Source organism: Colius striatus, chromosome 15 (assembly GCF_028858725.1).
Source record: "Colius striatus isolate bColStr4 chromosome 15, bColStr4.1.hap1, whole genome shotgun sequence".
In the NCBI taxonomy this organism is placed as follows: Eukaryota; Metazoa; Chordata; class Aves; order Coliiformes; family Coliidae; genus Colius; species Colius striatus.
Window position 1 is genome coordinate 21,797,750 of NC_084773.1, and position 119,001 is coordinate 21,916,750.

Consider the following 119,001-nt stretch of genomic DNA (forward strand, 5'->3'; position numbering starts at 1 on the left):
GCCTGGGGGTCCCTGAGGGTTGTACCCTCAGCAGTGACACTGTTGAGCCTCACAAACACAGTGACAATTTCCCCCCTTTTTTGAGTGTTTGTCCCCAAGTAAGCTAGTTTGAGTTGCCTGGTAGGCACCAGGGCCAGAAGAGAACAAGGGTGGGTGGCTTGGGCATGTCCCCAGGATGGGCAACGCTCGTCTGGGCCTCAAAGTATGTTGCTAGCCCATCAGGATGGGGAGCCTCATCCCGTGCCTCTGTGCACAGAGGGGTGAGGTTGCTCCCAGCTCCTTATGGTTGGCCTATTTGTTGCATCTGTTGGACAGCACCTACATATTAGCCCTTTAGAGGGGGTGTTTCCAGCGGACCACCCCCTCTTCTTGCAGGGTCCTCTGCTTGGAGAAATGTGTGGGTACATGTGTTAAAAATACCATAGTAGAGACTGAAAGGGAGATGGTGGAGAAGAGGTGGTTCTTGTTTTCTCTGCTGCAGAAGAATGTGTGTGGAATTCCCTGCAGTTAAATAGCTTAACCAAATCCTGTGCCTCTCAAGTGGCAGGAGCACGAGTGTGAAATGAGTGCACCCAGCAGCTCAAAACACACGTGAATCTTCAGTGTCGGTATTAAAGCTGATGTTCAGTGTGAGCACGAGGCCCCAGGTGAAGGCATTGTGCTGTGGTTTGCTCTGGTTTCTTATCTGGAACAACAGAGGCTGCTGCTGCTGCCTTCTGTAGGCTGTGAGCTCTGGTTTCCAAGCATGTTGGATTCAGAGGGGTTACACTGGCCTGGCTCACAGGGAGCCGTCAGTGACCAAGTGCCACGATGGGATGGGCACTCAGCACCCTGCCCAGGACCAGCCAGCCTGGGGGGACAGTGCCACAGGGACCATCACAGTTCCTGTGCTGCCAATACATGAATTTCAGTGCTGCTGCTGGGAAACCTCCCTGGATGTGGGTGCTGCTCGTGCCAAACGCTGCCTGGAGAGTGCTCCTGCAGTCCGTGGGAGCTGAATGGGTGAGCTGAGCTCCTCTCCCAGGGGTTAATGTTAATCTGGCTTTTCCAGGGATAAATTGTCTAACACTCAATTTAGCACCACATCTGTCAGTAACAGATTAGCAGTGTCTTCACTTGTGAATCTGCAAAGGACAAACCTCTCAGTTTCCTCCTGTTGATGGCCAAAGATGGCAAGTGTGAGGACTTTGTGCCTCCTGCGTGAACATGCAGCTCCAGTTTAAACTCCAATGTTCCATGTACCTGTTCTCCTAAATATGACTGACAGAACACCAAAACATTCCTAGAATTCTGAGTGAACTCTTTGTGCATACAAGCCTCCAGCTCTTGCACCAGTTCCCCATCCCTTCTCAGGGCAGGCACGCAGCCCAGGGGAAGAGCAGGAGCAGGGAGCTGCAGTGGGGCAAGGGGAGCTGCAGTGGGGTGAGGGCACCTGTGAGGAGGAGGGAAGGATGAAGGTCAGGGATGCTGCTGGTATTCACAGGCCAGAGCACACCACTGTCCCCACGGCCCAGACTCTGCCTTGTGTTGGTGAAACAGGCTGTGGCAGAGCCCAAGCAAGAGCTGGAGGCAGCAGAGTGGGGGCTGAGGGGCCATTAATAACACCACACTCAGCCAGAGCTACTGTTTAACTGGCTGAGGGAGTGCAGTTACCCCCAGCACCTCCTCGAGAGGGTCTAAGAGAGGGAGCACTCTTAAAGTAAACTGATGGAGAAGTGACTGTTGGAGGGTAGTGGCTGTGGCAGGCAGGGTGCGGGGCTGGAGCCCTGGTCTGGCACACACCAGCAGCTGAGGGGTGAGCCCCAGCCCGTTCCAGGGGCTGCGCAGGGCACGGTGGGTCCATTGCCTGCAGCCCCTGCCAGGGGCAGGGAGAGGGAGGGCAGAGAGAAAATCGCCCTTGGCTGGGCAGAAACCACAGCTCAGCCTGAGCTTTGCAAGCTGAGGCTTTTCAGAGCTCAACTGATGGGAATCTGCAAATATTTGCAGGGCTGTGGCAGCTGTGGTCCCTCTTTGAAAAGAGAAGTATTTGAGGAAGAAAAAGGGACTGTCTGTTTGTGATTTGGGAGAGGTTTGCCCGTGAAAGGCAGAGGCTGTTTAAGGACAGCAGCTCTGGTCAGGTCACCTTTCTCCTCCCAGGTGTCCCATGGCCATCGCCTCTCCCTGCCACACATCCCCTGGGAGCAGAGCAGGAGCTGGCCCTGGCTGCACTGAGGTTCCTGTGCCCTGCCCTGCACATGAGCATGGGGAGGCTTCGCTGCTGAGCTGGGGAGAAAACCAGGCAAGAAGTGAGCAGTGGCTGGAGCAGGGCAGCGTTCTCCCTTACAGCATATTGCAAGAAAAAACCCGTGTGCTCAGGTACTTCTGCAATGAATTGACTCAGCCCTGGCCTGTTGCAGTGGAAGGGATTCATGTTATTTACCTCAGTGGTAACAAACAGCTGTAGAAAAGTTGTTCATCTGGAGTATAACTCAGTAAGAATCTGACACCTGGGTGGAAGACAATTGCCTTAAACAGAAACTTTTAAGGAGTTTTATTAGTGCAGTCAGTCTTCAAGAGAATGTGGTTTCAGACACCTATAACTAGTAAAGCTCAGGATCCAGCAGCTTCAGGTGAGGAAAATGTAAACCAAAGGCAGACTGAGGTGGCTATATAAACACTACAATAAAAGTTGCTTAAAAGCTCCAGAGAGAGAAATTTAGAGGAGAAAAAAACAAGTATTCATGAAGTGCTGGTTTGTTTCAGTGGAAACACCCTTCCAGGGACTTGCAACAGCTGCTGCTTTAGGACTGAGCTAAATACAGTTCATATGTGTTATGCTGTAAAAAAGGAGGTTAACTGTGCATGTATAAATCTAATTTGAGCTTTTACTTATTTTTTAAGTCAACTTCTTCAGCCACAAAAGTGAGGGTCTGCACAATGAGGTTTCTGTGCAGCATTGCCCCCTCCCAGGAGCAGGCACCGTGCAGGGATCCCTCACTGCCACCCCCTGAGCCACAGAATCACAGAAGTCCAGGATCCAGGACTCTCAGTCCACTCAGTCCAAGTCCCAGCTCTGCCTCAGACTGCTGGGAACACAAAACTGCAGGCAGCCAGGTGCTTGTTTGTCAGCAAAGAGCCTTCTGAACACATCATGATGGATTCTGATCACATCACCACCTGTACTTGTTTAAGCAACTTCCAGGTGTCAATTCAAGCCACTCTGCAGACAGGTGTCTGCTTTTAATGCTTTGGGGTTTAAATTGTGCCAATTGCCAATGTCTTTCACTGCTCCACTCCCTTGGCAAGGAGAGTTCTCCAGTTGCTTTGCCCATGGGATCACCTGGGTGCCTCGTGCCCACCCTTCCAGGGGAGGCTCAAGGCAAGGAGCCTGTGTCGGTGAGAGGTGTGGGAAGGTGAATTGGGTGAAGCTGGGGAAGGGGCTGGAGCACAAGGGTGCTGGGGAGCAGCTGAGGGCCCTGGGGGTGTTCAGCCTAGAGAAGAGGCGGCTGAGGGGAGACAGGAGCACTCTGCAACTCCCTGACAGGAGGCTGCAGGGAGGTGGGGGTGAGTCTCCCAAGTAATGAGGGATGGGACAAGAGTGAATGGCTTTAAGTTGCCCCAGGAGAGGTTTAAATTGGTGATGAGGAAGAATTTTTTTCCCTGGAAGGGTTGCCAGCCCCTGTGCCAGGCTGCCCAGGGAGCTGGGGAGTGCCCAGCCCTGGAGGGATCCCAAAGCCGTGGAGCTGAGGTGCTGAGGGCCGGGGGTTAGGGGTGGGCTGGGCAGGGTGAGGCTTGGACTCCATCAGTTTAAAGGGCTTTAACAACCAAATGATTCTGTGATTCTGTAAAACCTCCACAGTGGGAGCCTGGACCTGCAGGTCCCAAACGCTACAGGCACGCTCGGTCCTCAGGAGCTCCAGCTGCCCACGCTCCACCTCCATCACCTCCCAGAGGGGCAAAAACACTTCCATGAAGCAGTTTCTGTCCCAGTGCAACTTCAGCAGGCAAGCTGCAGCACAGCAGGGGTAAGAAAGCACGCACAGCGGGCCTGGTTGTTTTTTGCTGGGTGACTCATGTGCCTTTGCAGCAGCCCGTTGCCCTGCCCCTGAGCCCTGTGGCAGCCAGCCCAGGCCCAGCAGCGCTGCCCGTGGCTCTGAGGCGGTGGCACTGCGCACGTCTCATTATGGCCTTAGCAAATCCCTCCAGAGCCCCACAGCGGTGCTGGAGCATGGAAACTGTCACAGGCACACATTCTCCCTGCACGTGAAACGCTGAACCAGACACAGACCAGTGGATAAAGGTCTCTTTTATAAAAAGAAGCCTACGAATGCTTTGCCAGGGCCTTCCCTGGAGACTGCCTGCATAAATTTCCTTAGATTGACATGGCTTGAAAGGCAACAGTTTCAGTGAAATGAGACTCCAAAGCTGTTCAACTGGAAGGCACCAGCCTTCTGCTTCTGCAGCTCTGAATTTGCTCAGGAAGGAAAGCTCATTTTTCAAACCCAGGGAAAACTTGTTGCAGCAATATTTCTTCTCTGGTGCTGTTGCAGGGACTGAGCAATAGCATGCTCCAGGAATCCAGAATCATGGCAACAGGTCACCTTTATTTAGCTGCCCTTGATGAACCAACCGCCTAATGTTGATGGGTTTTCATAAACCCTCTGGGTTTGGGATGGACCTTCCTGTGGCTGGAAGAGAGTGGAGTCAACAACAAGCAGCTTCAGTCATGCCGGTGTGCCGGGGCAGAGGAGGGATGCTGGCGCACAGACAATGAAAGGGAGCGGTGATCTCTCTGCAAACACCCCCCAGCAGCTCATAAACACGAGTAAGTACAGTGGTTTCTGTGTTTGTGCTAGAGCTGTGCTTTAATGAAGTCGCCTCATAGTCCCAAGTTGCTGCGTTGCAGAACTGCTGCGTGTGTTGGTCTCCTTCCCCTGCAGCCTCGGCACCGTGGCACCTGTGCTAACGAAACACCTCTCAAACCACGTGATGAGCAGCCAAAGGGAAGACAAGCAGTGGCAGGGCAGGGTGGAAAACCCATCCTAAGCAAGGAGCGTTGCAGTCGGAGCAGCCGGGCTGGCAGACCCCGTGCTGGCGAGCGGGTGATGGGGCAGTGCCCGGCGCGGGCACGGCGGCTGCTGCAGGGGATCAGCTGCAGGATGGACACCTGCCCGCAGGGTCCTGGCTGCTCCCCAGTGTCTTAGTGCCTGAGGGGCAGTGTCTCCCCCCAGCAGTGTGGGGAAGCCCTCCAGCCCCTCTCCCCCAGCCCAGCAGTCGGTAGCACAGGAGGGGCCGCAATTTTGGATTGCGTTTGCCTTGTGGAGTTGGACCATGGTCAGGAACTTGCCCAGAGCTGGTTTGTCTTGGACATGACATAAGGTGTCTGCATGGCCTTACATGGCCATGTCTCTGGAGGCACAGCTTCCTATTTGGGGGGCAAAAGCCCAGCAGAGCCCTCACCGTGCTTCCTGCTGCCTTGTGCACATGCCACAACCCAAAATGAGACGGTTTGTTCCCCAGCCTTTAATTCAGCAGTGCTTCCTCCTGAGGCAGAGGCCAGCAAGCAGATGGCTGCTGTACAAGCCATCAGGAGGAACACAGCCTTGCTGTTCTCGGGTTGCTTTTTCCATGGGTGTTTCCACCTCTGTGATGCCAAACCACACGTCCCAGGCAGCCAGCGGGCCCAGGCAGGCTGAGGCAGCTCGGGGAAGGGGACAGCGTGCCCTGCTGCAGCCGTGCAGCTCATCCTTTGCCCAGTGATGGGAGAGGCAGGAGAGCCTGGAAGTGCTGGAAGGCAAGAGTCTGCCAGGAAGAATAGCACTTCCCAAGCAGCATTAGGGAGAGAACCTTCCCAAGTGGTCTACCTGAACCAAAGTGGCTCTGAGTCTGTTTGTGTTCCTGTGACACAGCGTAAAGGCAAAAGCGTGCACATGCCTCGAGTGCCTGCAGGGTCAGCCAGCAGCTCTTCACATTTGGTGTTTAAGTAACTGACTTTAATCTTACCTCAATGATAGAGTCAAAACAAACATGACACCAGCAGGACCTGATGCCCTTGAGGCTGGTCAGTGGGTGGATCTGGTGTGTTCACCTCTCTCATCACAGTGTTCATCCCATGGTAACACTGTCTGTGCATGTCTGACAGTCTCTAAGCCCAGGTCTATGCTTCCCCTTGGTGCCCTTGGGCTGTGAGAAAATCCTCCTGTTCTCCCCCCAGACTCAGGCCAGGCTTCCTCTCTCTGGGCGAACGAGGGAGTTCAGCCCATTTCACACAGGCCAATACACCATGCTGTCACTTTCAGCTCTGTCCATGGTGTGCTGATGTGGGAAATGAAAGGTTCAGTTGCAAAGGTTAAGAGTTGGTGGTTAAAAGCTGTGCACTTGGTGCCAGGGAGCACTGCCTGAGGACCCACTGCACCCCTTGAATATTCAGAGCACAGCTCCCAGCAACCCCGGGCTCCTCCTTCATCGTGGACAGAAACAAAAAGTGAAAGTTGCAGAGTTATGTTCCTAATATTTTGGCTGATCAGCTTAATTGTTTCTCTCCACAGCCCAGCAGGAGGGTTTGGTTTAAACAGCGAGTGCCAGTGTCAAGCCCTGAGCCCTGTGCTGCTGGAGGAGCGGGAGGGATCCCGGGCAGCAGCTCACAGGTTGGCAAGGGCTGGGCTGCAGCCAGGGCATTAATCTAAACTGAGAAACACTGGTGATATTTTAACCCAGTCCAAATATCAGCAGTGCCCACAGGATGTGGAGGTGTTACGGTGACCTATCCCCATCTCCCAGCGCCAGATGTTAGATCTCTGAGACACCTCTTTAAAAGCAGAGCTTGGCCACAGACCATCTAAAAGACTGGAAGCAAGCAGGAGGAAAAGCCCTTGTGACACTGGGTGCCCTTCCAAGACCTCACCTGTTTCTGAGGCTGTATGAAACCCCTTCCATCTGCTGTCCTCTGGCTCTGGGAGGGGACGAGCTCAGCCCTGGCCGTGGGGCAGGGCTCAGGACCTGTCCTTGCTTCAGCCTCCCACCACGATGCTTCTTCAGAGCCACACTAGAAGTATTTCCCATTGTTCCAGATTTGCAGGTGAAGTTGGCATTTTTTTCTAACAGAGACCCTTGCTGTTGGCAGCTCATACAGCTGTGGATTTGTGGCACAGAGACATTTACCCACTTTCACGGGACTTTTCAGGGGATGAAGGACTCCAGCAGAGTTTGTGGCTCTGCCAACACCTGATTGCAGGGAGGCTGGTGCCAGGGCTGCAGCGTGGCCCTGGGAAGTCCCTGGCTCTGAGGGCTCTCTGGCAGCCCCTGGAGCCCAGCAGCACTGTGCAGCCCTCTGTCCTGAGGCAGGCAGCCTGGGGTTAAAGCCCCTGCTGCCAGAGGCTGGGTCTGGGCCACTACCCACAGAGCTGAGCCACAGCTGGGCTGACTGGCTCCCAGCACAAGTCTGCATTATCAAATACAGCTGGGGGAATAGCTGGTAGGGGGAATCCAAAGTTTGAGTTCAGTTTTTGGAAGCACCACCATTCCCTACCTGCTCCTTGGCCAGGTCTCCAGCCCCTGCTGCTCCTCACCCCTCCTGAGCCACACACAGGTTGGCCCTGTGTGCCCTGCCAGGGATGCACTCACTGGGGCACAACAGCCAAACAAAGAGCCCTTGGACTTTTCCATACAAACAAACTGAAAAAGCTACAAATACACTTCAGGACTTTTTTTTCCCCCCAAAAAAGGGCAAAAGTTTAGACAAATCAGATCCTAGTGTTTATGGTTGAAAGCAACCAGCAAGGAAGCTGCTGCTTCTGCTTGTTGTTTGGAATAGACAAGAATTTACTTGACTGTTGGGCACAAAATTGAAACCATAAAAGTTCAACAAATATCCATGCTTTCCACAGCCATGGCAAATGCCACCAACACCCAGCTGCCAGCCAGGAGCATCCTCAGCACCCGCCTGTCCTGTCCCGGCGTGAGCAGCACCAGTGGCCCAGGTTTGGTCTGCTTTGCTTTGCTTTGGTCTGCTTTGCTTTGGTCTGCTTTGCTTTGCTTTGGTTTACTTTCTCCAGAAATCCTGTGCTTTCTCTCTCAAGCCCTATGGGCAGTTGGAATGTCACTGGCCCCTCTGAGGCTGCAGCTTACTCTTCAGTCTTCCAGAGGAAACCTTTCTTTCCTGTTATATGAATTTGTTTCACCTCAGCACAGCATTTAGCTTTTGCATCAGATTGCTGGTTGTGCCATCCCAGTCCATAGTCCCTCAGGTGACTTATGTCTACCCTTTGAAAGAGCATGGAAGTACTTTTCTTTGCCAATCTCATTGGGTTTCCCCTGTGGAAACTCACTGCAGGCAGCTGAGGAGCAGCAGGGGACACCTGGCCCACTCTGCCTGGAGCAGAGAATTTTGGCAGCAGTTTTTAGAGGCCAATTAAGAAAGAGTCAGGGCTGTTGCAAGCACAGGCCCTGGAGAGGTGAAGACTCTGGTCCATGTTTTTCATGGCAAAGCACAGATGATTCAGAATAGCTATTTACAACACCAGCAAGTCTGCCCCAAGAGCTTTCAGCAAAAGAAAGCCAGGTTACTCAAGGGTTTTCCTACAAATGCTGTTGCCTGAGGGGGAAAAGTCTTTTTTAAAAATCAGGACAAATTCTGAGATGTGTGTGGCTCCTGCAAAGCTCTAAAGTGAAGCTTCAACCAGCTTTGATGGAAGCGTTGTGTCAGGATAAATAAGCCTTCCCTGAAGAAGCTGTTCTTCATGGTCTCTAGTCACTAAAGATGGGACTGAGCAAGGCTGCCATGAAAGTGAGACAAGCTTCACAAGAAGCTTGCCATCAGAATTAAGTTCTCACATCACCTTTGGTTCTTGATTTCATTTGGTTTGAGAAAAAACTCCAGGCAGAGGTGAATCAGGGTCTGGAAAATGATACAGTTCTGGCTTGGAAAGGGGTGGGTTTATGGATTTCAAAGGTGGGGTCTGTCTGCCCTGGGATGTCCAGATCAGGCTCTCCATGCTGCACCAGGCTCCAGCCATGGGCCAGGCACTGCTGCAGGCTGGGGGCTGCCTGCTGAGGGCTGCTGGCCATGCTCAGTGCACCTGGATGCTGTTGTCTGCCTGTGAATTGAAAACAAATGGAGGCAAAGAGACAGGAGCTGCGGTTGCTGGATGCCCTTGTGCCCTCTCTGGCCAGGCAGACACAGCACCCTGGGTGCTGCCTGCTGGGAAGGAGCCAGCACAGACCTGGCAAGGGAGAGAACCAGCAGAAGACCCCTGTGAGAATAAACCACTGACAGCCGTCTCCGTGTCCCTGTGCTGCACTGAACTGCAGGTGGGTGCCAAATCCCAGGTAGCTTTGAAGTATGGGGTGTAAAGCGACATGTGGGAGCCCAAACAACAGCTCTCTGTGAGAGATCCTGGTTCTGGGAAAACAGATACCAAACAGTTAAACATTGCAGCTGAAACACTTCCATTAACTGCAGCCATCGTGTTTTGTCTTGGAGCCTCCCTGGATCCCAAAATGAACTTCAGTTTATTTCCTATGTTCTTAGAGCCTGAGCCAATTAATGTATTTTCTTGTCCTTAAAAATGTTCTCTTTTATGATGGTGAGCCCTGTAACCAATCCCTGTAACCAGCTCACACTAATTCTGGTCCCAAGAACGATGCAAAAACAGAGAGTGAGAGCCATTTGCTCGTCTGGGAGAGCAAGGAGCTCCACACACACTCTCACAACCTCTTTTGAGCTGCTGCCCAATTACTAATTGCTTTTCTATTGCAAGGGCAGCCCCGAAGGAGCAAAAATAGCAGAGAGCAAAAGATACAATCACTTCTCTGCTAGTCTGTGCTTTGACAATGATAAGGCTGTACAGGCTCCCAGCCACAGCTCAGGCAAATAAACATGTCATCTGTCTGGGGAAAGGGAATAACGCGGCCCAGGGTGAAAAATAAGGGGGAGAAAAAAGGCCTGATAATGCTGCAGTTCAGCCAGTTACAGAATGTGCCTGAATAGTGTGTTCCTTGGTCTCTCTGCTGCTTCCCTCTGCCTCAGCAAGCGTGGGGAGAAGGCTCCATGATCTTCAAGGTTTCCTGTGCCGACCCTTGCATTCACTCATAAGGGCTTTTTCCTTCCCTTCCTGCGTGGGAGAGGTATTTCCTTGCTTTTCAGAAGGCATAGATAGCTGATGTCTTCACCAGCTGAGCTCTTCCACGTCAAAAATAGCTGCAGGAGTCAAGGGGACTCCAACACCCACAGCTACCAAAGGGATTACAGCCACTCTTGCTGCTGCTTCATGAGTGCAGCCTCGAACTGGGGATTGCTCATGCTTTTTCCACTCTCCAGGTTCTCATCATGAATAGTCAGGGCAACTTACACTGCCAAACGTGTGGGGTCCTGTTCGTGCTCTGGTGCAGGACATGGAGGGGGCCCTGGAGGAACACCCCCTGCACCAGCCCTGCATCAGCTCCCTCATCCCCTCCTGAAAGCTGACCCCAAGGCTACCTGGGTCCCTTTCCCCCAGGACACCTCCCTGAGCCAATTCATCACCCAGAGCAGCTACGTGGCACAGGGAAAAAACCAAGGGTTTCCTGAGGTGGGAATGAAGGAGCATCCATGAGGGATGGGCACTGTCCCCCCATGGCCCCAGCTGCCCAGCCCAAACAGCCCTCAGCCCTTTTATTGCCAGAAATACCAGCAGCACAGCCTGACAAAACTATTTCTTGTAAAAAAAAAAGGCTCAGATTAATCCTTAAATGTGGCAAAATGACTTGGTTTGTCTGTTAGGAGCCATTAATATGCAAGTATTGTTTTGTTTGGGTTCCTGCAATCAGGAAATATCCCTAACCCAGAAATATCCCACTTCATCTGATTTTTCAGAATTACTCTTCTTTTAGTTTCTAATTAGCTCTTGGCACAGGACTTTTGGGGCTTTTTACAGTGAGGTTTCAGGCAAAAGGAGATTTATAGAGTTAGGCTGTGAATTTCTGACATGGCAAGAGGAAAGTTCCAGAGCAGGGAAATGGAGCCTGTTCTCCCACCCCATCCCACCCCACCCCACCCCACCCCATCCCATCTACTCCATCCCATCTCATCCCATCCCATCCACCCCACCCCATCTCATCCCACCCCATCTACCCCCTCCCATCTCATTCCACCTCATCCCACCCCACCCAGACTGTGCCCAACACTGTCCCAGCCCCACTGCCTACAAACACACCACAGTAGCACCTCGGTGGCAGTTCTTTATCCTGTCCCAGTGGAAGAACGTCTCCTTCCCCACACTTAAGACCCTGGTCTCGCTGTCAGGCATGTGGCAGGGCTGGTGTCCCTCTCGCAGCTGCTGAGTGGCCACTGCGATGCTGGGTGGGACAGCGAAAGAAAACTCCGGAGGGTGATCTGATGAGGCTGGGAATGGTCTGATGTTGTAAGTGTGGATGGTTCAGGAAACAGTGGAGTTTGGGAGGAGCAGGATTTGGAATGGAAACGTTCCTGTAAGCTGTGAGGTTGGTTTATTGTTATTCCAAGGGAAAAGGGCGTCTGGCTTGTACCGGAGGAAATAGCACCTCTCATTTACTGCAGAGCTGCCACCAATTGCCTTGGCCTCGACACCAGTTAATATCACTGCTGGTTCAGCCAGAGCCACGGGGCAGGCAGGAGATGGAAACTACCCTGTGGAAAAAGCCTGTGTGGCTGCAGCAGCAGGGCTGGACCCGGGCCCTGAGGGGCTCCTGGCCCCGTGGCCCCCGGCTGCCAGCCCCGAGCTGAGTCCACTGCTTGCTGGGTGATGGCACCGGAACCACAGAGAGGAAAAGGCCAAATAAGGCAGCATTTTAGGGAAAATATGTCCTAAAATGGGATTAGCAAGCACAGAACACAGATGTGATGTTACCATGTCAAGAGCACGGAGCCTCAGGCACTGGAAACGTCCCTTCAGGATCCGTAGAGATGAGAGGAAAAGCAGCCTAGCCCAGAGCAGCTCTCCCCACTACAGCAGGCTGTGGCAGGAGATCGGTGTGTGAAGGGTTCTGGTGCTAAGATGGATGGACAGATCAATGCACGGAGACTTTTTTTCCTGGGAATGGATTGGTTTTTGAAGGGTTTCTTCAGTATTCTTTTGGCTTTTCAACTGAAAGCAGTGAACCTGCTCTAGCAGGCAGAGAAATGTTACTTCAAAGGAGCTAGAAGAAAGAAAAAACACAGAGGAAGCTAAAGTGGGTTGGAGAAGAAAGAGGAGGAGAGCACACAGCTCTTTCTGCTTCCAGACCCTGCAGAGCTGGAGGAGGCACTGGGAGATCTGAGGGCTGCAGGGGACCAGGAGGGTACAGGGGAGCAGATGGGAAGCTGGGAAGCCTGGGTGCAAGCTTTCAACCCTCCTGGTATGAAGGAGGTGTTTGAGTTATCCCTCTGTGCCCAGGGCCCTGAGAAAGGATGGAGCTGGGGAGGAAGGAGGTGTCTTGGGGGAGCCCAGACAGACCCCGCAGGAATCCATCTGCCTCCCACCTTCTGTGATGCTGTGCTGCCCTGACACAAGGGAGAGGATGAGCTGAAAGCACATCTGCTGTGACCCATTTATCACATTCATTGGATGAGATTGCATTTAAGGACTGTTGCATACAAAAATCCAACTTGTTTTATAAACTCTCAGAGACTTAGGGGACAGTGGGAAACTTTGGGCTCACCCAGCAGGCTTTGCTCCTTTGGTCACAGAGGGGTCCCAGCCAAGAGGGTACTCTCACACGTGCTGCAGTGACTGGAGAAACAGTCAATTTAAGCAAAGCTACAGCTGTGCTGAAGCTGCAGCCTGCCTTTGTGGCATGTGTTAGCCCAGGGGGTTGCATGCAGGAGCAGGCTGGACAAGTCCATAAAGACAAAATAAGGAACCACCCAAGGCCCCTGAGCATCCCTAGTTAAGGTGCTGGGGAATATGAGGGGGAAGAGATGACAGAAAATGGCCACACTCAGGGGCTGTCCCTAAAGGGCATCTCTGGCAGCTCAGCCAGGCCAGGTGCCTCTGCCCCCACTCAGCAGGGTCCTACAAAGCTTCACTTGCTGTAAACCACAGGGCAAGGATCTCAGCATCACCAGGTCCCTCTCTTCCTTCCCATGCAGCACTAAAACACAGCAGTGCAGTCAGAGGCAGCAGGAATGGCCAGGCCCTGGGCTGTGTGAGCAGCAGCACAGAGCCCTGCTGCCCCTTACCCCTGCCAAGGCAAGCCTGTGCCCCAGCAGTGCCAGAGTGTCCTGCTCATTCCCCAGGCTCTCCAGCCAGAAACGTGTTTGTGCCTGACCCCAGTGCAGTTGCAGTTCTGTGATAACCCCCAGGCATGGCAGGGCTCCCACCCCACGGCGCCACGGGGCAGGAGCTCGGCGCTGGCCCCTGCCCCCAGCTGTGCCCAGCTGCCCCCCTCCTGCCCAGCACTGCCCTGGGCTCGGGGTGCTGCTTCTTGAGAGACCCCCGCTTGGCCTTTTGCACCCTGGCAGCAGCAGCAGAGAGGACGAAGTTTCTCTCGTGCTTCAAGAATGACTCGATGAGAGCAAAGTGGGGTTTGTGTTTGTTTCTGAACAACCACTAGCAACTGCTCAGTCCAGAAGGAATCTGGGCCGATTATTTAGGCTATTTGCATTGCTTCTAAATCTTATCCAAACCGTCTGGTCCCTCTCTGTTGGTGGCTCAGAAGAAAAACACCCTCCTTTCTTTCCCCTTTGCTCTGATGGTGCTGTGTGGTCTTTGCAGACCTCAAGGTACCCTCCAGCACAGCCTCAGGTCCAGCCCTCAGGGAGGACAGCCTGGCTGCTGGCTGCTCCCTCCCCAGCCCAGCCCCACACGTCCCAGGGACTGAACACCCCTGCACCCCTTTATCTCCCTCCCCCCTGCCAGTCCTACCTTCCTGACTTGTGGGAGCCGTCTCCAGGTCTTTGTGTGCTCTCCTTTGTGGTTGTCCTCAACGACGTGCCCCCTGTGTGTCAACCCCATGCCTGGCTGCGGGCTCAGGCGATGGCACAGCCACAGCAGCTCCTCACAGGCTGGTCCAGCACATACACCTCCTTCTGCAGCCCGTAGATGCAGCAGAGATGAGGCTTCCCGAGCACTGGTGGTGAACCTCTGTGATGGGGATCAGCTCAATCCTTGGACGCTGGGGAAGGAAAAAGACGAATTAAACAAGCAGTTTGGAGCAGACTTTCTCTCACCTTGGTAGAGATGATGGGTAGAACATGGGTAGAGAGAAAAGGCCCAACTTTTAGCCACAAGCCTCACGGGTCTGAGAGAGCTGCTGCTTTGTGAATAGGGAATGAAAGCCTGATGGAGACCCATCAGCCCTACAGCCACCACAAATTCCCCTAGCTGCAGCTAGCATGGAGCTCACGGGGCTTGGCCCTTGCACACTTGATTACTTTTATTGCATTTATAGCTATTTAAGCTAATTCCTTAAGCCCTGTTTCCAGCACCTGCCCCTCTCATGCGTGGCTGAGGTCTGTGTGGGACCCTTGCCCCATCAGCACAGGGGCCCACAGGCATCTGGACACGTTGGTGGTGGCCAGTACTGGTGTGGATACCCATCACCTCTGTCCCTGGCAGCAGGAAGGGATAACTGCCTGCACTGTGTCATGTTACTGCAGCAGAAACTGCTGCAGGTTTAGTCCCTGATGCTCTGCTCCCTGCCCTGTCTGAGAAGGAAGCTGCTTTCATCTTCACTTCTCTGGTGGTGTTCCTGATGGCTGAATTTCAGGAGACAGGCTGCCATCAGGGCTGCAGTGGCACCTCATCTCCTCATGCAGTGCCCTGCTTTGCTCCTTCCTTTCCTTTGCAAAAGGAATTTAGCAGCTCCTGCCTTTCCCTAGCACCTGCCAAACCCAAGTTTTGGTGAATTTTTCATCTCTGGTCAGGCAGGACTCCTGCCAGCTCGAGCCCAGTGCCATGCACCAGCCCCTGAAGCTGCCTGAGGGGTGGAGGGGAGCCCAGCAGTGCCCAACCACCCACCAGCTCTCCCCAGCAGCCTGGGAGCTGTATGGGGCCGAGGGACAGGAGCCCACCCTGGCTTCCAGCTCCTGCTGCAGTTACATGGGCAAATCTGCCATTTAGATAAAGCCCAAGGAGCCCCTCTAACCTCAGGGGTATCTCTGGCCAACACCATAAGCAGCCAGGACAGCATCACCCAAGCAAAGACATTTTTCCCCCCCAGCTTTCTCCTAAAGGTGCTGGTTGTGAAGTGGAAGAACCTGAGCCAAGCACCAGGGAGAGGACGAGAAACTCAGTGATGGGAGAGCGCTGGAGAAGGCAGCACAGATCAGCACCAGCACCCTCCAGTGCCAGGGTTTGGCAGGGCAGGAGGGGCTCAGCACCTGCTTCCCCAGCCAGCCTGAGGGTGCTTTGGCTGCTGTGCAGCAACCCAGTGAGCAAACTGCTTTTGATGCCGAGAAGTGGAAATTACAGGCTGGAATTAAGTTGGAAGACAGAAATTTGCCAAAGAGCTGGTTTTGAGAGGCCACATGGAAAAATCAAACCATCTCCCTTTAAGTTTATTTTGGTCTTTCAGTCTAGTTGCATTTTTAATGTGAAACCTCCTCTTTCCTGTGGGTGAAAAGACAGCATGTTCTAGCTGGAGTCTCGCGTTTGCAATCACATCTATAACAGCAGCAACGGGGATTACGACACTCCAGCGAGGATCAGATGGAGCAGAGTCCTTATGTTTATTCAAAATTAGCTTCTAAGATAAAAATAGTGGTAACAAATGATGCTTGCCAGGGCTTTGGAAAGGTAAAAGCAACAATAACAACCACAGTCGCCCACATCTCCCAATACACGCCTGAGAAATGATTTCCCTGGTATTTCACTGACAGTTATGGTTTCTCCCATCATTAGAATTTGCTAAAGATCACCTCTAAATTAAAAATGAAACCAGTTTCTCCTCTCAACAGCTCCTTGTGTGTAGCCCATTGCCCTCAGCTGCCCCGGGCCCTGACCTGGCGCGGGACGAGGCGGCGAAGGCTGCGCTGTGCACAGCTCCCTGCCAGCCCAGGGAGACCTCAGGGGCAGGGAACTCCATGACAGGGTACACTTGCAAGAAATAAACCCAACCATGCAAAAGAGACACCCTGTTTGTCTGGCACAAACGCTCCTTTCACCTGGTAGTGGCAGAGGGAAGGAAAGACCTGAGCATGTCATGGAAATACACAGAGGAAAAGCCAAGCTCAGAGTCCCAGGGTCATGTCCATCCCTCCCCAACAAAGCATAGAAGTACCCAAAACAGATACTGTGCCTGGGGGCTGGTGCTGCCGTGGAGCAGGACAGCACAGGGAGAGGCTGCTGCACCCGAGCTTGGTTTGGTTCAGTCCTGGCACTGGGGGCTCTCTGCCCAAACAGGATCCCCTGTCAGCTTCTTCCAGCATTGAAGCACTGCTGCATTTGAAAGGGTTTCTGAAGCCTCTCTGTTTTCCCCTGGCACATGGGCAATTCACAGAAGAAATCCTGGGCCGGTGGGCAAAGCAGAGTTAGTTGTGTAGGCAGCCGCTCCTTGCATAGCCAGGGGTGACAGCCATTTATGTGAGACACCCACTGATTCTCATGCTCACAGGACTTCACAAGATCTAAAGCATTCGTGGAAGAGTGACTCAGCTGCTAAAAGCATCCTTCAACTCCCAAAGGGATTCTGCAACCCCATATGCAATGTCTTGACTGCAGATGTGTGACCCTGAGTAACGGCTCTCTGGGGGAGAGCTGGTCCGTGCCTGGATGGTCCCTATCTCCCCATCTTGGTACATCATTGAAGTTTCTACAAGTTACTGCAAAACAGCTAATAAATAATCAAAGGCACAGTCAAATCCTCACTCATTTGCATTCACATTGCAAAAAGGAGCAGAGCTGAGGAGGGAGCAGCACAGAAGTGGCATTGGCTCTAAGGCAGCACTGTGCTCCAGCCATTCTCTCACTGCCTTGCCCCAGACTTCTGCACGTACAGGGAGGAGATTCCCTCTGGGACCCTGTACCACAGGAGCTGGAGAAGAGATGTCCAGCACTGATGAACATCTGAGAGGTCACTGCTGATCCCTGTGTCAGAGCAGCTGATGGCCACCACAGCAGATGCAGCCAGAAGCCGTTCATCCCCCCTCCTTCACAGCCCCCAGGGAGGGATTCCCTCCAGCCCCCAGAGTTACACTCACCACCACGTTTTCAGCTTTAAACACATTCCCTCTGCTGACTTTGCTGAGTAGCTGTGCTGGGAGGTTCAGATGGTGCTCAGAAACAAACTCAAAGACGTTGTTCTTCCTGCAAGCCAGAGGGGAAACAACAGAAGGACCCAGGGCTGGTTGGAGGGTGCTGAGCTGTCACCAGGCTCTTTCCAAGTGCCCCAGTAATGCTTGAGAGCTCCCTGGTTTCTGAGGACAATAACTGTGCCTGCCTGACCTTTTAACCTATTAACTCCTTGCTGCAGGAGAGGCCTTATATTCCCTTTCTGAAGCCACAGCTCCTGCTGCAGTGGTGCCTTTTGCTCTGTCCCTGTGAGACACAGGCAGGGTTGGTGGCTGATGTGTGTGCCTGGGGAGGCAGCCCCGTGCCCTGCACCCCCCAGGCATCGCTGGGACCAGCTCCAGTCACTTGGGATGGACAGAGATGACATTCTGAAACATGCAGGTCTTCACACAGAGTGACTGAAGGCATTTTGTGCAAAAATGGGAGAGTGCTCAGGAAGCACCCGGCAGGGCAGGCAGTGGCTTCTTGCTACACCTCACGAGCCAAGATGTGTTGCCTCTGGCACTGGAGCTCCCAGAGGGGCAATGCCAGAGTGACACCAAGCCCCAGGGAAAAGAGTTCAGTCACTGTCCTGTGTCTCCCCTGGCTTCCCTTTCTGACTTCTTTTGTGACCTTGAACCAGCCTTTACCTCTGTGAATCCATTTCAGCTCCTACCACACCCCACGGACAAGACTGCTGACATCAGGGACAAAGCCCCTGCTTCTGTCTGACCAAAGGTAATAAATACTCTTCCAGCTTCCCCTCAGGAAGCCCAGCTGGGCTCCCAAGCCTTGCCCCAAGACAAGGATTAAAAGTGCCAGCTCTGCACTTCTACCCATGCTCCTCCTTACCAGGGCATCACCAGCTGCTGGAAGTGCTGCAGCTTCCTCCCTCCCAGACAGCTCACACAGTTCCTGCTGCCCCAGCCAGAACAGGTATCACACCTTTGCCTGCAACAAAAAGGATTTGAAAGAGGATTTAGAACACTGCCCACTGTCAGAGGGTGCTTTGTTCCAGGCTGCTGGCATAGCTCAGCTGGGTCAGCAGCTACAGGAGTGGATGCACACGCTCCCACACCCGTCTGCCCCTGGTCTGTGGCTCAAGGGATAGAACACATTGGCTGGGAAAAACAAGTGACTAATGCCAGCCTCAAATCTATTTGCAAATGTGGAATTAGCTAAAGAATGTGTTTGTACATCTAATTAAGGGTAATCACAATTCCCCCACACAACGGTGGGAAGGCGAGTGTGGCTTTGAAGACGCTGCTGCCTGTGCTTCCAGCAGATGCAGGAGGCATATGCTTATGCATGGAGCATTTTGATTGCATCAGTGCAACACAGATTAGCAGCAGTTAACAACTGATTCATTAAGGCTCTTCAAGCCATCATTAGCCCCAGTGGATTCATGCTTTAAAATGACTGCCATGATTATACAGATACCATCTCTGTTATTTTAAACTTAATGGAGCCACATAAACAAAACACTTTTAGAACAGTGTGGGGTTTTTTTTTTCCTTTGTCACTTAAAGATAATTTTTAAGCCTGTTAAGTTTTATGTTTGGAACAAACCAGAGGGTGGTAATAATTCTCCAGCTGCGCTGGCCGTGAAACCTGCCAAACCTCAGCCGGGCGCTGCGGGAGCCAAGAGCATCACTGAGGTTTGGTGCTGCCATCCCAGGGGGGCCCCTTCCTCCAGCCCCCAGCTCTGAGCCATGCAGAGCCCACCCAGCCCTGGCTGGGAGCCCGAGCAGGAGCCTGGGGGGAATCAAAGCCCCCTGAAGGTCTGAGAAACCCTGCTGTCATCAGCAAACGCAAAGCTGTAGAACCAGTCTGCTCACAGAAAGGTGGGAAAGATGGAAGAAAGGAAACCCAAAACAACTGTTGTCCAAACACTCAAGAGCTTCCCTTATGAGTTTGGCTGCTTTCTGAATGCTGAGGAGGGGACACACACAGAATGAATACTAGATGTTAAAATGAAAGTTCGTTTCAAAACCAGAGAGGGAAAGGGCTCTTGGTAACCATTCTTCCTGCAGAACAAAGCTCCTGCTGCACTGCTTTATCTCTTAGGTGAGCACACGGGCACGTGGAGCACAGCACAGCTCTGCAGCCTCTGCCAGCAGTGTGCAAGTGGGGTCGTTTGGGCTGAAATGTGATGGATCAAGGGCTCCTTCCCCTACCAGCTTCCCCGGTTCTTCCTCCTGCCAGCAGCCCCTCAGCCGATAGCCTCCACCGAGCCGGGGGGTGGTTTCTACTGGGATGGCTGGGATTTATAGGACGACTGGTTTCTACTAACCAGCCCATCCTGTGAGCCCATGGCCTAAGGGTGCAGCTGCTCCATCACAGTGACTGATGCACAGAGGAGCCCACCGTACCTTTTGCCACCTGAGCAAAGGTGCTGCCTCTTCTGCTGCTCGAGGCCTCGCTGGGAGCCCTTGCACCCTCCACACCTCACCTGCAAACACAACAGGATCACAACAGGGGGGGCTGAGAGAATTAAAACGTCACCTTTACAAAACAACAGCTTTTATGCAGGTTAGAAAACAGAGAGTGTACAAAAGAGCTCTAAACTGTGGGCCTGGCTTCCTTACGTGTCCTGGCCACACGCACCAGGGATCTGGGTTGAAGAGCTGTTTTCCTTACACACTGTGTTCCCGCTGATATTTACCCTTGTAGCCAGCAGTATACTTTTATTCAGGTATTTGTATTTGATCACACTAAACCAAGCAGCAAATTCACACAATCACAACACATCTTTTGGCTGCCCGGGAATACCTGTGCAGAGAACAAAGCCAGAAGGCTGGGTCTGCACTGCACGCTCATCCCTGGCTCAAGGCTCCTCTCCCGTTCACAAACCCCAGAACTGAGCGTATCTGAAAGAGACAACTCAAGGTCTGACCTCATTTCAACGGGGCAGAGGTCAGTTCTCCTTTCCCTCTCACTATCCTAACACACAGGCTACCCACTGAGGACAGGGTGAGACACCTTTGCACCTGGGCAGGGCTTTGACAACCCAGCTCAGCATCTGTGCAGGACCCAGGAACAGGGCAGGACACGAGCAGGTTTGGGATACAGGGTGGCAACAGGGGAATAAAACAGAAACAGCAACACCATAAAACTGCTGCATGACCGCTGGAGGAATCATAAATAATAATTACTTAACAAAGGCAAATGTCTATATAGTGCTGTCAAAAGAAAGGCTTTGGGCTTCTTCTTTATTCATCATTTCACTTGCAAAGTAAAATAAATTGACCAGCTATAGAGCTTGTCAAAAGCTAAATGGGAACTGTCATGCAAACAAATGTTCTGCTAATGGCAAAAAAAAAAGAGTTAACAAAAGAGGAAAGATTATCCAGGGCTGCTTCTGAAAGGGCTGCTGCAAGGTTTGTCCCCACACTGCTAGAGGAAGAAAAGCCCAGGAAGAAGGGATCTCTGACTGCTTTCCCTGGTGTTTAATGAGGAAAAACCCAAGAAAATGAGTGTCTGGTGTGAGCAGATGGCAGTGAGCACAGCCTCACCCTGAGCAGTGAGAGGCTTGCACTCTAAAATAAAGCCTCTTCATGCAGCATCTGTAAGGTCAATATTAAAGTGTGGTCACACACGTGTGTGTGTGTGCAAAGCCTCTCCTTCAGCAAGCTGGGCAAAGCAGAGCTGGTTCGAAACATTGCTGAGTCTTGCAAGCTGCAAATTGACAGCTTCCCTGTCAGCTCTTGGGATGAGAAATGGCACTCTCTGTTTTTCCAGGCCCAAGGAACCCTGTTAATCTGAGCTGGTGAATGGAAACATGAGCAGAAAGACCAATGTATGTGTGAAGCAGAGCCCATGTCCCCCTGGCAGCTCAGCCCAGCGGCAGGTCCCGGCAGGTGCCAGGGCAGTGCAGAGCACTCCAGCCTCCCCTGATGTCTGGGATAGAGGAAAATCACGAAAAAAGGGGAAAAAACAAGCCTAAAGGCTGCTTCTCAGAAGTGGTTCCTCTAAAATCCTCATTAGTTGCCTTTGTAAGAGAGAAAAACGTTCAGCAATTGCCCAAGACAGGTCCATCTATCCTCACTGTGATGTCTGACTGTCTCTTACATCTATTTTCACCTTTGGAAAGCATATTTAAACACCACAAAGCAAATGGCAACAGAGCAGATAATGTCAGTAATTGCTCTGTGGGAATATTCAGCCGTGAATCCCTTCCTCAGAGCCCAGGACAGCTCCAGCCTCAGTGGCTGACTGTGCTGGTGAGCGTTTTATGACCCCACACAATATGCATTAAGAACCCTCCCTGTCGATATGGTGACAGCTGAGATTAAGAAAGTCTCCTTCAATAAAGAGCAGCTCTCAGCTCCTGCAGCTATTTGGGCTGTGTGGGGGAGCTGGGTCGGGCAGCACCCAGAGCTTCCCACTCCCTCACCCCACAGCACCCGACACGGCCGCTGCCGGCCAGGGCCTCAGCTCTGAACCCCCAGCTCACTGCTCTCCAAAGGAAGTTTCACACACATCTGCTCCTAACATCCACCCCTGAGCCTTCACATTCCCTTCTTATTTTTTTAGGCCAGTTGTTTGTTTCTCTAAGGAGTGCTCACCAGGCATTGATCCCATTCAAAGCTCCCACATCTATTTAATCACTTTCCTGTCCATTCAGGACTGTTTAGGAGAAGTTTAGGCAGATCACTCTCATAAAGGCTGAGAAATGTAATGCCACCAGATAACCACCCTGAACCTTTGTGTAGAGGAAGAAACCAAGCAGGAGCAGCTGCCCACCATCCTACACTATTAAGTGCCAAATGTTGCTTTTTGAGCTGCCCTCCTTCTTTCCAAAGGCAAAACATGCCTGTGTGGGGGGAGTTGGGTTTGGTTTGGTTTTCAAATTCAAGATGAAAATCAGGAGAGAAAAATATGCAATAAAAGCACAAAAGGCAGAATAACTGGAAGGAGGATGAGCAGCAGAGCTGTGTGAGGCTTTGGTTCCCAAGGAAGTGCCCCAGGGGTGACCCTCGGTGGGACCCCGGCCAGCTCAGGGCTGTGCTGAGCTCTCAGGGGCACAGCAAGCTCCCTGTCACCAGAGCCACGTACCTGTGCTGCAGGAAGGTAGCTCTGCTCCACTGCTGCTTGGGCTCACCCCCTGCATCCAGGGGCAGTGATGGGGGCTTTGGTCCTGTGGGAAACGGCAGCTGAGGAACTCCACTGAAACCCAGGGCAGATTTTGCTCTCAGCTGCAGAGACACTCAGCTGTGGCAGCTACAGCTGCTGCTGGACAAGCAGTTTGCTTCACACCAAACACCCCACACGCCTCACCCCAATGGCATTCCAGAAAAGCACTGGGGGGGCTCCCAGGCGAGCTGGTGCCCACAGCACTGACCCCGCTGCTCTGCTCAGGGCAGTGCAGCAGCCCCAGCTCCCCACACAGCAGAGGTCTTGATGCCTTTCCAAGCGGGGAGCAGCTCAGCCAGATGTCAAAGCCAATTACTTTCCAAGACATGTCTGTCTGCAAAAGCAGCAGGCCAGGAACAGCAGCCCAGGAGGCAAAAGGAGTCTGTGCCCTGCACAGCAGGTGCCCGCTGCAGTACCTGTGGCATACAAGGGGGGGTTCATGGGGCTGTCCCCCGTGCCTGGCACCTCCGTGGGTTTGGCAGCTGCTGTGGTTTTGCTGCTGTCAGAAGAGCACAGTTACAGGAGAAAGAGACAGAGAGGAGGCCGGTGCCACATTCATACCTCTGCCCTGGACGACCCACTCTCAGCCATCCGCCCGGCCCGGGGGTGCAGACGGTGTCGGGGCACGGCCCGGCTTCGGGTCCCCTACAACCCGGGGAAACATCCGTGGGTGAGGAGGACTCGAGCGGGACGGTGCCCGTAGAGACCCAACAGCAGCCACCGGGCGCGGCGCAACGCGAGGAGCCGCCGTCCTGCCCTCCCGAGCGCAGCCCCTGCGCCGCGGTGGAACAACACTGACACCCTGCGAGGCTCACACAGCCCTGCAGCTCCCGCAGCCCCCGCGGCCGGGGCAGCCCAGCACCGCGCCGTGCGAGCGCCGCGCAGCCCCCGCGGCCCGGGCTGGCACCCACGGAGCAGCTCCCGCGGCTCACGGCCGGGCACACGGCCGCTGTCCAGCACCCAGACACGGCAGCTGCTGACAAGCTGCAGCTGAAGAATGCCACACGTTTCCATCTGTAAGAGGACGGGAGGCAGAGGTGAGGGTCAGCCCTTTGTCCAGCACTCACCCTGCTCTCGAAGCCACTGCCTGCTTCTGGAAGTCTCCAACTTAATAAGTCTGCTCTTGGGACATGGGTTGGTTGTTCTCTTAGGTGCCACTCTAAGAATAGTATCATAGAATCACAGAATGGTGGGGTTGGGAGGGATCTTTAGAGATCATCTAGTCCAGCCCCCCTGCAGAAGCAGGGTCACCTAGATCAGGTCACATAGGAACGTGTCCAGGTGGGTCTTGAAGCCCTCCAAGGAAGGAGCCTCCACACCCCCTCTGGGCAGCCTGTGTCAGGGCTCCCTCACCCTCACAGTGAAATAGTTTTTTCTTATATTTAAGTAGAACTGTTTGTGTTCCAGCTTCATCCCATCACCCCTTGTCCTGTTGCTAGCTACAACAGAAAAAAAGGGATGTCCCAACCTCCTGACACCGACCCTTTATATACTTGTAAATGTTAATAAGATCCCCCCTCAATCTCCTCTTCTCCAGACTAAACAGCCCCAGAATAATGACTTGTAGCAAATGGTCCTCCTGCTTCCAAACACAGAAACAATCCCTTGTATTAAGGCTTTTATCCAGCGACCTTTCACATGGCAGCAGCTGATGCCAAAAACCCCGCCTGTGCAGAAGAGCATGCAGTGGAGCCGGGAAATGCCAGCCTGGCAACACCACACAGCCTGGCCAGCACAGGGAGAGGCTGAGGGCAGTCATCCATCAACCTGATTTACTAGACTTTTCCTCTGAGACCACGCTCCTTTCTTTCAGGGAGCTCAATTAATCTCTCTTATTTCTTCCTATGGAAATAAGCAGCTACATGCTTCGTTTGAAACGCCACATCCCTCCTGCAGGAGAAGCCAAGGCTGTCCTTGAGCTGAAGGAGCACAGGTTTCACAGTAGTGGTGAGCAATAAGCACCATAGAGAACTTCCTTGTGAAAAATGAACCAGCCAGATGCCTCAGTGGGAGTGTCCTGGTCCTGGACAGACCAAAGAGAAGTGTCTGGGAGGATTTTGGATTCACTGGCCAATGCGTTTACAATTCTGTACTCCTAAAGAGAAGGACACACAATTATGACTAAAACTGTTGTGACCTTCCTCAGTCAGAAAGTGTAGCATTTACAAACCTTTAGCATCTGCAAGGGCTTTGCACACCTTTAGCCAGGGCTCCCTCTGCCTCAGTCACCACCACCCTGCTTGGGTGGCGAGGGGGAAGAAGGGCAGAGGGAGGATGAGTGCCTTCCCTTAGTGTGCTACAGGGAAGTGTTCCAGGAGCATGACCTCCTAGGTTCTTATTTTCACTATATCACAACAAACCCTTTCTTTTCATTCCAAAATATAATGGGTTTCTGTGCATGTTACCTGAATGCCTGCATTTAATGTGCAAGTGTTAAACCTGTTTAAAACTAAAGATGGAGATAAGAGTATAAGTACCAAATCCCAGTGCAGTGGAAATGGTTTAAATGACCAAGTTAAAAATATCCCAAATCTGGAGTAAATTAATCAACTGCATGGCTGTTGCTACAGTGATGTTTTGGACATCACAGTGGTCTATAAACATGAGCACATAGGTCCATTTTAAACCAACAGTAAGTCTGAGATGGACCTTCACAAAAGCCAGGACATTCAGAGCTTAGGCTGTGACTCATCTGACAGTTTAGGTTTTGTTCTATATCGTGGGGATCCAGCTGTAGACACCCCAAAACTCCCCCAGCATGCAGCAGCACAGATCCACACAGCCCATCTGCACTTCACATTTACATTCCTCCTGTGCCTAAGGCTCAGGTTTGTGCACGTGCCTGGAACAGGCAGCCGTGACTCTCGTGTGCACCCTGACCCTCTTCACCTCCTCTCCTGCTCCTCTCTGGCTGCTCGGCTGGCTGCCAGCTGGATGCCAGCCCTCCACACCACAAACTTCTTCATTTTCCTATCTGATTAAACAGAAGCCTTCCTGTAACATCATTATTCCTTCCAGCTAATCAAAGCTTTTCTCATTCATAAATTAAGGAGCCTCAGAACTCAATTACTGTTCAGCAACATCAGTGACAGCAATATTTCACTGGGGCCCCATTTAATTAGAGTTGCTTCAGGTGCCATATTAACATCTAATGAAAAAGACATAGTCAAGGGCATAAGACCAAAGCTCCATCATGACAGGTATCTTGATTAAGCAGCATTTTGTTAGAAGATAACAAACCCCAGTTTAATCTGTAACTCATGTCAGGCAGCTTAAAGTGGACTCCAAGAATCCCACCTTGGAAGGGATTGGGAAGCATCCCAGGAGCAGAGACTCAGGGACTAAGTTCACATCTCTAAGGCTTAAATCCCTGCTCCCCTGGAATCAGTGGGCTTTGCATTGTGCCTAAAGCAACACCTTTAGGTCAGATATATTCCAACCCTCTCCATCTCTTCCCCAAACACCGACCAGATGCATATGCTGACACTTGGAAGAGAGTTAAGTTCTGGAAACAGTTATTTTTAACATCTTACTAGAAAACTTTATGAATACCCCAATCAAGAAGTACAATTGCATAAAGACAGTGAAGAACCTCCGCAGCAATGGCCAGCAACGTATTTCTTGAAGCTTTACTTACTGTCTGCTTTCATTTGTTGCTCCATTTTCAGAGGCTGGGAGCAGAGATGAGCCTTTCCCAGCAATCTCCTCCGAAAAACATTGTTTTCTGCAAATTCTGTGCTCACACCAGCCAAACCCACCCCCCATGAGCCACTCCCCTGTGCCAAACAGTGCTGATGGTGGGAAGCAGTGACTTGATGTCCAGGCAGGAGGAATCAGCAGCTTGCCAGGAGCGTGCTGGGCAGGCTGTGCACACTGTGCTGGTTTCCTAAACACAGTTATGTTCAGCAGTGTGAATGGAACCAGACAGCAGAGACCTATCACTCACTAACAGGGGGTTCAGGGGAGTGAAGAGGCAAGTGTTCTCCTTCCCCAGGTCATACCTCTCCCATCACCCAGAGGCAGAGCTCCCTGTACAGCTCCCTGGGGCTGAACAGCAGGAGAGAAAGGAAAATTCATTCCCTTGAGTGAGGAAGTGTGCAGAGCTAACTCTGGTACAGAAGTTACTGTCACCTTCTCAGAGCCATCCAGCATCACTGAGCTCCATCACCCTCCAAGAGCTCAACAGTCCAGCCTGAGCTCACAGCCTGCGTTCTGTGCACCCCACAGCTGCAGGCAGCACGATGCAGTCCCAGCCCAGGGCCCCAAGAACACCTGACACGCGTCTCTGAGGCAGCTGCACTCCCTGTGTAGCCACAGACCTTTGCTGAGGGATGTGCTGGGTGCTTGCTGCTGCCCCTGGGGCTCTGCTGTGCTGGAGACACACTCCTGGAAAGCTGCTCTGTTCCATTTCTACATATTGTGTCTGAGACTCTGAAGTGTGCCAACAGTAGAATGATGCTGTGTGGTTTTTAGAAGAGACCAAAAGCACAGCTGCTTAGGAGCTTTCACACCCTTAAATGCATGTGAATGGCATGATACAAAGGGCTGTACCAAAGGGCCTGCTGCATCATGATAACATTGTTATTGAATTGTCCCTTATCACTGGGAAAAAAAAAGAGAAAGCTGCAAAAAAAACAAACCACAGCAAAGGAAAGTCTTGATTCTGTGGAACAGGGTAATGGGTTCTGCTTAACAGCATTGAACAAGGAGATCTGAGGATTCTCAATCTGCAATTAGAGCTGTGGCATGGCTGTAGCTAGCTATCAGCATGCTGTCTTCTCTCCCAGCACTCTCAACTGAGGAGCAGAGCAGAGGTTACGTGCCAGTGCAGGCAAGCATCACTTTCAGAGGGTTACAGCACATTTTAAATGAGTTATTAAAGCTCAGAGGGAGCCAGTGGCCTAGAAAGCATCAGCAGCTCCAGAGTAAGGCTACTAGCAAACCAACAGACATGTGTCAGCACTGCTGCCAGCATGCAGGACTTCCATCCATACAAGGTCCTACAAAGAGAAAAAACAGACAAGGCTATGGTTTCAGGAATCCTCTCTTTCACCTCAAAGTAGGGGCAGATTGGGGTACTTTACTGCATCAGCCCCAGAAGGATGAAGACTGCTCTTGCTGTGCCAGACACACATCATCGTGTGCTGTCCTCAGGATGCCCAGCACCTGCAAGTGCTTTTGGAAGTTACAGGGCACAGTCCTCTGCTTCCTCACGACCAGTGAAACCATAGATGAGCCAACAGCTCCCCTCATTCAGCAGGTTCATCTCTGGGCTTTCAGAGACACCCCATGAGACAAATACAACATTCTGATGCAAACCCTTAAGGGAGGAGTAGGAGGTTTTACACTTCTACCCATCTTCCAGTGTCAAAATCCAGGCAGTAGCAAAGGCACTAAACCACTTCTTCCTTCTCCACTGAATTAATACAAGTAGAGAAGAACGGTCTAAAGAAATACTCCTCAGCCTGCTCTTGCACTGACAGAATCAGAGCCTTTAGGCTGTACTAGCAGGGGACAGTCACTGTGTACTACAGGAAATCTGGGGAAAAAATACAGGATTCATCTGAAGAGAATGAATCTAAAGAGAATGAGCCATTCTTGATCTGCTCACACTGCTTAGCCATGACGCTGACCTGTGTAGAAATGGAGTTCCCATCACTCCTTCACTGCTTCTTTTAAACTAAGACAGAGAAACTGGTTTGTTTCACCAAAAGCACATTTTTCCAACCAAAGACTTGCTCATGGTCACACACCTCCCCCAGCTTTGCTCTCTCTCAAAGCAAACGCTGCATTTTCTACCTAGTTTTATCCCTTTATAAAGCCCCTGACTCCTGCTCTCACCTTTCAGTTCAAACTCACTCTTCAGGGGTGACCCATGTTCCCTTCCTCCAGCCCCTTCCCTCCCCCACCACTCTGGGGGTTTATTGTACAGCAGAAAGGTTTACCCAGCTCAGCTCTGGCAGGATCCCTGCTCACAGGATGGCACAGCAGCACTTCCCTGGGTAATCCTCTGCATACACTTGCTTCTCATTACCAAAGACATAGAAGGAATATCCCTTCCCTTTCCAGTCGTATTCAGCCTTAGTGAGGGGAATTAACTCAACAGCATGTTTCTGCAAGAAAATAAAAAGAATGAGAAGGGTATTTTTTTAAGTGCTTCTGATTGGAATCCAAGGACCACTGGTGTATGGGATGGACTTTGATGTCTGTCATTTAACGGTGGTGCTGGATGAGTGGAGGCCACACAGGCATCAGGGAAGGACAGGAAGAACAGCTGCAACAGGATGGGCAAGACCAAAATCTGCTGGTTTTCCAAAGAATCACATCTTGAGCTGTGAGAGTTTTAAGCCCAAAGTCTCCTGGATTAGAGGGACCTTACCCACGGCCAGTGCTCCTCTGCTGAGCTGTGACCATCAGACACATTTGTTTTACACGTGGATGTGGGGACAAGAGGTTCCCTCCCAGTGCTGATCTCCCCTGCAGCCCCTCCACACAAAGCTCAGTCCCCAGACACAGCCCTACCTGTCTCAGGATCCGTGTCTCTCCCGAGACCTGCATCTGATGCAGGGCAAGGCAGGACTCTGCACCCCGCAGAACGGGCAGGGGGAAGGCCAGGGGCCGCAGCTGGGGGTGAGAGGCAGAGGATGCACTTCAGCACACAAAACAACAACTTTCTAAGCTAATGAAGGGGGAAATCCTCACAGAGATGCAATGCCTTAATTTCTATTTATCACAAAAAATACCAAACACTGACAGTCTGTGTCCTCTGGGCATACACTTTACAGACAAGCTTTGCTCTAGACAAGCATTTCATTCGTTTGAGTTGCAGTGGCTCACCTGCAGGAGTGTGCACAGCAGTATCTCAGAGCACCAGCACCCCTCAGTCCCAGGAGGCAGAGCAGGGGAGCAGCACCCCGGGACGGTCCTGGCCAGGGGCTTGACCATCACCTGCTCCCATCATCGCTGATGGCTCATCAGCACCATCTCCCCCAGCCCAAGCTGCAGAGCCACATCTCAGTATGAATGACACCATTTCTATCTACTAGATTGCTGCATCATACGGTTGGATGAAAGTTCCCAGCTACCTCCCTGTGTTCTGTCGCTCCCAGGCAATAAGGGAGCTGCTCTGTTGAGGTGCAGATTACCAAGTAGTCTTCATCACTGAAGAGCTGCTTGCCCGTGACCTCCTGGAAGCGGGACAGAGGGAACCCCTGGTTCTTGTCCACAACATATTCTGCGAGTCTGTTCCTCCTGGGGGGAGACAGCAGCTGAGCTCTGAGCTGTGGGACAGGCTGCGTGCTGTGAGCACACCAAGCACCGCTGCTCTCCCTGCACCCTCTGCTATCCAGAACTCAGCTGCACATTGAAGTTTCTCTTTGGTGTTAAGCTCTCCTCCTCCACAGAGCCTGCTGCCAGGCACAAGGCCACCCTCCCCTGCCACAGGGCAGCCCTCCCTCCATGGGCTCACACACACGCCGTGACCGCACCACTTGCACGCAGGAGGCAGAAGCAGCTTGAGCTATGGAGCATGGCCAGGCAGCACTTAGATGCCCATCAAGACACACAGACATGCATTCCCAGGAGAGCATCGACCTAGTTTAGCATCCTGGGTTATATTTATTAAACACAACTGCTGAGGGCCTGAGCATTATTTTCTGTCTAATTCTACCAGCTTCTCCCCTTTCCCACGTGAGTGCTCTGAAGGCATGCACTGTGAGACCCTGCTGTTTCACTCTGCATAACTAAATGCAGGTATTACCAGCCCTGGCTTACAATACACTTTGTTTTCCTCTAAGCTACAGCAGCTTCACCTTTTCTTTGAGCACTGACATGAGCAGCCTGCCTGGTCCCCAGCACACGGCATCACCCGGCACACAGCAGCCCCGCGCTCAGGAGCCAGCACAGGCTGAGGCTGTGACACTGAGCCTGTCCTCATCGTGCCACCACACTGAGAGGCTCCAGTCCCCATCTAACAGCACAGTCCACCACCCAGCTCAGCTTTCTTGGGCCCCTCACTTACCAGGTTATGGTCAGCTCAGAGTGGCAGAGCAAGAGGCCCTTCATGTCACAGCGGGCACAGGGCACCCAGCCCTTCCCATGGCAGAAAACGCACCTATCCAAGGAAAAACTGGTGTCTCAGGGGACTGAGGTCAGCACAGCCTTAGAGCACAGCAGCAGTGCAGGGGGAGTCTGCCCAGTGTGTGGCCCTGATCTAGAGGGGAGGCAGGCAGGTCGGAGCACTGGCAGCTCTGCACTCAGGTAATATCTCTGTATCTTGCCTACTGAATATCTCTGCAGAGAAAAGAGCAGATGTACAGATGTCTTTTGACTGGGGAAGCTGGGCACATCGATGGCATCATTCATTAGAACCCGTCTGCATGGAGTGGATGCAGACCCAGCTCTCACAGGACCCCTGTGTTGCCAGGTCAGTGTCCAGGGCACTCTCTCTGTACAGCACATTTGGGCTCGGCAGGCATCCTTAATTTGCTGTTAGAAACAAGCCCTTTGACCCCACCACACACTGGTGGGGTTTCTCCATTTAGCTGGGTTTGCAGAGAGCATCATTTGTTCCCTGCCAGTGTGAGAGCAGAAGTGTGATCCTGTGCTGCTGAGTTCCTTACCTCATCCGTCCTGAACCGCCGCAGCCTGGGCAACTGCTGTAAGTGTCATAACTGTGAGAGTCCCTGCCACTGCCTCCACAGAAAACACAGGTACTCTGAACACAGGAGGGAAACAGAATAAAAAACGTTACTGGCACTGTAATTCTGTTATACCTGAGGTGGGTTTGGGGAATAGCACCTGGCCAGGGAGGCGCAGAGGGTGGGAGCTGCACACGTGGTCATAGAGCTCAGCAGGGATGTTACCCATCCCCATCAGGGAGCACACACACATCTCTTTTAGGGCTCCTATTTACTGCTCAGGAGCTTCACCCTCCAGCCCTCTGCCCCTCTGTGAGTTTCATGCCTCAGTTTCACCTTCACCTCCCTGGCCTGAGACAAGCCAGACATCACCTCCTCACTGGCACTGACACCCTCCAAACAGCTGAAAAACAGCTTCTCATCCAAACCCAGCACTAAAAGACTCTGAGATGACCTTTCTGCATGCTTTTTTACACTGAAAATCTAAAACCTGAGTGACTACAGATGGACAGATATCTGTAAATATTATTTTAGTTAAAAGACAAGCACTGTCAGTGGGAAACTGCCTCACCTCAGTCCTTATCTACAGCTCGGCATCACGCTCACACAACAGACCTTCAGGCACGTCCTGACACTGCACCAGCCATCAGCACTAAAACCTCCCTATTGACTTTGCTGCTTTATCTTTCCACCTCAGTGCAACCCGTATGAAGGGACAGCATGGCAATTGGTCTGTCCAGAACAATCCCAGCATGGTGGGGGCTGGAAGGGTCCTGCAGAGCTCACCCAGCCCAACCCCCTGCTAAAGCAGGTTCCCCTCCATCACAGGAACATGTCCAGGTGGGTTTGGAAACCTTCCAAGAAGGAGAGTCCCTAAGAGGGAGAGTCCACAACACCCCTGAGAAAGCTCAACTGCACTTCCAACTTCACTGACATGCCTTTATTGGACGTTTCCAAATGCTCTGTGTTCCCTGAGTAGCTATGTGAAATGGTTTTACTACATGACCAGATTCCCAATTTTAGAGTGTTGGTAGTTTTGACCCAATTCAGTGTAAATTGGGTCTTGTTTTTCTCAGAGAAGATGGCACCTGATTTAACCGCAGCTGACAACATTTTCCAGAGATTTATAGGTTTTGAATCAGCCCCATAATCTTCAGTTTAGAGGCTGCTGTACAGTGATTTATGTCTCTTCATTCTGAGAAACCTGTCAGCAGCTTTCTCCTCTCAGAAAGCAGAGGAAACTTGTTTCATCATCCCATATTAAACTCCCAATTTCATACATCCCCTCTGCCTGGGAGAGTGATGGCCGAGAGTGTGCAAGGGACCTTCAGGAGACATCCAGTCTTGCCCGCACACAGAGCTCTCTATTCATCTCAGCCCAAAACAAAAACAAGGGAGGGGAGGACATGCACATTTTCAATATCTTTTAGAAATACATGTTTTGTTCTGTCTCACAGTGGAGACGATCTCTGCAGCCATCCCATGAGGATTGAGGCCAACGTACCTTGGCGGAGCCTCCGCAGTGGCTGCACGGGGCACGGCCAGTTCCAGCACAGCAGGGACAGCCCTGGGAGCCAAACACAGGGAGCAGGGCAACCTCTGAGAGACAAGCAGGGGGAGCAGGGCAGCCCCTGGGAGCCAAGCAGGGGGAGCAGGGCAGCCCCTGGGAGCCAAGCAGGGGCAGCAGGGCAGCCCCTGGCCAGCTGCAGAGCCCAGAGACGAGCTGGGCATCCCTTGTCATCACTCACTGGCAAATGCTTTGAAACCCGCTGACTGCAATGGATCATCTTGGATCCAGAAGAGCAGGAGGTTCAAACCAGTCTGTAGAGAGGGCTCCTGGCTGCTGTGTGCCCCACGTGCCCCATGCTCACCCAGCCCCAGCACAGGCACTGGAAGGTGCAGGGCTGAGCCCAGCTGGAAGAGTCTCTTCCACACAGGCATCTGCTGGAGCCTCAGGGCAAACCAGCACAGAGGGGGAACGGGAGGAGCTGGCCAGGCCTTCTCTCCAGACTACCTCTGCTCACCCAAACCCCTCTTGGCTTTTTCTGCCTGATTTTGTTTTTAGCCCAAGAGTAAAAATAGTTGGGCTTTGTTCTTTTGGGTGGTACAAATAATTTTTAATGGCAACTTGCCCATTCAAAATGCACACTGCAGACTATTTCAGGCAGTAAAAGCAGTTCTTTGCCAAAGCCAAGTGCTAATCCTTTATCTGAAGCTATTAAAATACTATCATTAGTTCAAGCAGAAAAACACCACTTCCTGCCAGAATCAGAGTTATCTTTTCTTATCATTAAGTCATGAAGGAAGAAGCAATAAATATAACTGCACACACAAAATAGTGTTTGTCCTAATGAATAAAAATAACCCTGTCAAAACAGGTACACGTAGCAGATACTTATCCAAAAACACAGACCCAAATAGGATAGCCCAGTGGGTTTAAAATGAACGTGTGCCCCGGCATTTGCACTGCAATAGCAGGATGCTGCTGGACTCTGGTCCTGCAGCAGGCACAGGGCCACAGCACTCAGGGCTGGGGCTCCTTGCTGCTGGGCTGAGCACAGCACAAGCCCCAGAGCAGCCCTGGCAGGGCAGCTTCCCAGGCAGATGAGGGAGGGCAGCCAGTGCCATCACCTCCACAGCCCCACACGCTGCTGGCACAAGTCCCTCAGCTCACCTGGACCCTGTAGGTGTGAGGCACTGGCACATGCATCTCGCAGTCAGTGAACAGAGGAGGGGGGGTCACGGCCACATCCCAGGGTCCTGGGGGCACAGCCACCTCTGGAGAGTCCACAAACCCACCTGGAGTGAGAGAGAGCAAGGCCAGAAGAGACACAGGGTAGTAGGGACATGGGGAACCTGCCTGGATGCATCTGCAAGCAACGGGGACAGCCGCTGCCACCTCCATCGCCCACAAAGGAGAGCACAAACCGTGCCAGCTGCCTCGTGCTCCCCTTGCCTGTGTTTTGGCCACAGTTCTTTCCAATGAAGCTGAGCCTGGTCCCCCAAGTGCCACCAGCTGCAGAGACTGGACACCAGCAAATTCAGCAGTGGCAGCAGGAGGAAGCACCCATCACCTCTCACAGCTGGGGCACAGGCTGGGTGCAGGGACAGGGAGCTCGCTGGCTCCTGCCATCTCTGTGCATGACATCTTTGACTTTTTCTCTGGAGAAAGCCTTGCTGATTGCCCAAAGCAGGGGATAGGGGCAATTTTGCCCTGTCCTGCATGGCCCCAGCAAAGTCATCACTAACAGCCAGAGGACAGCCATGTGCTTACCCCTGTAGGGCTCACTGGCTGGCAGAGTGCTCCTGCTCTCCGTGAACGTCTGCAGCTGGTACTGGCAAAACCAAGGGAGAATTAAAGGTGAGATAGAGCCAGAGACACAGGCTGAGCCCCACTGCCCGCTGACACCAGCGTGCACCCAGCACCACAGCACTGGGACCAGCTCCTGTGCTGCAACCACCAGTCTCCTGCTGCAAGAGCATCAGCTGGGAGAGAACACAAACACACACCAGCTCTTGCTTTGCTGAGATCATCCCTGCACCCACCAGCACATGGCTGTTCCCGTCCTGCTGAGGGGTGGCACCCAGTGCCCTGTGTGCCCAGCCCCACGTGCTGGGATGTGTGACAGAGCATGGTGCCACTGGCTGCAGCCTGGGCCACCCCCACAAAGCCCCTGTACTTGCTGAAGGCAGCCACGGGCACTCCTCATTTGTTCCACACTGGAAACACAACACAACCTGAAAGTTTGAGAACTTTCCATTTTCTGTTTTCCATTTTCCTTATCTCAAGGGCCTTTGTGCAGTGGGCTGAGGTTTAACCCCCCACCCAGCCCTGCACAGCCCGTCACCTCCTTACCCGGTACGTGTTCAGTGCAGTCAGGCTCTGCACCTCCAGCTGCTCTGCTGGGACGCTCCTGGAGCAGCATTTGCTGCTCATAAACTGGACAAAGGCATCTTTGGCTTCGTCCACAGAAATATATAAGATGCTGAGATGGGGGTGGGGGGAAAAAGAGAACAAAACCAGGTAGTTTGAATGTGCATAGTTGATGTGAGCTCCTGAAAGCTTTTTAGTCACAAGGGATAAAACAGTGGGGAATCAGTCGAGAGCCATCAGCAGTTTCCATGCTTTCTGTAAGGTTATGCACATGGAGATTTCTTTTCTAGGGAAAAAAATCACAATAATTTAGCCTAAAAGCTGAGTCTGCCACCAAGGAACTGAAATTGCTTGCACAAGAGTGTGCATTTGCTTGTCACCACCCCTTACACCCCTTTGCATGAGCGGGGCTGGCTCATAAACTGGCCATAAGCCACCCTTTGGTTTAACAAGCAGCAGGAGCTGCCCAGCTCCCCCTGCACAGGGCTCAGCCACCACCACAGCTCTAAGGCTATCCCTTCTCTTTCCAGGGGAGGCAGAAAGGCTTTGTTGTGTCTTTGCACAGGTTCCACCAACCAATGAAACAGATGATTTACCTCTCTTCTGCTTGAAACACCATGGGTTTTGGAGGGAACAGAGCAGGAGAGTATTCACACCCTGGAAGGCAACAGGAAGGGAAGATTGCTGCTGGCATTTACTGACCTGCAATGCTGCTGTTTAACATCCTGACAATGAGCCAACCTCTCTCTTCCAGAGCAGTCAGCCCCTCTGCTCTTCCCTCTCTTTCCCCAGCATGTTCCCTCCCATCCTCCCCCTGCCCTCTGCCCTCACAAGCTGTGTCACCCCATGCAATGCTGCACTGGGACAGGTACCTGCACTGAGCCCTGAGGCCAGCAGCTCCTGGGGGGGTGCAGAGGGCTCTGTGCCAGGATGGGGACCTGCAGCCAAACCTGCGGGAAGGAGATCAACAGAAGTGACACCCAGAAATACTCCCAAAGCACAGCTGCGAACTGCAAGGAAGAGGTGCCCAGGAACCCTGCACATAGCGTGTCTGGTCTCTGACACAGCATGTGACACTCCAGAGGAGGAGATCTTCCCCAGTGCTGAGGTGTGCAGACAGTGTGACCCTGGCAGCAGCCCTGGCAGGCACAGCCACCCCACAGCAGAGATGATGGAGGGGCTGCAGCCTTTGGGGCTGGTGGGCAGGAGCAACAGGGAAGGCAGGAGGCTGGAAAGCAGCACACAGCTGCAGAGAGATCAAAGACAAGTCCTAGGCTGCCTGCCTTCTCACATCTTTCTCCTCATCCACTGCTTCGAAACAGTGGAAAGAGGAGAAAAAGAAAGGGTGTGATCTCCCAAGGGAATTTGTTCAGGCAGATCTGCCCAGCTCAGTGCTCTTACCAAAATCCTTTGCCTAAGTTATTTTGGTGCTGAACAGTCTCCTCATAGATTTGAGGCTCACTCAGAAAACAGTCTCCTGTGCACCAGCACTCTCCTAATCATCTGGAATAGTCACTGCTGTGTCCCATGTCTCCCAGCACACTGTGCTGCTGCGTCCTTTGCTCTGGAGGACGGGGCAGAGCCCAGCACCACCGGCTGCTGCCCTTCCTGGCAAGCCCTGACCCCCGGCCCTTGGGCAACCTGACCACAAAAGAGAGGATGTTCTGACGCTGCTGTTGCAAAACCAGCTTTTCAGAGCATTGCCTTCCAGCACATCATGGCAAACAGCAGCACCAAACTGTCCCCTGGAGCCCTCAGCAGCCAACTCCCATCCCAGGCTTGTCCAGAGAGCGAGGCTGCAGCAGCGCCCCGTGCCCCAGGAGCAGCCGGTGCTGCCCGTACCTGGCGTGTCGGGGAGAGGAGCAGCAGCGTGGTCTGGGCTCCCACAGCTCAGCAGATCCTCCTTCCTGCTCAGAGAAACACATGCAGAAACCATCACAAACCCGCCCTGTTGTGGAGCCAGGCAGGCTGTGCAGGGAAGCCTTAGATCAGCCTGTGTCAGAACAGCAGCACCAGCAAGGGGAGTGTGATTCTCAGCAGAGGAAATGAGAAGAAAGTGGTCTGGTCTACCACAGAGGGGAATCAGAGGAAAGCAAATGCATGGCAGTGAGCAGTGGAGCCCATGAGGATGGGTTCCCTTCAGATTTGTCTCTTGCTGATGAAGCCTTATCAAATAAACAACCCTCAAGCCTTGTTTCCTCTGCAGAGATGTGCAACATCTGCCTCCTGCTCACTCCCTCACCACAGCATTTCCAGAAGAAAAAATCCCCACATTTTAGAGGCTCACCTCATCAACTCACGTTTCTCCATCGCTGCTCAAGGATGCAGTTGCCATTGGCTTGAGAAATGGGTGCTTGGGGCTGGAAATACCAGGTCAGTTGAGGAAGTTGCATCAGCGAGGGCTGCTCACACCCAGCTTGGGGGGGCCAGGGAACAGAGAGGCACATCTGCAAACATCACCAGAGTGCTGGGGCCTCTCAAAGCACCATCCTCACCTAACTCAGATGTAAGCTCTCCACTGCTTCAAATAGAGCTGCTTGGACAGCTATGTGCCAGCATGCAACACCCACAGAGGTAACACCTAAACACTGGCGTTACTGCAGTTCAGAGAATTGCTTCCCTCCCTTTCCCTGCCTGCACACCTGCACATCCAGCCTTATTTCTTAAGGGACAGAGGCACATGCAGCACATTCCCTGGTGCCTCTGTCAGCCTTTCTTCCTCTCTCCATCCCCATCTAGTGAGCCTGAAACCTCTGGCCAGCTACTTCCCTCTGCCCAAGGAGGTAAAAGCCGGGATGCTCCACAGTCGGCAAAGTTTGGCCAATTCCTTTAGGAGGCAAATCCAGCAGATTCAGCTCTCCCCAAGGAAAACCTGAGCCTGGGCCAGGCAGATGATGCTCCTGGAGCCTAGGTCGAGGGAGAAGGAGGATGCTCCCGGGTTCACTAGATGGTGCTGTCGGTCCAGGAACACTCGCTCCTGGAGGCAGGATCACTCTCCCTCACCCATCTGTTATGATAACCTAAACAAACTATTCTTTTTCTTCTTCTTGTGGCTCTCCGGATCAAGTTTTTCCCTACAGTGCAACCCCAATGGCATGAAATTATCATGGAAAAAGCAATTAAGAGCATAAATCTGTCCCATGCTCCAAAGAAAGCTATTGATGGCCCTGGGTCATGTCCTGCAGAGGCTCAGCACCTAGTGCAGGGTGCAGGAGAGGGGATGCAAAGCCCTCCTGACCTCTGGGGTCAGTGGGGACCTTCGGGCCTCATGTCTGTCTTAAACACGTGATGAAAGATCTGAAAGTTTGGCTTCTTTCAGAACCAGAAGAAGCTGCCTGTTTCCAGGGGGAGCAAAGTGTCAGTCAAATAGGCTTTGCACTTTGTGTCATCAACAAAACTCTGCACTGTGAACTGGAAAAGTCAAAGTTTGAACTGTTCTGATGGCACTGAAATCCCCCTTGTGCAGCTCCCACAGCCTCCCAATCCAATAGTGAGCCAAACCAAAGTTCCAGGGAAGTAATTCCAGTCTGAACATGTTTTAGGCTGTCATATGTATTACCAACATCTATTTCTTATTCAAAGCTCCTAGGAGCACACCTATTCCTTACTCACCTTTAGGAAAGGTTGCTTTCACCTACTTTAACAAGCCTGCAGAAAAGACTTTACAAAATAAGGACTATTTCTCAAGAGTTCTAAGCAGGAGAAGTTCAAGCCCTCAATCCTTAGTACACACACTCAAAGAGATTTTCTACAGCCCCTGCACCAACCAGCTGCCTTTAAACCATCCAAGGCAAAATCAGGAGTGCCTACATCTGGGGTTTTCCCCCTCTCTGTTTTCTAAACCAAGGAGAAAGCACCCAGTCATTAGTGGCCAGCATCAGTTCATTTGCAATGTCGATAGTTCATTAGTGATGTTCCTAAGAAGGAGCAGGCACAGCCAGGTCAGGGCATCAGTGGAGGTGAAGCACACACCGAGCACTGGGGACTGACAGTGCTGAGGACACCCCAGATCTTCCCTGGAAGGTGCCAGCGATGCCACACAGCACTGAAAGGTGCAAACCACCACCTCCTCTCCTGCCTCTGGTCACGATCCGCTGGCTCAGCAGCTCTGGAAACCATGCCAACAACATAGATTGACCAAAAAAAAGGCAGCATTTAGTGCTGGGTCCCTCCAATATTTATTTTTACTATAAAAGGAGAAAGGGTCTGTAGATGACACATGGGTTAGCTGATTTGGTTACACAAGGAACTGGGAAAGCAGAGTGTTATGTTTTCAAGTGCCCCTTTCTGCTTTTGACAGCTCAGATTCTTTTCCAGCTTCACCTCAGGCTACACGAGCTGTTCTGCCTCCAGACCTGGAGCTGTGCTATTTTGAGTGCTGTTAAGCACAGTCTCACTACCAGGTGCGGCTCATCTCAGAGCATCTCCATCCAATGACACCTCCAAAAGCTTGCCAGTAAACCCAGCTCCCTGGTGTCTGCATATTCAAAGATGCTGTTCCCAAAGGAGGAAAGCTGCACTTGTGGCCACTTGGGTGTGGAAAGGAAACCCAGTGGGGTCCAGCTGAGGGTTTCCTTCATCTCTCTTGAGCCATGAGCACACCACTGAACCCAGCAGCTCCTTTCTGTTTCTCCTCCCCTGGATTTTCCAGGCCAGACACTTTGCCATCATTAAGTTTCCTTTTCCTAATGACAACCTGGCAGTGCTGGAGAGCAACCCAGGGCCTGGTGCAGCAGATTCCAGCTCTGCTTCCAGCAGACATCGGGCACAAAGCCTCAGAGGGTTACTGTTATTATTTTACAAAGACTACTGAACAATAAAAAAAAGACAGCCTCAAAAGCAATAACAGTAAAAGGGAGAGGACCAAGGGTTTAATCCAAAGCAGCACTGAGCAATCTGGGAGCTTTGCCTCAGCTCCATCTACTTTATGAACTGGAGATTGGAGCCAAGCTGCAAAACATGTAACATGGGTTCCCAGCCAGAAACCTGAAGCTGCCCAGAGCTGTCCCAGACCACCTGCAACGGCAGGGTGAGCAACAAATACCCTCCTTGTAACACAAGAGATGGGAGGATGGCATGAAAGCACAGGGAGTGAAAACTCAGGGAGCAAAGGAGCTTCACTCTCAGCAGCCACACAGCCCTGGCCCCAGCACAGATCTCCCCATGCTACAGCAAACCTCGGACACGTGGCCATGGCACATCTGAGCAGCCCACCTCTGCCAGAGCCTCACCCCGTCACTTAGGGGACACCGCCAGCTCCTGCTCCTGTCACCAGGAACTTTTACAGCTTATTTACTCTGAAAAGGAAGGATTTGTGCCCATGCCAGACCCATCTGAGATTTACCCTTGTTTTGAGCCTCTGTAGCTGCAGGGCAGAGCAGCTCAGCCCTTGGCCTTTGCTGGGGGCTTCACTTCTGGATATGTTCCTCCCAACACACAACCTGGCCCTAGCCCCTTTAAGCCTGGTTTTGTTCTGCCCTGCTCATCAGAGATGTGCAAAGTGATCCCTTTCTCCACGCATCAGTTCTCAAAGCATCTGCATACACACTACCATGGGAAAAGCAACAAGCTGAATGTCAGAATGGGGCTTTTGATTGTTCTGCTTGGGATGGGGAAGGGCATTTGCAAACAAGACCGTGGCAAAACAGATATGAACACACAATGTACAGATTTACATTTCTTTATCTGTGGAGAAACTGCTGGAAAATGTTGCCCTTCTGCTTACAATCACTGTGCCCAAATCAACAGACCCAGCAGGGCTTCAGGCTGCTTCTTATCACCAAGGGACAAGGGTGGTTGCTCTTGCCCTTGACTCGCCCTGACACTTGAGGAAGGACAAGGCAACTGTGGCTATGACTGCACACCCCAGCCTCCTCAGCTCTCCCCTGCCCTGCCAGGATGAGCTGTTGAATCCCACCTCACTGAGTTGGCCTTCACCAGAAGCAGAGCCCACCTGCCCCTCTCCTCAAGCATCACTCCCTGCAGCACAGGAGCTGTGGCTCCGAGGGCTCAGCTGCCTTTGCCAGCTCTGCACCACAGCCCTTTGGAGGCTCTGACATGCTCTGCTTGTTTTCTTCAGAGGTGGGCAACTTTCCCCCCCTTCATATCTCAGTAGTAGGGCTTAAATGATGAAAGATGTCAGTCTTTCAAGTGATAAAGCTTTCTCACCAAATTCTTCTTCTCATTACAAAAAACAAGGGAAAGAAAAATATTTATTCAACCCCATGGCTATTAAAGTATCTATTTTTCTGGACTCTGGCACTGCTTTCCCTAAAGGCTGAGCGTTTTCTTCATGAAATACCAGCATGTCTTGGGCATGACTTTAGAGAGCACTAGAAATAGTATGTGGAGGGAGAAGTACTGCTTTCTTCCACATATGGATACCAGTTCCAATGAGGGATTTGCACAGATATGATTCCTCTTGATCCTGCCATAGCTTGTTAGACCCTCTCTTACTTTTGCCTTCCATCTGTTACATAGATGGCAATTCATTTTCTTCTACTCCCTATTTTTGGCCATCTTTTGCCTCAACTCGCTTGTAGCTCAGTCTCAGCTTCTCCTTCAGTCCCCCCAAGGCTCTGGTCCCCTCTTCCTCACTCAGTGCAAGCAAGTCTAGAAGTTTCTTGCCCATTGACACACCCCCATAGCCAAGCTGCCACCACAGCTTGAGGGATGAAGGGTTGCCTTAACACAAGGTGTGCACTGAGGGCTGCACCACGCTGTGAGCAGCACAGGCTTCTCTGGCACTGCTGAAGGCAACGCCAGAGCTCTCTCAAGAAAGCTCAGATTTGTGCACAAAGATCATCCAGCTACATCTGAGCAAGTGCCATGGTGTGGTTTGAACAAGGGCACAGTGTCACAGCCATTCATGATCTATGGTGTATAGTCAGGGGAAGTCTATGAATATTAATTCATTGAGTTCTGCTGTCATAAATAGCCCCAGTCAGCCAACACCCATAAAAATACAAATAGTCCAGTGTTAACTCTTGGAAAACTCCAGCAGGAAACTGGAACACGTTCACAAATCACCAGCATGGGCCCAACCCCAGCTGCAGTGACTGACTGCAGGCAGCTTTACCAAGGCAGACACACCAGCACCTCATGGGATTTGGCTCTTACATACTTCAAGGCAAAGAAAAACCTATTCGTTTTCCCTGCCTTCAACATCTCATCTTGCAGCTAGAAGGTCTCTTTTAGCAGAGCACAGCTTGCCATACAGAGCAGCTATCCATCTGAGACCCAGAAAAGCTTTGAAGCACAATTTAGACACAAAAATAAGCCACAGAAGCAGCAGCTGTGTCAGGGCTGGGCACACCAGACACTGCACCCCAAGAGCACAGAGGCAGGGGGCTGTGCAGGAGAAGGCTCCCTGGAGAGCAGCCAAGCTCCTGACACAGCCCAGAAGATGAGGGAGAAGTGCCCTGGCAGTGTCAGCATAACAGGGGATGGCAGAGGGATGATGCTCCAGCTGCAGCTTCCCCTCTGACACACACCTCTGGGCAGGTTTTGTTCCATGGCTGTGGATTGTCCAAGCTGAAATCCCCCAAAAGCTGTCTGTTCTGTTCCATTGCCTTTATTTTACAGAGAGCATTTCCCCTCTTTCTCCCTTTTATCCCAAGCACAGTAATCAATAATTCTGTGCACTGATGTTTATCCTAAATGGAATTTCCCTTCTCCATTTAAACACCCGACCTGTACTTTCCACATTTCAGCTCCTCTCAGACACTGGTGAAATCACCTTGTTCCTATAACACGTTGCTAAATGGTCCTGGGTGCCTCATGTACACCAAACCACCACAAATTAGGTACTGGGTACTGGATATGCTCCAGCAGACATGAGAGCATCCGCATTCCTATGGAGTTATGATGCACCCTCCAATGGCTGGATTTATATCCACATCCAAGCTAAATAAGTCATGTACCACAGTCCCTAAAACAGCTCACTTATCAGGCTTAGTGTGAATAATGACATGTCATAATATTTGTCCAAGACACGTGGTTTATTTCTCTTTCAATAAATGAGGTCTACCAGAGAGGGAAAAAAGGAGGTAATGCTGCTTCTCAGTGTTACTGGGTGGAAATGGGCTTTGTATTGATGAGGGCTGCAGGAAAGCACTTGGACTTTGCTGTAAGGCAGCATCAGCAGACCTGGGCTCGCTGCAGCTCCCCAGATAATGCTGCAAAACTGCAGCAAAGCCTATGGAAGGGGCAGCCTCTGCCAAAGCCACCTCTGCCCTCCTGCTGCTGAGGGGAGCTCCCCCATGTACTGCCTCTGCTCTGCTCAGCTGCACCAACTGTGTTCAGCACAGGGAGGATTTGGGCAAAGCAGCCAGTGCTTCAGTCACAGGACCGTGGGCAGGCTGCAAGGACACACACTGAGTTCAGACTGATGGATGAAATAGAAAATTCAGAGGAAAGTACCTGTAATGGTGTCATTTGTCAAGTAAAAAAACAGAACAAAACTGACACAAAGTTTCAGCAATAACCACCAAGCTCTCACCTATGCTCCGAGACCCATCCTCAAGCTGTAAATCAGCCTGAGCAGCACAAAGCCCACTGGAGCCCTGAAAACACTGTCTCTTGACAGGATGTCTCTTCTCTTCCATGCCTGGGTGTCCTGCCACAGAGTCCTTCCCATCCCAGCACAGCAGGAGATGCTCAGGTTCAGAATGCCAGTGGCCACAGCAGCTGCAGCCGCAGAGGAAGGGCCGTGCTGTGCCCAGCCCCGAGCCCTGCGTGGCTGGCAGCAGGCAGCGAGCAGCCGGGGTCAGCGCTGCTCACACCACCCTGACTTGAGCCAGGGGTGTCAGGGGCCCAGGAGAGCAACACACCAGCTCAAGGTGTCCTGAAGAAAGCCCAACACACAGATCACCCTGCTAAAGGCTGGGAGGGAATAACAAAACAGCTCGGACCACAGCAAGCCGCTCCTGACAGCCTGGACTCTCGTGGAATCAAGCCTTCTCCATGTTTAACAGACTGTAAGGGTTGGGAGGTCACTCTGGCTTTACAGAACGGGGCCACGGGGTTTACACATGATTTATCAGAGCAGACAGCATCTTTGCAGCTGCACATTGCCGTGAGCAATGCTGCAGATGAAACATTCGCCCAGAGGACAGGGAGATGTGAAGCTCTCTTTTCATGTTACTATATTTGCCAGTCTCCTCAGCGCTGTTTTTCAGCAGCTGTCAGCACACTAAGCTGGGATATTAGGTGCTCACAAGCTTGTCATCTTTTCTTCTGACTTAAAGAAACACTGTTTTCACTTTAGGGCTGATGCTACCTGTGGGGCCCCTGGGAGCCCTTCAGCCAGCAGCGCCACAGGAACGCTGCTTGGCCATCAGCCCGACTTCCAGAATTGACATTCTGGGGGCAAAAAGGTGAGCAGTTCCACTGGAACGTGAACCCAGCCCAGTACTCAGCTTTTAGACAGCCACTGCCAGACAGAGTACCACCACAATAGGTCAGAGCAAGAACAGGACAGGGAAGAGCAGCTGAAACCTTCCACATGCAAAGCTCTCAGTGCTAGAAATAGGCATCTATATTCTGCCCTGGGTTACTAAGAGACTAAACCCCCCTTCCAGGGCTTGAAAGGATCTTACATGCAGACATTAGGAGCCTCCTGGATGTGCCATAGCCAAGCAATATCGATCAACACTGCAAAAGAATCCGCTGCCCATCTTTGCCATGACATCACGCAAAGAGCAGCATCCTTTCTTATTTATGAGCGGTGAGAGGCATTGCTTTCCGTGCTTCAGCTGCCTCACACAAACACTTCACACAGTGTTTTAGTCACACAAAGCCCAGCTTAGCCGAGTTCCCTTCAGAGAAGGACTGGGCTCCTGAGCCAGCCTTTCAACCATGCCACCTCTCTGCTGTGAAGCCTCCGGGTGGGGAAGGGGAAAACACATCAGCCATTCCTCGTGGGGAAGCAAAGGGCTTTGTGGCTGCCAGAGAAACAGCCCAGGTGACCAGTCAGACGTCTGGCAGCCCCATCCCATGCGCTCTGCTCGTACCTCACAGCACTGCTCTGAGCTGTGGCTGCAACCTGCTGTACACTGGCAGTGGCTCTGGGTCCCCAGCTCGGAGCATTTCACTGGGCTGGGAGGGAAAGCATTAATCTGCTGCTGCATGTTTTGTGGTTAAAGGAAAGCTAATAACACAGGCAAGTTTGGGCCCCAGTTCTAATCAGCAGCACACCAGCTAGTTACATCTGATTATCAGATGACCCGGTTGGTTATGTCAGAAGCAATAAATCACAAAGAGACTCTCACTTGATAAGGAAAAGCCAAGCAAGGCTATTTTAAAATGAAAATCCAAAGGAATTTAGAGTGCTGGTGTGAGAGAGAAGGGCTGAGACTGAACGGAGATACAAACAAGCTAAACGGGGCCACTCCAAAACTGCCCTCCCGTGCCTTCAGCAGAGCAGGAGCAACATCCCAGGAGGCACTCAAAGCTGCTTTTCCTCAGATCAGGTCTGGCACTGCTCAGGGGGTGGTGAGGCTCAGTGCTGCACCCATGCACCACGTCCCTGGGGTGGGCAGGATGAGGTCTGTTGAAGCATCCCAGCTACTCCAGTACCTCACAAGCTTTTTTTCCCCCCTCTAATCTGAGGCAGGACACAGCATTTGCTCAACATTTTCAATGTAGCTTTGCCCACAGCTGTAAGAATGTCATTAAGAGGGTACTTCAAACCACATCACATGAAACACAGCTGTAGATGTCTCCTGTGATACCTGTGCACTGGTATCATTAAACACAGTGTTAGAAACAGAAGCTCTTCAGTCCTTGAGGTGTCTTAACGTGACATCATCTCCTCATGTCCCCCATTGACCTGTGACACCCTGCCAGGGGCAACCTCATCTCCTCAGACATTGGGGACAACAGTATCCCACCACCCACAGCCAGACCCCCAGCTCTGAGCACAGCTCCTGCAACCCCAGCACCTGGGATGAACACTGATAGAGCATGAAGCAGCTCATCACCCAAATTAAAGGCAAAAGGGAGAGTTGCTGGGTGTAGACTCGGGATGGAAGGCAGTCCTACATGTTTTGCAACAGCTGAGCCCTCCTTTCCTGTCCTAACCTGGCCAAGCAAGAATCTCCACAAGGCAGGCTCTGGCCAGCCAATTCTTTCAATGCATCTCATCCATATCTGACCCCAGGACTGCATTCACATCAGCAATTAAGCAGTGTCCGTTTTAGCTAAGTGCAGATGACAGGACTTTGTCTGCCATCAGTTACTAACAAAGCAACACCACTGCAGCCTCTGCACACCAGCAGCTTTTACATGGTGTCCCATTCACAGTCTTAAAGGACTCGGAAATAGATTTATTTATAGCATCTATGGGCAACAGAATATCCCTCCCCTCTCTCATTGCTACTTGAGACACTCACTAACTGCACGTTAACCACTTTGGGGTCACATTCTCCTCCTCCCACGCCGGGACACCAGAGCCCTGTGCTGGGGCACAGGCAGCACGCAGAGCCCAGCCCAGGCTAAAGACAGCCAGTGACTCAGGCTGCTGGAAATGCCAGGGGAGAGGTGGGGCAGAGCCCACAGCTACCATGCTGTCCCCCCACAACGGCCCCATGGCTCAGGGCTGCCAACCGAGCCCCCAGGCACGGGGAGGGACAGGCACCGGGCTCCCAGAGTAAAGCCACACATGGGATGGGGCGAGGAACCTCCAGCAGAGCAAATACCTTGTGTTGCACTCCTTGTCTGTCAGGGACAGTGCTGCTGGGAGCAGCTGTGCCTCCTAAATCGGGCTCTGGGTGCCAGCCAGGCAGGCACTGCTCTCCCTTCAGACAGCAGGCACTCACTTGTGCCGCCTCCGCTCGCAGCAGCAACACGTTCCCTCAGCCCAGAGCCAGGGGAAAATAGCTTATTCTGCAAAAAACACACTTCACAATCCATCTTGGAGTGCTCAGCCACCATAGCACTGGTGCTACAAAACTTCCTCAGCTGAGACAGAGCCTTAAAGCCAGTACCCAAAGCCATGGAGCATGGAGGATTCTTCCCTTGCACGGGCAGCCCATGCTGGGTTTGGGCTGTTCCTGCTGCTGAGGAGCCAGTGCAGGCACAGGGCATGGCCATGGGAGGAGTGGGGGTCCAGAGCCCCACTGCAGGGCAGAGGCCAGCAGGCAGCTCACCCCAAACCAGTCTCTCTGTACTCCCACACCCCACCAGCTCTGGGCACATTTTACCACCAGCAGCAGCTCCCAGGTGCATTTTAACCCTGCAGCAGTGCCTGCAGCTTCACTGACCCTGTGGGAAGGCAAAGGAGCAGGGCAGCCCCAGCCAAGGCACACAGGAACGAGGAGCTGCTGCTGCCCAAGGGCTTTCCAGCTCCTTTCAGCTGGATGAACGCAGCCAGGACAGGGCCAGTGGTGGGTGCTTCCCTCCAGAAGGAACCTGCCCAGACTTGAATCCACAAGCTCACAATCATAAACCTTTGCAGACTTTGTCACCTCTCCATAGGTGCCTCCTTTGCTTTTGCAGTAGCCCATGGGTTTGCACAGTTACTTCCCCACCCCCAGCTCTGCCCTTTGTCTCCCCACAGCAGCCACGGATGGTTTTGGACAAGCTTCAGCCATGGATGTGTCACCCTGGGGCATCACCACATCTGCTTTCGCTGGAGCACAAATCCCAAGAACAACCCTTTCCAGACTGAGGTACCATCCTGACACTGCAAGAGCACCACAGGCAGCCTTCAACCCAGCAAACTCTCAGCCAGGCCCTTGTCAGCACAAGGTCTGAAGAAGAGTGAATGTGCCCAAGAGACCTGTGAGGCCCCAGCTGAAGGAAAGAGCACAATCCCCTTTCTGCACTGCTTTATATCAAAGGGCTGGAACTAACCCATTGCAGTGCTGAAAGCTCCAGGCACCAAGCCACGTGGGTTTGATAAAGGCAGCCCTGCACAGGCACTGATGTTTTTGGAAGGCAGCAGCCTCCAGCAGCCAAAGCAGCTCCTCTCCCCGTGGCCCGGCAGCCCTGAAGCAGCCGCCTCCACCCGCAGCGGTGTGCAGACACCTCCAGGCACTCATCTCTGCTCCTCACAAGCTGTACGTTCCTCCCTCTCTACCCCTTCTTGCTTTTGCCATGTTGTACCTGCCCAAGAGGCGTGTTGGCACTGGCTGCTCGCTGCCAGCGTGTCAGAAGGGAAGAGCAGCAGCAGCAGAGCGGGTGCTGCCCATGTGCCACTGACAGGCTGTATCTGTGCCCAGGGTTCAAGCAGGAGGTGCCCCCACCATTATAGATCTGCTGGGTGATCTCTTGGATTTCCTCGAGTGCCTCTGTATGAAAAAGGAATCCAAGCTGATACCATGAGGCTTCTGGAGGGACCCCAAGGCTCTCTACCTGCTGCAGGATGATGTGGCTTCTCTGATAACGAGACACAATTCCTGTCTCCCCTGAGCCACTTTGTTCACAGAATCTCCCTCATAAACAAGTATTTGTCTCAGGTCAGCAAGGGCTTTAACCCCAATTTGTGCATTGTTTCTCCCCACTGCCTGCCCATGCAAGGAGAAAACCCCACCCGTGCAGCTGGGCTGGGGGCTCCTCGTCCACCCCTGTGCCCCCAGCCACACATCCCCCCGCAGCATGACACGCTGGGGCTGTCCCCAGCAAAGCCCCTTTAAGGGACAGCCCCAGGGCGGCTGCAGGAGGCAGGACATTAATTTTAGCCTGGAGCCAGGCCAGGGGCAGCTGCTGTGGGCAGCGGGGGGGCCGGTGCTGCACCCCCTGCCCTCCCCAGCACAGCCCTGTACCAGCACGGGGCCAAGCTGCCGGCACAGCAGCCATGGCAGAGGAGCGGGCTGAGCTGGAGGAGAGGATCATCATCAAGGACCAGCACACCAAGGAGATCGACCTGGTGAACAGAGACCCAAAGCACATCAACGAGGACGTTGTGAAGGTAGGATTTGCTTGGCACTGCCTCCTTAACTCACCCATCCTACCAGGGCTGCCATCCTGCACGTGGCTCAGCCCCAGCCAAGGCTGCCAGCCCCGGGTGCGGGTGCCTGGGGAGGTGGCACTGCCTGTGGCTGCAGGGACATAACCCACCACGAGCCATGGCCCTGCTGCCAGGACATCCAGACACCAGATCACCTCAATGCACTCTCTCTCATTCCTTGAATGCACTTTGCAACTCCAGGGGCTGCAGCTTGAAAAATGCCTGGAGATGCTCTGCTTTGTGCCAGTCAGCAGGGAGCCAAAAATAAAACAGCCCATAGTGCTGATTTAAAGAGGACCTTGCAAAAAAGCTGCTGGTCTGCAAGACCTGACAGCCTGAGCACCAGAGCTTTTAGATACGTGCTATCCTGTTTGGAAGGAGATTGTTTCTCCCCCATGGCAGCAGGAGGGTGCAGCAATCCTTCTCTGCCTGGCTTTGGTCAGGAGTTCTCAGTCTGGCTGCTCAGGGAAGCACTTCCCTGAGGGCTGGCCGCTGAAACAGGGGTGTTCTAAGCTCTGTTAGCATTATACCAGAAACTGTTTCATCCCAAGGAGAACGGGAGGAGATGGAAGGGGTTTGTTAAAGCTGTGTTTGAGACATCCAAGTGGGTGCTGTGCTGGAAGGGACAGCACATACCAAGCTGCTCACAAAGGCTTTGGACAGGCCGTGCTGCTGAAGTGCGAGTCTGCATTGTGCATTAGACCATTGCTACAGCTAAAACCATGGCAGGGGTGGGCTGAGACCCCCAAGAGGAGCTGTGACTGTGACAGGCACAGACAGGCACCCTTGGGCACAGCGAGACATGCCTGTGACAGCTGCCAGCCCCTCGCTATCTGCAGCGTGTCCCCAGCCTGTCCCACAGCCATAGCACATCACGCCAGCACATCTCAGCAGCCCCAGCCCAGGCTGCAGGCAGCACCACGCTGCCATACAACAAGGATCAGGACAGGGGCACACCAACCTGCTCCCCAGCTTGGGCATGGCACCAGCAACTACTGGGGCTAATGCCAGCGCCTCCCAGGCCACCCCTAGCCCCTCGCACCAGTCCCATTTGCACTGGTGCTTCAGCAGCTGGGGAAGATTTCAGAGTGCTTGCTGAAGCTACCTACCCTTCCTCACACCTTAAATACAGCACAGCTGGTACAGTTGGGGAGGGAGGGCAGAGCCAGCCCTGAGACAGGGAGCACAGCTCACCCCACTGCTGCTCAAGCTTCCCAAACACACAGCCAAAGCCTCCCTGCTCTTCATCCAGTGGTGACAGACTCCAGCCCACCCTGGGCATTAAAGCACATAATGCTCTCAGAGAGCAGTGGGTACAGAGACAATGGCAGGGAAGCAGAGAAGCAAAGTGCTCTGCTGAAACCCCACATGTAAACCCATCCCAAGCATTACAGAGCAACAGCCACCATCTGAAACCACATTAAAGTTACAACAGTTGCAACAGCCACTAAAGCTTTGCAGAGCTTTGGAAGCCTCCTCCCAGGCAAAGCAAGAGCACCAGAGCAGTACCTGTATCCCCTGGTCCTGAACACGCCAGGCACTGCTCAGCTCAGGCTCTGCTGCTGCTCCTCCAGCCCCACTTCTGGTACAGGGCTGGCAGTAGCAGCAGCCTATAAGAGTCCCTGCCCAGCTGCTGCTGCTTCATTAACTGATGCCCTAATGAGCTTGTCAGGCAGCTGAGGGTGATGTGCTCCCCGGTGCCCTCCCCTGAGCAGCGGGGCAGTCCTGGGAGCTGCTGACCTGCCTCCCTGCTCCTCATCCACCTCAATATTTCTCTGGCTACCTCCTGCCCACTCCAGGAAATTAAAGATGGTGCAAAATGATTCTATGACCAGAGTGCTTCCAAAACCAGAATGGATATTGCCATTTAGCATAAGTGTACAAACAGGCACGTTAGCTTCCCAAGGAAAGGCCATGCTATTTTTCAAGACAATTAGCTTGGCTCACACAGCCCCTGGAAATGAGTTATGCCACCATCAGATCTCTGTGCGTGGTTCAGAGGCTTTTGAGAGCATTTGTCATTCAGAGGCAGTGGCAGAGCCTCTCCCAGCAGCACTGTCCCTGTAAGGGCATGGCCGAGCCCATCTCTCTCCAGACACAATGCAGACAGAACCGAGCACCTCGCCTTCACCTATAGAAATAAATAACTCATAAATCAAGAGAGCTGCTGGGCTTTTCTTAGCACAAACCACCTTCTCACCGAGCAGGCAGCCCGTGTCCCTGAATGCTAAAAAAGGGCAGGGACGGGCTCTGGCCTCCTCCAGATAAACACTCCCACGCACAGCTCCCGGCCCTGGCACCCGCAAGTGCTGTGCAGAGCCGGAGCTCTGGGGCTGAGGGACAGCCCCGGGGCAGTTCATGAGTCCAGGGCTCACTGGGGGTTAAGGCTTCGTGCCCAGGGGCCGGCTCGGGCGGTGCCAGTGCCCGCTCCCAGGGCTCTGCTGCTGCACCGCGCCGGTCCCTGCTCGGGGTGCAGGGCTCCATCCTCCCGGCCCCTTCCCTTCGGGCTCTGCTCTCACTGCAGTGGATCCTCGTCCTTGCATCCCCACCAAAGCCCCCTCAGCTGCGTGTCCCCTCCTCGCAGGTGGATTTTGAGGATGTGATAGCTGAGCCAGTGGGAACATACAGCTTCGACGGCGTCTGGAAAGCCAGTTACACCACCTTCACCGTCAGCAAGTACTGGTGTTACCGGCTGCTCTCTGCCATCCTGGGCATCCCCTTGGCAGTCGTCTGGGGCTTCCTCTTTGCCCTCATCTCCTTCTGCCACATCTGGGCGGTGGTGCCCTGCATCAAGAGCTACCTGATAGAGATCCAGTGCGTCAGCCGAATCTACTCCCTCTGCATCCACACCTTCTGCGACCCGCTCTTCGAGGCGCTCTCCAAGATCTGCAGCAACGTCAGGGTTGCTCTGCGGAAGGAGATCTAACAGCAGCCCCCACCAGCCCTGTGCCAGCCCAGCCCCCGCAGCGTGCCCTGCCCCGGGGCACACAGACCCCTGCCCAGGGACCCGCTGGCGCTTGGGGATGCTCCTTGCAGGCGGAGGCGTGCCGGGCTGCCCCTCGCTCCATCCCAAAGCCAGAAGCTTTAGGAGAAGAGCCCACGGAGCTCAGTGAGCAGCCTGGGGAGAGACCCCCTGCCCTCCAGAGCCCTCAGCACCGTGCCCTGCTCCTGGGGGTCTGCAGCACCTCCCGGACCACAGCCCTGGGCCACGGCCTGCAGCTGCAGAGTGGGAAGAGAGGCTGCAGAGGTGCTGCTGGACAACAGACCAAACCCTGCCTGCCTCTCTGTCCCTCCAGCCTGACACTGAGAAACACATTTGCTACTGTTTGCCACAAGTAGCTGTCGTAGGAGCTTCTGTATTAAAGCACACTGCTAAGAAGTGTTATGGATAGAATAGCAAAAACAAGCTGCTTTGTTTTCATGTGTGTTTGCATTTCAGCAACGCTTTGGAACCCAGATCAAACCGTGCATGGAAGTGATGTCTGCCTGCTGGGGTGTGTGCTGAGCCCTGGCCACCGGCCACGGGTGCAGCCTGGCAGGCACAGTGCTGCTGGGGCAGTGTCTGGGCAGCAGGGCCACAAAGGGCAGCTGAGCACTTCTCCTGGGACGTGGCAAGCTCGGCTGTAGGCTTTGGCTTGTTTCTCAGGGAGAATGATGACCAGGTGCCTGCTCTGTCCCATCACAGTGTGCTCCTGCCCCGGCTCAGCGCCTGAGTGCAGCAGAACCAGGCAGCCTCTCAGGCTCTGCCCCAGGGAGGACACTCAACACCCCCTGCAGTCCCCTCCCACAGCCCCATGGGCTCACCCAGAGGGGGCAGAGGAAGGAGCCTCCTCCGGGACCCTTCTCACTCCCTGTCGCTCTGTCTCCAGTGAAAACACAGGGACGAGGGGAAAAAGTCCCGACTTGGAGCTACTTCCTCCCCTGCATTGTCAATTAATTTGTTTAATCCATCTTTACTTTGCCATACTTTAACTTTGAGGCACTGAAATGCCTCTTTGGCTCTAGCCTTAAGTGCTTTGCTGAATCAGGGCCCAGGAGGCCTCGTTGTTCAGAGGTTATTCTCAATTGTGTTCATGTGCTTTTCCTCCCTTGGCTTCCATCAAAGACTTGGAGTCAAAGTTTCTCCCTCGTGCCATGCCAAGGACAAGAAAGAGCCAGGTTTTCTCTTGGTGCTCTTCCCATGGCTTGGGACTGTGAGCTTCCACTTTTCCCTAGCAATGTAGCATCAGTGCTGCGGCAGCACCAGCCCTGGGGATGGATGGAGCCACAAGGAAAAAGGGAAGAGATTGCGATATTTGTATGGGGAGGGGGAAAAAAGCCTCCAAAACCATTTTGTCATGAGCATTTTTTTAAAGCTTTTTGTGGGAATAAAAGTAATTTAAACCAGCCCTGGGATTACACTGGTTTTAGTTTTGTGTTGGTTCTAGTGGTTCACAGCCTGAACCCAAAACCCTTCAAACCCTCCAAACCCTCGGAACCGCAGCCGTCTGTGGGCTCCCCACACCCGGAGCACACGCTGCTCACCTCTCTGCTCCTCTGCTTTGCTTTTGACCCTTACGAAGAGCTTTTCAACAGTGTGTTTGACGCCCTTCCACTGCCACAAGCCCGGAGCGCCTGTTCCCATCCCCGTTTAGCCGCAGTGTGGCCGTGATGAAGAGCACAGCATCCCCTGCCCGCCCGACCCGGCAACTGCAGCCTGGGCTCACACGGCAATGCCCTGCCTCTCCCCAGGCTTCCTCCTTGCTCCGTGCATCAGTCCTGGAACAATCTGTAAGGACATTGAATTCCCTCCTGTCAGAGGGAGCCTGCCCAGGCCCCCAGGCTGAGCATCAAATGGGACCCTCCGCTTGTTTTGTGCTGGAGCTCAGTTACTCTAAAGAAGGAAGGTGAACGTGGGAGGAAGGTGCTATTTGCTCTCCTAAAGATTTAAACCAGTCTTGTGAAAGCTCTGAAGCTGAATGTGCCAGATCCTATTCAGCAAATGTCCTGGAGCCCACCTGAAGCTACTACAGCAAACCAGAGGAGTGCCAGGATCCCAAAGGTGAAAATGTACCTGCTGATGGCAGTGGAAGAATAAAGTACACACTTCAATGCATTTTTCATCTTCCTTCTCACCATGTAAGGCCAAACCACATCCCCTTTGCCTGCATGCAGCCCTTGCTGCTGCTCATCCTCCTGCAGAGCGTGCAGAGCTCAAGTGCTCGGCTGCAGCTCTCCACCAACAAGAGCATCCCCATGCTGAGCATACTTGGGGCTTGTGTCCAGCGCTGTTTCCCAGTGGTTTCCTTCATTTCCTGAGTGTGGTGCTGCTTCTGCACATCCCCTCCTGCCTTCCATCAAGACACAGTCAGAAAACTTTATTTACAAGTGTTTCTTAACAATAAAAAATATCCATGCCACGAGCATGAGCTTGTGTGTTACAGAGCAAGGAAGCTGCATCGGTGGGAAGGGCTACATGTGATCTGCAGGGAACCCAAAGCAAAAGCTCAGCCTCAGGGGCTCAGTGGGAGCCTGTTAAACCCCACAGAGCCTGGCTGTAACCCCCTACTCCTGCTGAGGAGCTGAGAAGCACACTCAGCAAACGTGGTATTGCGCAGATGCCCCGGCCCTGCCCTCGTGTCTGCTCCCCCGGCTTCCCTGATGCCTCACACAGCCCATGGGCAGAGCTGCAGGTGGGGATGTGTCCCAGGAGCCCTGTCCCTGCTGTCCCCATCCCACAGCAGCAGGACTGCCCTGCTCCATGCCGGCACTGACCCCAGCAGGCCGGGTGGTTTTGAGGCTCAGAAGCAGGTTCCTGGTGTCCAGCCCCAGGCAGCACTGAAACTTGGGCCCCTGAGGTCCTCCCTCACCTTGCACACGGGGTAAGGAGCGAGCGCTGCACATGCTGCCGTGCACACAGACATATATACACCGATCTACACTGAGCCCCCAGCTGGATCCACGAGGTCCCAGCCAGCAACGGCCTCACGCCATGGCCGGCTGCATGAAGCTCTTCTGGCTCGTGCTCTTGCAGCTGAGGACGAAGGAGGAGGAGTTGCTCTTCCTGCTGACGCTCAGGTCACACGCCGGCCGCGACTTCAGGTAGCGCGTGGAGCAGCAGAGGAAGCGCCGCATCAGGTCGTGGAAGAGGTGTCCTGTGTAGAGCATGTAGATCCAGGGGTTGCAGCAGCTGTTGAGGCTGGCCAGCAGCATGGCGATGATGAACGGGGAGGCTGCGGGGCAGAACATGGCAGCGTCAGGGCACGGCCTCGGGGGGCTGTGCCGGGAGCCCCCAGCCCTGCCAGCACCTCCTGCCGGGGTTTGCTGCCCTGCCTGCAGCACCACGGCCCGTTCCTCACGGCGGGGAAGCGAGCCTGGCTGTAAGGCACTGGGGTTAGGCTTTCCCCCAGGACAGCTGTGCTTTCCCTGCTGCCCGCTCAGCCTCCCCCCAGACACGTGGCTCTCGCTGCCCCCAGCATCGCCTGCGCAGTCTGCCTCTGTCCTCCTGCAGCAGCAAGGAGTGAGCACGGCCTCTTGGAGCTGCCACAGCAAAGAACAGGACCAGGGGCTGTGCCTACCACCCACCCTGGCCGAGGGGACGGTGCATCCGTGCCTCTTTGCCCGCACTCTCCCAGCCCTGGTGACTGGTGGCTTTTCCCTTTCCCCCTCAACTAGTTTTTCACACCACCACTCTGCCCAGGGCAGCAACAGCCCTTCCCGTGTCAGGAACGAAGGCTGGGGCCCGGCAATGCCCCAGCTCCCAGTGTGATGTGGGGAGCAGGAGGCAACGGCGGCAGCTCCGGCTGCTGCTCTCCGCTGCCAGGGCACAAAGCACCCAGCTGCCCCACCTGAGAGGGCAGGTTGGGGCTCCTGGTGCAAAGGGGACGGTGTGTCTGGCACCAAGCAGAGGCAGCCCGTCTGTGAAGCGGCTGCAGGGGGCACAGAGCCTCTGTGTGCTCAGCCCATCTCTGCCCTCCTCGTGCTCACAGGGGACACGCCAGCAGGATGTGTGCGTGTGTTTGGCTCTTTCTGCTCCCTTTCTGCCTCTGCAAAAACCCACTCACGGTTTTGAAGCTAGAAAGGAAGTGTGAATAATGAACTCTAGTTTCCAAATTCACCTTTAACCAGCTCATGCATAATTCCTGCTCTGGCCATGTCTGGTCCATTCGCTTTTAATTCCAAGCATAGGCTAGAGGAACCCCATGGGGGCTGGCTCACAGGGCTGAGGCACAAGACCTGAAACGCTTCACAGCACTTCTATCCACTTAGAAAGATGCAGCCAGAGCTGACTCAGCTCTTTGCTCCCTGTGGGAGATAAATTGAATTTCATGGTACTTAAGGCAGGGCAGGTCTGGAGCGTGGCTCTCTCCCAGGACTGACAGAGAGCCCCGAGGGGGCTGCAAAGAGCAAGTTCTGCCCCTCGGGGCTGTTCTCTCTGCCCGGGCTCTGAGCATCCCCCACAGGGGGCTGGGGAGGGAGGGGGGGACAGTCAGGGGCAGGGGCTGTGCCTGGGGAAGAGCTGCAGGAGCTCTGCTGCAACACTGCTACAGAAGGGAAATGAGATGAGGACGGCTCACTAACTCCCATGTAGAAAGATGCCATCACTCACAGCCCACGTCTCAGGGCACCAGCTCCCAAGATAACCAATATAACAGTTACCCTGCTTCACAGCCTCACTATTGCCATCACACATGCTTTAAGCCAACTTTGGCTCAAAGCTTAAAATGCCACATGTACATTACCTGTAACATGTGTAGAGCAGAAACCTCATTGAAACCAAGGTTCTGTGAGGGATCCCCAGTGCTTAAGCCAACACCTGTAGCTCCAACCAGCACTTACACAGGCTGTAGGTTTGCATGGCAAAGGTGGGGATGGCCCCTGCCTGGCCTGGGTATGTGGTACCAGGCTGATACTCCCAGGGAGCCTGGCACTACAGAGCTCTACACACACATCCAGGCCTTTGCCCCCACCCCACAGCAGCCATGGGCACAAGATACCAAAGGGGCTGCCTGGCCCCAGAGCTCAGCGGAGCCCAGGCAGGGCGAGGGGGAGCGGGGTGGGTGGGTGGCAGGAGGGGACCCCTGCCCCATCCTGTGCCCTGCCTGGCACTGTGCAGCTTCTGCACTTCCAGCTTCCATAGGATAAGGAAGAAGTGTGTGTTACAACATGAGGAACTGTGTAGAAAGCCACTGCATCAGCACCAGTAGGGTGAGATCTCTGGTTATCATGTCACCAACAGGGAAAGGAGCGCTTCATCCGTTGGGTTTTCTACAGCCTTATCTTTTAGCCCTGACACAGATCAAGCCGCAGCAGACTTTGCATGCTGTGCAGGTGAAGGCACAGCCATGCCAGGCGTGGGATGGGAGCAGCACGGGGCTGCTGACACCAGACCAAGCACTGAGCACCCCTCTGCTGACGCCCACGGTCTGCGGCTCACCACGTGCCGGGAGGAAACGCTCAGGCAGAATGCTGCAGGGTTCCTGCTCAGCATTAGTTCAATTAGGCATAAACAGACTTCCCTTCACCAGGGACACCCTTTCTGACACCCTCTGTGGGGAAACCTAAACATTTTGAGGCAGGCATCCATCCCTCCCGCAGTCCCTGCAATCGGCAGCCGCCTCCTGCCCCGCCGGCTGCAGCTCCCTCCTCTGACCCTGAGCCCATGCACACTGCAACACCCAGATTCCCTTTCTGCTGTGGAGTACAGCTTTCTGCTGCCAGGTGCCCCAGGTGCTGCCCTGCCAAGGCAGCCCAAGCCTCGGTGCAAAGGGAAAAAGATCTGGCACTGCCAGGAACACAGCAGGCAAAACTCATTTCTTCCGCAGAGGAAGAGGAGGGTGGGCGTGGGAGGAAGGGCTGGGGTCTCCCAGTATTCACTGTCCACAGTAACCTGCCTGAGGGGTTCCTTCCCTGTGCCATGCATGCCTCCGACAAATCCTCTGTCAAAACTCGCACCCTCTCCTGCAGACAGGGGAAAGGTGAAGGAAAGGGGAGTTTGGTACAGCTCAGCGTGGCTGGAGCTGCCCGAGCTGCCCAAAAGCACAGCAAAGCAGAAAAGGAAAGGGAAGGGAAGTCCTGGCAGGGCTGACAGCACCGGGTGAGCAAGGGAAAGTGTCCCGGGGCAGCGGGCAGGCTGCGAGGGGGGAGCATCCCCCCTCCTCACCGCAGGAACCAGCGGAGCGGCAGAGGTTTGTTTGCTGATGAGTCAGGTGGAAGCCCTCGGGACTGCGGGTTTGAAGTACAGCAAAACGGAGCCACACTGCTTCATCCCAGGGTGTATCTGAAAGCTAGAAGTTCTGAGCAGCCTAAATGGTCAGAACTAAATGGAAACCCTCTTGGGCCCCTCCCCGGAGCACCTAGGGAGGTTCATAAAGCTCTCCACCTGAAATAAAAGGAGCAGAGAGAAGCAACAAAGGCAGGTCAGGAGAGCTGGAGCCAGGCTACAAGCTTCAGTCTATGGGAGAGCAGATGTGTACAGGCTGCACGAGGCATCAGGGTTCCCACAGAGCAACACACAGTTGGAGAAGGGTTAAAGAAGAGCACAGCGTGGAAGCGAGCTTTGCCCTCGCTGTGCAGCCACTGGGGGAGCTGGGCAGGGAGGTGGCAGCAGCTCCTCGGTCTCTGACATCCCCAGACTCAGCCTTTCTGTGGAGCTGGGCCAGTCTGGCCAAGGAAGAGGCAGCCCTGGAAGCAATTTTTTTTCCCTTCTTCCCACCTCACACACTGGTGCAGAGATTTTCTGTCAAGCCTTCTGAGGCAGGGAAAGCTTTTCTTTCAAGCTTTGTCCCTGTGGGTGCAGAGGGACCACCAGCCACCTCCACCCAGAGTCAGCAAAGGCTGGCACAGCCACAAGCACGTGAGACCGAGGAGGGGAACATAGTTCACTGTGTCTGCAACCTTAGTGATGGCTGGAGCAGCCAGTACCAAGTACAAAACAATGGCACATTGGTGACGCCACATCCCGGAAAAGCCTTTGCTTATACATCAGTGGCTTTCTGCAGGAACCATGCTCCAGTCAGGGGTAAAATGACACCAGCACAGTCCCAGGATGGAGAGGGAAAAGGGGGCAAAAGAGTAGGAAGCAAAGAAGTCTGTGAGGACAAAATGATACAGCAAAAGAAATGAAGTCGGGCACTACCGCTGCAGTTTCCTCCTGTGGCTGCCCCAGCCCCGGCAGGGACTGAGATCCCACACGCCCGGGGGGGCAATGGAAGCAGTGGGGACCCCAGAGCAGCCCCGGGAGGGCAGAGCTCACACACCCAAGGCAGCAAAACCCTCCCCCAGCACTCACCCCCGCAGCCCAGCCCCGAGCTGCAGCTGCCCTGGATGTGCCGGGGGCTGAGCCAGCCCTCACCCGCGCAGGGAAGCTGCTGCCTCTCGGGTGGGTTCTCCATGTTCCAGACCTTTTCCTGCCTCCCTCCCAACCCCCTGAGACCCAGCTGGGAGCAGAGGTTCTGGCTGTGGCTCGCAGCCCCTGAGCCTGCTGCGGGCGTCCCTGCAGCCGCTGCGGGAAGGGCCCAGGAGGGCGGCGGGAGGGGAGAGGACGTACCTTCCTGCGGGGCGTTCGTGTCCCACACAGACCACATCTGCACAAAGAAAAAGGGAGTCCAGCACACTATGAAAGCTAATACTATGATGAAGGTCATTTTGACTGTCCGGATCTTGGCTTTGGAGATGAGCCTGGTGCTGCTCACCCTGGCAAATGCCGTCCCGCTGCAGGAGCTGGAGCTCAGACCCACGTTGGGCCCGTGAGCCGTCTTGAGCTTCACGTTCTGCCAGATTTTGAAGCTGATTAAGCCATAGCAGATGCTCAGCATCAGCACGGGGATGATGTAGACCATGAGAGTTATCCAGGTGACATAGGCTTTAGGTCCCCAGGGCTGGATGAAATCTGCCCAGCAGTCGTAAACCCCGTTCCCCACATCCCTCAGAGAAAATATGTGGATCTGAGGGATGCTGACCAGCAGGCAGAGCAGCCAGGTGAGCAGGACAGAGACCCGGTCCGCTCTCCTGTGCAGAGACCTCAGGGGCTGACAGATGGCCAAGCACCGGTCCAGGGACATCAGCAGGAGCATGTAGGTGGAAGCAAACATCCCCACTACCTGCAAGTACTTGATCAAGCGGCACAGGAAATCTGGCCCGTAAAACCTGAAGGTGATGTCCCAGATGAGCTGGGGCAGCACCTGGAAGATGGCCACGACCAGGTCGGCGATGCTCAAGTGCTTCATGAAGAAGTACATGCGGGAGTGCTTCTGGCGGGTGGTGTGGATGGCCAGCAGCACGCACAGGTTGCCGCTCAGCGCGAGGAAGAGGATGAGGCAAAGGACCGTCACCTCCACCTTAGCCATGTCCTCGTTCCTCTTCAGCGGGTCCGCGGTGCTGTTCCTCCCGGAGCTCTGGTTCTCCAGGCGCAGGCTGCCGTTCCCCAGAGAGCCGTTGAGGGTCCACACGCTGCTCCCCGCAAAGTACAACTTCTCCATGGCCGGCTCCGTCCCACATAGAGCCCGGTGGCAGAGAGGGCGGGCGGCAGCTCCTCCGGACCGCTCCCCGTCCCAGGCGGCCGTGTGCCCGCTGCGGCTCTCCTGTCCCCTCCCGGCGCTCGCCGCCGCCGGGGGCTGCGCTGCGGGCTCTGCCTTCCGAGGAGGAGCAGCGCGGCCGTCCCTGTCCCCGGCCCCGCTCCCGAGGCTGACGGACCCTCCGCCGGCTCCACCCCGTCCCCTCCCAGGGCACCGACGTCTCCGCAGGCTCCTGCCCCCTGACAAAACCCAGGCGCGGGAGGAGGATCGGCGCGAAGGGCCGGCGGAGCGTCGCGGTGTCCCGCTCGCAGCGCTCCCGGCTCCCCCCTGCCCGCCCCGAGCTGCCGGGCTCCGCACCCGAACCCCGCTCGGGCAGCGCCGCCCCCGCGCCCGGACCCGCTCCCAGCTCCCGCGGCTGCCGAGGCGGGGCGGGGGGCGCGGGGGGCGCGGGTCCGGTGCGGGTCTGGGGGGCGCAGGGGGCGCGGGTCCGGGTGCGGGTCCGGGTGCGGGTCCGGGGAGTGCGGGTCCGGTGCGGGTGCGGGTCCGGGCGCGGGTCCGGTGCGGGTGCGGGTCCGGGCGCGGGTCCGGTGCGGGTGCGGGTCCGGCCGTGCCGCCGGCGCTGCGAGCGCGGGGAGCGGCGGCCGCGAGAGGGAGCGGCGCAGCGGGATGGGCGGGCGCTGGGGACAGCGGCGAGAGGGGGCAAAGCCCCGACGGCGGCCCCGGGAGCCCAAACGCCCCCTCGCCACGGCCCGCCCGTCGCCGTCCCGCGTGGGCGATTGAGAGGCGGAGCGGTGGGAGCCCGCCCCGGCCCCGGCCCCGCACCCGGCCCCGCACCCGGCGCGCCCGCGAAGCGCTGCGGGCGGCTCCCGGCGTGCCGGGACCCCGGGAACGGGCCCGTCCGTGGGCAGCGGCGCCGGCCGGGGTTGCGGGTGCTGGGAGGGTCGGACGGGGGTGCTGGTTACCTGCCAGCACAGCCTGGCTCACTGCGGTTACCTGGCAGTTAAAGAACCACTCTTAAACCACAACTTTAAACTTCAAGCCACAAACCCCCAACATTTTTTCTCTTTTTTTGCCTTCAGAAGCATTATTTTAGAGTCTTATTAAGCCATGTCTGTGAAAGAAGACAAAGCAGCCGTGCTGGGCATCGTTTGCCACCAGCGCCACTACTCAGCATTCATATTTTGCTGGCTTTCCTGGGGCTTGGGACCCCTACAAGGGATGCAGGGCCCTGAGTGCAGGCAGGAACGTTTGGATAAGCATCCAGCTCCCCATCCCCACATCACTCCTGTGCCCTCTAACCCAAAAGGCTGCAGCAGGAGCCCTTCTGGCCTTGCCATGCAGTCCCAGGCTCCGAGCAGGAGCCAGCACACTGGTGCTGCCTTCCCCTGGAAGCCACATCTCCAGCTCTACTGAGCCTAGCCTTAAGCCTTGAGTAAACATCTCTGAGGGTTATTTATAAAGATTTTTTGGGAACCTTTAGCTCCATACAAGATGTAGAAATGTTACATACTTTGGCAAGTTCTTCCCTCCAGGGTTCACGTTCTTCCTCCTTCAAGCAATAAAACGGCTGTGGGAATCACTGAGGATAACAACTCACCACGTGCAATGCGCTGTTTTTCCTTACTTTGCCTTTTTCGGGAGAGTTTGGTGGGAGAAACAGACCGTGAGTGAAATCCTGGCTTCAGTGGAATCAAGGAGAAATGTGCCCTTGCCTTCTGCACAGCTCCTTCAGCATCTTGCAAGGCACTGACAGAAGGTAAATCTGCTTCGGGCTCCAGCTGGGCTGGCAATCCTGGCTCACTTGCCTCAGGTGGGACAGAGCAGCCACTTGCTGCTTCTCCTTGCCCTCAGGTGGGGCTCAGTCATAGCTATGCAGACACTCATTTCTTCACAGACTAGAGCCAAAGCCTCACTAAGACAGGAGAGCCTCACACGAGCCGTGCTGCACACGGAGCGGCGTGTAACTGCAAAGCACGCTTCACTTCAGCAGTGAATCATAAACGCTACGCTGTGAAAGAGCTCTCCTAGGATTCATCCTGTTTGTCCCCTTGCCAATGCCAAACTGTTCCCAGCACTGGGTTCTCCAGCGCTGATTGAGGCGAGCAGTGAGCTGCGGCCGAGGTGAAGGATCACACGCCTTGAGGACTGAACTTTGGATTTAAAAGGCTAAGTCACGGAAGGGTTTCATTAGTTTTACTTTAAGTGACTTGGCTACAGCCAAGGCTGGTTGCTCACGTTGGCCTCGCAGAGGAGCAACTGGACGGGAGCACTGCAGCTGCTTGGGAGCCAGGGTGGGTCACACGGGGCACAGCCAAGTCCTGTACTGAGAGCAGTGAGAGGGAGCGTCTCTGCTTTCTCCTGAGCAGGGGCTGCAGTGTTGCCCCTCCCAACCCAAAGAGGGGACTGAACTGGAAGAGGTGCAGGTGCTGCCATGTGCCTCATGCACATGTACCCAGTGGCCATGGCAGGGAGGCCCCTGGCCCCACCATCCTTGGACTACAGGCAGCTCTCCACGGCCATAGTTTCCTCCCGTGTCTCCTACTCAGCCTGTGACCTCCTCAGTAGCCACTTCCCTCATATTTGTGACTGACCAAGCTTCATTCAGAGCCTCACGTGCAGCTTCAGCTGGTTTGACACTCACCAAGACAGCCAAAGTGCCCCTGCTGCTTGGCCATGAAGACGTGCCTAGGGAACCCAGGACTGACAGCATCCTCGTCTACACAAAGTTTCCCTTCCCTCCTGAGCAGCTTGCAGACAGGAATTGTTCACTGGGCTTTGGCATCGACCTCAACAGTTACGCAACATCCGACTCTTCCACGTATTTTCTCATCTAGGACCCTGTTTTTTGGCTGTCACACTTTGGCAACTAACATGTTTGTTTTAGCAAGCCCAAAAGATTCATCGAAGGGGAGCAGGAAAAAGAAACCTCTTTGGTTGAAAGCAAACTCAGTACCATGTTGCTGCCCATGTCTGGGCTGATCCCAACGCGGTGCTGAGCCACTGGGGATCGGCAGCACGGCTGGCCAGGCTGTGAGGATCATCCCCCTGCTGCCATGTCCCAGCCCAGCTCCCAGCAGGACTGACTTCATCTCCAAACTGCTAACGGCTTGGAGCAGCGCTGGGACACGTGCACATTGTCTCCAGGCTCACAGGAGACCTCGTGGCTGACACGGCACTGATGCTTCAATGAAAAGCAAAAGCCTCAGAGCAGCCCCAGGCTCCTGCTCCCGCCATGGGCTGCTCATGCCAGCACCACCTGCTTGGCCATTAGCCTTTGACCGTGTCCCAGTGCTAACTAGTGAGTGCCAGGGCAAGGCTCTCAGAGGAAATTACTGCTTTCCTAGACCAACAAACAAGCCCAGCCCTCATGCTGCTCCAGCCCCAGCAGAGCTCTCGGGGCTGCTGCTGTGCTCACTGTCACACGGTATGGAACCTGCCCACTGTTGAGCCCTCCTCTGGAGCCCAAGCCTGCAGGGGAGGCACAGGAGCCTGTCCAGGCCCCCTTGCGGTGCCTCCAGGAGCTGCCAAAGAAACTGTCCCCTTTCCTGACCTTCCTGGAGCTCCCCAGTGCCCTGAGCTCCATGCAGCTCCCAGCCCTGTGTGGTGCATGGACCATGGGCACTGCTGCAGAGAGTGACCTTCAAACCATGCTTGGGGCACAGGGAGCAAAAATGCAGTAAGCAGAAAACTCAGAGGTTTTTTCTTTTTAATCCTTCCTGGCTTATTTTCTTTTAGTTTCCATTAAAGGAAAATTTCCCACCAATTCTCAGAAAGCACAAATTCCAGTCAAAATGACGCCCCCTGTGACTGCTGCCTGCCCTCAGAGTTCACTTCATTGCCCTCTAAACGTTCATTTGAGCAAACAACAGCAGCGTTAAACAGAAGTGCTGGGACGGCCCCGGACACAGCAGGGTGGGGAAGCAGCCCCGTGCCCCTCGGCTGGAGCTGAGCCCCACAGACCACTCCACGGGCCTTGAAGGGTCACGGCTGGGGTCTGGTCACCGTCAGGTTGAAGGATCCAACCATAAGGCTTCAGTTGCCACTCCCCTTGTCTGTAGTGGGAAGGGAATTGCTGCACCAAAATGTCCCAACTAGGGCAAACAGGACTCTGGGGGCCTGGGATGACATCCCTGTCCCAGTGCCCGTCCCCAGCCCGCAGGAGATGCCCCTCGCAGCCCCTCCGGCCTCACCCAGGCAATGCTGCAGCTGCCCCACGCTTCAAACACGAAAGCAGAGTCCTGTGAGAACGAAGGGGTTTTCTCCTTCCAGCTTCAAACGTTCAACGATGCCATGGAGCTGGAAACATTCGTATTTTAAAAATACACGCTTTGGAATAATCAAAAGCACAAACGCTGCACAAAGCTAAATTTAATGGCATTTCAGTTTACTGCTGCCTCTGAAATAGCTGTTTTTCCAATAGCTATCTTGAATCCCAACTTTACGGTCCCCATGATACAAGAGGTCTGGCACAACTTCAAGTCCAGGCCCCTGTTTTACAGATGGAGCTGTGGTTGCTCGTGAACTCTCGTGTATGGCTGTGGCCCAGAGCAGGCAGTGCAAGCTACAAAGCCAGGGTGTTTTATCTGGCTGCATCTGCATGGGAAATTCTCTTTATCCCACAATCTGTTCCTAGTCTTTACCCCCTGCCCATCTGCAAGAGCCTGGACTCTGGTAAATTCACTAGAAATGCCGAGATGTGCAGTCCCCTGCGCACACCTCCCTAGAAAAAGCTTTAGATAAGGCTTGGGAATAAACTAAGGGTAAAGGAAATGCTGAGTGTTTCCCTGCATTTCTTAAATGGGCTCGAGTAAACCCCAAGGATGGTATCAAGTTCCTCCGCAGCGATGCAGCCGGTGCAGTGATTTCCAGAGGAACACGCTGAGAGCAAACAGCGTAGGACACACCATGCCTGAGGCAACCGAGTCTGTGCAGACAGAACATGGAAATACAAGCGGTGCACAAGGTTATGGGGTCCCAAACACGTGCCACGATCGTGGTGTTACTGAGTTTGCTCATTGGTGGTGGCACAACACAGTGCTCCCGGACGGTTTAGGATGCAGGTAATGTCATCCCTCCACTTCCACCACTGGGCCGCCCGACCCGTGCTCGTGGCCGTTGTATTTCTTGTTGTTAGTTAGAACAGCCCCAAACCAAACCCAAAACTCGCCCTCAGCTGACTGTTGTCAGCAGCCTCCCGGCAGCACTGCGGCCGAGGCCGCTGCCCGCTGAAGCAGCCCTGCTGCAGCACACCGACCGCTCGTGCTCCGCGCTCTGCCCCCAGAACGGGGTGCTTCTGGTGCATGGGGCTTTGTGTGGGAAAGCCTATGGTCAAAGCAGTGCTGGGAGGGGAAAACGCAGCCAGAAAGGCTGGTTAGCACACAGACAGAGAGAGGGAACAACTGGGATATCGCAGTCTCAAGCTGTAGAGAGCGTTTACAGCACAAAAAGAGAATCGAGAGTGTTTCCCCTTTTCCTTTCGTGGATGTGGGAACCTGCACTCGCCTCAAGAACTCACTGCCAAGATCCCCTTACACCATGTGGCTGTAAGGCTCACAGGATCCAAACCTCCTCCTTCAACACCATGCTCTCACTGTAACCCCTGGGCCTCTGCTGCCATGGCCCTCTGCAGGCAGCCGTGGTGAAGCCCCAGCCACGCTCATTCCGCTTTGGGAGACGTCTTGAAAGAGAGCCTGAATCTCCTGGCGTCAGAGCAGCCCCCATTTCTGTAAGCCCCACCACTCACACTGCAGCACCACAGGAAGAAGCCCCACCAGAGCCCCTGGAGATGCACTAGTTTTGTGTTTGGTGCCAAGAAATGCCACGGGTGCCGTCACCTCCAGCTCCAGGAGAGCTCACACCTCCTCCAGCTCCTCGCAGGGGCTGAGCCTGCCTGGCTGTGGCTCAGGACGTGGCTCCAGAATGACACTGTTCCTGCTAAAATGTTTCTCGCTTCATCCTATTCCGGCCTCAAAGCCCATAAAAACCAATGAAGCCTGCACAGACCCTGGCAGTAACAAGCTGGCCTAACACAAGTGGTGGAAATACAGAAACAATACGGTTTTTAACAAAGACACTTCAGTGTCAAGCTGTTGGGAGACTCTCATCATTTTACTAGTTGTAGTTTGGTTGGTTTTTATACCATACCTCTGTGCAACTTCGTGCTTTTGCCAGAGAAAATATTGCCTTTTTGTCTGTGAATCCTGCAAGCACAGAACTGCTTCGGTCACAAAAGACCTTTAAAAGCATCGAGTTCAACTGTCCAAAAGGTACAAAATTCAACCAGACATTAGGGCTGGAAAGTCAAGAAAAAGGGGGAAAAGAAAAGTCAGCATTAGTTAAAGAAGCAAATACCTCCTGGCAAAGCCTTCATTACGTGGGGAATGCACCTTCCCCTGTGATGCAAGCTGAGATGGAAAATCTCCAAATCACCAACTCCTACACCAATTCTCAGAAAATTAAACCCTTTTCCACCTTGTTCACACTGTAAAGCATTACAAGCCACAGCTGCTGTTCTGTTATCTCTGTCCCGGAGCTCACAGTGAGGAGTGTGACCTGAGGCAGAGCAGCTCTCCCGTACCTGCAGCACACCCCACCGCTGGGCTCACTGAGGGGCAGGTGGATTCCTGGTCATTTCCTCCCAAGCACCAGCCTTCCTGGGGGCCAAGAGCAGTATTAGGATAACCTCATGGCTCTGTTGAGCACGCAGAGCAGATATCTCACGAGTCAGCTGGTGCTGGAGTGTTTCACCCTTCTCCTCGGGGTGTCCAGCCCCAGTCAGGTCACTCGCAGGGCAGGTGATGGGTCGCGGTAAGGGCTGTGGGTGCCACTCTGTGCCAGTCCCTGATGCTTCCAAAGTCACTCCTGCCTGACAAAAAACAACCTGACAGAAACATCCTGTGACCCACAAAGCAAAGCAAGACCAGACAGCCCCCCTCCTCCACACCCCTGTGCCGCAGCCTTTGGGAGCAGGAGCCCGGTCCCGGCACCGGCCACCCCGGCACCGCTGCGGCTTCCCATGGCCCCGGCCGGCTGCAGGGGTGTAGGTACATTTGTACTGCGCCTGGGATTATTTTGCTTCAAGTTTTGCCCTCCTGCCCTGGCCTGAGGGACTGCTCCGTGACTAAACTAATTTCCTCCTGAAGGGATTTTCTGGCGACAGCAGCCGCTGTTCCCAAACCTTCTGGCCGTGATCTCTTCACAGCCCCACAGGCTCCCAGCAGCTTCTGCCCCACAGCAGCTGCCCAGCCCCGCGGCACCAGGATCCACTGACCTGGGGGTGGCTGAGGGCGGTCTGGATGTGCAGAGGGATGGGGCAGAGGGTCCCCTGCAGCCCCCTGCGCCGTCAGGCCCAGCACAAGCCCTTGGCTGTGAGGGATTATCAGATGGGACAAATACCAAAGTCAGCCCCGTAGAAAGGTGACGAGAGAATGCAGTAACCCACTTTGTGAGGACTGACTTCAAACCCACAGCTGTGTTTCCTCCTGCCTTTACTGCCCTGGCCGGGGCAGGGGCCGGCTCCGCTCCGCTGCTCTGCTCAGGCAGGAGGAAGCCCATCAACAACAGCTTTTATGTGCTGCCTTTGCTCCTCTTGGCTGTGACTTTCGTCCCCAGCCCCGTCGCTGAGAAGGCGCTGAGAAGTCCCCGTGTGCTCCGCGGTCGCCCCTTGACTCGGTGACGGAGGAGCGGAGCTGCCCCAGGGAGCGAGGGACAGGACAGCGTGGGGAGGACACTGCGTCTCCAGAGCTGCTGTTGTTTTTTCCCTTACGTTGTTCAGTGCCTGTGGATTTAGGGCTGCTGAGAGATGTGCAGCAAACGGCCCCGGAGGGGTCACTGATGGCACCCAGGGGACCAGCCTTTGCCGTGGGTATTTGCTGTTCCTGCAGCACTCGCCCGTGGCTGGAGCTGGCCCCGCGGGACAGGCAGGGCTACCACAGCCTGGCCAGTGGCCACGGGCCCTGCCTGGGCACCTCACTCTGTTGGGACAGGAACGGGGCACCAGGCATCAGACCCAGGGACGATGCCTACAGCAGGTGCACTGACTACAAAATACCTTCAGCAGAGATAAACCATTTCAGATCTTAGATGGTGACTTCAACAGTAAGAGACAGAAAAACAATAGATCTCACCAGGTTGTCAGCAAACCAGCTTGATTTATGGCTGTATTTAACATGTCATAGCTGCTCTGCCTCTCTTCTACTACAGCAAGTAATTGCTTCATTATCTTAAGGCTCCAATTACTGTGGTAGCATGGCTCTTTAGCTTATTTTCAGTGGAAACAGAATGACCTGCAGCCACTCCAGATCACCGATGAAGGATGTTACAGAATGCTGACCTGCTTCATCCCCCATACAAATGCCTTTCCAAGTCACCACCCAGCCTCAACCTGGCTCCTTCCTCGCTGCTGGGAGGAAGCTGTGTGGTACCACCCAGGGTCTGACTGTACCCAGCAGTGCCCGGCAAGGAGTCAGGCACAGCTGCATTTGTGTGACAGGGTCACTGACACCACGTTGAAGGAGAAAAGGGGACGAGGCTGATTCTTCCAGCTCTCTGTCTCTGCCGGGTCAGGAGCGCGGTGCCTGGGGAGCGCTGCAGGGACAGGATGTATGTGCACAAGCACCCATCAGTTTTGCAGCAATTATCACCCAGTTCATTTTTCCAGTAATTACTCCTAATGGTCAGATTAGTTTCATTTTCCCCTCACTTTACCACTGAACACAATAAGCCAGATGCCTGCTGGTAGAAGTCAGAGTAACTCAGTTTGCCCTTGATGGAATTAACTTGAGCTAGCTCCACGTGAAAAAATACCCCAATCACCTTTCCCCCCCCAGGTCCCTGCCCAGGGGGTGCTGGGGAGAACAGGGCATGGGAGGAAAAAGGGCCCAAAGCCCCCTTCACACCCCAGGGAGCAGGGAAAGGGCTCACTGGCTAACGAAGCCTGAATAAGCCATTTAGCAAGCGGATGCTGCCGAGCGTCCAGACCCGAGGTGACCCTCATCTAATGCAGCAAATGACCACTGGAAAATGGGAGTCACAGCCTGAACCTGCAGCTTCAGAAAGGCCATAAACCAACAGCACCGTGGTGTGAGAGCGCGAGGGAGATGATTTCCCTCACTGAATGGCTCGTGGTGCCATGAAAGCTGCCATTTCCACGCTGTGTTCATGCTGCTCACCGCCCAAGCGGGAATCTCAGGGGGAATCTGACTCACACGGCTGAAAAATTCCTCCCCGTGCTCCTGACTTGCAACAGCAAACCTGAAACTGGCCCTTGATGAGATCCTCTCCTGACTTGTATGGGATACTCGGTTCAAATTCTGGCAAGACTCTTCTGGAGAGCTGAGTCACCAGAAGCAAACAGCCTTCCAGAGGCTCTCTGCAGCCTGTTAAACATGCCACGTCTTCATGGGAAATTAAACATCTCTGTAATGACTGCAGCTTCCACAGGTGCACGGGCGTCAGCAGCATGGAGCAGGGGGCTATCTTCCAACAACAGCAAACCCTTCCTTCCTTCCATGCCTTTCTGCAGCTCCAAAACCTCGTCAGGGCTGCACCCTGCCTGCAGGAACTGCACTGGGGAGGGGGTTGGTGATGGGAGGGCCCCCCAAAGCCCTTCCCCAGGCACCCGCAGTGCTCCAAGAGCCAGGCCTGGCTGGCCCAGCTGCCTGCCCACATGTTGCCCTTTGGTTTCTGGGTGTCTTTTCCCAGCCATCAAATCACATCCTTAATAAAATGGGGTTGAGCAACTTCTGAAAGAAAAGCACGTTCCACACCACCACACGTATTCAGCCATGGCTGAGAAACAACAGCACTGAGAAAGCAGCTCCCTGCCAGAGACAGCCTCTGAGCGGCTGCCAGAGGCAAAACAGGTCACTGGGTGAAAGTCAGTTTCAATAGTCAAACAATTGACACAATAGCTCTCATTATCAATTATTATTCCACAAAGCCAAAACCCATCTCAAAGATACGCTGGGTCTATAAACAAGTTCAGACACGTTTCCCTAATTTCACTGGTAAGCCAAAGCTTCATTAAAGCCTGTGAAAGCTGTTGGTTAAGTGTCTACAAATCAGACATTGTAAGAACATTTTTAAGAAACCTCTTCTCAGGTTTCCAATCACCAAACCCAAAGGGAAGGCTGCAGAGGAGCACTGGGGAAGGATGGCCCACGCAGAGCCTTTGTGCTGTCCCAGCCCTGGTTTGGTAGCAGCAACCACCTCTGCTGAGATGGAACGTCAGTTCCTCACCACTGTGCCTCTCACTCAGAACCAAACACCTCCTTCCCCGCCCCTGGGTGCAAAAAGCCATAAAAGCTCCTGTTCCCACAAACAACAGGCAAAAGCGAGACTTCTCTTCCAGGTGAGTGCCTGTGCCCAGCTCTGCCGGCAGCTCCGCGGTGCTGCTGAACAGCTCAGCCATGGTTTCATGGGCTCGCCACGCTGTGTATCCACCACCAAGTGCTACTGAGTGGCTGCCAGGCGGCTGCTCCGCAGCTGAACACACGGCTGTCTGGTCTGTCCATGTGGCTTCTTTACGAGCACATTCGCTAATGAAGCATTTCCTTTGTGGCAGCCGCTCCCCACAGACAGCCGGGGCGCAGCTCCTGCCGCAGCCACAGTTTGGCTTTGGGCTCCACCAAAGCCCTGGCAGGCCCGTGGCTGCAGCAACCAGCCCAACAATGGAGCAGTCACCATGCCCTGGGCCCTCTCAACCTGGAAAGGTATTTGCAGGGATCTTTCTGAGGACAAGGTGACAGTTTCATGAGCAAGATGATCATTGAGCAGAGAATGGGTGTAGGAAACGTCTTTGGTTTTATGATTATTGACCATTACTTGCGAGTCATTTCCTTTGCAGTCACCAGGAGCTGCCCTGAATCCAACACGCCTCGTTCAGCTGCTGCTTTAGCCACTGATGTTATCCGCATCTGGGAGGCTTTTTAGTGACTTATCTTTCCAGTGCTGCTGCAAGAAACGCTTGACTGCTCCATTTGGTGCCATTCACAACAGCAGCTGAATCACACATATTCATTTCACTGAAGCTGATTATTGCTGATTTATTTGTAACTAATGTGCAATGGCTTTCCAAATGCCTGAGACAGCAGTGGGGAGGCTGCAGGTCACCTCCCTGGGCAGCAGTGTGGGGAAGCCCCTGGGAGGGGTGGTGGGTGCTGCCCACCAGCAGAAGCTTTCCTCCAGCAGCTCACCGAAGGGCAGCCGGCGCTGGCCGGTGCAGCACATCAGCCACTGCCATCCCCACAGCCCGACTGCAACACTCTGCTTTCACCCCACAGCCCGGGCACAATCCTGGAACTGTGCCTTGGCTTGGTACAAGTGGTGTGTGAGTGCAGGGGAAGCACAGCTGCCCAGCTGCAGTCAGCACACACCACTGGCAACAAGGAGACATCAGAAGGTGAAATTAACAAGTCGATTGTCAATTAGGAGCTCATTTAATCTCACACTCTAGAAACTAGAGAAGATTCCTCTGAGCCTCTGTGGGCGTGTGTGCTGGTATGTGCCTCTGAGGAGAGAGGAAAAGTGCTTCCTTTCAGAGGACGGCAGGCACGGTGCTGCAGCTGGAGGCCTCTGCTGTTACCCAGCAATTCCCTTCACTGTCACTTTCCTCCTGCAGCCTCAACATTTCATTTCACTTCTTGAAACAATCCCGAGGGGCACCTGTATGGTAGTTCAGCTTTCCTCATGGATCTGCCTTCACACAACTCTGTGCAAAGCATTCTTCCTGCTAGCAGTGCTGCCACTGACACAATACCATTCGCTGGAAGCTTCACCTTTTCAATTGACCAGTGATAAAACTGTGGCACAACAAAGGATGCAGAGATTTCTCCAACATGACTTAAATCAAGAGATCAAGAGATGCTCTGAAAAGGGAGATTTCAAACTCATTTGAAGTATTTACAGGCAAAAAAATGAAGTGATCTCATCTGCATAAGTTACAGACCTGTGACACTTGAATTGATCCCGCAGCTCAAACACCGGATCGAGATGTAATTTTCCACCCGAACAGGCCAGGCAAATTGGTAATCAGAAACTCCTGTCCCAAGCAGAAGGGGCTGGCAGGCAGGGGCCTCAGCCACGGCCACACAAGCTCCCAGGAGCTGCTCTGTGGAACACCATGTGCTCACCAGCAAAGCGTTGTGCTGTACCCAAAACTGGGCTGAGCTCCGGAAACAGCAGCAGATAAAGCTGTGCTTCACACACAGCCTGTGTGACGGGGGGAAATGGTGAGTGAACAGCGACACGATGCAAACCTGCTGGCAGCAGAGATGAGAAGGTACCCAAATAGTCACCTACACGCCCCGCTGCAATGCTCTGGGGAGCTGGATCGCCTCAGCAGAGCAGCCCCGTGTCAGTGCTCACACCGGCAACACTCACCCCGCGCTGCACACAGAGGGACAGACAGAGCGGGTAACACGGGCAGTGAAACACACGCCCTTTGGGATGAATCCACCACAACTCACATGCTTTGGTCTTCTCCCTAAAAAGATGGCAGGTTTCAGCTCATCTGTCTCATTCTTGTCTAAATTTCTTAAGAGAAAGTCCCAGCTTGGTAGAAAAGCTGATGCCCAAGCAGCTGATCATGGTGCAACATCCTATTCCACAGCATCCCAGAATGGTGAGGGCTGGAAGAGCCCTGCAGAGCTCCTCCAGCCCAACCTGCTAAAGCAGGTTCCCTTCAACCAGGGGGCACAGGAACCTGTCCAGGTGGGTTTGGAAAGCTCCTGAGAAGCAGCCTCCACACCCTCCCTGGGCAGTACTCCCAGGCTCACTGTCTGCTCACCACTCCCATCTGCTGAGGGGTGCTGGGACATGCTGGAGGGGGAGGGTGTTTAAGTGCGTTTCTGCCTGCACTGTCTGGTATCGTGGCTGGCATTTAGGCTCCAAACCTTCAGGGAGTTATGGAAAAGGTCAAGCTCTGAGAAACATTTCAGGCTTTTTTTCTTTCTTTCTTTTAAAGGCACCTCTGGAGCTGGTTGGGAAGGAGGCTGGGCTTCAAGGCTTCCTCTTTCTGAGCTGTATTCCAGCAGGCACAAAACATCCCTTTCTAACAGCCACACGGGAAGGTCACCTTCCAGAAGGTACCAGGTGGCCAGCCCTGGTTCCCACCAGCCAAACACACGGCACAGACACTGGCTGTGAGCTACTAAACCATAGGCTCAAATGAACGACAGCTCTTCGCATCAGAACAGCAAACAGACCAACAAGGGGGTATTTGGCAGCTCACTAAACCCAAAGAACAACCCCATCACTCCCCTCAGTACATGGTCCCCACAGTGACCCTGCACAGTGCTGCCACTGCAGCCGCATCCCGTGCCCGAAGCCACGGCCCCAAAAGGCCCCACAGCTGGCTCTGGCTCAAACCCGATCCAAACCCTCCCCAAGCCACAGCAGCCCCGTGTCCAGCAGAAACGCTGGCACCACATTCTGGTCCTATTTTCAGGGCTCACGAGCTGTTGTCCAGACCCTCCCTGCCAGGAGGTGCCTCAAGGACTGCAAAAGGAGACACGAGGCATTATGCTAACCAGCAGAGGTCAGCTGGGAATGCAGAGCAGACGCCTTAACTCAAGGCAAAAATGGTTTGAGATGGGTCACCAGGAGCCTAGAAACAGTGCTGGGTCCTTTGTGATCCCAACATACACCTGAAACAGGAGAATTCACAGAGGAAAAAAAGTAAAACGTGCTTGCAGGATTGTTGCATCACAGTGGAGCCTTTCACTCATCAACGTTAATATCCTGGAGTTTACACATGATATTGTATTTTATCTTATGGTTCCAACAAGTGACTGAAAGCTGCCTGGACTTAAGGGGTTTTCTCAGGGAAAGGCATATTGCAGTGCAGTGTTCTGAGTAACGAGCTTTGGCAAAACAGTAAAACCAGAGTGAAATCTTAATTAAATTCTGCTTATTGCAAGCAGGAGCCTGGATGGATTATTTCCATGTGCTTTATTACACCAGGCAGCTGTTGGGGGCAGGACAGAAAGCCCAGCCGGGCGTCCCTGGCTGCGTGGGAGCAGAGGGGCTGGGATCTGCTCCCACCCCTGGCCCATTCCCACCCAAAGTCATCAGAGCTGCTGCAGCATTCCCACCTGGCAGAGCACTGTGTGCTCCCAGCCACCTCTGCTCCCACACTCATCAGAGCTGCTGCAGCATTCCCAGTCGGCAGAGCACCGTGTGCTCCCAGCCACCTCTGCTCCCAAACTCATCACAGCCATGCCAGTGCCAAAGCCCTGTCAAGGCCCTGCCTGTGCCTGCCAAGCTCTCACTCCCCCGGCACCCCAGCTTTGTTTTCGTGGCGTTTGCGGGGCTGAGAGGGCTGTGAGTTGTACTTGGTGCTGTCTGTCCCCTCAGGACTGTGCTCCTCTGGTGAGGACAGAGTGCACCCTCCCAGTTCCTCCTTTCCCCCTGTGCTTCTGACGCCCTTTTCTGCACCTGACAGTGGGCAGCATACTCACATCAAACAAAATGAAGTGCTAAGTCAGATATCATTAAACAGCAAGGATAAAAACCTCCCAGAGATACTCAGCAGCTGCTGGAAACTGACCTACAGGAATTTCAGACACATGGACCGTTGCACACACAAACATTTTTACCCCTCTCTGGCAAACTGCATGGAGTTTAAATGTCTTACATTAATTGCTGTAACTAAAAGCAGAACAATCACTCTCTTTCAAAAGGTTTGCTATTAGTAAACACACAAAATCAGCTTCTGATTTTTCCTCTGTGTCTACTTACCTCCCTGGACTGCCTGCAGTTCACACTCAGCACAGATTCAGTCAGTTCTGGACAAAACCATGGCCTGCAGAGGGGGATTTTTGAAAGCAAAATGCCATGTCCCAGTTACAGCTGTAGTCCAAAGGCAAGGGACACACAACCCTCGATCTTAAGAAGAAGCTGTGTTTGCAGCTTTCAGTGACAGACTATGACCAAAGCTGCAGGGCTCAGCAAGAACATATTTTGGCATGCCACGTACTTTGCCCATGAGCTGTATTATTAAAAGCCTCCACTGTTCTCCGGGCTTGCTTTAATTTTCGTGTATTGCTTTATTTCACCACAAAACTCCACCATCTTCTAGGACAGGTAAGACTTTTTAATGTTAGCATTTAAGGCTGGAACTTAATGTCCAACTACGCTCCCATTTTCTTTCAAACTTAATCCCTTTAAGCTGAAACAATGACACATACTAATGAGTAAAGTTAGAGACAAAAACCCATTTCTGTGCAATTGAAGTCTGCCCCATCCTCAGCTCCCCCTGCACCTGTCCCACTGCCGAGGCTTCTAACTGCAGCCTCTGCCCAACCCCAAGAGAAGTGCTGTTTTAATACAAAGCTTCCACGAGGGCAGAGGGAGGTTCTGAGGGAGTGAGTGGCAGCAAAGCTGGCCCTGCACGCCGCTTCATCCCCACCTGGCAGTCGGTGTCCCGCAGTGCTGCGGCCACAAGCGGTCAGCACGCCGCTCTGCTTATTGTGAGGCAGTTTCGTATCTCTGCAGAAAGCATTTTATTTAGCACCCAGATACACTGGAAGCTGGGAGAAGATGTGTTTCTCAGCACGAGGCCTGCTGCAGGGTGCAAGCCTCACGCAGCATCAGTTCCTCTTCCGCTTGCTCTTGGGAAGCAGCTGGTTGTTACCTGGCACTTGGGGCTGACGCGACTTTCTTTTGTCAACTCTCAGACCCAGGAAACCGCTGCTGAAAAACACAATAGGAAAAGGAAAACAGGGCTTAGAAGATGCTCTAAACATGGCAAATAGCTGAGGCTGTGCTGAGGCGCTGTAAGCGGCGTGCAGACACATGTGTACGTGCCACTGGTGTGAAGACAACTGCACCCACGGACCATCCCGCAGGCGCCCCGGGCACAGGCAGCCCCGCTGCTTCTCCTCATGTCCCCAGGGGCCAGGTTGGGACAGGAAGGAGTGGCAGCAACCCTCCAAATTCCTTGTCCATAAATGAGAAGAGCCCGTGATTACACTAGATCAGAGAAGGTCGCCCCGAGACAGCCTCATCCTCAGCAGCACGGCCACTGCGGGAAGGGCGAGTGGTTCCATCGCGGTTACCCAAGAAGGAAAGCGCCCGGGACTCCCATCTTCCCACAGGCTCTCTTTGCCAGAGGCTCTTCTCATTTATGGACAAAGAATTTTCCACTGGAAACTTAAAGAAGTGTTTTCTTTTTAGTCACAGAGTTAATTTTAAAGAAAAAACAAAAGTTAAACTAGCCATATTTAAATCAGGCAGCTCACTTCCAACATCCAGCCCCAGCTTCAAATTCTTCACAGTGTTGACAGGAAAGATATCATTGGCCCATCAATAGCTATTACTAATTACACATTCCTTGTCAATGCACTCTTTTTTACCATTTGCTAGGATGAACCCGTGCTGCAGGGACTATTCAATTTGGCTTAAATCAGGAATTCGTAACTGAAAATAACAACGGAAAACTCTCCGATGCCCAAGTCCGTGTCTCTGTTGACTGAGGCAGACATATTCCAACAGATTAATAGGAATAACTTGTCTGTTGGGGCTCAGTTCAGCATCAGGACCGAAACAGCTCCCAGAGCTCCGAGACATTAAGCATGTCCGGGCAGGTCAGCACGAGTCCCCGCCCAACAGGATCTGGCCCATTCCTGGGACATACCTGTGGAGCGCAGAAGGAAGAGGTGATACACGTGCAGTGCCCTGCCTGAGCCTCCTCAGTCTCAACCCCACACACCTCCCAGGTGGGATTCTCATCAGCACAGCGGCTGATGGTGAGGGCCGTGCTCTCCCAGTCATACGCTGCGCTCCCTGTTTCCACCCCTGCGTTCAGCCAGCAGACAGGATCACTTGTTCTAACCCAGCAGCAGCTGAGGTTTTAAAAGCTAGTGAAATTAGGTATTAACAAAACATCTTTCTCCGCATGACTTTTTTCTCTGCTGCAGTTCAGTTGTGCACTGGTTAACTGCAATGCAAGCCTAAGGCTGGGCTTTGTGCAGTCTCCAGCACAGGAACGCACTGCGAAAGGCACAGGCTGACTGATGGAAGCATTCACACTTGGGTACACAGATGTTTCCAGAGCACCATGACACAGATGCTTTTGTTCCTTTTAATTGAGCTCTAAAGCAGCTATTTTCAACCCAATCCAAAGGAGCTGTATTCATGTACCCAACTCTTGTCCATGGGCCGTATCTTCCCTTCTAGGTCAGGAATTTGCCTGCCTCCATCCATCTCAGCAGTTGTATGACAGAGCAAAGGACAATTAACCTTGGTGGTTAGGTGGTTATAAGCCTCTGATGAATGACGCAGGAGAGGCACCCACGCTCTTGGGGGACAGAGTAAGATGCATAAACCCTTCTCCAGAGCACATGGCTTTGGCCACTGACAAATGAAGGATCCCAGGTGGGACAGTCGACCCGGCCGATGCAGCCCATTATCTATCAATCATCTTTGCTCTTCCCACCCCAACCAGCAGCCTCACACTTCTCCAGGCTGGCCAAGGAGTAGCTGGAGCTGGGCAGGCAGGCAGTGACAGCAGAGCCCAGGCACCACAGCCCCCACAGGCCCATACAGCGTGTTCTAAAGCTGCAGAATCAAAGTTGCATTTGTCTGTCCTGCTTCATGTTTGCTTTGGCACAGCACCGCTCTGTCTTGGATCAGTATTCTCCCTCCTCCAGTAAATAAAAACCTACACTTGATTACCTATTTAAATCCAAAGAGCATTATCTGAAAGCACTTCCAAATGTCCTTGTAGCTTGTGACGGCAAAGTAAACTCTGCAGAGCAGCCTCTGTCTCGTATCCCGCCAACAAAATAATTACATTTCACTTTCAAGAGTTTGAGGACAACTGATTTTTATTTTTACTGCCATAAATACTTCCACAACCCTGTCTCTATTTATAAGCATTTCACCCACTTCATAGATGACCCGACAGGATCCACTTTCTACTGCTTTTTTATTATATCCAGACTTCGGTCTGTAATCAAGTATCTCACGTTTTCTACCTCTGCTTGGCTGCATTTAAGACAGAATGCAAACATTGGGAAAAAAGAACATTGATTTAAATGAGGAATTAATTATTTTCCATGCAAATAAAAAATTGGAAGAAAAAGGAAGGTGAAAAACTGGGGAAGTTAATTACAACTGTGAGCAACCCAAAGCTTTGCAACCACCAGCAAGGCAGCGAAGACATTGGTCACAGAATTCCTTCCAAGAAACAACAGATTAAAATCAATCTAAAGACCCACCCTGCAAATACTATGTCCTTTGTCTTAACTGGGACGGCTCACATGAATTATAGCTGCTTATGTAAGCTTGGAGAGCACTTAGACAAGGTGCTTGTATAATAGTGGAGCCCAAGCGGGCTGCGAGGCACAAACAGCCCCGATGCCCAGAGGTCACTCCGGCCCCAAGGGCACGGCCAGATGCCTCAGCCACTGTCCCCACAGATCTCATGGACTGCATTAGTCACCACACTTAATGAGCCTTTCAGAAACAAACTAATAACTAATTCTTGGTAAATAACATTTTAAGATGGGCAAAAAGAATCTGTGCCCAGGACGAGCAGTGGTCACTCCAGTGGAGTCCAAACCAGCTTGCACCTTGAAACGCCAGTTCAGAAGAAAACTCAACCAGTACCATGTCTGAGAAAACACGGGAACCCATTCCACTGAAGCAGCATGACAGTTCACTGCCAAAAATATGCTGGTTAATGGGGTTCCACTGTATTATGGGGAACTTGTGGAGGATGCAAGATGCTCACAATGCTGAGAAGCAGAAGTACAGTAGCTGGGCAGGGATGACAGGACACAGAGGGGCACAGACCAGACCACAGCGTTTGTTTTCCACAGAAAGCCCCCCAGGAGAGTCAGCTATAGCAAGGGCTTGGCTGGAATTGTGTCATATGGCACGTTGCTTTCCCCCCCTATGATTTTCTTCTACTCCAGATGAGGCTAGAACAGAAAAACAAGTGGGGAAAAACCCCTCAATTGGTTTTGTTTCCTCTGGAAAAGAGAAGACTGAGGAGAAATGGTAATAGCATTCCAAAGCGTAAACATTCCACTTCCCCTTACTGGGCTTGTACATGTCACTCAGTTTTCAGCAAAGAAACAATGATGGCAATGGGTGAGCACATTAACACCCAGAGGCTGTGGAATCCTCACCACTGACCCAGCAGCCTCTCTCCCACCGTCGCATGTACAGCATTGATGAAGGCACCCAAAAATGACTGAGGGCCTAATCATTGAGCAAAGCCCATCTGAGCTCCCAAGCTCCATCTGATATTACTTTACTGTAGTTTTACAAGGGGTTCTTTTTTGAACCCTGTGACATGACTCACTCTCCTGAAGAGTGAAGGGTACAAAGAGGAAAAAACCAAAATTCACTGAGAAAATCTCTACTGGTTACAAAATGGGCAATCCTATTCACAAAAATATGACTCAGATTTGCATTTCTCCCCAAAACACCACTAAGCAGGCTGATGCTGTCATCTGCAGACACAAAAACGGGTTAAACAAGCAGCTGTTGCCTGGAGGTTTCATTTAACGAGGCAATTTCTGAGCGCAGGGTCCGTGGCAGTGTAATACTAAATGCTCACCAAGCCATGAACCTGCAAAGTCTTGGGCATTTGTACAATCCTATATGCCAGCAAAGTCAACCAAGCTGCTCAGACACAGAGCTGATTCCGTGTGATTCAGATCTTTGTGCCTCACCTGTCAACAGTCACCTGCACAAAGATGCTTGCTCAGGCTCGGGAACTCAATTTGTAGTTGAAGGATTAAAACGTTACTCTGTCTCTGAACTTGCATTCAAAACAACTCCCCTGCCAATAAAAATTACCTTGCCAGTGGCACAGACTAATAAGCGTGGTTCTAAGGAAAAACAGGCAATGATTCAGGCATTCAAGTGAGAGAATGGGAGGCAGAGAACACAGGCAAAAAAGACTTGCTTGGAATGGCTGAGGGCTTTGGTTTGTGGAGCCAGGCAGGGTGAAGTGAATGCCCTCCTCTGAAAGCAGTCACACACCTCCTTGTGCAGGAAGGACATGGCAATGATTGCTTCAGGGCCGTTCAAACAGATTCAGTTCTGGGTTATGTTAATTTTAATGAGGGTGAGAACGTTTTTGTACTCCTGGATTTGATCCCCTGGTCGCATGGTGCCACCAGTATTACAAATGCAAAGCAAATGTACTTGACCTTCTACAGCAATGTGCAAATGTTAGTCCTCTGGTAAGTTAGATCCTTCCCATACCTTAGAGCACCTTTGTAATAATGAGGTTTGCTTGTCCAGGGACAAGAAGATCTCAACTACCCACTACTCTGCCATTTATCCCCAGATAAATGAGAGATCCCAGGTCCAGTCAGTTTCAGCTACAAGGGTAAGCTGTATTTCGCAGACTCCACCAGTCTTTGCTCCTGTTCCTTTGTATAACTACAGAGATTTTCAGTTAATCCAACATTATTCTGTTCCAAGTTTCACTGGAACTGCACACCATCACCTGCACAAATCCCTGCATTTCCCCTCCACCTTTATGTACTTCACTTGGTTACTTCAGGAATCCCTGGAAGATTTCCTGAGTATTTCTTTGCACAGCACTTTGCACAGCTAGACCCACATTTTAAACTTTACCACTATATAACAGAAGGGGATGTTTGCTTTTAAGAAATAAGATGCTAAGCTTTTAAAAACAAGACAGGCTCTTCTCTCTTCCAACAGAAGTAACTCGAAACAGGTGCTGCAATATCAGCACGTTCAGCTTCACGGGGATGTAGGTGAGACTGACAGCAACGCAACTTTAAATGCAACAGGAGATCAGGCTGTCCTCATTGTCCACGCAAATCAGCCAGTCTTTTCTTTTTAAAGAGATATATTCATACTCAAGTGTACCTTAGAACAATGATTTTCAACTGGTCACCTGCAGATTCTTGCAGCGCTCAGGTATTATTTTCCAAGGATCCAAAAGCACTGACCAAACTGTTTCTCCCATTACTGTGGAGATTCTACAAGAACCTGACTTTTCAGAGGCATTTGCTTCTCCTGTAGAAAACACAAAGGATTCTACAAACTGGAAACTACTGACCTAAATCAGTCCCAAGGACATTTCCACTCATACATTCTACTTACTTGTCAGAGGATGCTGAACATGTCTCAGGCTCTTGAAGATCCCTCAGAATGTCTGAACTGGAGCTGAAGGGGAAGATAAAACAGATTTTAGCAACACCTACAGCAAAGCAGGGCTCTACTTAGCCAAGGCAGCAACGCAGATGAGGCAACCAACAAGTTACAGCAATCTTCAGGTGGGTTTGCTCTGTGGTTTGATCACATATTCTGAAGAGAATACAACTGAGCATCGAAAGACAGATTTCATAAAGCTATCTCTTAATTTAAAGCATTCACTCAAAACTTCAATGGATGTTTTTCTTAGACATAGAGGGAGAAAAGGCATCTCAGTGCTTTGGATACTGCCAAGTGAAGTGAATGAGGACTGAATCAAAGTAGATGCATCCCAACTTTTTTTCCTAATCTGCTTGAAAGGATTATTTAGTTTTTCATCTTCACACATACTTTTATGTTCTAACATGAGAAGGAAAACTTTTCTAAGTCAGTATTTATATACTTAGAAAACAACAGGGCAAACAGGTGAGAAACTCCAATATAAAGGGTTTAAGGGGTAACTCAAAATAAAAAAAGAAACTAACAAAACCCACCCTACTTCATGAGTTTCACAGCAATAAATCACCAGCCTGGCTAACAACAGAACCCAGCAACTCCTGTCAATGCTCAGCAAGCCTTCAGCTGCTGCACCGAGTCCACAATATTATCCCAGACTGCTTTTGTAAGAGCAACCATATGAATGCCTGAAGTCTTTATGGTTATTTTGTTCCTTCTAAACACTTAGGCATATTTAAATTGTAAATGTACTTTTAAAGCTTTTGCAGCTGCACAGCACTCAGCAGGCTGGAGGCTGAGCACCACTCACAATGCTGAAGAAAGGGTCCCACTGGGGAAATTAGGGGCTCACCTCAGCTCCCAGAGGAGCCCAGTGCCCCTGGACTCTGTAATCCTAAAGGTCTTTTCCAATCTAAACAATTCTGTGGCGTTGGCAGGCCTCTCCCCAAACCCCAAACTACCCAAGTGATTTCAGATAAAAGAACTGTGTTGAATTTCAGTGAAATGTGAATTCAGTGATCGCATCACTCAGTTATTCAGTTCAATTACTGATAAATAACTCTCCTTGCACGTTCAGGCTCCGTGATAAAAACCACTGCAAAGTTCTCAAGCATATGCCAAATGGCAGGGTTCCAGAAATCAACCAGCACGTTGGAAAATGTTGTTTTCTGGAAATTATCTTTGCAAAAGATGCCTCCAGCTCCAACAGTCTGTACATTACTGCAGAAATCACATCACAAACGAAGTTACACAAACAGTGGAGGGATTGTAGCGTAAACCATGGGACAGCAGCTGGATACTAGTTCTCTTGGATTTACTTTAAAGGTTTTAAAATAAAACTAATCCTCTGTTTGTTAGAGGACAGCAGACATAAATCGTGAAAATGCATCCCCCAAGACATAACTTCATACACAGATACCAGGCTGCTGATGTGCTTGTTCAAAGCTCATACTAAGGAAACCAGCAACAAAACACTGATCCTCTCAGGACAGATTCAAACATGGCAAAGCAGTCAGAGAATCACTGAACAGTGTAGGTTGGAAAAGACCTTTAGGATTATTGAGTCCAACTGTTCCCTCAGTACTGCCACGGTCACCACTAAATCACATCCCTCAGCCCCACAGCTCCATGGCTTTGGGATCCCTCCAGGGATGGGGACTCCACCACGGCTCTGGGCAGCCTGGGACAGGGCTGGGCAACTCCTTCAGGGAATAAATGGTTCCTCATCTCCAATCTAAACCCCCCCTGGGGCAACTTGAGGCTATTCCTCCTGTTGCCTGTTCTCTCCTTTAAAGTAAGATTCAGCAGATGTTACAGTGGCAATAATGACAGAACCACAGAGAGGATTTCAAGAGAGAAATACACTCCCAGATCAGAGAAACCTTGAAAGGACACACACCCCACACACATACACATAGTCATAAACGTAAAATGGAAAGAAGATACCACTGGTGCCATATGGAGGAAACTATTTTGAAACAAAATAGGTTTACAGGTTTTGTGTGCAGTCCTATAAACTCTTCACTGATTCCCCAGGAACTTTCGTGAACTGCTGAATACATCTGTGGAGTTATAAACACTACCCAACAGAGCAGTCCTAACGTGAGAACAAAAGCACCTGAAATTAAAAACACTTATGGGGAAGAACATTTCATCCCTGCACCACCCACCAATGCCAGTGCTCCCAGGGAGCAGAAGAGGCGAAGGCAAAGCCTCCTGCCCTGGCTGGGGCGGAGGGGAGGAAGCCCTGGGACGCAGACGAGGGAGGAGCGTACTGTAGCTTCCCATTTGTTCCTCAAAGCACCAGCTAAATAGGGACACATCTTGGCAATGGAATGGTCTGCTGGATCTGCCACTGCACTCCTAGGTTACAAGCTTGCCTCTTCCCATAGCCTGGGCACAGGCAGCTGTTTAAACTTCTTATTTCAGCACCAAATCCAATATGAAACGTTCAAATGAAAAACATGCTAAACCAGGTCAGAAAAACAGTGGTGGATGGGGAAAGTTTTGAAGTTCAGCATTTTTATTACCCTGAAAATTTTAAGCCCATCAAAAACTTAGTTTTGGTACATGAACTGGAGGCCCAAGGAATGAAGTATCATCATGCTTCTAAATCCTACCCCCATGTTCGACTTACAGGTCAAACAAATGAAAGCAGAGGGAAGACAAGGGTCTATCTGTGTGCTTTCAGTCCCCTAGAACAGAAAAAGAACAGTTTTGATGCCTAAACAGGATGTGCTTCCTTGCCTTGAAAAATGCAGCATTATTATCGTTATCACCAGCTATGTTTGTCATAAGCAAGACAATAAAAGTGAAAAAACTTGGCTCAGAACAATAAGGCAAGTTCATCTCACTAGGAACAATAATGCAAGTTCATCATTTGCCCATGGAATTCACAGGCTATGCCTACCAAATCATTTTAAAGCCCAGCTCAAAATGTCCTCCAACGAGTTTCCACCCCAGCCAATATGGGGAGATGTGCATGGGCTGTCGAGCAGCCCCAGAGCAGCCCCAGCACTGCCCTGCAGCTGTGACTGCGTTGTGACTGAGGACAGATGTACCTAACTGCACAAAACCAGGCTGCAGGTCAGGACTTTTCCAGCTGTAGATAAAAACCCTTTTGTTTCAGAATTTCTTTAAACAACCCATTGTTCCAAGCCAGTTGATCAGTGCAATAGTGCCCTGCAGCCAGTCTCTCTTAAACAATTGCCTGATTTTCAGCTGAAGTAATCATTTACCTTTCTTCCACATGCAGAGAAAAAGAATCCTTTGCAAATTGAAACAGGGAAAAACCAAAAAGCCCCAAACCCTTAAATCTGACAGACAATTGACAGCAATTATCAAACAGCATTTCCAACTGAATTTGTATTTGTAAAGAATCCCTTTTTTCCCCCCAAGGAACAGGCCTCAGCTCTTCTCATCACCGAATTGTTGGCCCTTCAACTGAAGAACTGAACAGCAATGAAAAAGCTACCCCGTGATACATGTTGTTTCTACAAATTTCAGTCTACAGATCACAATTTAGAACTGTTTGGTTAATTCCTTCAGCATTTTCTGCCTTTTCAATAACCTATAGCTCTCTACTTCTACTAAGGCCAGCCAAAGCAAAATGCATCTTCAGGCTTTATTCAGGCTCCAAAGCCAAGACAGTTTCCCACAAGAGATTTTCTGTCCTCTTTTAAAAAGTAAAGGTCACCATTCTGTCACAAGATTTTACATGTCAGTTCCACAAGAGTAATTTTTTATAACAGAACCATTAAAGTTCTGAAACTTGGGTGCTCAAGAAGCAACAGGCTGACAGACAAGGAGACAGAGTGGGGAGAGGGGTCGTTCCCTGTCTCCACATTGAGACAAGTGTGGCTTCAGTGACTCAGACAATTGCCCCACTCTGCCTCGCTCCTCTGCAGGAGCAGGTTTCTTCCAGGCATTTATAGACAATCAACCAGGAGCAAACTATTCTTTCTTGACCATCATTTGGATTTGACTTCTATCCCCCTCCTAAACACACCACCTTAAAATAGAGAGAAAAGAGCTGACGTAAGCGTGAATAATATGTCTTGTTCTAAAAATGAAAGGAGCAAATGTCTCTTTGAATTTGTTTATTTTAAGGAAGATTAAGCTCCTTTTCGGCCTCACTGTGAACAGACAGTGTCCTTTAATCAGTCCATCTTGCTGTGCACTACGTACTTCACTCTGGCACGTGCATTGTGCATTTTTCCCTCAGTGCTGGCATAAGAAATGAGCTACAACCTGTCTCATTTTACCTGTGTCACTTGAAGGTGAATGCCTAGCCACAAGGAGTGAGAGAAAATGGGTTTCTCCACCTTGCAGCCCTGCTTCCACTTTGACTTGTCAGTGCTAAATAGTATGAGCTTGCTGCTGGAGTGGCCCTAAGCCCTATGTAACATCCAAGATAAAGTGCCTACCACAAGGTCCTTCCTCCTTCCCCAGCACCTCCTCTGCAAACCAAGCACCCCTGGCACCACTGAGCATGGCTTCATCTTCCCTCTCCAGACGACAGCAGCTGTGTTGGTTTGGGACCTTCCCCAGGACTTCCCAGGAACGCTCTTGCCAATACTACACCTTACAGAGGTTCCACTGTTTCACTGCTTTTTCTTGACTCTGGCTTCCTTGGCTTCCAGGGGCTTCCTCCAGCTCCAGAGCACACCTTTGAGGCTCTGCCTTTAGACCATCTGCTGGATCCATCTTAACTGCTCTCCTTGGTAGTCTGGCAACAGCTGGGACATCTAGGCTAAAGCACTAGAGAGCACTGGTGTACGATCACTTCCATTTTCAAGGTTTAAAGATGTCCAGAGCCCAAGGCTTTAGAGACTGATGTCCTTCTGGATACATGCCACATATCATCACTTTGCCCCATACACATCTGAGGTCATCAGTTGTTGCTGTTACTGTTTGCAGTGACTTCTCCAGGACTCTCTCCACCATGCCTCACAGTTCTTGGCCATTTGTTACAGCTCATAGTTTTTGGGAGGAAGGTATAAATCAACAACATAGCAGAGAAGTATCACCATCCTTCCACAGTGAACCACGTTTGAGGCCAAAAATCAAGGATAAAACACTTCCGCCATCTAACACTGTAACATACATCATCTCTGAGCCAAAGCAGCTCAAGATTTATTAAGTAAAAAGGGTACTAAAGAACAGAAAGAGGCAGTTATTCCCCTGATCAACACATTCTCATCTGCTTCTCCAGCTGACAGTGACGGACAGCTTAAGGATCAGGACAACACCGTCTTTAAACTCAGACAGCAGCAAGTGCCAGGGAAGAGCTTACACAGCTTTTTCAGCGTTCCCTCCTCTCAACGGTCTCTTTGACAAACTAATGTGTGCTGAGAGCTTTCCAGAGGATTGCTGCCATCCAGTGAACTCCACACTAACTGAAGCACAGCTCTTATTTCTAGCTCTTCTTGTGCTGATGAACTAAAACCCAAATTCTGCAAAACACATAAATCCAAGTGACCAGCTGAATTCAGACCTTAGATCCTGATCAATAGCTGCTAAACTCGATACCAAAAAGCCCCACTCAGTGATGATGGCCCTTACTCGGGCATGAATCTCACCTGGCAGCTGCTGCCTCTGCTCTGTGTATCCCAAAGGCAGAGATTTACACAAGCTGCACACGCTGCACTTTTCCACCAGCATTAAGTCACCCTGTTTCAGTGTACACCCGAGTACCTCACACAAGACCAACAACGCAGGTTGTCTGTGGTCACAGGCCACTCTAGCCCTCAGCAACTGACATTTTCTTCTAACACAAAGTTTTAAAGAGAAATAACTTGTTTCAAAACCTGAATATTACCCCCATTATATAAAATACCTTTAATAGGACATTTCCTCTACTTAGCTCACTGACTGGCTTATCTTTGTCCCATCAAGTTTCTTTTCTGATTTTCCTATTGTTTAAGTATTTGCCTAAAATTTGGCTTCAGTCCCAGAGAGTAAAAGAATGTAATGGGACCATTTGTATGGAGCACTGAAGCTCTGTGAAAGCTTTACATATGACTTCACAGCTTCACAAAATTACCCTTTACAAGTCACAGCTTTGTTTTGGTGTTTATCTGTGGTGCACATTTTGCAGCCTTGGTGGGATCATCAACTTCTGCAGAGACCCAACCCATCTGGGTCAGTGCTGCAGCCTCCATGCACAGCCTCTATCTTTCCAGACAGTGTCAAATTTTCCTTTTCTCAATTAAAGCATCAACTTTTAAGTACTATCAGCACACCAGTGACTGTCCTACAATGCAGGAATTTCTAATATTGACCAACTCTTCCTTTAGCAAATATGATCAGACTGACAAAAGACAGAATGTCTTATGGAAGAGAAAACATCATTAATTTACTTGCAGCACCTTTTTACTGAGCAAACATTTCAGCTCTCTGACTTCATGACTGTTCTGTTGCATCCTATATGCTGCTCAAAATCCTCATTTTCTTTTAATCCATGGTAACATCAGCCCTTCCTTTAGAAGTGCTCTCTTCAAAAAAAACAGCATACAGATCTGGACTGCCAAATATATTTCAAGTTTTGACATTTCAATGTGAAACACATTTACCCTTCTCAAAGGATATCCTCTTATTATCAGAAATAAAACACAAGCCTCAGAAAATCATTACTTGGTACAATAGCACAACACTACTTAAAGCCTCAAGATCTAAATCATTCTTTTTTGATTTGTGCTATGTTTATTTCACTTCAATTAACAAAACATTAACCTCATGGTAACCAGAGTGTGACAAAACACATCTGTTTTGTGAAGTCTATATTACTACACCTACTTTTTACAGTCCCTGAAAATCTTGTCATAACGCAGGTCTGTTTAGTTTCTGCCAGAAAGGTGGGCAGCACGCTGGGGTCACAAGCCTCAGAGCAACACAGAGCCTGCAGTCCAAGGGTCTGGGATGCCAGAGCTGCTGGTGATTCAGTGTGGCTATCAGGAGCAGAAACAGTAAAGGCAAAAGGCACTTTCATTCTTTTCAGTAAGTGCTCCTCCACACATCAGTACTTGGAGAGAGGTGATCCCTGTAACCTTTGTTTCTTTGCAGAGGAACACACTGTAGTGTTCCTCAGAAAGATGCTGTTTGGCACAAGAGACACTGAGAGCAAACAAGAGGGGCCACAAGGCATTGACTCTCACTTTAGCTGGCACTGTATTATTATTGCTGTTTTCACCTCTTTTTTATCAGAGTATAAAAGCAGGGTGGAAGTGAAGGGTGAGAATCTACAGTGTGCAATGTCCTGAGCACACTCCAGAGCCCAAGTGCCAACCAGTTGAGTTTAATACCCACTGTAACGGGGGGTGGGAACAGGACATCAAAAACACCCAACAAAGCATAAAAACCCACCACTTTGTTGCACTTCTCCAACACTGCAGTAGCCAGCTTTAAGGTTAAGCAAACTGCCCTATACTTAAACAAATCAAAAACACCACACATCCAAACCAGGGGATATGCACAAAATAGCAGAGTGAAGAGAAAATCCCAGAGAGATTCTGAACAAACAATTCTGTGCAGCCACAAGCAGTCCCGTTCCCGTTCCATGGGAGCTGAATTTAAGAGTAAGCCACAGGAAGCTATTAAGCATGCTTTTTAAACAAGAAAGCCCAAATAACTGCACTGCATACCCAGTGGTCTGCACAACTGAGACACTCTGGGTGTGATTCAACAAGTCTATGGAAATATTGCCTTTGGAGAGAGTAAATGCATAAAAAGGAGGAATAAACAACCCTGTCTTGAGCCAGACACAATGCAAACAAATGCACCCTTCCCAACAAAATCTGCCAGCTGGTTCATGAAGGCACAAATCTGGTTCATGAAAGCAAATTCAGATCCTTAGTACCTGCCACAAGCTGACATCCTGTAGCAGCAAACCTTACAGTCTCACTGTCATACAGACTTAAAGTAGATACACACCAGCTTGCAGACAGGAAAATGCAAAGAATAAAAGTTTAACTTTGATATCAAAGGCCATGGGGAGAATCATTCATAACCTCATTTATACATCAAACTGGCATTGAAACAGACATTTAACGATACCTTGGCTGAGCTAGTATAAGCCCTTTGTACCTCCCAACAACTCACTCTGCAAGATTAAATCTCAAACTTCTCCAAGGTTCTCAATGCCAAGAGGTTAATTTGCAATAAAAAACTAAATGAGGTGAAATAGGGAAGAACAGGAACACCTCACTTCAACTCTGGATGAAGAGCCAAGCTGAAGGCATTTGTCAGAGATCGAGGGCAATGGCAGCAGCAGGCAGAGCGAGGATGAGGCAGCCCATGGATCAGCAGCGTGTTGGCACCTTGCAGGGAGCCAGCCCTGCCTCGGCCCGGGCAGACCTGCTGCCCAGCTCCTGCCACCACCCAGGCCCAAACCCAACCCAACAGCAGGGCCCTGCTGCCACGTGCCGGCCCAGACCGCTGGCAGCAGTGCAGTGGCCGTGGCCCAAGCTGCAAACACGAACGCTGAGGCTTCAGGCACATAAAACTAGTCTATAGAACAAAGCCACAGAGGCAGTTTCTTCCCTTCAACGTGAGAGCTGAGGAGTTGTTCTCCCAGGCCCGTTTCATCCTTCAGTACAGGTCCTGAGTGGAGCAGCTTTGAGAAGAAACAGTCACAGCCCAGTACGGATCACTGAGCCCACCACCACCGAGGGGACAAGATCACTGCACACAGTATGCATGATGCTTTATTCCAACTAATTGCCTGCGCCATGCGCTTTTATCTGCTAACACCAGCACCTCCTTTCACTGCACCCTGTGCCCGCCTCTTCTGTACCCTCCACCTCTCGCGTTACAGCCCGAGATCTTCCAGACGCCTACAACGAGCATGCTGCTCCACACCAAGCCAGTTCTGACCCCCTTCATTCTTCTAAGAGGCTGAGCGAGCTGGGACTGTTTAGCTTTCAGCAGAGAAGGCTTAGGGGAATTTTATCTATGTGTAACAACACCTGATAGGAAGGAGCAAAGACAGCAGTCCCTTCTCAGTGGCATCCAGTGACAGAACCAGACAACAGGCACAAAGAAGCACGGGAAATTCCCTCAAAACATAGGAAAAAGTCTTTGTACCATGGGATGGTCAAAGGCTGCAGCAGGCTGCGCAGAGAGCACATGAAGTCTCCATCCCTGGAGATACTAAAACCCGACTGCGTAAGTTCCTGAGCAGCTGTTCCAGCAGAGCTGGACTCATTGATCTCCAGAGGGTCACCCAGGCTCTGTGATTCAGTGTGTCCTACTGACATCTGTGGATTCTGCTCTGAGGACCACTGATACTCAAATACCAGGTATTCGAGTGTGCAGGTCTCTTCATGAGCCCAGAGCACTGGACCCTACTTTGAAAGAAATTACTGAGGTAACAGTTACCTGCACCACAGGGAAGGAAAAACTATGATCAGACATCCTGAGAAACTTAGATAAAACTAGTACAATCTTAATACATTTGTTACACATTAAACAGCAAATACAACAATATGCTATGTTGATAACAATTCAGGCAGAAAAACACATAAAAAGAGGGGAAAGGCCACTGGGAGAGGAACGTCTTTATTGTGAAGCCAAACAAAAATGTAATGACGTTTTGAAACAGCAACACAGACCTTTTCTGCCTCCACATAAGTGATCTGCCCTGCCAGCATATTGCTGTTTACAGACAAATGTTTACTGTGTGCTCCCATTTAGCTCAAGTAAATGGAAACAGGCGGCAAAACCTGATCAGATAAAACAAAGACATTTAAAATTTGATGCTCTCTAATCCCCTGAGTTGATGTCCTCTTTTCTGTGCCTTCCTAGACTTTCAGTCACCATTTACCTGTGTGAAAGGCAGCATCTTTAATCCCCATGCTGACTCACAAAAACTTCGTGAGCCAACATGGATTCAGAAAAAAATTTCAGTTAAACTTTTCAACAACTAAAATGTTCTTTTAATAAACAACGATGAAGCCAAGCACTATATTATTCTTCATGTCTGCAGCAGGAGGAGGAATAAACACATACTATGGGTGTAATGAAGCAATGATACTTGTAGTTCAGCTATTGACCTTCAGCTACTTCCCCTGATTATCTCCCACTTCCAAACAAAGGAAACCTTTTCTCTCCCTAGTAATACAGATCTGCAAAGGGTTCCTTCTCCTCTCATTTCTGTTATTCACACAATAGCAAGATTGTTTTCAAGATTTCAGCAGGAGGGTTGGCCTAGATGACCTCTAAAGGTCCCTTCCAACCCCCACCATTCTATGATTCAGGGATTCTGTGATTAGCTGTCTTGTTTGTACACACATAGCAAAAAACAGTTATTCTCTATTTGTTTTCAGTAATATTTTCAGTTTTCTTCAAGAAACTGTGGCCACAGCAACCAGTATTGCAATAAGGTGTTTATCTAAGCATTCTTCACTATCATCTTTGAATTGATCAGGAGTAGACAGCAAATCATGATCCATGAAGTATTTAATAAGCAGATGCACACACAAAAACCAGATAGATCGTATCAGCAATAACTGAGTCTCCTTCCAATAAAATTACCATTGAACTATCAAAAATCATAAAAACCTTACATAACTTAGAAAGCCTCTCTTGATCCTTCATTTTCTGAAACCAAATAAGGCGGTTTTAGGAAGCAAAACGAAATGCATGAAGACAAGAAAGTGCATGGCTGTCAGGACCTCGAGGTTCAGTGGCATTCTGACACTGTCTGCAAATGTAAAATCTATTTCTTACATCAATACTCCAAGAGTCTTTAACAGACTTCAGTTGTATCAATTTTTGGACCTCTCTAAATAAAACCTCAAACAGAAGAGCCCATGATGCAGTGGAAGGGAAACGCCAAACCAATCCTGATTCCACAGCCATGCTGCTCACTCCCCTGTATCCAAGGGAACATTCACACTGTCACTCCTTTGTCAAGTCATGACAAAACTATTACGTGAATACCCAAAGTATTTCCGCTCCATCCCTCAAGCAACTGAGCAGACAGAAACACAGAGGAGAGTGGCCCAGCACCCACACACCATGAAGCAGGACACACATATTGCTCGAGGTTACTGGCAAAAGTTTTTCTGTGTTTGGTCCAATCTGGTACAAACCAAGGAGAACACACTCTTCCTCACTAACCTGCTTGTTGATTCAGATGACAGTGGGAATTCAGGAGAGGCTGATCTCTGGACTTCCTCTGAGGAAGGAGATTCACTTCTTTTGCCATGAGGAGTTTCTGTTTTGAGCATCTGGGCGTTTCCAAGGACAGTAGCTGCATCACACTCTTCCCTATGGTCTACCAAGAAGAAAGGCAGAGATCAGCAGGAATGACAAAGCAAAATAGTATTGTTCAAGTTTTTGCATCCTGGAGATAGGCTTTAAGAAAAAATGAAGGTGTAACTACTTAAATACCAACGTCTCATTCCCACTTACTTTCTCCTTCAAACTCTCAGTTTCAGACCTTTAGTGTCTCCTCCAGCACAGTAAATGAAATAAACAACCCACCCTCTAAGAACCAGAGATGGAAACAGAAATGTTTCATTGTTATGAGTTTCACACATAGTCAAGGAAAGAAATAAAGGGTAATGATATTTGTCACATTTCATAAGGTGAAGCTAATTCAGAAATTAGCACACTTAATGAGACAGCACTGTTCACTGCTTCTTGCTACCAATATACTCCATCTACTGCACGAGGCAGTTTGATGGCTTTGAAGTTTTACAGATCGAGTTAATAGGCTTGTTTTCAATAGGAAAAGCATCACTATGTATTTTCTTACCCATCCAAGAAAGACAATGTCAAGCTAGATAGAGAAATCATTTGTAGAAAATATACATCAGGCAAATTGCAAAGCTATTCCATTCTTTTTGAGCCAAGTGCTTTTATCTCTAAAAAGATGAACAGTTCTCTGAAAAGTTACCTTCTACCTCTCCAAAAGATAAAACAAATCAACTAGAAAGGATAGTATGGGAAGAGAAACTACTCTTATGCCATATCCACACATATTTTTTCAAATGAGTGAGTTACTTAACCAGAAAGTTGCACAGGACATTAAAACCACACTGAGACTCATATCATTAATAACCCTTCTCATGGCTGTTCACAGCAATGTTCTGTACACTCTCATGAGCCAAGTGATGTTCCTCCTCAAACCACTTTGCCCTTGCTATCCTTCCAGACATGATTTTGACAGAAACGGCAAAACAGAACTGCAATTAGAGTGAGGAGGAGCGATAGTCTTTGAATTCAGCTGCAGCTTGCCCTTTCACTGCTGCTAAAATGCACAATTAAATATCGAGATCATATTTTTGTCTCTCAAAAACAACCAGCAGATTACAGTGAGTCAGTTGTCCACTAATGAAATAGAACTCTGAAATGAACAGGTTAAAAATAGCAAAGGCCTGTGCAACAACCAACCCAGAATGTATCCCATTCTTACCCTGCTTCCCCTGAGGCAAAGCAAAAGCCTGTGTTTGAAGGTGGTAAAATACAAAGATTGGAAATCAGACGTTTCCAGCTTAAAGATGCAAATGGAGATGATGGAAATCAGCAAGGGATGACTTAAATATCACCACAACCAGAGTAAGACTTTCAGAAAGGTTTAAATTACATCAACCAACAGTATAGCAGAGGGTAATGGGAGGTACAAAGGGTTTAAACACACAGATCCAATCAAAAATGTCTTAATTCTGTACTGAACTCCATGAGCATCCAAATAAAGTGGGTGAAGCATGCATGCAAAGCCTTTGCTCTTCTCAGCAGCTGCACTTGCAAATGGCAAGCCTTCAGACCACTGCTGCTTTTCTTCCTTTCATGTCTTATAATTTCCAGTTTTTAATGAAAAGGCAATTGCTCTTAATAAGGAACACTGAGGAGACAGGCTTTGGGCATCTGTTGTTTCACTCACAACGAATCGGTGCAGTCAGCCAGGTACAGATGTTGGTCAGAAAAGCAGAAACTGAAAGTTCAAAGGTAACTGAAAGCTCGGTGCAGAAAAAGCACAATGAGAATTCTGCAGATCTGTAAGAACCAGATGAGATGTCATCGTGTACTTCAGTCAACACAATACAGGGTGATGCATCTGATAGAAGCTATTTTCTACCTGAGCACTCCTTTGGAAAAACTATATGGCCCTACTTCAGCTTGGCCAAGCCTGCAGTTCAGAGCACAAAGAAAAAGCTTACACAGAAACCCAGCAACTCTTAGTAGCTGATCTCTCTACAGGACAAAACTAGAAATTAGTACTTCAAAGTCTGTGATCCCATTATCTAATAACACACTGCTTCTGTCTCTGCTATAGAAGAGGATCATCACTGTAAATGATGTCAGAAAAGATCAACTTTATCTCTGAGATTCCTTAATTTTCACTCTTCACGGGGAAAGGATTATGCAGTGCACCAAGGCCTGCATGACACGATAAGGGTAAAATTCGTACTATTAGATTGGTGTTTTCATTTACTTTCATTTGAGAGCTCTGCTAGGGGAGACGGTGCAGGAGACAGCCAAAGATTAGTTCAGCTCAACTCAAGAGAGCAGGGATTTGCAAGAGCTGCCACATCTCCCCAAGGAGAGGGACAACAGCACATCCAACTCTGGTCAATGACATTCTCTCCAAAGCTCAGTTTCTTGAACAGATTATAACTCCACAAGTTCTATCAGGCTGAGGAATGCTCTTCTAAATCACACATTCAAACATGCATGTTCACTGCCAAAGCAACCAGTAACATAAAACAACCAAGACCAAACAAGCCCATAGGGAACAAGCCAAAAGTACAAGAGCATTTCTTTGGTGGTGTGGGTAGTGAGGATAAAATATGTTACAAGTTCTTCCTAACTCATAAAGAATTGAGTAACTGCAGTTGCTCATCCCCACTGTTCACTGTGTTGAAGTACATAAACAAAAAGTTAAACAAAAAGGAGGCAACATACTGTATAAAGAGTCAAAAAGAACCAAAGTACTTTATTGCTTCAGCCCCAGGAGAAACAGATACCTGTTCCAATCCACACAGTATCTCTGCAGTTCCCAATTATGGACTCCCTATCATATTACTGGTTCAGGAAAGCTGAAAGCCAGCAGGCACCATTCGTGAGCACCCTCATTTCCAAGATGTAGATTGTCCCATGCCCACTCCCAGCACCTTCTGTAGATTTGGACTGGAACCCAAGATCCCATTTCAACCAGGACATTCAAATATGCATCTGAACAAAGCACATCCATACACAATCCCACCAAAACCACAGAACCAAACAAACCATACTTTCATTAAGGGCTGTGCCTCGGTATCACACCAAAATCAATGGCAGGCAATCTTTTTAGGGTCTGTTTGATTTGTATGCTTTTTTCCCCTTTAAGGACTGTAGGAAAACAACAGAAGGAAAGAAGAACCTTCCTTTGAGAAACTCCCTGTTAAACAGCACTACTAACCTGTGCTCACCGGCAGCTCTTTGACACTGACGACTTCTTTGTTTTGAGCACTGTCTGGTTTCCTCTTGCCACTCTTCTTCCACCGATTGTTTACTTGATCCACCAAAAATTTAAATTCACTTCTGTGTTTGTTTCCTGAAATGTTAACAGTGCATTACTGGTCACTGCTCCAGGACTGCTCAGGTATGCCATAAAAAGGGAAAAGGATGTGAACAGAAATAAACTAACACAAAATACTGAATTACAAACATTTAGTTACAGCAAATGAAAACCCACCCATCCCTGCAGTATGTTCCATATCCTATTAATGATCCAATCTGTCTGTGCTTCCACGGTCACCCAGCAGACAAGAACACTTGCACAGATGAAAGCTTCTGTGCATTGAAAAAAACACATAGAACAACTGTGTTTGTTTCTTCTTTTTTCCCCTAAACTTGTTAAGCATTGCCACTATCCCTGTACCAAGACTTAATATTGGAGTCACTGCACTACACCTATCAGAGCTCAAGGAGAGTCTGGATGATGCTTGTACGCCTCAGCCTAGGCAGCCCTGCAAGCACCACTCTGCCAGAGAGAAGGAGAAAAACCTCAGCAGTGCTCTGTGAATTGCTTTGAAGTTGCTTTTGGGTTTTTCCCCCGTTTCTGCAGAAAAACAATATTGAAAGCTTTTGTGTCATGCTTATTACACTGTTCTGATTCACATCCTCTAAATCACAGTTAATACTGCAAATACTCTGCATTTTCAATCACTTAGTATGTTTCAAGCCATCCTCTGATATTCAGTCAAAGCAACACTAATTTTTAACCCAGATACTTCAGATTCTTTACTCAGAGCCTGGGAAAACACCTGGTCTCCTCAGCCAGTTGATGCACAGTACCGGACACTCACTGGGCGAGGCGGAGGTGAAACACACCACCCTTCCTTTGGGCCCCTTCCAGAGGGTCAACACACAGCAAAGTCCCAGCTCCCAGGCAGAGTATTTTGTGACTCCCCCATCAGTGAGCAGGGCTCAGAGGGTCAGGAGAACACATGCTCTCTGCTCTGGGGGTCAGCAGCACGTGCCACCTGCACAGAGCCCCCCGGCATCATGACAGAGCCGTGGACTGGAAGCAGCTCGTGAGAAAGGGCACAGCCCATATTCCCCACACCACTGCACACACATCTCCACCTGCTTTCTTTGCACATACAGAACTGAACGTTGTTTACAATCACTGCTCTGTAAAAGCCACATACGCTGCCCAAGTACACTTCCAGGCAAGACTAAGATAAACTCCAGCACAGAAGATGGGCAGAAAAGTGAATGGGAATCCTCAGGACAAATGAGAGCCAAGGGCTAGTGATTGGCAAACTGGGCCACTTTCTGCCCAGCCTGCTGGCACTGCAGACCTGGCCCACCCAGCTACGGACAGCCAGTCTGCCTGGGCACCCTCTTGCACTAGGGGTGCACACATAGCCTTCACTTCACACCCACCCCACAGGTGCTGAGAGCAACATCTAACTGATGGCAGCAAGGCAAATGTCCTGGGGAATCCAGGTCCTCAGAAATCAACTTTGAGCTCAGCTGAAACAAAGAACTGCCTTGTAACTTTTCTAGTTTGTTCATTTGCTCATCTTTTTTCCAACCCAGTCTCTAAAAACCTTCTTCCACCTCTGTGGAATAGACAGAGAGGAGAGGCAGGAACAACTCTGACTTTCTCCACAGCAGCAGCACAGGCATTGCCTGGGTTTCCCAGCCACAAGTGTGTGCAGCAGATCTCCATCCCCTTCCTTCCCTGCTCACCATCCCTCACCTGGCACCACGTAAATAGACGCTGCATGAGCTGGGATCCAGGTCCTGCTGCGGTGCCGGGAGTGGGAAAAGCCAAGATAAAAATCATAGCAAAATCATATCAAGGAAATGGATTTAAAACCAACTCCCTCTCCCTGTGTAGCTGAAAACACCACATAAGGCCAACAATTCCTTTAATGAAAAGAAAGTTGTTCTCCCAGCTGCTTGTGTTGGAGCTGCTGTGCATTCATGGAGTAATTCCTTTGGTGCTCCAGTTTTTCCAGCATTACTTTTTGCTGTTGTTTTGTTTTATGGTCTAACTACAAAGCTTTTCAAATAAAAAAAGAAATGTCCTGGCAAAGCAAGGCAGTGTTGAGCCACGCTGTAAATCACTGCTGCACTGAGCGCAGGTTTCACAGAGCTACAGGCATCTCAGGAATAAAACAACTGCACATTTATCACAAATATTTAGAACACGAGACATCAGTAAACCTCTGAATAACAATGCAAATTAAACCAAAAAGCAACAGAATACATTTCTTTAACAAGTGTTTTTCTTTTCCTGTGGGTTTTTAACTCCTTAAAGAGAGGCCTCACCATGGCCAAAGCAGATGAGGCTGTCCCTGAGCTCCTGAGGAGCAGAAGGAAGCTCCTTAATTGTACCTGCCAGGCACAGACTCTGATGGCTGCTCAAGCAGAGCTTCCAGCTAGCATATGAACCATTCTCAGGTTCATCAAGCCAAAATATTAATTGGTATTTCAAAAACGCTTCACAGACACAGAAAGAAAAAAATACCAACAGTGTCAGCTGCAGCTCGCCCAGAGCCTGGGAGACTGAGAAGGGGAAAGAGGGTTGTGACCACAGCTTTATCTTGGTTTCCACCAAGTCTGTTACACAGCTCCAGCATGTTGCATGTTTCCTATGAAACACAGAACTCTCAATATATGGCTGCAGTATTCTATTCAGAACTTATGCCAGAGTTAATTAATTTGGCTGTGAATTAGGGACCTAGGGTGCAAATGTAAATTAAAAGGAAAAAAACCCTTAGTTGTATAATAAAGCTTTTTAAAGTCCATCTGTGCTACAGTGAACAAATGGCATTTGATGAAAGCTCCTTTAATCTCTAGCTATCCTCTAATTTGAATGCACAATTCTATATTCATGCTTATGATTTCTTCCCTATTGCTTTTATGAGAAATAATTTGCTGACACTAGTTAACATTTACCTCCTTGGTCATCACTTTTTTATTCATTCTAAAACCATATGTTCCCATTAAAATATTTTTCCATCTTCTCTTTTTTCCTCTGTTTTTTTCCCTCCTTAAGACTTTTAAGTGTTCAATTAAGCTGCCTGAGGCTAATTCAGTCCTTTGAAGATCTTGACAGTTTTGAAACCATATCCTTCCAACAGTATAAACTCAACAAAATACCTGGTTTTGGCAAATTAAGGCTGCATTCTAAACTCTGTACAACAGATGCAAACGAAAGGCAGAAGCAGCAGTGCCAGTGCCCCGTGGCCTCTGCCAGCAGCACACAGCAGAGGCGGCTGATGGGCTCCCGTCTCCCCAGCCCAGCCACACACAACTACTTTGCAAGGTTGCAACGTGAACACAACCAAGGATCAGCTTTACAAGGAATTTCTGCACACCCACGACTTTTAAGAAGCAAGCTAAGCAAGTTTCTTGTCTAGGATCCATTCTTGGGTGCCAGAGCTGCCCTAGAAAGACCTGTGCAGGCACTGCATCAGAACAGCACGGCCCCTCGGCATCTCCTTCGCCCCTGGGCTCTTCCACAGCAGCACTGCCACCCCCAAACCATCCCATCCTCCTCCTCAGCAGGAGGAGGCTGAACCTGCTCACGGCTGCCTGTGAGTTTTGGTACCTTTTGCTGACAGCTTTTGTTCAGACTCACACTGCACATTTCACAGAGCTCTAAACATGGAGCAGAAAGGGCCAGTACAAGGCATGTGCTCTGCTTTGGGGCCTCCTGCAGTCACTGAGCTTTGGATTTGTTCTTTACATGGCTACTAAAGCCTTGGGGAGAAAATATCCATTTGTGAGTAGTACTTCTTATTTTGCTTTTTGTCTGTTTTATTGCTAGAACTTTCTGCCCAGCAAGAGAATCACTATCAACTGGTTACCTCGGATTAGAGGAGAATGCCCAAGACTGAAAACCACAGACGGTGCACGTACACTTAAAACACTGTATTCTCAGGAACAGCAACAGAAAGCAAGGGAAAAAAATGCTACAGATTTAGGCCCTTATTTAGCCTCCACAGAAACCCAACTAAAATCAACAAGGCTAAATCTAGCTGCATTATGGAATAATTTATATGCCCGAAGCAACGCGAGGAAACGCAGGAAGTATGACCATACTGCACACTGAAATACACCCGAAAGTGTAATCAGAACAAGTTGTCCCTTCATTGCTTTGCTCTTCTGTGGCTGCAAGAAGAGGAGTTTAATGTTCACTGAACGTTGTTTTAACATGACAAGGCCAGCTATTGTGCTTGAGGGTACAGGCAGAGAGCAGGTGAAGCGAGATGAGTGGGAAACAGCAGGAAAGAAATTGTGAATAATAAAACACCACTAGGGAACCAAGCACAAAGTATTGCTATTTAAAACCTGATGTACAAACATACAAAGAAGGATCAGGAAACCATCTGTAAAAATCAGTTTACATTAGCCATTTCTGTACTAAATTACTACAACAGGATGCAAGTCCTGCAATTTTTGACTCTCACAAGAACAGCTGTTTCTAAAGTAACGATGGAGATGGTTAGATGGTTGCATATTACTTACGATAATCAGCGTGGATCTCATCTATTTCTTTCTCTGTCTGGTCCTTTGTGAAAGTCAAGCTCTGCAGAAATCACAAAAATGTTTATTTACAGAAACAAAAGATGATCAAGCTGCATACTTTAAAACTAGAGACTTAAAACTACTGTTTTCCCCCCCACCTGCTCTTGCCATCTCACCTGCAGAGGGTAACATTAAGTGTCTATACGTACTGTCTTGCTTTGCTTACACAAAGGCAACAGCACTGAGCCAAGCCACCCCACAGAACACCCAGTATGTGTGGACCATAAAATATTTCATATTACTGTGCAACAAACATGCTCCAGAAGTCATAGTAAGTATCTTATGTCATGGGAAAGAACACGGGCTGCCGCTGAATCGGAAGCAAGGAATTTGCTAGCTAAATCCGACAGAATTCTAGGGAGCAAAATATTCCCCATGCTGCCAGGGAGGGTCACAATCCTCCAATATGACCAAAGGGAACATTTCTGATAATTTTTATTGCAATCAAAAAAATGCTCCTGCTGAAATGGTTTGGGCATAGAAACGTCAGCAGAAGATGAAGAACCAGCCACGATGAACAAGTGGCATGTGAAAATCACGTTGATTACAAGACAGTACGTGTGAATTCCATCATGCAACCTGGGAATCTGAGAATTCTCATCATAAAGTAACAGGCAAATGTGTTCAGTGCCTGCATTTTCTCTTAGCCATTTCCCCTGTTTGAGAACAGAGATGATGAACTTACATTTTCACTGGTTTTATTAAATTCAAGCTGAACCCGAATCTTCTCATTCTTTTCCAGCTCTTTCACAAGCTCTGCAACTGTTGAAAACACAAGAAAAGAACCACTAGAACAGGAGCTGTCAAATGTAACTACCTCAAAGGTAAATCACAGAGAGACTGGCATTAGCTCTCCCACAGGCAGAACTCAGGCTAATCAGTGCGGCAAAGCTTCACCCCGGTGCTCAGGCTCATGCTGAGGGAGCTCTCCCACCTACAGCAGCTCAGCAGCAGAGGCAGTGCCTGACTCAGGCCCACGAGGTAAGGTGTGCTTAGTTATTAAAATAACACTTTCACTGGACAGTAAAGTAGCCAGAGAACAGAAGCTTATTAAGCTGTGAAGGAATAAAACCTGTTTAAAACTGGTTTAAGCAAAATCCAGGAATCTGGCAGCCAAACGTCCTCAGGAGCTCAGCTGTTCATATTACAGTGACCTTAGGTTCACTGCTGCCACTGAACATGCACGGCTGCATCTTAAGTGGGCATTTAATAGTTCACCCTTTAGAAACAGGTATTGAGCCAGAACTCAGTGAAAGTTCTGCATTCTTTAGGACTGAGTAGCTAATGTACATTGTAACACCCTGTGAAACTCTTCATTTGGCTGTCTTGGATCCAGGATGCAGACACACACTTGGTGCTTCCTCATCACCCACATTATTTATAAATAAATAATTCATAAATAAATTATAAATACATTTATAAACCACTTCATTTTTGAAATGCCACAGTAGGAGTTGTCAATATTCAGCAATTTCAGCTGCCTGATCCATATAACACATGTGCATGAAGTTAAATCTGAGCTGTTAATAGTCACTTGAAATAAATACTCCCCTATACTGCCAAATGATAACTGATGAATTAAGTGTTTTTTCTCTGTTTAAATCTGGCAGCTTTCTCAAAGGATACCTCCTACCCCCTTTCCCATGTTATTGCTGTTATAGGTAAGCAACACACAGTGCATGTGCAGTGTAGTGGCGGTGGTAACACTGCCCCTCGCAGAGGCTGGACCCAGTGTGAGGTAAGCAACACACAGAGACTGGACCCAGTGTAAGGTAACACTGCCCCATGCAGAGGCTGGACCCAGCGTGAGGTAACACTGCCCCTCACAGAGGCTGGACCCAGCGTGAGGTAACACTGCCCCTCACAGAGGGCACCTGTGAACCTGTGTTTTGGGACTCAAATCTCTCTGTAAACATGAAAATTAAAGAGATCAAACTGAGGGTGGGGAACAATATTTCTCATCTCTCTACCTTTGATGTAACCGAGACCAGGTCTTGCCAGCAGCAGGACTGACCTCCGCTACAGACCTAGCCAACAGCAAGCTGCATCCTGAAACCAGAGCAGAACATGCAATACCAGCTATATGAGAATTTCCAGGACACCAGCGGCTGTGCAGCTCCCAGGAGAGGAATATCTGAGCGTGATCCTGTTAGAAGTTGCTTTAAAAGGACTGTCTGACATAAGCTTCTAATCAAATAAAAAAGAATGTAGCTATAAATCCGATGTGTCTCTCACCCACACACACCTGTGTATTTGTGCTGTCACTTGCATCACTTGTAGAACTAAACTGAGAGATGAGGAAGGACAGGTTTAGAAGAGATACATGTTTTTACCTTGTACAGAATAGAATGTAACCAGATGAGCTGGAACAATCTCCTTTGAGCTCACACATGCTACTCAGGATTTTTAGAATGACTACACTGCCTACAAATCCAGGCTGCACAACTACCTTCCTCAGGTCTTATCCTCCCTCTTCCAGCCCTGGCAGTTTCCAACCATTAAACCTCAACATGTGCAAACAGAAAAGTGCAGTTTCAAGGAAGTTTATATTGCACTCACACTAGACACCGAAACACACTCTCCTTATCTCATACAGCTGTTTAATGGTATGTGCAGTCCAAGTTTAATTGCTGCCAAACACCTAAATTGACATAAACTCCAGCAAAACATTAACACTTGCTTATTATTCATTCTGCCTTTACGTGTCATCTCCAAAAAGAAACTTAACTTTCAAATTAAAGCCATCCAAAATATAGAAGTCTCAGTGTAAAGGAAGAAAACAAATTCAGAACAAAAGATTAATAAATAATCCATTCCCTTACTAAGAACCTCAGGTATTTCCAATTCTACCAAAAGCCTCAGGGTCTCATTTGGAGGCACTCCTTAAAATGCAAAGTCAATAAAAACACACCGTATTTTTCAGAACGGGGTTAGTAAACCAAGAAGTATCAAAATAACTCCAACACAAATGTACGTCCTTGCTAGATGCCTGCAGAGTATAGCAACACGTTTCTGGTTTTCTTTATATTTCTTTTTCTTGCATTAATCTCGATTTAGGTAAGAGAAACCCTTCCAGCTTCGCTTTTCCCAAATATTCCCAGCGGCCCTATTCCGACCCTGAGAACTAAAAGCAGCAGCATACAAATAGTTTGCCGCGGTAACAACTTCCCTGGAACCCTTAACTTACCTGATTTAGGATTTAGAGAATCACACTGAGCATTATACATGTGCACAAATTCTTGGTGTCTCTTGATGAGCTGCTGTCGGGTGCCATGGGTGGACAGACCGTGTTCCTTCAGCTTCTTCTTCAAATCGCGATCAGAGAGCAAGTTGTAAACGACTTTAGAGATAGGCTTCCTTTTGTGAGCAGAACTGCATGAGCAAAAGGGAACAAACTTCTTAAAAATAACACTCCTATGGAAAACAAAACACTGACTAACATGTTTAGAGGGTATTTCACCCCTGCAGCATAACTGGTAAAAAAACCAAAAGATGCATTACCACAAAACACTCTCCAGGAAAAGACTTTTTCAGATCCTTTTGGGAAATACAAAAAGATTCCATTGACTAATTTAACATTTTGAAAGTCCTGAAAAAGCTTTGTGGGTATTACAATTCACTGGGCAGCATGACCTAGCAGGGTGAGAACAGCTTTGCAAGCAGCTACACAGAAACAGCTCACAACAGTTGTGAATCTTGACGGCAGTGGGTTTTTCCCCCATCCTGGAGAAATGCAGAGTTCTTTATGAACATACACTTACCTGTTGGAATTACTCTTGTGCAGGTTTGAGGGACTAAATTAAATTATCAGTTCTACTGAAATACTGCTGAGCATGCCATGTGCTCCTCATTTCAGGATAAGCAGAGCTAAAATTCCTCAGAGAAGAACTCGAGATGTGCTGTTACTGAAACCCGAACACCACTGCCATAAAACTGTAACTACATTGCCAAAAAGTCAGTATTTGACACACAATAGCCAGGCCCCAAGGAGAACTCTCTCACATGACACTTTCTTCAGATCCAAGGGCCAAGATAAAATAAGCAAAACTCAAAACTGACACCAAAGAAAGATCTGGCTTTTACTTCCATTCATTGGAACAGAATAAACACTAAAAATCTCCCCAAGAAAAATTAAAGTGTAACATCAGATTTCCATATTAATTTACCATTTATTCATCTTCAAAGTCCTTTAGCTTAAAGCCTGCATTCTAAGTACAATATCAGCTTCGACATGACTTTCCAATTCAAGGTTCAGAGGAACTGGGAATACAAGCAGGCAGTAAAACTGCATGCAGTAGAAGTCACAGCTCTCAAGCCTGACCAGTTAGAAATAATGGCCTGAATCTATGCTAGCAAGTAAAACAAACTGAAGTGTATACTTCTGATGTGAACGTGGAGGCTGTGACAAATTCTAGGGCAGAAGCATAAAGTCAAAGGCATGTGTTAGTTTTCTGAAAAGTGAGATCTTACAGAAACAACCTTGACTGGGACAACTTGCAAAGAACCAGTGAGCAGAGCAAGGTGCAACTTTTAACTTGGCAGCTAGTGAAGCAATTGTCTTTTGGCCCATTTTAATCGAGGGATGCAACTCATTCACCAAGTGAAGAGTGGGAATAAGTGTTATCCGAGGAGTTTTAATGCTAGTGAGTTGCCACGTGGTGAGCATCATGTACAGACTAAGCTTCACTTTCCAGGCTGAATTCTTTCAAATGTTGTCCAGTGTTTTCTTGCCACTAAAAGCCAAAAGGTACTTCTGCTGGTGATACACTTCAGAGGGCAAAATCACCACCATGGTATTTACATAGTTATTTTAGAGTGATCTATACAGCAGGTAACCTAGAAACCAGCAGTAACCAACAGTGTGCTGTGCTATAACCCAACAAGCAGTACTTTTTAATTTCAACAGAAAAATGACCATGTGCATGTGAAAGTTCTTAAAGTTGTTTCTTACCTTCTGAGGCTGTCCTTCTTCTCTTCTCTTATCAAGCAGCTATCCAGATGCTTGTTTATATATTGCTCTGGAATAGCAACCTCACAAACAGGGCATTCCACTGAAAGCAAGGGAGAAGGAATTCACTAGAGTGTATGTTACAGCAAAGAGCAAACGTTTGCATCTGAAAAACTAATTGTTGATTGAAAAAAAATGAAAATCCAGAATCCCAGATTTCACTTTTTTTAAAGATGTGGCATGTCCATCCAGGATCTTCATTTTTAGCTCTCAGTTTCATTCCAGAACACTTAGTTCCCTTTCTGTGTAATATTAGAATGGCTCTCATCTTCTCTGCAGTCAGATGGAACGAGGTCTCTAATAAAAACCTGGAATGACATTCCTACTACACAGAAACCTAGAGACTGATAGGAACATAAGCATATTCTCCTACTCATGTTTTTCACTTTTGAGGTGTTTCCCTCCTAAATAAATGAAGCTGCTTCATTTTGATAATAGTACAGCACAAATTTTGTTCCTATTAACATAATGTTCCCAATTTATGGCTGTCAACACATGAGCTAACTTGGCCTCACAGGACATGCCTATCATCCAGCCATGCCTCATACTCACTCCTTAGCACAGACAACTAGATTACACCACTTGGGTTGAGAGGCTCACAAATGTCCTATAGCATAGTCCCACCCACTTCAGAGTTCTCCTTGCACCATATTTTCAAGAACCACCTAGAAATATTCCCTGTAAAGACCGTCAAAAACCACAGACCTCGTCTACAGCAAACACATAATGTCTAAAACAAAAGGCTAAGGCTGAATGAACCATATGAGAAAGGGATTCCTGAACTGACATCCCCTGTGTTACCATGAAGGAAGTTGGTTTTGATTTAAGAGACAAAACAGAGAAACACTGTGAAATGTTGTGGGAATTTGAGAGTTCTCTGGTAACTGTGAGTTATCTGGTAACACTGCTTGCAATTCCTGGCTCCCATGACATCATTTTCTAGTCAAAGGTTAAAACAAAAAAAAAAGCTGGGACAGTAACACAACACAATAGCTCTGAGCAGCCTGTCATTGTATTTGCAGTTAGCATTCCACTTCTTAACACAGGAACAAATACTACTTACCCAGATTGCTTCAGCATTCAAGTTTTTCATTTGTATTGTTTGACTAACTACTTTGCATGTGTGAAGATAATTCCAATGTAACACAAGTGAGGCTTTAATAAGGTCATAAAATGGGAAACAATTTGTATTGCTCCAGAACATAAATGCCATATGAGGTTTAAATGAGTAGTGCAAGTAAGTCTGAAACATAAAACTAGGAAATGTAACCTCTGGCTAAGTTGATGGCAGTTTCATATGGCTGCTTTTCTCTCTGTGTTACATCTTTATGCAGCATTTACCCAGCTAATAAATGCACACCAACTTCAGAGCTCTAGCTGACTAAATTGTTCAACAAAAGAACAGATAAATAGGAGCTAGTAAGAATCAGTGGTGTACTGCTATGTGGTCTTTTATTTTAATTTAGGCTTTTAGTTGGGTCAATAGGGTGGCTGCCATTGTGTCAAAACTAAGAGAAACTAAGTCTAGTTGATCAGTATAAATGGGCCTTTTCATGCTTCAGAATAAACTAATCTTAACAACACAGGTTTACAGAAGAACAATGCAGATTACTTTCTTCTGGAGAGTGCATGAATAGGGATATTAACAAAACTAAAGCCATGATCACTTTGTGGATGCACTCCTCAAATAACACACACGTTATAAAATACCTTGCTGCTGGTTACTTAAGGGTCTGAGAACAAAATGAACATCGGTGTTGTCTGCTTAGTCATTAAGGAGAGGGAGAAAATGACTTCATCTTTTACTAAGTCTGTTGTGCAACCATTGTGTTTTGGAGTTGTTACTCAAAGCAAAGGAATCTCTAAGCATTGAACTCCATTTAGTTCCCTGGAGTCCACCCAAGCATCCTCATCAAGAACATGGTTGTGGCGGAGCCATCCCACGTCCGCGGGAATCTGAGCGGAGCAGAGTCCTGTGCGACGGGGAGCTCAGAACAGCACAACAAAGGAGGCAAGTGCCACATTCTGAAGGTACTGCAATGCATACAGCCAACCACAACCCTGGGCTTGGGGGTTTGCCCAGGCAGGACAAAACCAAAACTGAGCATCTCACCCTTCTTGATCACTTTTACTGCAGATGTCGAAGGCTTGTCGTGGTTTTTCGTGCACTCGGTGCTCTGTTGTGATTCCACTTTATGGCCTTTACCATCAGCCTCTGCAGAACTGCTGTAAAGGTTATCGTGCTCCTCGGTTTTGAAAACCCTCTGATCTGTTTCTGTCAGGCCATCTGCCTTTGTTGAGGTGCAGACTTTCTCCTTTCTCAAGAAACTGTCAATCACTGGCGCTTCTTCTTTTATAACTGGCCAAGGCACAGGACTCCTAACGTGGCTTTTGCCAGCTGAATGCCTGCCATCAGCCAGTGGAGATGGAATCTGTGGAGTATCCAAGACCAACTGGAACAGCTGCTGCCTGGAAGCATCCAGAAGATAACACCCAGTTAGCTCCATCAGATAGATCTAGTTTTTCCTTTGAGAAGAAACAAGGATGAAAAAAAGATGGAGCTTTTCCTCCATTTCTATCTCCCTCTCCCCCTTGCTCACAGGCTGCCTTTGGGAGCTGGCTAGCCCACCAAAACCAGGAGCACACCAGCTGAGCCTCACCATGCTCTACAGAATCTGAGTTATCTTCCAGATTTTCAAACAAAATAAACTACATTTTGCAAATGTAGCAGAATGCCTCTCACCACACACAACACAGTAAAGAACAAAAAGTTTCCCCGTACTTGAAGATGGTAGATGAAAACTTTCAAGTCAGAGTACTTCAAGCACCGTGTCACATAGCTGTGACAGAAGCTCCTAAGATCAAAGGCCTTAGTAGAAAGCATTACTATATTCTTTCTGTCCTTCTTTATTGTGGGTCTCCTTATCACAGCTGCTCGCTGCCCACCCAGCTGAGCAGAATCCCATCAAGTGATAACTGCATACTGTCAGGCAACTCCAGCTATTCCAGTCACGTTTCATCAGTGATCAAAGAGCACAAACCCTCCACTCTTTTCTCATATAAAATAAGGGGAAAACACAAGCATCCTCAAGAACAGCCCGCTCCAGTCTCCAACACTCAGGGTGCCTCACTCACCCTGTGCCTGCACCTCTCTGATCCACACTGCACTACTCAGTAGAAGAAGAATAACTAAGAACCATCTGTACATACATCTTTTAAAAACAAGCCCATGTAAGTCACCAGTTAACCCCACAATTACACTAGTTTATGATAAGTTCCTGGGGAGTGACCACGCACAGCCAGTGCTCTGCAGCACTCATACTCAGGCCAGATTCAGAAGCCTGATCTGGAGTTCAAGCGTCCTGGATTACTGGATGTAGTGACCACATCTGTCAGTGGCAATTCACATCTGTCCCAAGACTCTCCGACTTTCTGCAGTGCAATCAAGCGCAATTAAGTGTGGCAGCAAAACTATGTTTTTCTGTCTGCTGATGCCTAGATATGGACTGGAAGTTTCTAAGGAGGTTAATTCCTCCCTCGACAGAGACACAGAGTGCTCCAGCTACTGTTGGCATCAGATCAATTTCACAGGGAACTTGGGAGCTACTTAATGGGAACATAAACAGTGTGCCTTCACACAGTCCTGTCCCACTCCTGCCCCCCATTTGCAACTCAGAGGAGTTTGTTTTGTCCAGAAGTATCAGAAAGGTCTGACAGCACATTGTGATAATTGGAAGACAAAGTATCTCATTTGATTGTAGATAAACGCACAGCATTCTTCAACTGAAAGGTAACAACCTACAGCCTCAGAAGACTTGTCACATCACAGGTGATTATATTCTACAGTCAGGTTCAAATGTGAACAAAATAGTTGCCTTTTATTCTTAATAGCTTAAGTGTAAGTTTAGTCCTCAAAAGGATGCAGCTGGGTGTTCTATCAAAGATGTACTTTACACATCTTTTCCCCTTTTGAACAAGGAATTTATCTTTTGGTTATGTAAAAACATCTGGTTCTTCAGACTCCCCCTGGTTTTCAAACAGGCAGCCCACCACTAAAGCAGCTAATGGAGGTTTGGCTTTCAAGCAATCATTTTTACACTAAAGGCCAGCAAGCTAAATTCTGCGTGGCTCAGAAAATATAAAACAGATCCATAAATGCAATCACTTGCCATCAGTTTACTTCTTCCATAAAATAAAGAACGATACAGCCTCAAAAGGCAAAGATTTCTGAACAATTAGCCAATTGTCTACACTCACTGTCTCCATCTAGAGAACACAAATCTCCCTCGTATTCTCAGTGTATTTTCTGTTGCTTTTGAGAGCTCCTCCTCTTGCCAAAGAAACACATTCTACTGTTGGCAACCACCAATTGCATCTGGTTATTTTTCCACACGACACGTTCACTAGCTCAAACAGATTTCTCAGTGTTCTCTGACAGTGCTCTAAAACTCAAACTTCACATCAGTTTATTTTTTCACCAGACTTAGGGCTGATTTGTGCATCACTTTCTAACACTTCTTTGTCAGGAAGTGTCACAAAAGTACAGCTTATAGTACCTCGAATTCTCCAAAGCAGAAACTTGAGTAGTCTGATCTGTCCCTCAGGAAGGCTACCAGGCCAAAACACAATTGCAGGTAGGCTCAGCTCTGAACAGACTGCAAACCCAGGCATGGGGCAGCTGAGCAGCTCCAGCAAAGGCTGAAGGGAAGAAGGCAGCTCAGTGGCCAGAAGCAGCATGCGGCAGACACAGCACAAGGCTCAGAGTGCAACACTCAGCAGCTCTGTAGGAAACAACAGACTTGTGCACTTGGGAGAGTTGCTCCAGAGCTGACAAGACAGGCTACCCAAACAGAAGGCCACCTCACCTCAAATGCAAGTTGAAGGCAGCCAGAATGTTCTGAACAGAAATTTCAGATTCTGTAATAACATTTGTCTCACAATATCATCTGGTATAAAACAAGAGAGATGCTGAAAAACAGCACAAACCCCCAAATCTATCCTAAAGATAATCTGATCATAAAGGTTGCTTTAATTATGCCATTAGTCTACACATAATCATAAGGGTTTGTTTCCTCGTATTGAAGGACAAAGATTTACAAATAGATTTTCCAAAGGGATCTGATCTTGGCAGAGAATCAGTGGGAAGAACACTAGGATAAGAATGGGAGAACTTGTTTGCCAAAGCACACATGAAACCTCTGTAAGCCTTTTTCTTTTGGTGGGAAAATATAGAAAATGCTAGTAGTAAATTCAAAAGAGGAATGAAGAGTCCCAGACTGGCTTTTCCCAGAATGTGGTATTTTGGGCCTGCTGAGAGGCTTCACTGGCCATGTGATGACATCTAGTGGCCCTGCTTACTGGCACCCCAAACCCAGGTGCCCCCCAAACCCTGGCACCCTCCATACAGAAGAGCCAGAGCACCACAGGCACTCCCGGCACAACCCTGGGCTCTCACTCCTCTCCCTCAACACCAGTGAATTAATAGTCCCAGACACTCTGACAGTTGTTACTGCAGTGATTTGGATGGGCATGACTGGACTAGAAGATTCATCCATCATTCAGACAGGCAGCAGAGTCAAGAGACAGCATGCAGTTGATGGAGAAGCCCAGCTGACGGGTAAACCTCGGCACAACAGAACTTCCAAAAAACTGTGTTTTGCATGCAGTCCTCAGCATTATTTTCCTCCTTGCAATTCTTTCTACATTCCTCCTGGAAGTTCAGAAATGACACGACCTGCTCTCTCCAGCTCTCAGAGTAGATGTGTTTATTCCTCTGACTCAGTAGCTGTCAAGTAAACCTGATCAGAAAACTAAGATACAAACTTGAAAGTAAAAACATGTTTTTCTTCCCTGTTCTTGAAAAGTACAGATCATTTTCAGCAAGGACTAGTTTTCCACTTATGCAAGACTAACTCTGATTTCTCTTGCTAAATTTTCTAGCCAAGGGATGCAGAAACTGACAATTTTTAGCAAAACATTCTCTTTATTAGAGGACAAAAAAAATCATTTCAAAATAATCCCAAAAGTTTACACTTATTATTTTTGAAGACACTGCCCTCATTGCAACTGCTAAATATACTGTTCATAAAGGAAAGCTGGTACAAACAGCACTCTGCATCTTGCTCTCTTGGTCTGGTCAGTGATGAACTCTGCCTGCAAAGGTCAGCACAAGCAGCAGACAGAACCTGAGCAGAGGTCGCTCTCCCCTGACAGAACCCTATGGGCATCATTGAATGCACATCCTGAACTCCTTCACTGCTCAGGATCTTTCTGTGCATCTAAACACAAGAGCAGGGCAATGTGAATTCAGGCCTACTAAAGCCTGTTCAAAACTGCTTCTCTACCCTTTCACACTGATTGTAACATTAATGGGCTATGGTGTACGACACAACACCACCAGTTTTACTGGGAAACATCAGAGTCCACCACTTCCACAGGGAGAAAGCAAGGCTCCCAAAGCAACACTCACTGAGCACAAATGGCCAGGAAGGTTCCAACGCTGCAAACACTTGTGCACAAGCTAAACGCTGAGCAGAAGTATAAATGGGATCAGCGCTCCGGTCTGTTTAGAATGATTTCCATTCCACGCACACACTGACCTTGGAGCACAGCTTTTACTTTGCTAAGTACTACCAACATTAACATTTTCTTCCCCTACAGGCCTGACTTAAGAAATGTGTTTGCATTTGGTGAAATACTGAGAAGATTTAAGGCCTAATTTTCATAAACTACCTGGGGCTCAAAGTCAAGTCGGGATGGACGTGAAGAGCTCAGCATGTTTCAAAAATCAATCCCTGGACCTCGAGTTTGTTTGGGGGAGGGCAAAAGGAAACAACACAGATTGAGAGGACTGGAGCAGACAGAAGATTTGTCGTGTACCACATCATCAGTGCAGAAACCAACAACGTACTGAAGTTTAAGGACAGGCACAGCACGTAAGACCCTGCGCTGCCTTCCTCCCACCTCACCCCCACCTGGTGCAGGACAGGACACCACCGTTTTTGTCTTATTGATCTCACGTCACGTTGAGAAATTGATTGAACTCCAAGTCACAAAAGGAAACATTAAACTACTCTGGTAAGATTTATACTGAACCATTAAAGCAGCCAGAAAAAATGAACGTTTAAGATTCAATATCATAATGGATCCAAGTCAGCAATATTTGTTCCCTACAAAATTAGACATTACCAAAAAAATAGTAATCCATTTATCACTAGGAAACACCAAAGACAGAGTTCAAGCTAAAATAGTGGAGCTGTAGAATTTCCATTCTTCAAGTAAAATCAATTCAATCTAACAGTGGTCATACAGAAGATTAGCTCTTCATCATGGAGAAACTCTCTCAAGAAACAAAGTCATAAACTGAACTACGCTTCCTATCGCTCACAAAGCCAACAATCTTATCGAGTTCAAGCTCCAAGTACATTGCAGAGAAAAATATGATCCTGTATTTGTCTCCCACAGGAATACTTATGAATTATGTAGCAAATCACCGAGCTGCCCCTAATGAAAACAGAGATAATGCAAGAAAAATCCTCTGTCTACTGTGGTAAGCATCTACCAGGTCATGCTTATTCTGTGCTCCTGCCTTTCAAAGGGATGAGGAGACCAAAGATTAATTAAAAATGAACAGGAGAGCAAATACCAAAATCCAGGTGGAAGTACAATACTCCGTTACTTCTCTTGTCCACGAAAGCTCTCATCTGTGGTCCCTCAGTACCTACATTTTTCCCATCCAATGACTTCACCAAGAAAATTCCCTTGCAAGTTGACCATTACCACTGGACAAAACCTTTCTGTTCAGAGTTTCCCCAGTGCACGTACGAAGGATCTTAGAAGAAAAACCTTATTACCACTGTTTTTCCCATAGAATCCTGACACATTTGTTACGTGTTGGAAGAGACTGTGACTTAGAATGCAGCTAACCAGAAGCAAAACCAAAGTAAGCTTACACAACCTCCACACAACACCTGAGGGGAAAGTGACCTTCAGCCATCAAACTAACAGACTTTTCCATGCATCTTTGACAACACTTCTGTGACACTGCAGTCTTTCCCCCTCAATCCTCAAACTACTCCTTGACAAGGACTCCTGGCCTGGTCACACAGAGTAAGTCACCTGTCTTTTCAGCTGCCAAACCAGAGAGAGTACTCATAACATCACAGTGTACCTTGCAGAATTAAAGCTCTTCACGAGGTCATCCAGCGTCCGGTTATTTTTCAGGTCCGATTCTGAGACTGCCTGTTAAAAAGAGAAAGAAACAAAATAGGAAAAAGAAAGAAAAAAGCAAACATTCAAATGCAGTGAAAATAACAAGTACCTAGAAAATGTTCAAGTGATCAATAACTTGTTTCTTGGATCACTGCCTCAGCTACCCCCCAGCTAAATTGCTACATGGCAGAAGATGCATAACACGTAAACACCTTTTCCAAGAAAATAATTGCCTGAGAACTCCAAGTCTGGGAAGTTATAGGTAACAGATAAAAATGAAGCATAAAGCCAAAGCAGCAATACACAGTGTACCCAGTCTCCAGCCACGCTTTATTGTAGCTCAGTTCTCATTATGTTGAGAACCAAAGCAAGGGTCTCATGAATGCGATAAGAACCTCAAGCAACAACGCATGGAAACCAATGAAGGGAAATGTTAATCTTCTGATTGTGGAATGAAAATGTGAACTATGAGATGGCTTTGCACATTCAATTAATTCATTTTACACAATTTCTGATTTTTATCTCTCCAGCTGACTCTCTCAGCTCTTCTCTTTTGCAAAGCTTTTATGAGCCTTGCCCATATCAATACCTGTTCTTTTTAAGAAGGAGGTAGTAAAATGTACTCCACCAAGCAGCCTGCACTTGCATGAATGCTTAAAAACCGGCAAAGCTTCAAAGAGATCTGTTTTCCAGTCTTGAAAAGTCTAGTCTGGTTCATGCTTTAGAAACACAGAAGAAAATTACTCTATTTTGTCAATATTGCTGAAGCCCCATTCATTGTTTTCAGGCAGGCTGCCATTTTTAGGAGTTCAATAAAGCCCAATTGGCTTAAGATGGAAAGTTAGATTAAGGTCTGGAATAAATTGCATTTTGTGCTCTTTAATCAAAAAAGGCCTCCAAGTCAAGTCCTAACAACCACCCGCCTGCAGAGCAGACCAAACCTGCCTCCAGTGCTCTGCACATTTAACGTCACTCTCTTGGCAAACTCCTCTTCTCCCTGGTCCTCTCATCCTCACCAAGGCTACAGTCAGTGAGTTTTAGGACTAGGTGGTCTGTTGACACTTCTAAAAACTTCTTGAAAGATGAAGTGAGACCACTCAATCACAGAAAAATGAAGTGCTTAAATTTCAGCCCTCGTGTTTTAAATCATGGTGTGTTTTAACAAATTTGGGGGCAATGTGAAAAGTTTTGTGACGGACTCTATGCACAGCTCTGAGGCAAAACCCAGCTTTGATGCTCCATCTACTTCTGCCTATGCTGACAGAAGAGTAGCTGTGACAAGAAGAGAATTCCACACTTTGTCCAAAGAGCTGTTCACCGAAAGAAAAGGTAATAATATATGTCCAGAATTAATTATTTAGCATAGTTCAAAGGGAAAAGAGTCTGAGATTCACCAAAAAAATAAACAAAAAACAAGCTGAGCAAAAGAAAAACACTTACCACACAGCACATTGGACACTGAGTTTTGTAGGACAAAAACTTGCGTATACAGAGGGAACAATCTGGAAAAAGGAAACATGCCATTTTTAAACAGGCTTTCTTCCAAGTGCAGTTCACATCCTTACCAGTTTGTTGTCTTTTTGTACAATATATGCAAACTGTTCCACAATACACCAGTACTGAAAATACACCATTTTTCCACCAAGTTAAAAAAAACCCTGTATTTTATGTGAGCATCTTTCAATGCTTAATCTCTGTCCCTCTGTCAAACACAGATATTTACTTTTGCTTCTTTAACACAGGACAAGAAAACCCTAGTCTACTTCCACCACTAAAAGCAGGGTGCTTGCACTGCTCACTCCCCCCTGCTACTTTTTCTTTTACGTGATGAGCATTGGCCCACTTTGATCTCCTTTCAAAGCCCCAAACTGTCTTCTCTTTCTCCCAGTTGCTTCTTCCTCTTTCCAAAACAATACCAACCTGAAAAGGCTAAAAAGGATGGGAAACAGCACTGGAACATTAACATTAATATCATCACCACAGGATGCTTACAGAGACTTTTTGGTGACATGTGACATAAGTTTCATTTTGTCACAGTAAATTCTGGAAGTGATTCCACTTTCTCTACTTATCTGTGAGTCTTTATAACCACTCCAAGATATGAAACGTTTCACCACTCTCCAGCAACATTCAGTTACCAGATAACTATATGTCAGAGTCTCAGCACTTCACACACTTGGCAACAGCCACCTCAGCAGAAATATTGCAAGGAGCTTGAAAAGCAGCAGTATCAGATTCACTAATTCAACACTTAGAACCAAATCCATCTAAACACTCAAAAACTCCATTATATAGTAAGATATGATTTGGCAGGAGAAATCCATAAAGAAATGGAATTAACTGTAAGAGTATGAATCAACTTACAGACTCATCTGTAAGATCCCAACACTGACACCCAATCACCTTCAGCAACAGCACTGACCCTGTTTGCAACCATCGCTGTCCACAGCCGGGGCAGCTGAAGTGTGCCTGAGGACAACAAAGCCCACAAGCTCTTAGCTTCGATGTTTGGGCCTAGGGTCAGCTCTGGGCCCACGCACAGACGATGAGAACCTCACAATTCTCTGTCCCCGGTCCCTTCTCTCCAACTCAACTCCTCTTCCTATTGGAGAGACAGCCTTGCCATAGCCCAGGTCTCAGCCTGCCATTTACAGGTGACAAAACAGGCCTCTGTCTGCTGTAGGCAGCATATCCAGCAAGAATGAAATGGGGCTACAAAGTCCACTTCCACTTCTGCACTGACAGACCAAACCCACCTGTAAACCCACATCTACCAAACTGGTTAGAAGCCTCAGCCCCAGCTGTACAAAACAAAGGTTTGCTGCAGTTTGCAGAGGGGGAATTAAGTGTGTAACATGTTAAACAAAAAGAAGGTAGACAAATTCTTTCCAACGTCAGGGGCCTGTGGACCCAGCCGTGTCACAGACAGGCTGCAACACCAGCTACTCCAGAGAATTCCCTGTGCCCCACCACAGACATGCTCTTTTCAATGGGGATAGTTTTGCCAAGCTAGATTCAATTTCACTGGCAAACTACAATGTCCTCCTTCATGTAGGGAAGGGGAAGTGCTATAGCTGTTGAACAAAACAATTATGAGCATTTATTTTAAAGTGAGAAAAGGCAATGTACTTTCCCCTAATCTGACTTTCAGTGACCTGCTTTGCTACTACATTCCAGCAGATATCAGCCCGAGGCACACAGCAGCATGGAAAATGTTAGCTCATTGCACTGAACGCTCCCTGTCATACAGCTTCACATTTGTTCCACCCTCAAGATGTTATGAGAGATATTTAAACAAATAATTGTAGGAATAGGTGGTGTTTAAATGCATTAATCCAGATGACATGTGTTTGTGCTGTCAGAAGGTTGCAAACGTAATTGTATGAGGAAAGGCTGCTGGCTGCTCCACAGCCTTCATCCAAAGTAGCTCCTCAGAGGCAAATGTCCTCGCTGGCTAAGCCACCACCAAAGAGCTAAGTGTTTCATAAAGGAAATCAATGACTGGTAACCTCTGCTCTACATGTCAGTAAACTATACACAGTCAAATGATGGCTTGTCTTGAACTCTAAAGGAGAAAACTCTTTTTTGAGGCCGTTTTTCAACAGTTTTGTCACTCGGCTCAGGTGCAAAAGGATTTTGCTAGCCTACAGGACCCACGAGGTCACACTCCAGCCTTGCATTTGCTGGGAAAGATGTATGAAGGCCAAATCATTCATTCAAACCTTCTTCAGCCCTACCTATCTGCCTTAATCAACGGAAAGTCCAGCTTTGATGGAGTCACAGGGCCCAGCACACTCCCCACTGCTACCTCTGTGCTCGCAAAACGTATGGCACGGGGCACTTACCTGAAACACACTAATTCTAAATTCCACAAAGTCACAGAGTGGACAGAACGGCCTCATCACAAATTTCCCATTGACTTGGCTCCTACTGAAGCAGTTTTAGTAAAAACTGCTGATCCTGTGCCAGTTTTACGAAGACTCAGTTTAAACTGCAACCACCAAGTCAACAGCGATGTATTAACTGACCCTCCTTAAAATCCGTTACCCGCAGGGCAAGAGGCACGGATTGTCAACGGAAAGGAAGGCACAGCTTCGCGTTGAACTCTCAGTGTACCCGTGACGTTGGTACAAAGGCAGCGGGACGTGGTGAGCGAGCCCCGCGGGCGCAGCCACCGCGCTCCTCACGCCGTACTTACAGTTGTGCGAGCACTGCGGGATGATCATCGCGATGCTGAAGTAATCGAAGCAAATCCCACAGCGCAACAAGTCATCCACCGCCTGCAACGGCAAGTGGCGGTCAGCAACAGCCGCGGCGGGACGCGCGAACGCCGACAGACCCCCGACCCGGCCCCGCGTCTCCGCCCAGCCCAGCGCCAGCTCCCGCGGGCAGAGCGGGCCGTGGCGCCCGGAGCCCCGCTCCCCGGGGGCTGCTGCCGGCCGGGCCCGGCCGCGAAGGACCTGCCCCGCGCCGCCTCCCGGGCCCGCCGCCCGCGCACCCCGCGGGGCTGCGGCAGCTGCGGAGCCGGCGCGGCTCGGCCTCAGGCCGGGCCACCCTGCCGGATGCTTCCCCGGCTCACAGACAGCCCGGCTGCCGTCCCGCCCGCCCGCCGCGCCTCACGCACCTTCAGCGGGGAGAGGCTGTGCGGCCAGGGCGGCTCGGGCAGCGGCAGCGCCATGGCGGCTCAGCTCGGCCCGGCTCGGCTCGGCCCGGCCGGCGGCGAGTCCAAATCCCCCGCGCGGAGCCCCGCGCGCCGGCACTGGGCCGCGCTTCCGGCCGCGCCGCGGCTGCCGGGAGCTGTAGTCCGCGCGGGGGGCCGGGGCCGGGGCCGAGGCCGAGGCCGGGGCCGGGGCCGGGGCCGGGGCCGGGGCCGCGGGCAGCCGTCGCTGTCGTCTCTGTTGCCGGCCCCGGGCAGCGGCCTCCGGCGCGCACAGCGGGCGAGTCGCGGCCCAGCCCCGAGCCCGCCGCTCGTCGCTCCCGCATCGGTGTCAGGGAGCCGCGGCGGGCCCGGCCGCCCCCGGCCGCTGCCCCAGCAGCGTGAGGTGCTCCCGCAGCGCCCCGTGCCGCAGCCTCAGCGCCCGGCCCTGGAGCCGCCTGTCGGAGCTGCGAACTGCCCGTCACAGCCATCACACATCCCATTTTCCTTTTCTAACCATATGATGTGGTTGAATACCACCTGAAACAATTTTTCAGCCCCAAATGCGTCTGCCAGGCATTTTCAATACGTTCCTCTCCCCTTTGTCATGCACCTGTGGAAGTTGCCTCAGAACCCTGTGGCTGAAACAACGGCAGTGACTCCACGGAACCCCCATGGACACTTGTGGG

At 50.3% G+C, this 119,001-nt stretch overlaps 4 protein-coding genes across 8 annotated transcripts; 1 reads left to right on the plus strand and 3 right to left on the minus strand.

The window, feature by feature from the left end:
- Positions 1–11,184: 11,184 nt before the first annotated feature.
- Positions 11,185–37,177, minus strand: SSUH2 (ssu-2 homolog). 3 transcript variants are annotated; one of them, XM_062008247.1, is made up of 14 exons: positions 37,120–37,177; positions 36,675–36,739; positions 35,705–35,782; positions 35,429–35,489; positions 34,815–34,944; positions 34,233–34,293; positions 33,633–33,757; positions 32,463–32,525; positions 30,941–31,035; positions 30,340–30,432; positions 29,465–29,570; positions 28,842–28,943; positions 28,265–28,432; positions 25,854–27,319 (listed from the first exon to the last, which is right to left on the minus strand). In XM_062008247.1, exons 1-13 carry the CDS (start codon positions 37,140–37,142, stop codon positions 28,292–28,294), a joined length of 1,143 nt encoding a protein of 380 aa, XP_061864231.1. In that variant the 5' UTR covers positions 37,143–37,177; the 3' UTR covers positions 25,854–27,319; positions 28,265–28,291. The 3 variants fall into 3 exon arrangements, 2 of the variants coding, with proteins under 2 accessions (XP_061864231.1, XP_061864232.1); XR_009819789.1 differs by lacking the exons at positions 25,854–27,319; positions 28,265–28,432; positions 28,842–28,943; positions 29,465–29,570; positions 30,340–30,432 and adding exons at positions 11,185–12,132; positions 13,839–14,088; positions 17,114–17,219; positions 18,036–18,134; XM_062008248.1 differs by lacking the exon at positions 36,675–36,739 and having other exon boundaries at positions 37,120–37,147.
- Positions 37,178–48,630: 11,453 nt separating this feature from the next.
- Positions 48,631–51,709, plus strand: CAV3 (caveolin 3). Its single transcript, XM_062008274.1, has 2 exons — positions 48,631–48,744; positions 51,368–51,709. Exons 1-2 carry the CDS (start codon positions 48,631–48,633, stop codon positions 51,707–51,709), a joined length of 456 nt encoding a protein of 151 aa, XP_061864258.1.
- Positions 51,710–54,158: 2,449 nt separating this feature from the next.
- Positions 54,159–60,428, minus strand: OXTR (oxytocin receptor). Its single transcript, XM_062008273.1, has 2 exons — positions 59,312–60,428; positions 54,159–54,995 (listed from the first exon to the last, which is right to left on the minus strand). Exons 1-2 carry the CDS (start codon positions 60,240–60,242, stop codon positions 54,748–54,750), a joined length of 1,179 nt encoding a protein of 392 aa, XP_061864257.1. The 5' UTR covers positions 60,243–60,428; the 3' UTR covers positions 54,159–54,747.
- Positions 60,429–75,305: 14,877 nt separating this feature from the next.
- On the minus strand, positions 75,306–118,419 carry RAD18 (RAD18 E3 ubiquitin protein ligase). 3 transcript variants are annotated; one of them, XM_062008387.1, is made up of 13 exons: positions 118,301–118,419; positions 117,875–117,956; positions 115,117–115,178; positions 113,636–113,706; positions 107,579–107,934; positions 105,409–105,508; positions 103,645–103,829; positions 101,143–101,219; positions 100,398–100,458; positions 95,827–95,961; positions 92,541–92,697; positions 81,375–81,437; positions 75,306–75,968 (listed from the first exon to the last, which is right to left on the minus strand). In XM_062008387.1, exons 1-13 carry the CDS (start codon positions 118,352–118,354, stop codon positions 75,869–75,871), a joined length of 1,503 nt encoding a protein of 500 aa, XP_061864371.1. In that variant the 5' UTR covers positions 118,355–118,419; the 3' UTR covers positions 75,306–75,868. The 3 variants fall into 3 exon arrangements, with proteins under 3 accessions (XP_061864371.1, XP_061864370.1, XP_061864372.1); XM_062008386.1 differs by having other exon boundaries at positions 75,306–75,971; XM_062008388.1 differs by lacking the exon at positions 75,306–75,968 and adding an exon at positions 81,107–81,287.
- Between the last annotated feature and the right edge of the window lie 582 nt (positions 118,420–119,001).

What these genes read in the sequence shown, in the direction of transcription:
- RAD18 (XM_062008386.1), bottom strand. Translation starts at nt 118,354, where the DNA reads ATGGCGCTGCCGCTGCCCGAGCCGCCCTGGCCGCACAGCCTCTCCCCG. An exon ending in CCCGCAGTGCTCGCACAACT is followed by an intron (nt 115,179 to 117,874) that starts GTAAGTACGGCG and finishes TCCTTTTTCCAG; the next exon opens with ATTGTTCCCTCTGTATACGC. An exon ending in AGTGTCCAATGTGCTGTGTG is followed by an intron (nt 113,707 to 115,116) that starts GTAAGTGTTTTT and finishes TCTTTTTAACAG; the next exon opens with GCAGTCTCAGAATCGGACCT.
- SSUH2 (XM_062008247.1), bottom strand. Translation starts at nt 37,142, where the DNA reads ATGGAGAAACGTGAGTTGATGAG. An exon ending in TCCTCTCCCCGACACGCCAG is followed by an intron (nt 35,783 to 36,674) that starts GTACGGGCAGCA and finishes TCCTTCCCGCAG; the next exon opens with GTTTGGCTGCAGGTCCCCAT. An exon ending in CTGCACTGAACACGTACCGG is followed by an intron (nt 34,294 to 34,814) that starts GTAAGGAGGTGA and finishes TGGTTTTGCCAG; the next exon opens with TACCAGCTGCAGACGTTCAC.
- OXTR (XM_062008273.1), bottom strand. Translation starts at nt 60,242, where the DNA reads ATGGAGAAGTTGTACTTTGCGGGGAGCAGCGTGTGGACCCTCAACGGC. An exon ending in CACGAACGCCCCGCAGGAAG is followed by an intron (nt 54,996 to 59,311) that starts GTACGTCCTCTC and finishes TCTGCCCCGCAG; the next exon opens with CCTCCCCGTTCATCATCGCC.
- CAV3 (XM_062008274.1), top strand. Translation starts at nt 48,631, where the DNA reads ATGGCAGAGGAGCGGGCTGAGCTGGAGGAGAGGATCATCATCAAGGAC. An exon ending in TCAACGAGGACGTTGTGAAG is followed by an intron (nt 48,745 to 51,367) that starts GTAGGATTTGCT and finishes CCCTCCTCGCAG; the next exon opens with GTGGATTTTGAGGATGTGAT.